Here is a 140391-nt window from a genome sequence, read left to right on the forward strand (position 1 = left end):
AAAGCACACACAGGGGAAGCCTAGGGGGTGTTTGCTCAAAAGTTACTATACAGTACTGCATATTCTGTGAGCCTTCCACCCTAGTTAAGTGTGAAGGGTAGGTAATATATTTACATGAACAACAACTTTCTCCTCCATTAATTTGTTCAGTCTTTTAAAGCTGTCCCAAGTTTCTGACCATCACTGCTTCCTGTGGCAGCGAGTTCCATAGTTTAACCATGCACTGCGAGCACAAGGACTTTCTTTTCTTTGTCCTGGCGCTTTGTAGGCAGCTGGGTGGAGCTCAAAGCATGCCGAAAAGGAGGCGGCGAAAATTCACCAGCAGCAGGATGTTGGGTGGTGATGTGGAGCTGGGGGATCCTGCGGCATTTGGCCACCGGCCTCCAGGGCTGAAATGACGTGGCAGCAGGCGGCCTGGAGCTGGTAAGGGCAGTGCCTTTTCATCCTCTTCCAAGTCACACCTTCCAAGTCACGTCCTGTTTTGCTGCAATTGATCTACCGTATTTGGAGAAAGGTAAAAACATCCCGGAAGGCAGAGGCAGAAATTCTGTTGTGTCTTTATGGCCTCCTGGTGGCCAATGAGAGAACTGCAGAAAAGGGTCAGCTCCAGAATTAAGCCTGCTACGCACATTTCTGTTTACACTGACTGCACCAAGCACAATTCCCACTGCTGGTTTGAGAAGTGGTGTATATGCCCGACGCATATAAGGGACATGGGTGTCGCTGTGGGTTAAACCACAGAGCCTAGGGCTTGCCGATCAGAAGGTCGGCGGTTCGAATCCCCACGACGGGGTGAGCTCCTGTTGCTTGGTCCCTGCTCCTGCCAACCTAGCAGTTCAAAAGCATGTCAAAAGTGCAAGTAGATAAACAGGTACCACTCCGGCGGGAAGGTAAATGGCGTTTCCGTGCGCTGCCCTGGTTCGCCAGAAGCGGCTTAGTCATGCTGGCCACATGACCCAGAAGCTGTACGCCGGCTCCCTCGGCCAATAAAGCGAGATGAGCGCCGCAACCCCAGAGTTGGTCACGACTGGACCTAATGGTCAGGGGTGCCTTTAGTTTTACGCACATTTCTGTTTACACTGACTGCACCAAGCACAATACCCACTGCTGGTTTGAGACGTGTATATGCCCGACGTTAGCCACAATCCACATCTATCCTGTATTTATCATGTACAGTAGTTTTAAATTAAACATTGCATTTTGATGTGTCCCCCCACAAACTAGATTCAATCCAAATTGAAAAAGGACCTGGGCTGGCTGTGGTTTACCTGCCATTCCAGCATGGCAGGAGGGGTTGGGCTAGATAACTCTAGATAGATAACTCCTTCCATCACTGCAGTTCTGGGATTCTATGCATTTTAAGCCGGCCAGGTATATGCAGCCTTAATGACCTGTTGACCTATCATGATGTCACAGCTTTACTTGAGAATATTACTGTATAGTAATTCAAATAAATGCAAACATATAAAACTTTCCAGTTTAAAACATAACAAAACAGTAATGCTTATAACATGATTATAACATGATTGGGGGGAAAGGAATTAAAGAATTCCTTATAAAGTAGATTCAGGACAAGCACCATAATGCATTTTGTTGGTATCATATAGTGTGACAAACTGCATTAATGGAATTTTTTCATTCTACGGTATTTTGCATGGTTTTATTGTATATAAGAATAATGAAGTGCCTTCAGCTTAAAGTATGGTCTGGCTTGTTTATAAATTTGTATTATCATTTTATTTTTTTGACCCATCACTGTCTTGATTCCTGTAATAAGGAAAACAGAGAAACCATTAATATCAAAATAGCTGAAATAAGAAGCAGATGCTGGACTAGATGGGGCTCTTTCTATGTTCTACCCTTTGCATTGGGCTGCTCACATCTCCTCAAAGCAAGAAAGAGACTTGGGAGGTCTTGAACTTCTTGCTTTCTTCCCCCTCCAGCAGCTGATATTCTGGCTAATAATAATAATTTATTATTTATACCCCGCCCATATCCTCAGACAAAGTGAGAGGGCAGCAGCAGCTCCTACACCCCCTTTATCCTGACCCCCTCCACTTCTTTAGCTATCTGCTGCTGTTGGAAGGGCAGAGTTGTGGGTGCCACGCGACCTGTCCTGCACCCCCATAACTAACCTGTGGCCCTGAGGTGCATAGAGGACACTCCCCCTTGGGCAACACTGAAGTCAGTTTCAACTACCAACCCAGTTGTTTTGTGGATATGGAAAACTGGAGGGCATCTTGTCCACCCTGGGCAGCAAAATGTCTGTATTTTGGGGTTTGTTGCCCCTGAAGCTGGAGGCTCCTTACTGCATCCAAGGGGTGGGGAGGAGAGATGTCAGGGGTCTGGGAGCCCCTTCTCTTTCTTCTCCACCTGCAGGGGAAACATCTGAGCGGAGAGTCATAGGAAGCGCAACGTGTTGGATACATGAAGCCATCACTCCGGGTGACGCTGCTTCTGAGCATGTGTGGAGCGCGCTTCCAAGGTTGGAGTGGGTGGACGGGCAGCAGTCAGTGTTTGAAACAGGGATTTGGGGTTGATAGGAAATGACCCTCCTCCCCAATCGAGCGGATTCTCTCCCCAACAAAAAAAAATTATATCCCAACGAATGGGGTACTGTATATGAGTGGTAATTTCCAATGAATTCAATGGGAGATTGCAGTGGGTGGACTACTAGATGACTCTTGGAGTCCCTTCCGACTCCAAGGCCCTTTATGCTTCCAGGGCCCCCGGGTAAGCGCGTCCAAGATCTGGGTGTTGGCGCGTCTCGTGTGAATGCAGCGCGTTCCCCTTTCCCGCCGCAGTACGGGCCGCCGCTTTTTGGCCAGCGGTGCGCCTCCCTCTCCCCATCCTTGCACGTGCGAGTGCAGCGCCGCGAGAAGCCCTCGCGTCTCGGAGCCCCTCTCCTCCGCCGCCGGCGCTCTGTGCATGCTCGGGCGCGCCCTCTCTCCAAGCACTTCCGGGGCTGCGAAGAGGATCCGGGGCTAAGCCAGCCTCCCGGCCGGCCGAGGAAAACAGCGCCTGCCTAGCTGGCGGGGCTGGTGACGTCCGCGGAGCCGCCTCCGCTGCTGCCGCTGCCGCCGCCGCCCACCGGGGTCCCCGTCCCCGACCTCCAGCCGGGGAGCCGCCATGTGGTTCTTCTCCCGGGACCCGATCCGGGACTTCCCCTTCGAGGTCGTCTCGCCTCCGGAGGTGCCGCCGCTGCCCTTGCCGGGGGGATCCTGGCTGCTGCACCGCGGCAGGAGGAAGGTCTGCCCGCTCGCCTTTCTCTGTGCGCACGCGCGGGGAGGAGGGGGCGCAGGCTGAAGTCCAACCGGGAGAGAGAGAGAGAGAGATGGGAAAGGGTTTTCTCCCCTCCCCACTTCATTGGAGCTGCCGACCCCATTGCCCCTGGCAGAGCCTCATCTGGATTGAGGGTGGGGGTGGCAAGTCTTCCCCAGTTCTCCAGTGCATGCAGGATGGGAGATGCAATGTTGGAGTGCCCTTAAAAAGACGGGAGGCCGCATCTGTGCTGCTGAAATGGAGGAGGGAGATGGGAGAAGCACCCTTCTCCCACTTTTTGTGAGCGGGAAAAGTGATCTCTTCAGCCCCACGTGGAGGTCTTCTGTGGGGAGGGCCACAGTGCATAGGAAGCCAAGAATTTCACTTAGTAACTCCAAGCCAGTCTCTGTCTCTTTACTTCAGCCCAACCTACCTCACAGGGTTGTTGTCAAGCTAAGATATAGCAGCACCCTAAGGACGCGGGTGGCGCTGTGAGTTAAACGACAGAGCCTAGGACTTGCCGATCAAATCCCCATGACGGGGTGAGCTCCTGTTGCTCGGTCCCAGCTCCTGCCAACCTAGCAGTTCGAAAGCATGTCAAAGTGCAAGTAGATAAGCAGGTACCACTCCGGCGGGAAGGTAAACTGTGTTTCCGTGCACTGCTCTGGTTCGCCAGAAGCGGCTTAGTCATGCTGGCCATGTGACCCGGAAGCTGTACGCCGGCTCCCTTGGCCAATAAAGCGAGATGAGCGCCGCAACCCCAGAGTCGGTCACGATGGACCTAATGGTCAGGGGTCCCTTTACCTTTAAGGTGCTATGGCACGCAGAAGGGTCATAGGTTCAGCCTCCAGTTAGGAATGTCAGGGAGCTGCTGATGGGGAAGACTGGGCTAGATGTTTTGACCCAGTCCAAGGCAGTCTGCGCCCTCCCCGCATTCAGGGAATTGTTCTCCCCCGCCAACTTGGGAGCTGCTCCACCCCAGAGGGAGCTGCCGTCACCATTGCTGGTCTGATCCTGCTGCCCCAGGTCCAGTCTTAGAGTGTGAGGTGTCTGCCTCAGGCAAGTGACTTTGGGTGTTGTGAAATGGCTATTTAATTTGTGTTTTTTCAATTGAAGAACGCGGGTCAAGTTCCTGTATCACAATATTTACTGCATTTAGCTATGATTCCTGCATGGACCCATTGACCGTTTGGGTCTCTTCCAACTCTGAAATTCTACGGTTCTGCTCTCAGGAGGCCACTTTGGGGGCTTAGTGCCTTGGGTGCTTACACTCATAGGGTCAAGCTTTGGTACTTTGCACCCTGGCTTTGAAGCCTGGGAGGTGGTGGGAACCCCTGTTCCACTTCAAAAAGCAAAAGGTCTCCTTGCTCCTCAGCAGCTGCAAAGAGAGCTCAACGTCCTTTTCTTTCTTTCTTTCCGACAGGCCACGGGGGAACCAGTGTCTCTGTTTGTGTACGATGTGAAACCCGGCAACGAAGAACAGACTCAGATCGCCAAGGCGGCCTTCAAACACCTCAAAACCCTACGGCACCCCAATATCCTGTCCTACATTGACGGGTTAGAGGTAGTATATTGAGGGGAGTTGCTAAAGGGTTTTTTTGTTTGTTTGTGGAGTTCAAGGCAGGCCTAAGACATTTTGGCACCTGAGGTGAGGCCCAAAACGGCATCCCGTCAGCCAGGGAAGGAGTGACTGATCAGGGAAGGTCTCCATCAGGAACAAGGGGGGAATGAACATCTGGGGAACAAGGCTGGGAGCAGACCAGCAGCACCTCCTATTCTCCAAGAGGCTGCTGTCAAGGTTACGTTGGGTAGGCCTGCTGAGGAGGCGGCAGACCTGACCTCCAAGGTTTCAGGTCCTCCAGAACTCTTCATCGGGCTGGTTCGGGGTTTGGGAGCCTGTGAGAGCCCTGCAGATGACACTGGGCCCTCAATTCAAACCTTCCTAGCTTTCTTGCCGGGGCTGATGGGAGTCGTAGTCCATCAGTTTGTGGAGGAGGTGGGAAACTGAGGTTGGAGCTACAGAGTTTGCATTTAGCTGCCCTAGTTAAGATGGAATGTGGCCGAGGAGGTAGGAATGTGCTGTGGAGGTTTCGGGCAATAGAATAGAATAGAATAGAATAGAATAGAATAGAATAGAATAGAATAGAATAGAATAGAATAGAATAGAATAGAATCAAAGAAGATTGGATACAAAACCTCATGTGCTATGCAGAAATGGCAAAACTTACTGGGGAAAATAAGACATCAAGAGAACAAACTTTTTATTTATTTATAAAAGAATGGAAATGGTTTATAGAATATGTACAAATACATTGTAAACAGATAAGGACGTTGGCAGGATTATTGTAAACAGATAAGGACGTTGGCAGGATTATTGTAACAGCCTGCAGTTTCATTAGAGTAAATAGTTAAAGTAGATGGATAAAAGAATAAGTTAAGTTAATTTAGAATAGGCAGGAAATGATAAATAGAAATGTAAGGAACCACAGAAAGAGAAGTAAGTTTTGAAATGTTAAAATGACTGTAAAACTCTTGAAATGTTTTTAACTGAAAATCACAAATAAAATAAAAATTGTAATATAACAATAACAGCAACAACAATAATTTTATTATTTATAGCCCGCTCATCTTACCCAGATCTGTCTGCATCTTTATGCAAAACACACAGAGACTTCTTTGTAGGTCTAAAAAGCAGAAATAAAGGAAGCCCAGGCTGTTTGTAGATTTCTTTTAAAAGCTGGAGAAAGAATTAGGAGATGCCCTATGGGGGGAAAACACATATTGACTCCGGCCACTGGGTTTCTTTCCCTCTTAGATGGTGGAACCTCAGAAGGTGGCGGACTCTCCTTCATTGGGTGGCCACCTTGCCTGGGATTCTTTAGCTGGGATTCCTGCGTTTCAGGGCATTGGACTAGATGAACCTTGGGGGTTCCCTTCCAACTCTACAGTGCTGTGATTCTGTGACTCAGTTCTGGCAAAAGAAAGTGAGGGTCCTAGTGAGGAGCGTGAAAGGGAGGGGGCTGTGGTTCAGTGGTCCTGTGAGAAGCTGCTGCTTGTGGATTGTATTGAGCTGGAGCAACCAGAGTCGGATGTGCAATGAGGCAGCATTCTGGGTTCTTAAGGTAGACATTACTCCTAACATGGTGACGTGTCTTTGTTTTGGCAGACGGAAAAATGCTTGCACGTGGTGACGGAGCCAGTGATGCCGCTTCCGGCCTACCTGGAGTCCAGAGGCGAAGGGCGAGAGCTGAGCGAGCTGGAGATCTCGTGGGGCCTCCATCAGATTGTGGTGAGATGTGTGGGGTGTCTTGGGAGAGGACTGCTTGCTGCCCCTGGGCCCAGGACCCTGCATACGGGGAAAACACCTGCTGCTTTGAGTGGGGCAGGGCTGTGGCCCTCCCCATGTTGCTGGACTACAACTCCCATGCCCCTTACCATCACCCATGCAGACTGGGGTTGATGGGAGGGGTAGTCCAAAAACATCTGGAATTCACTTCCTCCAGAAGCCGTGATGGCCACTCTAGGCCATGTGGGCATCCCATGAAACTGGATGTTGGAGGATTTGGGATGGATAAGAGAAAGTCCTTCTTCCCACAGCACTATGGAACTCACTTCCACAGGAGGCAGGAATGGCTTGAGTGGCTTGAAAAGGAAGATTGGACAAAATCATGGAGGGGATGACTATCAATGGCTGCCAGCCATGACGGCTGTGTCCTCCACGATCAGAGGCAGCAACGCTTCTAAATACCAATTGCGGAAAATCGCAGGAGGGGAGAGAGCTCTTGTGGTCGAATCCTGCTTGCAGGTTCTCCACAGGCACTCTGAGAACAGGATGCTGGCCTCTTGGCCTGATGCATCACGCTATCCTTACGTTCTCATGGAGGCCACCGGATTGGTGAAGGCTGATGCTTTTGAAGAGTATAATAAAACAAACGAGGCTTTGTGGGAGAGTTGATGGGGACCAGGGTGGAGAGCTCTGTCCTGCTAACCACCTGCTTCCTTCCTGGGGCCGACGGCCTTCCTAGAAAGCCCTCAGCTTCTTGGTCAACGACTGCCACCTCATCCACAACCACGTCTGCCCGGCGGCCATCTTTGTGGACCGTGCTGGCGAGTGGAAGCTGGGCGGTTTGGACTACATGTGCTCAGCTCAGGGGGATGCTGCCGTGCCGAGGAAAGGGGTCCCCGAGCTGGAGAAGTACGACCCTCCTGAGTTAGCAGACAGCAGCAAGAGCATTGGAGAAAAATGGTGAGCTTGCTTGGCTTCCCCCCGCACCCTTTCTTTTAAAAAGCAGCCAACCCCATTCTGGTTTGGTCCAGCCTCTAAAATGCAAGCAGTGGGGTTTCCGTTCACCTCTGCCGGTAAGGTGTGGTGGTTAGAAAGTTGGACTGGGGAGATCCAGGTTCGAATCCCACTGCTCAGCCCTGAATCTCTCCGGGTGACCTTGTAGCACTCGCTGTCTCTTGGCCTGATCTCCCTGGCAGGCTTGTTGTGAGAATAAAATGAGGGAAGAAAGAAAGTGCCTTGTTAAATTTGCTTGTTAAATTTATCAGTCCCCTCATGCCATGAGCCTCTGGGTGACCCCGAGAAGCTTGAGCAGGATATGAATGAAATAAAAAAAATGAAAACAAGGGATCCCTGTCTCTTAAGAAGACAGCTTTCAGTCAGGGTTGTGGCTCAGTCAAAACCTTAGCTGTGCAAACCTAAAGTTTTGGTATGTGCTTAAATTCCCTCCCGCAAAATATGGACTGCCTGTAAGCCCCTGGAGCCAAAACACCCTGCAAGTTTTGAGCAAGCAAATCAAGATGGAAGCTGAATAAAGAGGTCAACTGGAGGAGCCCTTGGTCTTTGATTATTTTATTGGATTTCTATTCCACATTATTCTCCAAGGAGCTCTGGGTGGCATATGTGGTTCTCCTGCCCCTCCTCTGTTCCCCACAACAACCCTGTGTGGTTGTGACTGGCCCAAAGTCACACCCAGTGAGCTTCAGGACAAAGTGGGGGATTTGAACCCAGGTCTCTTCCAGGTCCTAGCCAGATACTCTAACCCAGGGGTCTGCAACCTGCGGCTCCGGAGCCGCATGTGGCTCTTTTACACCTTTGCCGCGGCTCCGGGGTGGATACTAGCAAGGGGAGGAGGCGCATTGTGCGCCCCGACACTCCCCACTGTTGCGGGCGCTGTACTGGCTGTGACGTCGCATGGGGGCGGTGCGTGCGTCAGTCATGCACCGTCCCGACGTCACCTTCCCGCCTGCTGTCAGATCGTGGCTCCAGAGATATATCTGTTTTAAATGTCGCAATGGTTTTGCGGCTCCCAGTTTTTTTTCCCCTTCGGAAACGGGTCCAAGTGGCTCTTTTTGTCTTAAAGGTTGCAGACCCCTGCTCTAACCACTCTGGCTCTCAGGTGCCCCAGGACTTTCCTGAGCTTGCCATAGCATATCAAGGCAGCTGCCTCACTGGAATCAGGGCAAGTTAGGAATATTTGTTTCTCCTTGGACTGTCAATAAGTTATGGGCGTCAGTCAGACTTTAAAAAAATACAGAATTTCTGTTTTCAGATGGCAAAGTGGGGTGGGCTACTTGGAAAGGGATTAGCAGTGGCCAAAATAAGGCAGAGGTGCATGGGTGCTCATGTACCTATTTGTCAGTCAGAGCTGCGGGTTTTTTTGGGGGGGAGGCTTTAATTAAACACGCTTATTCACCCCTTTCTGTGTTCTGACAGGTCAGCCGACATGTGGCGCCTTGGCTGCCTCATCTGGGAGGTCTTCAATGGCCCCCTGCCTCGGCCATCTTCCCTCCGGTCTCTTGGCAAGGTGTGTGTCCCTCTCTGTCCTGGAAAAAACAGCAGCCTTGTAGGTTAGCAGGGTGGAGTCACGTGCCACTGGACGGCTGCTGGAGCTGGTGGAACAATCTCAGGCTCCTGAAGACCTTAGGCTTTAGAGGAGCAATGGGGGACCCGTGGCTCTCCCGATGTTGCTAGAAAAAAACACCAATCATTAAAAAGCAATTAAGCATTGATAAAATTAAATCTATATCTAGCTATCATCTATCTATCTATCTCTGTCATCTATCTATCTATCTGTCTATCTAAACTATCATCTATCTGTCTATATCTATCTATCTCTATCATCTATCTATTTATCTATCACCTATCTAATCTCATCTATATCTATCTATCTATCTATCTATCTATCTATCTATCTATCTATCTATCTATCTATCTATCTGTATCTGTCTATCATCTATCTATCTGTCTTTCTGTCTGTCTGTCTGTCTGTCTGTATCTATCTATCTATCTATCTATCTATCTATCTATCTATCTATCTATCTATCTATCATCTATCTAATCTATCATCTATAGCTATCTATCTATCTATCTATCTATCTATCTATCTATCTATCTATCTATCTCAGATAATTGCAATAAAAACATCACAACACCAGTCCTTTCCTTTAAAATCAGCCAGCCTGTTAGGACAAGAATTCTAACGGGGCAACAATTAGGGAGCCAGCCTGGCTTCTCTAGCAAGGGAGTTCCTAAGGCTGTGAGCGGCCACATTTGACAGGCCTTATCTTCCTAACTGGCTGTAGGACCATAGTGGGAAGGTTGCAGGGGGGGGGTGCAGAAGGCCTGGACTGCCCCTCTCTCTCCCAGCTCCTGCTTCTCTTGTCTTTCACGGACGTCATGACTCTTCTCCCTTGCTGCCTCTCCCCCCTTGTCTTCCAGATCCCCAAGTCTTTGGTCCCCCATTATTGCGAGCTGGTGGGTGCCAACCCCAAGCTGCGGCCCAACCCGGCCAAGTTCCTGCAGAACTGCCAGGGGCCGGGGGGCTTCATGGACAACAGCTTTGTGGAGACCAACCTCTTCTTGGAGGAGATCCAGGTGAGTGGGAGGGCGAATCCTGGCTTTTTGCCCTGCAGGGGCAAAGTGCGGGTGTCCTTTGATCTTCTGTTACGTCTGAGCCACAGCTCAGTGGTGGAGCGCAGTTAAAAACAGGAATCCGAGGACAGCAGCTTGCAAAGCCTTGCCCTGCCCTGGGTAACTGCTGCCAGTCAGCGCTGCCAAAAGAACTGAGCTGGCCTCCTGTTTCCAGAGGGGGAGCAACAGCCCCATTAGTCTCATGCAAACAAGGGGACCCCCAGGCCTCAGCCAGGTCGTGGCTGTGAGCTGGTGACTTCTTTTATCCTCTCCCCAGATTAAGGAGCCCACGGAACGGCAGAAGTTCTTCCAGGAGCTCAGCGCGAACCTGGACTCCTTCCCTGAGGATTTCTGCCGCCACAAGGTCCTCCCGCAACTGCTGACGGCGTTTGAGTTTGGCAGCGCTGGGGCTGTCATCCTCATTCCACTCTTCAAGGTGAGCGGCCCCCTGGACCAGGGACAGGCACACTCTGTGTGAGCCCAGAGGAAGTGTCCCCTTTGCCCCACCAGGGTGCTCTGTCTTAACACAGACTCCCTCAGTGAAACAGGGAATAGCTGTAGCATCTGAGGAGGCAAGGAAGGGAGAAGGGAGTGTGGCTCAGTAGCAGAGCACCTGCTAGGCCTCTACTCACCTGAGTTTCAGACTACAACTCCCATCACTCCCAGTTTAATGTTGTAGCAGGTAATTATAACAAATATGAATTATAACACTCATAATAATAACAGGGCTATAAATTGCATTTTCATAATTAACAGCCACATCAGGTCTGCCTTTTAAGCACCGGGGGTGCTAATTGCTGTAACACAAACCCACAAGTAAGTCCCATTGAGTTTGGTGGGGCTTATTCCGGAATGAGTATGGAATTGCAGCCTTAGCTGACTGATCATAGAATCCTAGATTTATGGGGTTGGAAGGGGCCACCAAAGGGCATCTAGTCCAACCCCAACTGATCTACCAGTTAGAACTGAGGCACAGAACAATACATGTTTGTTTTAGGTGTCCATGTTACCTAATAGTATATGGATTTTTGTTTTTTTTTGTTTTGTCACTGCAGGTGGGGAAATTCTTGAACACCCAGGAATACCAGCAAAAAATCATTCCCGTCATTGTGAAGATGTTCTCCTCTCCAGACCGGGCAATGAGGATCCGGCTGTTGCAACAGGTACAAGGGGGTGGGGGGTGCACAACAGACTGCCATGTGGGTGGGGGTGGGGGAGGTGTTGCACCCAGCTTAGGAGGGGTGTTAATCCCATTAGAAAAAAGCATATGAGCTTGTCATCACCCAGACTCCTGATCTCAGAGCGTAACGATGCACTCCTAGCCAGGTCTACCTGAATGAAAGTCCTGCTGAGTTCAGTGGGATGTTTTCCCAGTCAAAATAAAAAAATTCCTTCCTGTAGCACCTTAAAGACCAACTAAGTTAGTTCTTGGTATAAGCTTTCGTGTGCATGCACACTTCTTCAGATACACACTTCTTCAGATTCTTCTGTGTATCTGAAGAAGTGTGCATGCACACGAAAGCTTATACCAAGAACTAACTTAGTTGGTCTTTAAGGTGCTACAGGAAGGAATTTTTTTATTTTGACTATGGCAGACCAACACGGCTACCCATCTGTAACTGGAACCATGTTTTCCCAGGTAAGTGTGTATAACAAATGGTTCCCAGTTAGGGGTCCGGGGACCCCTGAGGGTCCTCAGAACTCACTCAGGGGCTTTGCAGCCCCATCCCTCGCCTCTCCCCCAACTAATTTTTTGTCATTTTTGCATGGTAATTTATGGTCTGTTGCTTTTTAGTATAACTAAAACCCTTTGCTTATTAGAGGCTACCGCACATTTTGTTCAAAATATTGCTCTGCAGAGGTAACTACCATAGTATCAAAAATTTCAAAAGTAGGGGGTCCATGGCTTGGCTTTTGAAAAATAATGGATCCTCAGTAATTAGCTAATTGGGAACTCCTGGTGTATAGCATTGCAGGCTAAGACAGCATTCACCATCCTGGCGTCCTCCAGATGTGGTTGGACTACAACTCCCATCATCCTCAGCCAGCACACTGATGGGAGTTGTAGTCCAGCAACATCTGGAGGGGGGCCAGGATAGCGCAGGATGGCTGAATCATGGAGTAGAGGCTTGGATTAGACTAGTCTTCCTCAATCTCCCACCGGAATGTTGGTCGATGCATTACATAATATTTATTTAGGGCATTTTTATACCCTGCTCTTCAGCCAAAAAGGCTCCTACAGCAGCTCACAAACAATCGAAACAAGACAAGTCCCTACCCACAGGCTTACAATCTTTAAAAACTACGACATGGAGAGCAGAGGAAAATCAGAATCAAAACTCAGGCACCAATTTCTGAATGGTTGTTCCCATAATGACCAGTTGGCCCATTTCAGGGGCAGGAGATGGTTCCCAGCAAAGCTGATGAAGTGAGGCTTCTTCCCACCTCTCCCACTGAGGCTGCTGTCTAGTGGAATGGTTTCCTCCGGTGACAGGGGAAGGGAGTAGAGGCCTAATGGGGCTGGCCTGTCACAGCAGAGCCGATGGAGGGAGCTCTGCTTCCCAGCTCTCAGTATGATAAAATGCCCCATGTTAGCCAGAAACATCATAACCAGACACTGGAGAGACCTGTCAGGAGTAAGCATGGACCAACGGTACCAAATAGTATGGGAAACAGCCTTACTAGAAAAATTAACCAATAAATTGAAACTGACACAGGGACAAATAGAAGAAGACACCTTCACCCCAGTATGGCTCCCCTTTATCACATACACAGCCCAACAAGACAATGACAAAAATCCACCAACAACATACAAATCAATATGGCTAACCTGATCTAAAACACCCCCCCTCACACATCGCCACCCGACCCCACCCCCACTCACCTTCCCTCCCTCCACCTCTTTCCCCATTTTCTTCCTAATGTCTCAACAAATGAAACTGATCTGTAAAAAATGTTACTTGAATAAAAAAAGAGAGAGACATTGCACATACTTTTGTAAACCAAGAAAATCTTTAATTAACCCCCCCCCCAATGCCCCATGTTAGGATCCCTTTCCCCCTTCCTTATGAGTTCCGAGTCTTGGATCTGAATCTTCAGCAGGGACGACCTGGGTTTGAAAGCATGTGAGGAAGGGCATTGTGGGTGGTGGTCTGGGTCCTGAGAAGCAGGCCTCTTTCACCCAGCAAGTCCTTTGCTGACTGTGCTTCCCCCCACTCTCTCTGCATGTGCCCCTCTAATCTGCCAGATGGAGCACTTCATCCAATACCTGAACGAGCCCACGGTCAACACCCAGATCTTCCCCCACGTGGTCCACGGCTTCCTGGACACCAACCCGGCCATTCGTGAGCAGACGGTGAAGGTGAGGGGCCGTGGGATGTTGAGAACCAGGATGCGAGAGGCTCTTTAGTTTAACCCGCTTCCGCAGGAGGCAATGATGGCCCCCGACTTAGAGGGCTTTAAAAGAGGATCAGACGTACCTATCTTGGAAGAGAGGGCCATCGATGGCTACGAGCCAGGACATGGCTGACCCTTGACCTCTCCCTTTCCTCTCTCCCCGCTGGCAGTCTATGCTGCTGCTGGCTCCCAAGCTGAATGAGAACAACCTCAACGTGGAGCTCATGAAGCACTTTGCCCGCCTACAGGCCCGGGACGAACAGGGCCCCATCCGTTGCAACACCACCGTGTGCCTCGGCAAGATCGGGCCCTACCTCAGCGCAAGCGTGAGTGGAGATGCCTGGTGGGTGTGGGAGGGCTTTCTGGAGCAGCAGGTGTGGGGAGAGATGCCTATTTCATTACAGCGATACCTCAGGTTAAGTACTTAATTTGTTCCAGAGGTCTGTTCTTAACCTGAAACTGTGCTTAACCTGAAGCACCACTTTAGCTAATGGGGCCTCCTGCCGCTGCCATGCCGCCAGAGCCCGATTTCTGTTCTTATCCTGAAGCAAAGTTCTTAACCTGAAGCACTATTTCTGGGTTAGCGGAGTGTGTAACCTGAAGTGTATGTAACCACTGTATTCGTTTATTGCATTTATAGCCCACCTTTCCTCCCAAGGTGGCGCACTTGGTTCCCCACCATTTATCGTATTTTTTGCTCTATAATACACATTTTTCCCCTCCTAAAAAGTAAGGGGAAATCTGTGTGCATCTTATGGAGCGAATGCTGGCTGCGCAGCTATCCCAGAAGCCAGAACAGCAAGAGGGATTGTTGCTTTCGCTGCACAGTGATCCCTCTTGCTCTTCTGGCTTCTGGGATAGCCACACGAAACCTCCTCAGGGCAGCGGGAGGAATGTTCCTCCTGCCCTGAAGAGGCTTTGCGCGGCTAATCTAGAAGCCAGAACAGCAAGAGGGATCGCTGCGCAGCAAAAGCAACAATCCCTCTTGCTGTTCTGGCTTCTGGGATTCAGAATATTTTTTTTCTTGTTTTCCTCCTCCAAAAACTAGGTGCGTCTTATGGTCTGGTGCGTCTTATAGAGCGAAAAATACGGTAATCCCCCAAACGACAACCCTGCAAGGTAGGTTAGGCTGGGAGGCAGGGACTGGCCCAATGTCACTCAGTAAGCCTCATGGCCGAGTGGGGATTTGAACCATGTTCTCCCAGGTCCCAGTTCTCCTTTAATCCCCCAAAACAATCACCTGTGAGGTAGGTTAGGCTGGGAGGCAGTGACTGGCCCCAAAGGTCACCCAGTGAGCTTCATGGCCAAGTGGGGATTTGAACCCTGGTGTCTTCCAGGGGAGATGGAAGAAGATGGACGGGTTGTGCTGTGTTGTGATTCCTGCGTTGCAGAGGGTTGGACTAGATGACCCCTGTGGTCCCTTCCGACTACAGTTCTGTGATTCTATGACCCTTTTAATTGCAGACGAGGCAGAGCGTCCTGATCTCAGCCTTCAGCCGGGCCACTAAGGACCCCTTTGCCCCCTCTCGCGCTGCTGGGGTCCTGGGCTTTGCAGCCACCCACAACTTCTACTCTATGAAAGACTGTGCCTTCAAAATCTTGCCCGTCCTCTGTACGCTGACGGTGGACCCAGAGAAAACCGTCCGGGACCAGGTGAGCTGCGGGACCAGGGAGGAGGGGTGCTGAGTGAAACCCCTTTTGGGGGAGGCACTGGGTATCCTTGTGCCTCCCTTTGAGGTCCACAGTCTTTTCTGTAGCCCTAAAAAACCACCCCACTTATTTTGCTTTCCCAGATGTCTCTGCCCACCACCACAATTTGCCACCAAACTATGACTTACCATGCACAACTCTCCCCGCTCCCCCCAGCACCTCCAGAATTTGTTCACCAGCGACTTTGCATTGCAGGAGGTTGGGCTAGATGGGAATTCTGTATGATTTTTGCTTGCCTGGTTGAAGACTCCTGCCTGCAATTCAGGGATATGTTTTATTTTATAGCGAAGCAGATTTGCATATACTTTATATTGTGCTTAATAATAATATTTTGTGCATTATGGTTAAAATGCTATTTTAATCTGACAGTAGAATTACTCAGTTGCTTATATTATGAATTTATGTATGGGCTTCATGGAGGAGAAGTCTTCCAGTAGCTACCAGCTATGAAGGCTTTTCTCTACTGCAAGAACAGGCTGCTTGGAGTAGGTGGCCCATTGGCCAGATCCTGCAAGCTTTCCTTATGGGGCTCAGGTCCTCTTGGCAGGTTTTCCATGGGCACCTGGTCGGCCACTGTGAGAAAAGGGGCGGATCTATACTCATGGTTCGTAACGTGAAGGAAGGGTGAAGGAATGATTTTCATAACGTGATGGACACATTGTGTTGTTCTTGTACAGTGGAACCTTGGTTCTCGAACTTAACCCGTTCCAGAAGTCCGTTCGACTCCCAAAACGGTTCGAAAACCAAGGTGTGGCTTCCAGTTGGCTGCAGGAGCTTCCTGCACTCAAGTGGAAGCCACGTTGGACGTTCGGTTTCTGAAAAACGTTTGCAAACCGGAACACTTACTTCCGGGTTTGTGACGTTCGGGAGCTGATTTGTTCATCAACTAAGCCGTTGGAGAACCAAGGTACAGTGGTGCCCCGCAAGACGAATGCCTCGGAAGACGAAAAACTCGCAAGACGAAAGGGTTCGTAAGACGAATTTCCCTATGGGCTTGCTTCGCAAGACGAAACGTCTTGCGAGATTGTTTCCTTTTGAAGCGGGAACTGGGCTGGCAGGGAGCGAGTGAGGGAGCGACCTACCTTTTCCAGAGGGATCCTCTTCTGGAGAGGGCACAGAGGAGGCAGGTGGGCTGGGATCCAGCGAATCTGGCTGGGTCTCTGCGCCGCCGCCACCTCTGCCTCTCTCTCTCTCTCTCCCTCCCCACGTGGCTGCTCCATTTTGCCCTAACTGCGCGAAGGCAGGAGGAGGCGGAGGCATCCACTGTGGTTGGGCCGCCGCGAAGGCGCCTTTGCGGGGGTGGGAAAAAGCAGCTGCCGAGACTGTGGGGAGCCCGGCGGCGTGGTGCAAGGTAACGGGGAGAGCAAGGGAGAGTCCCGCTGGGCGCTTCGTGTGTCCGCCCTCGGTTCCTGGGCTCGAACTTCCTTTGGCACCTCGTGGAGAGAGAGGGAGAGGAGCGGGCTGGGGCTTTGATGTGGGACGCGGTTTGGCGGAGCGAAGATGTGGCAAGGCTTGGCAACAGAGGAAGGGGGGCTGTTTTCGTGGGGAGGTGGGAGGGGGTGTGTTTGCCTCTTCCCGGCAACAGATTCTCCAGGCTGGGGAAACTCCTCCTGCTGGGGAGCGACCCGCTTTGTGCTTTGCCCGCTATCCCATTATAATACAGTACCAGGGTGCATCCGTGCTTCGCAAGACGAAAAAATCCGCAAGACGAAGAAACTCGCAGAACGGATTAATTTCGTCTTGCGAGGCACCACTGTACCACTGTAATGTTAATAATACATTATTAAAATGGGGCACCAGAGGGCGCTGCAAAGCAACCAGGAACCAGCAATAGGGAAACTGCTTTGTAAAGGTAAGGAATGTTTTTAATTTGCCAGTATGCCCTGTGATGTTTTAGAACAATATATCTAATACCGTTCTTATAATGTTATAGCCTGGCCTCATCCGGCAGGCTCCAATGTGCTTATGTTCACAGGCGACCCCTCTTTCTCTCTCAGGCATTCAAGGCGATGCGGAGCTTCATCACCAAACTGGAAACTGTTTCCGAAGACCCGTCTCAGCTCTCTGAGCTTGGTGAGCCGCCCTCCGTTATGGTGGGGTGGGTGGAATGGGGACAAGTGTGTGGGGAGGAGTAGGAGCAGCATTTGCCCCTCCCCTCATGTCGAAGCAGACAGCACTGAATTGACCATTTTGCGCCCTCCCTGCAGAGAAGGACGTCCAGGCTGCCTCGGCTGCCCCAGGGGCGAGTGCAGCTGCCAGCTGGGCTGGCTGGGCCGTGACGGGGGTCTCGTCTCTCACGTCGAAACTGATCCGGACCAATGCCGGGGGGGTGCCCGTGGCCGAGCAGGCGCCTGAGGGGGCCCCTGCCAGCACACCAGAGCCCCCCAAATCAGGTCAGTGGAGGCAGGGAAAGTTAATGGGGGTATCGGCACAGAAGGTGTCTTGTCTCGGGGCAGCAGAGGCTGTGGTGTGTAGTGGTTAGAGTCTTGGACTAGGACTTGGGAGAGACTAGAGTTCAAATCTCCACTCACTGGGTGTGACCTCGGAAAAGTGGCTGCCTCTCAGCCTAGCCTACCTCCTGGGGTTGTTGTTGAGGGAATTAAATGAGGACTGGGACGAGGGACAGACCAGGGATCAAATCCCCACCCAGACATCATGAAGCTCACTAGGTGACCTTAGCTCCTGTGAGGCCGACCTCACAGGGCTGTTGTGGATATTAAATGAGGAAGAGGGGAGAACCCTGTTCGCCACCTTTGGAGAAAAAGGTAGGGTAGAAATGCAAACTAACAAACGAGGCCCATTCTGTGGGTCTTTATTTGCCACAGCAATTCTGCTAGCCCAGTGCCTTCTTCCGCTAGCCAGATACAGATGCTTGGCTACTTCTTTTTTTAAGGAGCAGGCCAACCCTCCATCCCAGAAGGGGCAGCCCCTGCGTCATCCAGCCATTGGGACCTGGAGGAGGATGCGACAGAGGAGGAGGAAAGTGCAGCAGACCGATGGGATGATGAGGATTGGGGCAGTCTGGAGGTAAGAGGGAGAGAAAGTGGAGGCAGGCGGGGGGCACACACACCAGAGCGATGTGGGGCTTGCTCGCCTGTCCCCGTGCAGGGCTGTCAGGTGGTGGCATGGGCGAATATTCCTACCTGTCTCTGCAGAGCTCATTTGCCATGGCAACAGTGCTGCTGGGCTCTTCAGCCTTGCACGGGCTCCGGGGCTCAGTTGAGGGAGCCTCCCTTTTATTTTCTTCTCCAGAGAGGCAAGCCAGCCCAGCTGTGATTCCTGCATTGCAGGGGGTTGGACTAGATGACCCTTAGGGTCCCTTCCTGCTCCACAATTCTATGATTCCATGACGGGAACCAACCTGGGCAGCCAAGAAGTCTGGAGGGAGGGTCCTTTCTGCTTTCCACAGGTTGGAGGGGGCAGCTGGAGCCCAGCAGGCATGGCCTTTGGGCCATTGCATAGGAGGAGATATTTGGTGTGGGAAGAAGACAACCCTGGGGTGTGGTATACCCCACTCCCAAATCTCTGGGTTTGGTTGCTTTCTGGCTTCTAAGCTTGCCATGGAAACACCATTCCTGTCTCGGCGGTCATGTGGACTAGAAACCTCCCCGTTTTAAAGAAAAACTCCTATTCCATTTTAACAGCAGGGGTTTGTCCTTGTCGCCTTATTCCCAGACCACCTCCACCGCCGGGAAGGCAGAGACTGACTGGAGTGCCTCTGCCTGGGACCTGGAGCCTTCCTGGAGCCAAAAAAAGACACAGCGCCCCACTGCAGATGGGGGTTGGGGCGGCGCCTGCGAGGGGGACTTGGCCCCCAGCCTGGGCCAGAGGTCTACCACGGCCCCACCAGATGGGACCAAACTGGCCAGCGATTACAACTGGGAGAGCCTTGGCAGCGCAGACAAGCCAGACCCGTTTTCCTCTCTTGCGGAGAAGCCGGCAGCGGACAGGCAGGTGCGAGACCAGCTTCCTGTCTCAAGAGCTTGCTTTGACTAGTCCAGGCTCCAAGTCACAACTTTTGGGGAAGGGACTTCACTCAGGCACAGGGATAGTGCTTTGTGTGCAGAAGGAAATTGGGTTCCCTAGAGAGCTGCCCATCACCTCAAGGTCCCGGAGTGGGTTGCAACATTTAATCTATTTAGAAAAGTTCAAAACATGCATCCTTCACAGTCAGACTAGGTGGCAGGCACCTCTGGACACCAGAGGCATTTAAGCAGAGGTTGGGCAGCCGGCGGTCAAGGATTCTTTAGCTGCAATTCCCACATTGCAGGGTGGTGGGCTAGAGGCCCTTGGGGTCCCTTCAAGGTTACAGTTCTATGATCTTCCTCTCTTTTGGGGAAGGGCTGTAGCTCAGGGCTTAGAGGACATGCAGCAGCACGCAGAAAACCTCTTGCCCAGTCCCCAAAGCCATCAGGTAGGGCCTGGGGAAAAGATTCCTGCCGGAGACCCTGGAGGGCCACTGCTGTCGATTGTTAAAGACGCTGAGAGTTGTTACAGTACTCCCCTTAAAAGAGCTACAATTCTCAGAGTGGTTTAGTCATCTGCCCCTCTTCCCAGGGAACTCTGGGAATTGTAGTTCTGTGAGGTGGATAGCGGGCATCCTAACAACCTTCATCACCTTTAACAAACTGCAACTCCTAGAATTCAGAGCGGTAAGAGACTGCTTCAAAGGTATTGCGCAGATGGGGCTTTAGTCTGGCTGGTAACTGTCTAAATATCTTAACGGGTGGGGAAGGAGCTGCCCCTTCCAGGGTCTCTTTATCTCTATATTCCCCTTGACTCTTTCTCCTCTGTCTAGAGGAACGTGGAGGCGCTGGGCGACTGGGACCTCCAAGACAACTGGGAGGCGCTGGAGTCAGAGCAAGGCAAGTCACTCCTTCCTGCCCCCCTTCCCTTGTAGCTTCCCTGGAGCTGATGGAGAGGCTCTCTTTGTGCTTTTTCAGGGCCCAGCAAGGCTGAACTAGCACGGAAAAAGCGAGAGGAGCGGAAGCAAGAGATGGAGGCCCGGCGAGCAGAGCGGAAGGCGGCCAAGGGACCCATGAAGCTGGGCGCCAGGAAGCTGGACTGACACACCCCGTCCCTTTTACTTTTTTATTAGGGGGGTAGCAGGCTGCCGGTGGGGGAGGGCAGAAGAAGGGCTGTTTCTGGCATGTCTCCAAATCTCTTCCTTCCCCTAGGTTGTTTTTTTTCTGGGCAGGGGGAGAGGGAGAAGATGCAGAGCCTGGTGGGGTTTTTTTTTTGGGGGGGGGGGGAGTTTGCTACCTCCATCATCGCTTGCCAAGAAGCGTTTCCAGTTCACTGAGTCTTCCCCCTCCAGTGACGGAGACACCTTGAATTCCAAATGCCCTCACCTGGGGGCGGGGAGAAGTTACCCAGTGGGGGGAGACAGTCTCTCTCTCTCTCTCTCTCTCCCTCTGTCTCCATAGAGTAGCTATTCTGTACAGCGGCTGGTGTTCCAGCACAGGATGTATGTTTGTATGTGTGTGAAATGTGATTCTTGCCTGTTTCATTGGTTTATGCAGAAGCCGACAAATAAATTAACTCTTTACCGATAATGTAAAAAAGCCTTCCATGCCAGCCAGCTTTGGAAGCTGTGCCGGCAGGCTGAGGCTGCACCTGCGGGACAGCAGAGGCCTGCCTGCGTCTGCTATTAGCCATGATGGCTGTACTGAATGTCGCAGTACAGTGGTACCTCGGGTTAAGAACTTAATTCGTTCTGGAGGACCGTTCTTAACCTGAAACTGTTCTTAACCTGAAGCACCACTTTAGCTAACGGGCCTCCTGCTGCTGCTGCGCCACCAGAGCACAATTTCTGTTCTCATCCTGAAGCAAAGTTCTTAACCCAAGGTACTATTTCTGGGTTAGCAGAGTCTGTAACCTGAAGCGTCTGTAACCCGAGGTACCACTGTGCTGCTTCTGAATACCTGTTACTTGAAAAACAGGAGGGCTCTTTTGCTTAAATCCTTCTTGTGGGTTTCCCACAGGTATGTGGTGGGAAACAGGATGCTGGCCTGATCCAGCAGACTCTTATCATCCCTACTTTTGCAGCTTAAGGGTAGGGGTGGGGTGCCTGGGCTCCCCCAGAGATGGGGCATGCAACTCCCCTCTTCCCCAGCCAGCTCAGCCAGTCATCAGGGTTCATGGGAGTTGGAATCCAAACAATGGCTGGAGGGGACACAGGCAGAGTGTGCCTTTCTGCTCCCCAGGATACAGAAATAGTAAGGGATACACACACACACACACCTGGTGCACCCATAAGGGGGATGATCCAAGGGGATGGAGCAACTCACCTGTGAAGAAAGGTTTGCAGCACTGGGGACTTTTGCGATAGAAGTTTATAAAATTATGTATGGCACAGATAAATATGTCCCTGCCCGTCTCGTAATGCTAGAAAATTGTGCCCATCCAGTGAAGCTGGAAGATTCAGGACAGACGAAAGAAAGTGGTCCTGCACACAGCGCATAGTTAAACTCTGGAACTGTGCCTCTCCACAGGAGGCAGGGATGGCAAACTTGGATGGCTGAAAAAAGAGGATTAGACAGGAGAGGACTTTTGATGGCTCCTAGCCTGTTCTGCCCTGCCTCCACAGTCAGAGGCAGCAATACTCCCACAGGAGGGGAGGGGGCTGTTGTGTTTGAATCCTGTTTCCCACGGGCATCTGGTTGGCCACGGTGAGAACAAGATGCTGGCCCAGATGGACTACTGGCCTCATCCAGCAAGCTCTTAAAAGGCTAAGCCAAGCCACAATACTTCTGCAAGTATTCGGCAAGCGTCAACAAGTGGGGAGCGGAGGAGAGACAGCGCCCATTTTGCTGCTCCTCATGTTCTTCTGCCATTGCCCCCCTGCTAATCAGAGGAGAGCCCTGGTTTGACTTCAGAGTCCCTGCAGAGCTGGTTGTGCTGGAGCTGGCCTTGCTACCAACGAGCTGCAAGCAAGGAACATACCTTGGTTCCAGCTTACGGTTGGGAGTGAAACAAACCACCAGCTGAGGTTTGCATGTTGTGCTAAGCCGAACCATGGCTTTAATTTGATTAGCGCACCACAGCAGCTCCAGTGAAGGTGAAAAAGGCACCCCCCTCTGTGCTTGTTCATACACGCTTCATGCCAACCAGACTGATGGAGGAGCAACGTGGCATCAAACCTTTTATCCCCTCCCCCCCTTTATCCAGTGACTCCCCACCCCTAAGAAAACCTGCCAGTGGCGCTGACTTTTTAACTCTTTAATGCATTTTCTTTCTGGCTGAGATTTTGCCATTCCCTGAGAGGGTCCCTCTGCTCCCTGCCAGGGCGCACATCTGGCAGGTTGGCCCTCAAAGGGCACCCGTTTGTCTTGCCACCACCACCACCCTGCTGCTGGCACGATGGTCTCAGGCTTTACTTAGAATATGGCTGAAAGTAGCGTAGATTTTGTAAAAAGCAAACTTTAGGGACTCTTTTAAAAATGTTTCCATCAAGGCTGGAGGGAGGCGGTTCTGGTTCCGTTGCTGCTTTTGCAGTGGGGGGCAGGGGGTTCAGGTGCATGTGGAGAAGAGAGAGCTGGTGGGGCAGTTGGGGGCAGGAGCAGAGGTGCTGAGGCAGCTGGGCGTGGCCGGCCGTGTTCCCTGAGATGTGGGGTGGGAGAAGTTCTTGCTGCATCCTCATGGAGGTTGGCTGACCCCCATTCCAGCCCCGGTCCACCTATGAAGGTTGAAGTGCTGCGATCCAGGCCGCTTCACAAGGGCTGGCAGTCTCCCGCTGCCTCTGGGCATCTGCCAGGCGGTGCTTTGCCCTTCGAGTCCAGACAGGGAGGCACATTTTGGTGGACAGAGTCAAGGGAGCCAGAGCCGTCCAAGGCAGGTCTGCAGCCGGGCAGTGATGCCTCCCATCATGTGGAACTGGTGCTTCCTGGGCACGGAGGGAGGCTCTGCGTTTTATCCAAGATCTGCTAGAAGAGGAGAAGGCACGTGGGTGGGGTGTGGGTGTGAAACAGCGGAGTGCGAAAGCCCTGCGTTTATAGGATGGGCATCCTATTAGCAAGGGCCTGTGTGGGTAGGGAGGGCCTTCACCCACTGCTGTCTGAACATTCGATTCCTGCACTGCAGCAGGGTGAACTAAATGAGCCTTTGTGTCCCTTCCAACAACAACGATTATTTATTTATTTATTTATTTATTTATTTATTCCCCGCCCATCTGGATGAGTTTCCCCAGCCACTCCAGGCGGCTCCCAATCAAGTGTTAAAAACAGTACAGCATTAAATATTAAAAACTTCCCTAAACAGGGCTCTATGGTTCTTGGGAGAAAAGAGGCAAGGATTGATGCAGAATAGGGATGGGAGAGGGGAATGCAAAAGGGCAGAACAGGAATCCAGGCCCCCGTTTCCTCCCTTTTGCACAGGGATGTCTTACCTCTGCCAGCGTGGCACTGCCCACGCCAAAGCTCGGAGCAGCAGCGGAGGAGTCATCAGACATGGAGCTGCCAGACTTGTGCTTTACTGCGGGGACAAGAGGGTGGGCAGCTCAGCTGAGGAATCGGCAGCTGCACCCCCCAAAAAACCCACTTGCTTAGGTGCCACTGGGCCACAGCAGAGCCCAGCCCCTGTGGCCCTGGATGAGGTCCCCACCTCCCCTTTGCCATGGCCCCTCTTACAGGAGGAGGAGAAGGAAGGACCAGCGGCTCCCGGGGTCCTGCTAGTGCCGCCTGCAGCTGAGGGACGCCGGGTCTCGGAGAGGCTGCTGCAGCGCATCCGGACTTGAGCCTCTCGCCTCTTCTCTTCCTGGGCCTGGAAACAAAGGCCGTGAAAGGATCATACTTGAGGGAGAAGGGAGGGTGTGTGGGGCGAATAAGCGCAAATGGGTTGGAGGACCCAAGGATGCTGGGACCTGTCGTTTTTAATGGAGAAGGACCAGATCTCAGTGCTGAAGAATGACAGAAGTTCATAAAACCACACCTGGCACGGAGAAAGCATATAGAGGAGAAATATTTCTCCCTCTCTCATAATGCTAAAACTCATATAGGCATCTCATGAAACTGAATGTTGGAAGAATCGGGACAAGAGAAAAGAAAGCGCAGAGTTAAACTGGAATTTGCTCCCGTCGGAGGCAGGGAGGGCCACCATCTTGGATGGCTTTAAAAGAGGATGGGACAAATTCTTGGAGGGCTATTGACAGCTACTAGCCACAAAGGCGCTGCTCTGCTGCCACAGTTGGAGGCAGCGATGCTTCTCAATAGAAGCCGCAGGAGGGAAAAGTTGCTGTTGTGTTTGAATCCTGTTTGCGAGTTTCCCACTGGTTGGCCTCAATGAGAACTGGATGCTGGTTTTAGATGAGCCATAGGCCTGATCCAGTAGGCCCTCCTTATGCCCTTAAAACCAGAGGCTGCCCTTTTGCAGCAAGGAAGCGTCTTCTGAGTCCGCCGCCACACAACTCACCACATGCAGGTCCTGCAGCTGGTGGTGCTTCTCGCCCGGCCCGACGTGGACCAGGTGGTTGAAGTTGCTGGGGCCGGAGATGAGTTTGGAGCGGAGGGTTGGGTCGCGCATCATCTCCCTGCAAGAGACGAGAAGGCTAGCAGGAGGGGGAGGGCTGTAGGGCTGGAAAAGGGCAACCCAAACCATCCAGGGGCAGAAGCAACTCTACTCAGGGAAAGGGCCACAGTTCAATCTCCTGCAGCACCTTCAGGCAGGGCTGGGAAAGACTCCTGCCTTAAATCCTGGAAAACTGCTGCCAGTCAGTGTCAACAGTACTGGGCTAGATGCACAAATGGCCTGACACGGCATAAGGTGGATTCCTAACCCAGTTCTTCATGCACTGCATAGTTACAACTATGGAACTCACTCCCACAGGAGGCAGCAATGTCCACCAACTTGGATTGGCCAGATTCATGGGGGAGGGTAAAGGCTATATTAAAAAATAAAATGGTTGTTTTAACTCTTCAAATGTCTTAAATTATGATTGCTCATTTTTCTTACTGCTAATTCATTGCCTTATCTCTTTTGTAAATGGCTTTGATGTTGTTGGGTTTTTTTACAATTAAGTGGTGCATAATATACTAGCCTCCATGGCTATCCTCTGCCTCCACAGTTGGAGGCGGTAATATTTCTGAATTCCAACTGCTGGAAAACACAGGAAAGGAGAGCTGCTCTTGGGTTCGGACCCTGCTTGTGGGTTTCCCACTTGGTTGGAACAGGATGCTGGACTAGACGGGCTCTTCTGATCTCTTACGCTCATTCCACAACACAGCAATGTTTTTAAAAGAAGCACATGCCAAAACCCACATGCCAAAAACACTGCGATAATTAAGCATAAAGCAGCTTTGTGAGACAATAAGACAAGCATTTTAAAGCCTGGCATAAAACAAAACCCTTTTAACAGATGAGAAAGAGCCCAAGAGCGTGGACTGTTGGATCTTTCGTTGGGAGTCTTCCACTTTGTTCTCATGTACAGGCCCCACATCCCCACTTGCCGCATGCCAAGGTCCCTGAAACAACCCCACCAACCTCACACACACGTGTCCTTCCAAGCGTCTCTGCCCTTGCAGCCAGCTTCTGAAATGTCTGCATGTCCTCTGAGCCCCGAACGCAATAGCAGCAGTGACAGAGACCCCACCGACAAGACGGCCACCATGCGCCTCACCTCCTCTGGTGTTGCCGCTCTTCCTCAGAGATCCGGAAGGAGAAGCGGCGCTTGTGCCTGGTCCTCACGAGGTGCCGCCGGCTGTTGTCCGTCGGCTGGGGGATTTCAAACTCATCCTGATCTGGAGGCGGTAGGGAGGAGAAATCAGTGGCTTCAAAGTTACAAGAAAGGAGATTCCGACGAAACATCAGGATGAACTTTCTGAGAGTAAGAGCTGTTTGACAGGGGAACAGACTCCCATGAGAGGTGGTGGACTCTCCTTCCTTGGAGGTTTCTAAGCAGAGGCTGAATGGCCGTCTGTCATGGATGCTTTAGCTGAGATTCCTGCATTGCAGAGGGCTGGACTAGATGCCTCTTGGGGTCCCATCCAACTCTACAATTCTATGGCTCTATGATACTTGAGGTGGTGGTGGTGGTGTCATACTGATGTACATTTTATGCTATGAGGCTCAGTTTGGTCAGAATTGAGTACACACTTGCAGGTAAGGTAAAGGTTAAGGGACCCCTGACCATTAGGTCCGGTCGTGACCGACTCTGGGGTTGCGGTGCTCATCTCGCTTTATTGGCCGAGGGAGCCGGCATACAGCTTCCGGGTCACGTGGCCAGCATGACTAAGCTGCTTCTGGCGAACCAGAGCAGCACAAGGAAACGCCGTTTACCTTCCTGCCGGAGCGGTACCTATTTATCTACTTGCACTTTGACGTGCTTTCAAACTGCTAAGTTGGCAGGAGCAGGGACCGAGCAATGGGAGCTCACCCTGTCGCGGGGATTCGAACCGCCAACCTTCTGATTGGCAAGTCCTAGGCTCCATTACACACTTACAGTTAACGCTAAATGCATTACTTCTGGTAAATGTGCCACCATAGCTGCTAGAGGGCTGTGAAAATTTGTGTCCCGGGCTTTTTAGACTTGTCTACCCATGTACTATCTGCAACCAAAGGGGCGCATTGGTTGCCAGATGTGAGATATATTGGTATTATTTTCAGTTCTCCCACCTCACAAAGTGGGATGCCCTGGAAAGTGTGAGGTGATAATTGCTTTCGGACAATGTCATATAACTTCCCTGCTAACACATCAGGACTGAAAAGTTGCCTGGAAGCAACATGAGCCCTGGGCCACCTTGGTGTGTGGGTGTGTGGGTGTGTGTTCCTCACCTATCCCCTTGCTCCCCTCCCCCCACTTACCAGCTGCCTTGTTTCTGAGGTACGTCAGGTGGACTTTCTCGCTGCCAAAAGTGCAAAGGGAGCCCTCAGGATTCAGTGCTCGTACCTGGGAACCAGAGAAAGGGACACTTTTCTGAAATATGAAATTTCCAGAGAAAAGGTTTTGTTCCAGATGGGGTACTTGCCAACCTTCCCTGGGGCAGAACCCCCTTCCCTGCAGCATGAGAAGGCAATTCTGCAAAGCTTAGGATGATGCTGAAAGCCTCCCCCCCCCCCACCGAGATGAAGCCCTTGATCCATACCAGCACACCCACCCACCAGAGGACCCTGGAGCTCATCAGTTATTCCTGACCAAAACAATCCTGTTTTTAGCACGCATATGCAAAATAGATAAGAGGACAGCTGCAACCCTGGGAGTAAGGCCCATGGATCTCAGTGCATCTTACTTCGGAGTAGACATGCATTGGGTCACACTGTTAAGTCGTTTGACTGGCCAGGTCAATTGATCCAAAGACCATCAATCAATTAAAAACACTTGCGAACAAAACATTAGTTTATCGTCGTCGTCATCATCACCCGCCTTGCACCCCAAGGACCCAGGGCAGGTTACAGTAATTAAAACCCAATATTAAATACAGTTCAAAACAATGTAAAATCACAGATATGAGTCCTAAAAATATGTATCTCAAGTGTCAAAGGCCGGGAGGAAAGCTGCGTCTTCAGCAGTGCCGAAAGCTGTATAATGAAGGTATGGAGGGAGGGAGTGCGGAGGGAGTCCCCCAGTTCAGGGGCTGCCACAGAGAAGGCCCTGTCCCAGGCTGCTGAGACGCCAAACCTCTGAGGGTGAAGGACCCCCTCCGCCAATCTCAGCCCCTGAGATTGGCTGTAAGGATGTGATAAACAGTTAAATGAAGTCAAGCGATTTGGGGAGTGGGGAGGGTAAACCCTACGGGTGAGGGATTAAGACCAAAAAACCTCCCAGAAGAAACCCCCACAAACCTTTTTCAGAGACACCGTCTGAATCCACTCAGCTTTCCTGACGTCAAACACATCAACTGCGTTCTCACTGAATACTGACAGGTACGGAGCATTGTAACCTGGGAGGGGGAAACAAGGACATGAAGACCAGATTGTCGGGCTGGGGTGCACATCTCCCCTCATTCATCCAGTGCTGCAGTCAGCACTACAAATATCTGGGCGCTTGGGGTGGGGCAGACACGTATGGACCCACAACCCTCTGGCTGCATCATTCAGCCTGGCAGATACAAGTACAGTACCTGTCTCTGGATTTGGGTTCAAGTCTTGCCTGGGTTGATGCACTCTTTATTTAATTTTAAAAACATTAACATTTCCACTGATTTCCTCCCCCCAAGAAAACACAGGTTGCACACCACAGCTAGAGATTATAATCTTGTATCTATTATAAGACAGAAACAAAAAACTCCAAAACCCAACACTACTGGTACACTCTTTATTAGTGGGTGGGACATTGACTGAGAGATGGAGCACCCACTTTACCTGCCAGAGACCCCCAGTGCCATCGCCGCTTCCAAGGATCAGGTCAATGGCAGGGGATGGGAAATGCCGGCTAGTCTGAGTGGACTGCACTGGGATAGATGGACCAATGGCCTGGCTTCTTCACTAAAGATTTGTCCACACTTATCTGTCCTCTGCTCTTTCTTATCTGCCCTTCGCTCTCTCCAGGCACACGCCTTAAAGTTCCATATCTGAGCAGCCTTCTTTTTTGCTCCAGAGCTTTTCTTGCAAAACCCCACTCTTTAAAGCTCAATCAGAGCAAACTGTAGTCTGCAGGAAACCCAAACTGACATTTGCTCCGATTAAGCACTAAAAGTGTAGTTTTTCAGAGTGAAAGCTCAGAAACAGAGCTTTTTTCCTAAAGTTTTTATTATGTCCCCCCCAACTTCCCACCCCTTTTCCATGGTGTTTCTGTTTCTCTGCCTCTGCTACACCCCGTCTTCTATCTCTTAAACCTTAACAAAGCTATTGTACCGTAATTTTCAATCCCTTCGGTTGTTCATAGTTCAAATCCTGCTCGTGTGTTTATAGGCATGGGGCTTTTAAGAGCAGACCAGTGCCTGGAAAGAGTGGGGCAAAAAACTAAGGGTGGGTAAGCCCTGAGAGTCTGTCTCTCTGCCAACCACCAGGCCTCCTCCCTCCGCTGCCACCTGGGGGGAGCCATTCCTTAGGCTGCCTCAGTGGGAAAGGCGGGGAAGCAGCAGACTCAATCCATCAGCTTTGCCAAATGCCCAGCTCCACCAGGCCCCTCTGACCTGAGCTGTGCCAGCTGGTCATTAGAAGAACAACTGTTTTTATTGGTGCCTGGGTTTGGTTTCCCTTCCTCTACCCTCCCTGTCCTTTTTCCTTGTGTGTCGTGTCCTTTTAGAACAAAAACCTCTTGGCAGGGACTATCTTTTTGGCTGCAGAGTGAGGAACATGAGTATAAACCACGAGTATATTCAAATAATCTAGACCCCCCCAACCCCAACCAAAAGGGGCACTTACAGCAATTGAGGGGAGGCGCGGGCCACATCAGCTCCTGGGGGCGGCTCCTGCGCCCCTGCCCATCCACGTAGAGGCCAAAGCCACTGAAGCAGAGGATCAGCTCGCTCAGGCTGACCTCTACGGCCTTCAGCGCTTCCATGTGGGTCACGGCGGCTGCCCGGCGGTCCTCGGGGTGGGGCAGGCTCACGGGGGGTCCCTCATTGAGCAGAGGGTAGAGGGAGAAGCTGGAGGGGCATCCGACGCACAGCCGGTCGCCCAGGATGTCCAAGCACTGAACGTAGCCGGGTGCCTGGATCTCCTTGATGCGCCGGTGGGGGGGCCGCGTGGCCGTCAGCTGGAAGCAGAGGACCTGCCGCTTGCAGGCCACGCAGAGGACTGGGGTGGTCCCGCGGCAGACGAGCCCCACAGCCACCGCCTGGCAGCCCTTGGCCTCCACCACTTTGGTCCCCATGGCCTCTGGGGTCTCCAGCTCCACCCAGGAGAAGATGCGGAGGCTGTGGTTCTTGCCGCAGAGGACGGAGAGCAGCTGGGCCTTGGGAGAGACCAGGAGCAGCTGCACCCGGCGGCAGTCCCCAACCTGAAGCACATCTGGAGTGGGGGGGGGAATTTGGGGCAGGGAAAGAAGAGGCACAACTCCATTACCAGCTAAGGACAGGAACTGTGAATTTGCAGAGGGAGGGGAGGAAATGGCAGGTGACCGGGGGTGGACACAGGCCAGAAGTGAACAGTAATTCCTCCTCCCCTAAATATGTTTACATCTTACATGGGGGTTTGAATCCAAGGGTTTTGCACAGATGCAAAAACACATTAAAAGGGAATCTTTTAATGTTTGATGCATTACAGTATTTTGATGTTTTGTTGGAAGCCGCCCAGAATGGCTGGGGAAGAAATAATAAATTTATTATTATTATTATTATTATTATTATTATTATTATTATTATACTCAAGTCTTTGGAACAGTACCACCACATGAGCATCCCAGGGCTCCCAGAAATGGCTCCCAGAGTGGGCCTTGTTTCCTAAGCAAGGCAGAGAACTTAAATCCTATTTTTGCGCCGGGTTTCCTCAGTGCAAAAAGCTTTTGAGCTCTCTGCCTCGCTTAGGAAACAAGGCCGTCTCTGTGCACTGGCTTGGGAGGTCCTTGGGTGCTCTTGCAAGATCTTGTGGGGCTGTCCAAGTTCCTGCAATCCCGCGGGAGCATCCCAGACCTGGAGAGAGTCTTGCTCCCCATTAAATTTGCTTGTGTTTAAGTCGTGCGATTTCAACCAGCCTGCCTTTGACTGCATGTGGTTGAAATTGCGCAAGTTAAATGCACATAAGACGCAACCATACTGTATTGGGTTTTTAAAAAAAAATTAAGGTGAGGAAAGCCGATAAGATATATAGATCGGTAAAAGGAGAATAGAAAACTGAAACTGTGACTGAGTAAAGTATAGAGGTGGAGTGATGACACAAGGTTTGTATCAGAGAGAAATCAGATCAGAGGCCATCAGCAAGCAAAAAATTAACTGGATGAGGGAAGGAGCAGTTTGGTGCAGTTGTAGACTAGGCAAGAGGGATATCAATCTTAATAGGTTAAACAGTCCCCCCCAAAGGATCCTGGGAACTGTGGTTTGTTTCAGAGTGCTGAGAGACCCCTATTCCCCTCACAGTGCTACAGTTTCCAGAGGAGTTTAAAACCTTTAGAGCAGGCTTCCTCAACCTCGGCCCTCCAGATGTTTTTGGCCTACAACTCCCATGATCCCTAGCTAGCAGGACCAGTGGTCAGGGATGATGGGAATTGTAGTCTTGAAACATCTGGAGGGCCAAGGTTGAGGAAGCCTGCTTTAGAGTCCCCAGGCACCCAAAATATTACAGCACTATGTAATTCGAAAGATAAACAATACTAAACCATTTGTCCGGAGGTGAATCAAAAACAGTCCGTCTTCTGTACCCAAAGCAATCCGCTCTCTGTCTGCAAAAGGGAACAGATGACATTAGAAGCACACTTCCTTCTCTCGGTTAGAGACTCAAAAATTCTGCCCTCAGGCAGATCAGGCATCTCATCGATAGGAGAGCTGAGAGCCCTGCCCAAGCCTTGCTCAGCCCCAATGGCGGAAGCTTAGGGTGCTTTGCCTCCAGCACCCTCTCCCTCCCTCCGAAAGCAGGCCTGCCCTCTTCCCTGCGTACCTATGATGGCTGCCGACAGGGCATGGGGGATGAAGGGCAGGGTGTTGTCGTAGGCCTCCTTGAGGATGTAGACGGTGCGGTCGTGGTGATGGTTCTCCCGCAGGATGCGGTGAAGCTCCGCCAGAACCTCCACCCACTTCCTCATCTCCCCTTCGCTGTCAGCCAGGAACAGCATCGAGCTGGTTGTGTGCGGGGAGCTCAGCTGAGAGGCCGTCACCTGAGGATGGAGGCACAGGTAAGTCGTTCCGGCCCCTGAGGGGCAATCCGAGCCAAGAGGAAACTCCAGGTCATCCAAAGGTTGCCAGGAAGAGGAGGAGGAGAAGCAAAGGGGAGCTGGCCTCAGGGGTACCCAGATGGAGGAATCCTTGCCTTGACTACATGGCTTTCAGGGTCCCCAGCTCCCTGCTAGGACCCAGATCTCTTCCTCCCCTGCTCTGCATCATGTTGCTAGTTGTATTGAGATTTTTACTTATTCTGTCTAGCTAAATATTGTAATATAAGATAATTAGAAGCTACTTGAAAGTATCCAATAGGCCTAGGATTAGAATAAGAATGTTGTATAGTAATATGGATTTAAGTCAATAAGAAAAGAGATGAAGATAGTAAATTGAAGGAGTAAATAGTAGTAGAAAGATGATTTTGGAGAACAGTTACGAGGTGATACAATGAAATTCAGTCAGGGGGGATTCGAGTAAGTCAGTTAATAATGGAATTTAAAAAGAACTTCAGAAGGAATATGTGTTTTTATTTTTGTTTTTTATTTCTTTCAGTGTTGTAATGTTGTTTCTTTTGTATGTTTTATATGTTATATCTGTTAAAACCAATAAAAAATTGATAAAAAATAAAAAAGAGATTTTTACTTATTCTGTTTTATAGCGCTGTGGGTTTTTTTATTGGGGGGGTGGGGTCAGTCTGGATGATGGCCTGTGTCCCTTTCGATTCTTGTGGTCCCCAGGGAGGGTTAGTAGGAAATGGAGGCGGTTGCTGAACAAGTCAGGCATCAGCAAGAAAGGAGATTCTGGCTAAACATCTGGGAAAAACTTTCTGACAGCAAGAGCTGTTCGGCAGTGGAACAGTTTCCCTCACAAGGTTGTGGACTCTGCTTCCTTGGAGGTTTTTAAGCAGAGGTTGGATGGCCATTTGTCTGGGATGCTTTAGCTGAGATCCCTGCATTGCAAGGGGGTTGGACTAGATGACTCTCAGGGGTCCCTTCCAACTCTACAATTCTGTGATTTTTGATAAGACAGTGGCCTTAGCTGGCCACTTAAGTGTCCTCATCAGCATCCCCAAAGAATGAGCAGGTTGCAAGAGATGCAGCCAAGTGATGCTGCCCTCCAAGCCTGTGCCTGGGTCTCCTCCACCCACCCAACCCATCTAGCTGCTAGAGAGGAGAACAACAGCCAGTGCGGTGAATGTGAGCCGAGCTGGAAAAGCAGGCTGGAAGCTGGAGACACAGAGACCTGCTTGCTCCGTGCTGGATCCAAAGCTGTGACTGAGGGAGAAGCAAGATCTGTTGGGGTGCTGACACCGTGAGCCCCTCCGTCCTATGCTCAGGTTGTAGAGATGTGTAAATAAAACCATATACCCTAAAGACACCACAATCTTCGCTGACCCTCATTTCAAGGAAACCAAGCCCTGGAACCGCGAAAGTCTCTCACCCCTCAGATTGTGGTCGTGCATAATATCACCCACCCTCTTTGTGGTCAGGTAAACTGGGGAGATCATTTCACCAAATTTATTCAGGGGACAGAAAAATTCTCTTGGGGTTTCTTAGGGGTGGGCTCCCTGTGCGTTGTAGCACAACCTCTCCCCCCCCCCCAAGATTTTGTTTGTTTCTTGCTGCTGCTGCTGCTGCTGCTGCTGTGAGGGTCAGGAGTAGCCATCGTATGGCAGTCCGGCCTCCATTCTGTATCCTCCCCAAGGCCCCGGATCTCATGTTATTCTAAAGGGAATCTCACCAGCCTGCTGCCTTCCAGATAATTTGGACTACAACTCTGATTGTCCCTAATGAGCACAACTCACTGTGGTGTCTGGGGTTGATGGGAGTTGTAGTACAGCACATCTGGAGGGCGCCAGGTTAGTAAAGGTTGTGTGAAAGGTGGCTGGGGCGAGGAGACTGGCAGAGAGGAATGGAAACTGCCACAAAAAACTTTTGTTGGAGAATATTCAGAAGAGAATGGCCTTTTTTTCTAGGGGAAAAGAGACACCTCAGAAATTTTATCTGAAAAATGTCTTCTGAGAAGTGGGGGCTCCTCTCTCCATTCCTCTCTTCTTCCTTACCCGGAATATGCAGGGCACGTCTTTGCTGCTGGCATGGATGACGTCTGCTGCCAGGACTGGAGCCACGGAGAACTGTTCATCCCTGTTGCCAAAAGAAAAACAGGAGCCTTAGAGACATCCCTCTCTCTCCTGAGTGGAGGCTGAAGGGGAGCCTTGTGTTATCTGCAGGACCACAACCACAGCAAGCTACCTCAGGGCAGCCATGGGGAACCCAGGGTCCTCCAGATGTTCTTGGACTACAGTTCCCATCAGCCACAACCAACATGGCCAACAGTCAGGTAAGATGGGAGTGCAACAACCTCTGGGGGGCCACAGCTCTCCTCGTCCCACCCCATCCTAGTGGATGAGATAATTTTGGCGATGGAGGTGGAATCCCCATTGCTCTCTCTTTCATTTTGGGCTATTTCCCTCACCCAGGTGACAAGGGAGAATTAAGGACTACCTAGGGCTGCCTCTGAAAATGGCAATTCCTGGGTTGAATTCTCCTAAAATTTGCATGGTGTGCTGGCACCAGCTAAGGTTCGTCTCCCCACCACACCCCCAATATCACCTGGCATCCTTGGTTATGACATTTGGCATGTCTAATTCTCCTCAGGGATTAGAGGAATGCCTGCATTTATTTATTTATTTTATTTCATTAAATGTATATACACTGTTTTTAAGAAAAGCCTTGAAGCAGTTTACAACGCAGACAGAGCAATAATATTCTCGGTAAGAAAAGTTAACAGCAATAATTTCAGACTTTCAAAAAGTTAAATCTTGCACCCACTTTCTAAACATCTTGTCTAAACAGCACTGTTTTTAGAAGGCGCTGAAAAGAGCACAGCGAGGATGCCTCCCTGACGTCAATCGGCAGGGAGTTCCAAAGTGCAGGTGCTGCCACACCAAAGGATTCACGTTCTTACAAATGGGGAAGGGGTCTTATTATGTGGCACCTGTAGCAGTGGCAGTTCTGCCAATCGAAGCAGAGGCCATTTGGGTGGAAAGCATGGAATTCTCGGCAGCACAACCCCGGCTGCGTATCCCACTGAAAACCAGTGGAATCAAAACAAACAAAAAGAAGCAGAAGGGGGGAATGGAACCGTTTGATCTTTCCTTGGGCACCCCTAGAGATAATGGGTGGTTTCCTTCTTCATTTAGGATTCCTGGAAAATACTAAGGCTCTGTCAGACCTCCACCCCACAGCCGCCCACAGCGCCACTTCCTGCGCAAGGTGTACCTGCTTACCTCATGTCTGTAACGTGCATGATGCTCACGTCGCATTGTGATGCCTTCCCCTCTGGCACATCAAACAGGAAGATCTTGAAATCGCTGACGATGGCGAAAGCCCTCTGCCAGCCTTTCTTTACCCCGGAAGGCTTGGGCACCTTTTGGGGAGCGAAGGTGGTACAATCAGAGAACATTATTTCAGCTGCAAGGAGTCTGTCCCATTCCCCTTCCAGCATCGTCTATACCAAGGGTGGCAAATCTTTTTTGACCACCATTGGCCAAATCACTGGGGGCAGCATGCCAGAAGGGTGTGTGGCCAAAAGCCTGGTCCGGTCACCCCACTATCTCGCAGGACCCACCCCCAGGCACCCAGCCCCTCCCACTCATCCAATGATCAATTTGATGGTCAGAAGGGGAGCAATTTTCATCCTCAAGGAGGCTGGGCTCCTGCAGTGTCTCCATTTTCCAGCATCCACTTCCATTTTCTCCCACTTTTCAACATTGCAGTCAACGTTGGGCTCTTGGTGTGTATTTGGCAGAATGTGCCCAATCAGATCCCTGAACCGGCGACAGCCACCCTGTCCACATGGACTGCTCCATGCTCTCTCAGACTCGGGGGAGACTCAACCTCTTACCGACAGGAACCCCTCAAATGCCGTCCCTGTTCCACTTGTTGGGTTGACCCCCAAGGTTTTCTGGAGCTGTTCAGGGGGTAGGGGGCAGATGGAGGCCCCTCCAGCACAGGATACGTGGCAGACGAAGTTACAGGCTGGGAAAACGGAGGAGGAAGCGTAAGTAGGCAGCCAACAGGCCCCACTGAGCCACTGCAATGATGTATGAATTTTATGAATTAAAGAAAAAATGAATCAACAGGACCCTACCCCCCACCTTGAACCCTCTCCTATTCTACAGCACCCAGGCTGGGTCACAACTCCTCAGGCAGGGAAGGGGTGTTTCACATCCCTACCTAGAGACCGAACCTGGGGACCTCCCCTGACCTGGACCCCCTTCTCACTCCACCTAACAAGATGCCACTCACCTTCGCAAGTCAAGCCCTGCCGGACCAGCCCCACCAGGAGGGATGTGCAACGCATACACTTGGTGGGTGTGGAAAAGCTGTGGGTTTTGAAGCTGTGCGATTTGGGCTGGGGAAATGGAGCAGAGAAGGGGGCGCAGGAAGGATTAGACATATTATTTAGCTCCAGGCAACTTTCAATCTTTTTAAAAGCACATCGACACACATACACATCCCCTCCTTAAAAGTGCAGGGACCAGAGCAAACAGGTTTCTTTTGGGTTTTTATTCCAAAGATAGATCAGCCTACAGTGGACCCTCGGCTTACGTTACCCTTGGGCAACATAAACTTCGGGTTATGAAAGCAGCAAACCCAGAAGTATTTTTCTGGGTCTCTATGCGCCGCACACATGCGCAGAAGCACTAAACCACGCCATGCACAGAAGCGGTCCTCCAGTTGCGAATTCCTCGGGATGTGGCCAGACCCCCAGAATGGATCCTGTTCACAACCGGAGGTACCACTGTATTAAAGCTATTCAACTTAACGAACAAAAGGCCTTTCCCTCCCCACTAAGCACCCTCCTGCTACACCATCCAGAGCTCAGTTTGGAAAGGCCTGGGGAGGAAAAAGGGCAGCCCCCTCAGAAGCGGGGTTCAGTCCAGAAACAAGGGAGGGAAATATATTTAGGCCAAGTGCTTGTCACTACCTTCAAGGATCCAGAACTGTTACTGCTCTCTGAAGAACCCGCAATGGACTGGGTGGAAGACATTGAATGTGGTACCTTTGGAGAGAGGGGAGAAGAGGAAACAGTAGGGAGAGATCATCACGCCTCTGTCTTTGAAGGTCTCCTGGCTCATTCAAACCTCCCAACACCCATCTCCTCACCACTGTCAGCACAATGCGTAACACTCAAACCTGTGCATAGCCAAGTGGAAGATTCAGGACAGACAAAATACAGTCCTTCTTCATGAAGCACATCGTTAAACTGTGGAACTTACTCCCGCAGGAGTCAGGGGTGGCCACCGACTCCTTCATGAATTTGTCTAATCAGTTCTTAAAGCCACCCAAGAGGAAAATGGCAGCCTCGCCACTCCAGAGCTGGCCTGTTTTGGGATGGCCAAAAGGGCTACTCACGCTGGACCGCAGGCTCCTCCGCCCTTCAGGGTGTAGCTGGACCTCTTCGGTGGCCTTCCGAGCCTCCTGGGAATCTGGGGCACCCCCAAAAACGATAGCATCCTTCTGGCAAAGAGGGTAACACAGGTAGCAGAGCGTTTAACTGGACACAATTCAGATTTTTGCTAACACACAAACCTCCCCAGAAGCCCTAAGGACATAAGAGCAGCTCTGCTGGGCCCGGCCAACGTTCCACCTTGTTCTCACAGTGGAAAACCAGCTCCTCTTTATGGAATGTAAGACCATCCATGGCTACTAAGCACAACGGCTATACTTTGCCACCACGGTCAGAGGCAGCAAAAACTTTGTCATGGCCAATTGCTGGGAATCACAAGTGGGGAGAGTTGCTCTTGTGCTTGAATCCTGCTTGCGGGTTTCCCACAGGCATCTATGTATATCTGGCTGGCCACTGAGAGAACAGGATGCTGCAGGATACAGAACTCTTGGACCGATCCAGCAGGCAGGCTCTTCCTGCCTTCTTATGAAGGAGTACAATTCGAATTCCACTTCTCTTCTGAGCCCAGAGATCCGGCCTCTTGGTTTCTCCAACTGACATCAGATACAAGTATAGCTCACAACTTATGTGTATTAAACTTGTGTGCATTTTTTAAAAATAAAAAAGGGGGTGGAAAGGGAGCGGGTGTCTGGAGAAAAAAGACTTTGGCAATCCCACCTGCCATTTATTGGTTTTTTTAAAACCACAAATGCAAAAACCATTAAACACTTAGCCAGCAGTGCATCTAATGGTGTTTGCTTTATCCATTGTCTCTAGACGTAGACATTCAACATTCAAACATATTATTTAATGAAACCCTTCCACTGAGAATTTGTGGTTTGGGCTTTATGAGCGATCCCCAGAACGTTTATCCCCTGCATAAACTGAGAGTCACCTTTTATACAGAAGACTATATTTGTTTCACAAAAAGACTTACGCTGGCACTTCGGAAGGAGAGGAACGGAATCAGAGGTCCTTGGTGTTTGGTGCCTGTCAGGAGAGAAGAGAAAGGACACACTCTGGGAATGGGCCCTGTTCTTAACCACAGTTGTCACTGGCTGGCACAGGAACCTGAGTCCATCTAGCTCAATACTGTCTACACTGACTGGCAGCAGCGGCTCTCCAGGGTCTCAGGCTAGGAGATGGTGGAGACTGAACCTGCGGCCTCTTGCAGGCAAGGAAGATGCTCTACCCCCCCTCCAAGCAAGGGTGTTCCACTAAAAGGGAAGCAAGGTCCCAGCTCTCATGGATCTGAATAAAGGCCTGGTTTGAACAGAAACATGGCTCCATCTAGCCCAGTGTTGTCTGCACAAAGTGGCAGCAGCATCTCCCAGATCTACCTGGAGATGTTGGGGATTGACCCTGGGACCTTTGAATGCCAAGCAGGTGCTTTGCTGCTGAGCTAAGCCCTTTCCCCATAGAATCCCCCAGGGTTTGTGGGTATTTTACAGTACAACACAAGACACCTAACCCTACGGACTGAACGCAAACATGGCGTGCTCACTGCCCTGTCCCCTCCTTCTGAAAACCTCCCCCTTCTTTAGAAGCTCTTGGAGGCCTAGACCTCGTTTAATCCCCCAAACAACAACCCTGTGAGGTAGGTTACGCTAAGAGGCAGTGAGTGAGCTCGCCCAGGGAGATTTGTGGTTGAGCAGGGGGATTTGAACCCAGGTCTCTCCCAGGTGTTAGTCCAGCATCCTCACGACTACAGCACCCTCGGGCCTGAGCAATGGAGAGACCGGCCCCCTACATTCTGCAAAGGCCCGCCTCTTGCCCCACTGTTGGGATATGCCATTGTGGGGGCTGTGGTGGGGCTGTCGCCATCCACAACCCAGCCTGAAGCTCACCTTCCTGGGACCGTCCTTTCAGCTCTCCCTTGGCCTTCTCCAGCTCCAGGCGCAGAGCCCGGTTCTGCTTCTCTGCCTCCTGCAACTGGCTTTGGGACACAGACAGAGGAAAAGATAAATATGACTTTATGGCATATAAGGAAATTCAGCCTCCGGTAAGAGGGGCTTCCCTTCACTCCAGGTATAACATTTAGAGGAGACGGGGTTGTGCCATGGACCCATCAAGGGCTCTTTCTTTGCCAGCTGGTAGGGGGAGGATTTGCAAAGTGCCCCAAAACTCTATCTTGCCTTTGTAAAAACATGGGGTGCAGAATTTCTAGCTTCCCTAGGCCTCTCCCTTCGCGTCAAAGGTTAATCCCAATTAACCCCCATCTCCGCAAATTATTGCACAGACTATTGGGGAGGGAGTCTGCCCTCTTCCACTGCAGCTCCTCCTCTCCCAGTTAACCTCCATCTCTGCAAATTAATGCATAGACACTTTCTGGGGACATCATCAGATGCCCAGGTCTCAAGTCATCAGGGCTGGAGTCAGACACGGGCCATTTCAAAAGACGCAAGGCTGTCACTGAAGTTAACTCTCTATTCAAGGAAACGACATTCAATCCAGCAATTTTTCCCGGTAGTTCTTGCCCCTACGGAGCAGTTGCCAGGACTGAAGGTCCCTGCCTTCCACCTTTCCTAAGGCTCCTCCTCTCCCAGATGTTTCCCAAGCAGTCTCAAACTGCGTCTGCACACCTCTGACCTCTGTTCTGCTCTGTGAGTTTTCAGAGAGGAGGGTGGGGGGAGCCTGCTACAGTAGGAGAGGGAGAGCCCCCAGATTCTTGAGCAGCCTCTTGACTCCCCTATCCTCTGCTTCAGCCTCGGAGTCTGAGCTGCTCCCTGTCACCGGCTCTTCCTGCTCACTAAAGCCTGTTGCCCCTTTGGCATCCAGCCCCTGCTCCCAATCTTCTCCCTCTGATCTCTCCTTGGTGTCCCACCACCAATCCCCTGGCTCCGACTCTTCCTCCTCCGGGGGTTCCCTCGGGGGTTCCCCAGCTGGTGCCTCCCATTCTGCCAGCCCCTGACACAGCTTTGGGCCCTGAAACCTTACGGTGCAGGATCCAACCCTACTCTTGCCTGTGCACCACCTGCTGCCACCACCACTGCCGCCTGCTCACCGTTCAACCGCCAGGTGCGAGACCTTCAGCTTATCCAGCTCCTCCTGGACACCTCCCTTGGCCCGGATCTCGGCCTCCAGGGCCGACTGCAGCTCCAACTTGGCAGACGCCTCCACTTTCTGCAGCCGCCGCGCCTTCCAGAGGGTGTCCTGGAGCAGGAGGCAGCAGGGGGAAATGTCAGCAGAGATCCTGGGACTGTTGGAGCTCTTGGAATGTGGGGTGTGAAGAGGGGGAAGGGGGAAGAGGCCCCCATCCCTACCAGGGATCCTGAGCCTCTGGGGGCAAGGGCTTCTTCTCACTGGGGCAACCAGAATGTGGGTTGCAAAGGGGGAGACATGCAGAGGGGGAAAGAGCCCCCCTCCCCAGTTTCTCAAGGTGTCCACGGCTCCGAGACAGGCTCTCTTACCGGAGTTTTGGGGCTCTGTGCTCCCGTCTGCTTCAGTGCTTCCACTTCCTCCATCATGTGGGTCGCCATGGCCTGGAGGTAGCCCCTCGACTCCTTCTCATCACTCACCCTGAGATGCAGGCAAAGAGGCACACAGAGTTCAAGACAGATGAAAAAGGCCCTTCTTTTTTGTATATAATTCTTACTGAATTTTCTGTTTTACAATTTAAAATACTCATTTTTACATCCTTTAGAAATGACTTCCCTTCTCTTTGCATGGTTCATTTTACATATCATAAATCCCTGCATATTTTACAAAAACTATACCATTCAGTATTTCGTTATTGCACCCATCAAAGCTTATTTACACTGTTGAATTTATCTTAATGCTGCCAGCGTTTTCAGCTGTACCCAATTATTTCCCATATATTCAAATAAATGTTTTCCAATCTTCTCTAAACGTATGTTCTTCTTGTTCTCTTATTCTATATGTTAAGTCTACAAGCTGTGTGTATTCTACCAACTTAAGCTGCCACTCTTCTTTGGTTGGGACCTCGCTTGTTTTCCATTTTGGGGCTAACAAAACACGGGCTGCAGTACAGTGGTACCTCGCAAGACGAATGCCTCGCAAGACGAAAAACGCGCAAGACGAAAGAGTTTTCCGTTTTTTAAGTCGTTCCACAAGACGAATTTCCCTATGGGCTTGCTTCGCAAGACGAAATGTCTTGCGAGTTCTTGCAAGTTTGTTTCCTTTTTCTTAAAGCCGCTAAGCCGTTAATAGCCGCTAAGCCGTTAATAGCCGCTAAGCCGCTAATAGCCGCTAAGCCGCTAATAGCCGTGCTTCGCAAGGCGAAAAAACCGCAAGACGAAGAGACTCGCGGAACGGATTAATTTCGTCTTGCGAGGCACCACTGTAGTAGTGACGGCCACAAGACACAGTGACGGCCAGCAAATTAGGTGGCTTTAAAAGAGGGTTAGACCACTTCATGGAGGGCATGGCTATCAGTGGCTACTGCAGGCATAGGCCAACTCGGCCCTCCAGATGTTTTGGAACTACAACTCCCATCATCCCTAGCTAACAGGACCAGTGGTCAGGGATGATGGGAGTTGTAGTCCCAAAACATCTGGAGGGTCGAGTTTGGCTATGCCTGGGGTACAGGTTATGCCCTGCCTCTACTGCGGAGGACAAGCAGTGGTTAAATTTGCCAAAACAAAGGTGTTGCAGCTCAAGCCTGAAAGCTATGCCTTCCCCATTGAATCTGGGAGCAGGCTGTGGTGAATCACCAGAGACTATGGGAGGGGGACCCACTCTGCTTATGCTCAGGTGCACCCCTGTCTTCTTCATCACTGCTCCGTGTGACAGGCCTTACACAGAGAAGGTGCACAGCTGGTAACTCACCACCGCAAGATGTCCGTGATCTGCATCTCCCAGTTGGCAAAGGCTAACTTGTGGGTCTCTGAAGAGCACTGTTCTTGATCCTGTTGGGGGCTATCAGCGCCGAGTGAATCCACCTGTTGCAGGAAAGGAAAAAAGCAAAGACAGATGTGAAGAAGACAAGCTTCCCTCTTCCCTCTGCCAGGTGGGGTTGAGTGACTTCTGCAGGAATAAGCCTGCAGAGAACTTTGCAGTAAAAAAGAAAGAGATAAAGAAAGAGGCTTATATGACCATTGTGTTTGAGGATCTTGGAGATCTCATATTCAGGTGACAAGTATTTAAAAGCACAGAATCAAGGACTTGGAGGACTTCATGCTTTCAGCGTTATTTTAAGCGATGACTGGGGACTTCCTGACTTTTTGGGATCACACCTGAGAAGTGTGTGGCTCTGGAGAAGCCGCCTGCAGAAGCCACAATCTAGAGGCTGCATCCCTGGCCACAAAGCCAAGAGTCACAGGTAAATGTATGCATACCTGGTCTCCAAAATGCAGGGCACTGACACCTTCCCTGGGCAGCAAACTGTGTGGTTCTTTGTGCCAGTCCTTTGGATCCAGATTTCCCCAACTAGGAAGGAAAGGCAATCAGAGAGAGAGAGAGAGAGAGAGAGAGAGAGAAGAGATGGGGAGTCAACTTTTCCAAACTGAGAGCTGGGGAGTGAACCTAAGAATGTGGTCTCTTTGGGTTGGATCCAGATTTCCCTAGCCCAGCGCTCCCCCTGCATGTTTGGACTACAACTCCCATCCACCCCAGCCAGCCAGGCTGTTTTGGACTACTACTCGCATCATTCAGATGGGGCTGATGGAAGCGGTAGTTCAAAATATCTGGAGAGCTCCAGGTTCGGGAAGGCTGACTTAAGCTGCCCCACTAGTTCCCATGGGAACTAAATGCAAAGAGAACTTAGTCTGGATCCAGCCCATAGTTCCCATTTACCACTGGATCACCTGTCCCCCCTACGCCATTTGCAGAGAATGGAAATGCCAGGATCATGTTTCTTTGGCCGGTGAAGATGGCATTGTGGTATAAAGGCACAAGAGTACGACTGCATCCTGACAAAATCTACTGATGCCACCTGTCAGATTTTTATATTCTCTTCCTCTTAGTAATGTTTATTAGTTTTTAAAGCAAAGCTTTGTTTATTTCAGGGACACAGAATGCATGTATATCTTTTATGCATCACATTTTATACTGTGTTTTATGCTGTTTTTTGTTGTCTCAATTAAGTGTTTTAAATTTGTTGTTAGCTGCCCTGAGCTCGGTTTTTTGAACTGGGAAGGGCGGGGTATAAATAAAAAAATATTATTATTATTATTATTATTAGTATTATTATTAATGTTCAGAGAATCACAGAGTTGAAAGGGGCCCCCAAAGGCCATCTACTCCAACCCCCTGCAATGCAGGAATGTTCTGATTTCAAGTGTGATTTCTGCAGCCTTCTGGAAGTTTATACTGGGTTATGTTTTGCTGTTTTATTCTGCTGTGGCCTGTGGCCTAACAAAATAGATGCCATTCTAGTTTTCCTATTCCTTTGTTCTGACCAACCCACTGCACTCCATTTTCCTTTCGCCACCCCACTTCCAAGCGGATCCCTGCCTCTCCTCACCGTTCAGCCTTGGCTTTCTCCAGCTGCTCCTGGAGTTGGGCAATCTCAGCTCGGAAGGCCTCCTGCTGCCTTTCCCTGGTCTGCAGCGCCTCCCGCAGGCCTCGCACCTCCTCCTTTGTGGTATAGGAAACACTTCCTGATCGCCTGGAGCCAGAGGCCAGGAAGAAGGACGCGTTCTGTTTCACCTGCAGGGGGCAGCAAAGTCATTCGGAGAGGAGGGCAGATGCAAACCTACCTGGACCTCTTTCCCCAGAGGAATGCAAAGATATGCAGGTAGCCTTCTGGGGGTTTTTTTGCACTTCTCCAAATTTTGCAGCACAGTTCTTGGCTCAAAAAAAAGTACCAAAACGCATATGCCAATGCACTTTTTTGTTGTTGTTGCATAGAACGTGTTCAAAAATGCACCCTTTAGGTTGAAATGCATATTCCCAAAGCTTGAATTTTGGTGATTTGGAGGTGGGTGGGAATTTGCAGTGCATTGGAAACAAGACAGGACAGAGTGAAAATGAGATGGAATAAAAACGTGGAAAGGGCCATCAGATTTCAGGGGCAAAGCATCTGCCTTGCATGCAGAAGGCCTCAGGTTCAACCACCTCTGGCGTTTGCAGAGAGGGCTGGGAATGTCCTCTGCCCAAAACCCTGCAGAGCTGCTGCTGCTGCTGCCAGTCAGTGTTGGCAATACTGGGCCTCTACTGCCCCTACCTGCAAAACTGGCACAAGCCAGGAACAGACCCATCCCTCCGCCTTTTGCCATGCCCCCCTGGCATGATGACCCTCTTCACAGTGGGGCATCTCCCTCCCCACTTCCCCCACTTTGCCAAGCTGTATTTACCCTCAGCTCCTCCTGCTCCTCCTTCAGCCTCCTCAGCTGCTGCTCGGCCCTCTCTCTCCCCTTCCGCTGCTTGGAGACTTCGTTCATGAGACCCTCAATCCGAGCCTCCAGCTACAAAAGAGAAGAAGCACTTGATTGTAGATGCCACCTGACTGTGGTGGGGGAAGAAGGTCTGGGGGCTCAGATTTCTGGGGTCTTTACTGCCCTACTCCCCATCCCCAAGCAGCTTCTGAGGCTACAGAGGCCCAGGAAGTGGCTTCCTTGAGAGTTTCCTTCATGCATCCATGCGATATATGTCCTAAGAACATCTAGCATCTATGGAAACGGCCCTAAAGAATCATAGTGAAGTTACAGGGAACCAGGCAAAGGGCCTTCTCGGTAGTGGCGCCCGCCCTGTGGAACACCCTCCCATCAGATGTCAAGGAAATAAACAACTACAGTGGTACCTCAGGTTACATACGCTTCAGGTTACAGACTCTGCTAACCCAGAGACGGTGCTTCAGGTTAAGAACTTTGCTTCAGGATGAGAACAGAAATCGTGCTCCGGTGGCGCGGTGGCAGCAGGAGGCCCCATTAGCTAAAGTGGTGCTTCAGGTTCAAAACAGTTTCAGGTTAAGAATGGACCTCCGGAACGAATTCAGTACTTAACCTGAGGTACCACTGTATCTGACTTTTAGAAGACATCTGAAGGCAGCCTTGTTCCGGGAAGTTTTTTATGTCTGATGTTTTATCACATTATTATTATTATTATTATTATTATTATTATTATTATTATTATTATTATTATCATCATCATTGAGTTGGGAAAGACCCATCTAGTCCAATCCCCAGCAATGCAGGAATATACAGCTTTCCCTTACAGGGATCGAACTTGCAACCTTGGCGCTGCAAGCACCACGCTCTAACCAAATTGAGCTATCCGTAAGAGCCTAGCTGCTGAATCAGGCCCCAAAATAAAAATAAATGCAGGATCTAAGAATCACAAATGGTCTTCTCCCAGGTATTTTGGACTACAACTCCCATCGGCCTAACCTACCTCGCAGGGTTGTGGTGAAGATTATTCGAGGAGGGGGAGAATTGCGTATGCTACCTGGTGCTCCTTGGGGAGGAAAGGAGGAATATAAATGCAAGGAACGGACGGCGAAATAAAATGTGGGGGTACCTCTTTGCGCCCGCTCTCCGAGCGAGCCAGCTCCTTGCGCAGCCCCTCCACCCTCCGCGAGGCTGCCTCCGTCTCCTCCTGCCGCTCCCGCAGCTGCCGGGAGTGTCTCAGCAGCTGGGCTCGCAGTTCCCCGCACTTGGCCTCAGCACTCTGCAGCTCCTCAGAGGTCTCCTTGTGCTGCAGCTGTTCTTCCTGCAGCTCCCAGGCCTGAGCTTGGAGCTGCTCCTGGGCCTTGGCCAGATCCTGCCCCCCCCCAAAAGAGACAGCGGTGGTGTAGTGGTTAGAGTGTTGGACCAGGACCTGGGAGTGACCAGGCTTCGAATCTCCACCCAGCCATCGTGAAGCTCACTGGGGGTGTCCTTGGTGGCCAGTCATTGCCTCTCAGCCTGACCTACCTCACAGGGGTGTCGTGAGGATTAAATGAGGAGGGAAAGAATCATGGGCACCAGCCTGAGATCCTTGCAGAAAAGGTGGGTTATATAAAGGAAATATATAAATAAAAACAAAATAAAGGCGCTGTAGAAGTTGGACCCACATGCTCAAGCCTCCAAGAGAGAGAGAGCCTTCTCTGCAGAAGGGGGCTGCATCTGGGGCTCTAGCTTACTGGAACATAATCAGCCAGATTCTTCAAAATGTTCAGAAGCTCGAAAATGAACACGCTTTAGTGTAAAGCAAAAAAGGAGGACTGTTTCTAGTCCTCATTTTTAAGATCCCTGCCCCCCAAGCAACTATTGCTTATGATGTGGAATCCCCTCATTCTCCTCCCATAGCTAAAGCGTTTGCCATGAAACCCTATTAAAATGACCCCGTTTTAGTGAAGATGCAAATCAGCCTTGATTTGCCAGCTGCGAAAATGGGAACAACGTAAATTGCATCTCTCCAGGTGAAGAGTCAGGATGGAGGGGCGTTTTATAAGAAGTGAAACCTGCAACAAAACATTGCAGAATACCCTTGCCCGCTAAGGGGAATGGTTCCTGTTCGACAGGCCGGCCGGCCACCCATTCCTTCCTTTTGACTCCCCACTCCCCAATCCATTTTCCATTCTTCTAACATCCCATCAAGAACGCTCAATCCTTTTTGAGTTCTTCTGGGTGTCCCTAGTGTTTTTTCACATGTTTGGTTCTCCTCAACAAACATTGGGGCTCCCCAGAGGATGCTGATAGTTCCCCCTTGTCCTTCATTTTGGCTCCACACCCCATTGAGGTCCTTATTAGAGCCCCCCCCCCTTGCAGAATCTGAAGGCTAGGAGCTCCTGGGCTCTCTTTGGCAGAACAGACAATGCTTTTCCTTGGCCAAAAACTACCACAACGCTATGATGGGATGGTCCAAATCCCCCACAGTGGACCGAGGTGGTATACGGTACCTGTAGTGCTTCATTCTTCTCCTCCTCCAGAATCCTCACACGTTCCTCCAGGGTCTTCACCTGTCTCGATTCCACCCGGTCAAGCTGCTGCCTTTGAACCTTGTCGCTCTCCAACCGATTCTCTGGAAGGGAAGGTACATGAGCCCCAGATGCAATCTAGAGATCCCCCTTCCCTTCCAGCTGCCGGCACCAGTGACCTTCTGAGCCAAGCGCCAAGGATCCATTAGCTGTGGTTCTTGCATTGCAGGGGGTTGGACTAGATGACCCCCGGGTTCCCATCCAACGCTACAATTCTGCGATCCTACCAAATGGGGCAAAAGTCTCCCCGAAGACATCTGAAGGCAGCCCTGTATTGGGAAGTTTTTATTGTTTGATGTTTTGGTGTGTTTTTATCATGTTGGAAGCTGCCCAGAGTGGCTGCGGCAACCCAGTTGGATGGGTGGGGTATAATAATAATAATAATAATAATAATAATAATAATAATTTATTATTTATACCCCGCCCATCTGGGTGAGTTTCCCCAGCCACTCTGGGCAGCTTCTAATCAAGTGTTAAAAACAATACAGCATTAAATATTAAAGACTTCCCTAAACCGGGCTACAATTATTAATAGTAGTAGTAGTAGTAGTAGTAGTAGTAGTAGTAGTAGTAGTAAAAATAATAATTCTGCACCTGAAAGGGTCATTTCCCTCTGCCTAAAGACAGGGCAGGCTGCCCCCTGCGCCCTTAAGAGCTCAGGGAGGAATAGGAGGAGAAGGCCTTGTCTCTCCCGAAGCCCCACCAGCGCCCAGGTACCTGCCAACTGCTTCTGCAAAGCTGCCATCTCGTTCTGGAGGCTCCTGAACTCAGAGTCCTTGGCCAGAGTCTTGGAAGGGGATTTTGCCAGAGAATCTGCACAGGGGTGACATAAGGGTGAAAAAACACAATATGAGCTCCACGGTCTGCCCAGCCCAGCATCCAGATGCTCCGAAGGGAAGCCCGTGAGCAGGATAGGTCCCTTCCCACTGCCTGCCCCCAAGCCTCTGAGCCCCACAGAGCAGGAATGGGGGACCTCTGCCCTCCAGATGTGGCAGGACTCCAGCTCCCAACAACCCCAGCCGGCATGGCTAATGGCCAAGCACGATGGGAGTTGTAGTCCAGATCTCCATCTTGGCTTTTGGAGCCATTGTGGTTCACTGTCAGTGAGAGACAGGTCCTTCCTGAGTCAGTTGACGGTTATTTTGAAGGCATTATTCAGGGCCAAACTAGACTTGAAATTTAGACCCCCAACTGCACAGTAAGCTTAGGGCACATGAGCACCACTTTAAACAACCATGGTTCCCCCCTCCCCAAAGAAGTCTAGGAGCTGTGGTTTTTTAGGGTGCTGGGAGTTGTGAGGAAACCTTGCCATTCCCCTCACAGAGCTACAATTCCCAGAGTTCCCTGGGGTGAGGGATTGGTTGTTAAACCCCTCTGGGAATTGTGGTTCTGGGAGGGGAATGAGCAGTCTCCTACCCAGTGGCGTAGCGTGGGTTGTCAGCACCCGGGGCAAGGCAAGTAATTTGCGCCCCCTAACCCGTGGATTTGCGCCCCCTAACCCTAACCCCCAGATGTTGCACCCGGTGCGGCCGGCCCCCCCTGCACCCCCCACGCTACGCCACTGCTCCTACCGACTCTCAGCACCCTTACAAAACTGCAACTCCCAGAAATGTGACAGACAGACAGACAGACAGACAGACAGACAGATAGATGTGGCATATGGCAAATAAGTACCTTGCAGTTTCCGAGCCAGCTCCATTTTCTCCCGTTCCAGGTGGCGGATTCTCTTCTCTAGGCGGGCAGTGCTGGAGGGGGAGGCCGGGTGCCTCTCAGAGAGGAGGCTGCAGGGGATAACGAGAGGCGGTTGCAGGGTCAGGGCCCTTGTCTGTTTTGCATACATTTGCATGAACATAGCAAGCCTCGGGCAAACAACCAACGAGGGTGAGTGAAACAAATTGGCGAGGCTTCACATTTGCCAAAGCTGAGATTGAGGAGTAGCAGTTAGAAGGCTGAGCTGGGGGTGCTCAAATCCAGGGTTCAAATCCTCTCTCAGCTACAAAGGGGGACCTCAAGCTACTTTCTCTGTCAGATCCCACCCACTACCCCCAGCCCCAAATCCCACCGCATATACTGAAATGTGTGAGAATAAAATGGAGACTCCACATACCTCCCAGAAGTGAAGGTAAATCCCACAAAAGGCAGGTGGTGGCCAGAGAAGGCAGCGTGGGATACAGGCGGAAGTGTTTCCTAGGAAGGAAGGGGAAAATTGATAGAATCGCAGGGTTAGAAGGAACTTCAAGGGGCACACACACACACCAACAGCAACAATACTTCTGCAAACCTTGCAATTTTCCTGAATGTGCTGCACCTCCCCTCTTGGGAATGGGTGGCACTGTTATGGCTGTGAAATGATTAGCACTCACCCCACCCCTTGCACATTGCCATTATTATTATTATTATTATTATTATTATTATTATTATTATTTAGATGCCTCCTCTCGCCACAGGCGTTTTCCCAAAAACAAAACAACAAGCGCAGGGAAAATATTAAAACCAACACACTTTAAAAGGTTATAGACCATTGACAGCCAAAGTCCTGCTTGAAGAGGAATGCCTGGCACCTAAAGATATGCAATGATGGCGTCAGACGAGCCTCCCTGGGAGAGCATTCCACAAATAAGAAGCCACCACTGAAAAGACCCTGTTCTCATGTCGCCACCCTCTGGACCTCTGGTGGAGGGGGCACATGAAGAAGGGCCTCAGATGACGATTGCAGGGTCTGGGTCCGTTTCTATGTGGAGAGGTGGTCCTTGAGGTATTGGGGTCCTAAACCACAGAGGACTTTATAGGGAAAACCAGCAATGTTGAATTGGGCCCGGAAATTAACAGGTGACCAGTGCAGTTGGGCCAGGATTGGGGTTATATGCTCAGACAGTCTTACCCTGGGTGAGCAACCTGGCTGTTGAACTCTGAACCAGCTGAAGTTTCCAAACCGCCTTCAGAGGCAGCCCCACGTATAACATCTATACAGTGGTACCTCGGGTTACAGACGCTTCAGGTTACAGACGCTTCAGGTTACAGACTCCACTAACCCAGAAATAGTACCTCGGGTTAAGAACTTTGCTTCAGGATGAGAAGAGAAATCGCGTGGCGGCAGCGGGAGGCCCCATTAGCTAAAGTGGTAACTCAGGTTAAGAACGGTTTCAGGTTAAGAACGGACCTCCGGAACGAATTAAGTTCTTAACCCGAGGTACCACTGTATTAGAACAGCCCTGAAAGTGAGACAAGCTCCTCCCATACCGACTCCTTGATCATGTCATCATCGACGTCGAAGTTGGATGTGTCGGCCGGGCTGGCCACCTCGGGCAAGTAGGGCGGGGGACTTTTGCGGATGTTGTCCCAGTCGATGCCTTTGAAGAAGGGGTGGCGCTTGAAATCCTCAATGCCTTTCTGGCCCAGGCGCAGCTCCTGCCGGCACAGCAGCCCTCGGATGAGGTCCTTGGCACTCTCCGAGACGTCGGTGATGTCCGTCGGAAACTGCAGGTGGTCCTGAGTGTGAGAGATGCCAAGGGGGAATCAGGGGGCGCAGCAGGTAACAGGCATCCTCCACGCTTGTGGGGGCAAGGAGGGCATATCAAAAAGCCCTGAGGTAGAGATTGCTGGGAACTTAAAATAAATCTGCATACTGAACTAGGTGGGCCACTGCCCTGATTCTCCAGGGCTCTTCTTATGTCTGTATCCAGTGTTTTTGAATGTTTGAAATAGGTTTTTCAGAGAATCATAGAGTTGGAAGGGGGCATGAGGGTCATCTAGTCCTACCCCCTATAATGCAGAAATCTTTTGTCCAACATGGGCCTCGAACCCATAACCCTGAGATTAAGAGTTTTGTTTTACAGTGGTACCTTGGGTTACATACGCTTCAGATTACAGACGCTTCAGGTTGCAGACTCTGCTAACCCAGAAATAGTACCTTGGGTTAAGAACTTTGCTTCAGGATGAGAACAGAAATCATGCAGCGGCGGGGCAGCGGGAGGCCCCATTAGCTAAAGTGGTGCTTCAGGTTAAGAACAGTTTCAGGTTAAGAACGGACCTCCGGAACGAATTAAGTTCTTAACCTGAGGTACCACTGTATTCTGAATTGTATCCTTTTAACATTTTGATGTTGACTTCACCACACTCCTTTGGGAGGAAGGACAGCGTACAAACTTAATAAAAGGAGAGGAATACCTATGCTCCCTTCAGGAGCATAAGCAAAGATTGAGCCAGAGGAGAGAAACAGGGGGTAAGGGAGTCATTTTCTATGCCAGATCTTTTGGTCTTGCACCCCCACCCCCACCCCCAGTCTTGAGGGAGCAATAACATGTGGTGTAGCGGTTTGAGTGTTGGCCTAGGCCCTGGTTTGAATCCCCACTCAGCCATGAGGCTCACTAGGTGTGCCCTTGGGGCCAGTCATTGCCTCTCAACCCTAACCTATCTTATAAGGTTGTTGTTGTTGTTGTTGTTGTGGGGATTAAATGGGATAGAGGAGAGCGAAGTATACCGCCTTGAGCTCCTCAGAGGAAATAAGGGATAGAAATATAAAAATAAAACAGAGAGACCATGTGGCTGAGTGTTCAAGCAGTGGTTCTCAACCTGTGGGTCCCCAGATGTTGTTGGACTACAACTCCCATCATCCCTGAGCTCTGGCCTTGCTAGCTAGGGGTGATGGGAGTTGTGGTTCAGCAACATCTGTGGACCCACAAGTTGAGAAAGGCTGGTTTAGAGGGTCAGACTAAGACCTGGGAGAGACACCAGAGCCCAAATTCCTACTCTTGCCACCATGAAGCTCACTGGGGGATGAGCTTGAACTCAGACACTGCCTCTCAGCCTAATCTACCTCGCAGGGTTGTTGTGGGGGTTAAATGAGGAGGAGGAGAACCACATGCACCACACTTTTGAGCTTCACGGTGGGTGAGGGGTAAAGGTGGTAGGTAGGTAAGTAGGTAAGTAAATAAATAAATAAATAAATTTGCTTCCTTCTAAACCTCATAAACCCACCTGCCTGTGGTTTGGGTCTGTCCAGCCAATTCTGCTAAGTAAAGCCCAAGGTCTCTGCCCTATAGTCTCTCCCCCCCCCCACCTGATGGTGCCCCTGAACCAAAGTGGCATTTCACCTCGGCGGCCCCTCTGGCCAACCCAACGGTGGGATCAGCCCTCCTCCCCCTCCCCAGCCGTATCCAAAGATTACACACAGAAGGCATTAGGAAAACAGGCCCACCACCAATTCTCCCGTTTGCTCTGCTGCCCCACTGCTGCCTCCCCTACCCCCATCCTGACCTTGCTCTGCCCCACTCACCTCGTGGTTCATGATCTTGCCGTAGGTCTCGACCAAGGACTCGGCATAGAACGGGGTCTCCCCAAAAAGCAGCTCGTACATGCAGACCCCCAGGGACCACCAGTCACACTCGGGGCCGTATTTCCCTTTCCTGTCCTCCATGGCCTGCAGGATCTCTGGGGAGATGTAATCAGGGGTCCCCACAGCCACAGGAGACTCCACCTGGGGGTTGAGGGGGCAGAGAAGGGAGAGAATCTGGACTCCAGCTCAGCTGCATCGTTCCCCGATGGGCAGTGCGATGTAGTGGTTGGAAGGTCGGACTAGGACATGGGTAGGCAAACTAAGGCTCAGGGGCTGGATCCGGCCCAATCGCCTTCTAAATCCAGCCCGCAGACGGTCCGGGAATCAGCGTGTTTTTACATGAGTAGAACATGTCCTTTTATTTAAAATGCACCTCTGGGTTATTTGTGGGGCCTGCCTGGTGTTTTTACATGAGTAGAATGTGTGCTTTTATTTAAAGCGCATCTCTCGGTTATTTGTGGGGCATAGGAATTCGTTCATTCCCCCCCCCCAAAAAAAATAGTCCGGCCCCCCCACAAGGTCTGAGGGACAGTGGACTGGCCCCCTGCTGAAAAAGTTTGCTGCCCCCTGGACTAGGACCTGGGAGAGACCAAGGTTCGAATCCCCTCACTCAGCCATGAAGCCCACTGGGCGTGACCTTGACCTCAGTCCCTGCATCTCTGTCTAACCAACCTCACAGGGATGTTGTTGTGGAGATTAAATGAGGAGAAGGGTGTGCCCCACCTTGAGCTCCTTGGAGAAAAAGCTGGGATATAAATAAATCTCTTTCAGCTTCTGCCTTCTGGGAGGTACAGGGTTATAAAGACTAGGACTAGGACTAGCCGCCTGAGAAACAGTTTTTATCCAAATGTGATTTTGGTTTTAAATGCAGTGTAAGGTAGTCTCTGTGGGAGTATATTGTATTTAATTATGGGGTATCAGAGTTTTTAGGGGGTTAACCAGGCTGGGATAACAGGCTTGTTGGTTTTTGAATGTCTGGTGTAGATTTCTTCAATTTTGTTGTTTTGCATGGGACAATGACAATAAAGATTATCGTATTGTATCATATCGTAAATCAACCTCCTCTAGATTGGGGGTTTGAGGGTCACCACACCCCAAGGACCATTCATCACAGGTTGCACCCAAGCAGGAGGGTCAGGGTCAGAGTCAGTCCTAGTGATTCTCAGCCCCCCCCCCCCCGACACTCACCATGCCATCTGAATGCAGGCGCAGGCAGGAGCCAAAGTCGGCCAGACGAATGTGCCCGTTGGTGTCGATGAGGATGTTGTCCGGCTTGATGTCCCTGCAGAGGGGGGACCCACAGTGGTGAGCAAGAGTCCCGGGGGTCAGTGGCAGAAGGGACGGGGCCTGAAACTGGGACTCATTGAGGGTCTGTGGGCCAGAGGGACCCCAAGAGTCCCACTTCTGTCTTCCAGAGGAAGGAGAGTCTGGCAGGCTGGGATGAAAGCCACGGCTGGATTAACCATTAAGCAAAATAAGCACGTGCTTAGGGCATCGAGGGAAGAAATTTTCCACTGCAGGATTTTTAACGTTGATAGTCACAAATAGCTCAGCTAGGTGTTCGTTTTCTCAGTTAAAAGTCCCAACAAAACAACTGCAACAAGGAAGACTGGATGCCTTATCTCAACTAACCATACAAGAAGATGTGTGACGTAAGATTAGTCTGAGGATCTGATCAAAGATTTTGCAATTAGAAAAAGGAGAAAAAAAAATCTCAAATATAAGTAAAGTGAAAGTATACAAAAGTATCCACCTTACTGCAGGTTTTATTTCATTTCAAAAAATAAAATTTTATGATTGTTCATATTTTGAATTAGATATATATGGGGCCACCAAAATATTTTAAGTGTTTAGGGCCTCTAAAGATCTTAATCTGGAAACAGATAAAAGGGAGAGAAGAGGAAACTCTGCCTGCATGCCAATATCTTCTGCTTCCACTTGGGGTTAGTAGGGAGACCAGATGCCACTCTTCCCCATTTTGGGAGTGAGGAAGCTGAGGCAGGAGGGCGTTTCCCTGCCAGCTCCAGAGCCAGGCAGACAAACTTACCTGTGAACATATTGGAGCTGGTGGAGGGAGTGAATGGCCAGGACCATCTCAGCCAGGTAGAAGCAAGCCATGTCCTCAGGCAGGCGGTCCTCAAACTTGCTGAGGAGGGTGAGGAGGTCCCCTCCTGCGTAGTAATCCATCACTAGGTACTGCGGAAAGGAGGAGTGAATTACAGAAGAACAAAAGAACGGTGGGCTGGGGGGTAGGACTCAGCAGGGCTCACACATCCACTGACTCTCTGTTGCCTTCAAACGAGGAAGGTCCTGGGTTCAAATCTCCGCCATCTCCAGTTTACCAGAGAGGAGGGCTGGGGGAAATCTCCTCTCTGCCCAAGACGAAACAAAGGTTGGATGGCCACCTGCCAGGAACTCTTCAGTTTAGTTGTGATTCTTGCATTGCAGGGGGCTGGGCTGGATGACCTTTGGGGGTACCCTCTGCTATAATTCTAAGACCCAAGAGCAGTGTTAGTCAACTTGGTGTACCCTCCAGGTGTTTTGGGAAGCCCCAGCCAGCCAGGGCCAATAATCAGGGGCAATGACCCTTGCAGCCCAAAACACCTTGAGGTCACCAAGGTGAGGAAGATGGCATGATGCCTTCCGATAGAAAAGTCTCTCCCACCTCCCATTTCTCCCCCAGCACTGCATTGTGCAATGAGGCTCACCAGGTAGTGATCGTCCTGGAAGGCAAAGTGCAAGGTGGTGATCCATTGCCTGTCCCCACGGACCAGCACGTCTCTCTCCTCCCGGAAGCAAGCCGTCTGCAGGGAGGAAAAGGCAGAGAGAAAGGAGCTAAGATCTAAAGGGAATTCATTTTATTTTTCGTTTCTGGCTCCCCACTCTTGTGCTAAATGGACCCCCCCCCAAAGGCTCTGTACTCATCAGCCTTGAAAGAAACGTCTTCTGCTTCTCAGACAGGGCCTGGCACATGACGGGGGCACATACCTCTGCTCTCTTCAACATTTCCCATTTGTGTAGAATCTTCATGGCATAAACCTCCTCTGTCTGTTTCATTCTCACAACCGCCACCTGGTGCAGAGGGGGACAACAACACTTAGACCGTCACCCATTTTCTCCCCAGCCTACTCTGGTGGCAGACTTTGGGTCATCATTAAAGCACAGCCAATTGTCCATGATAGAGTACGCTGTTTTAAAAAGTGACCATCATGCTTTCTGGTGCAAAAACCTCTGGCCCATCTTTGCCAGTGTGGCTGGGCGATAGCCAGTAAGATTAGATTGGACCTCTAGGCTCAGAAATATACCTCTGCCTCCCCCAGACCCTGTGGGGTGGGGCTGAGGGTCTCATAAAGCCTGGGATTTTGGAAAAAGGATGCATTCGTTTGCAGATCAATTCAGAACCTGCCCTTTCTGAACTTAAAAGAATGAAGGGCCACTATCCCAGGCATTTGCCCATAAGGAATATGCCCATGGGACTTGCACCTGCGTAAACTTGCAAAGAATTGTCCTGGGTCAAATTTATTCCAGCAAAAGCTTCAGACAGGGAAGGGGGTGTGTGGTCTCATCCTTTAAAATTCTGTAGCAGGGAGGGCGGGCAGCCCTGGTCAAAATGCCCATCCTCGCAGGGCAGGTGTTTTTATGTCCCCCTCAAAGACAGCGCCCGCCACTGGCACTCACCTCGCCAAAAGCCCCTCGTCCGATCACCTTCAGAATCTCAAAGTCATCCCTTCGCAAGCGCAGCTGCTTGGCCTTGGTGGCGAAAGGGGAGGCTGGAAGAAGAATAAGAGACAGGAAGGGCCCCCCTGGTTTTACTGGGGTATCCATTGGCCGTAATTAAAGAAGAAAAAGATGAGTACATGAAGACTCTCTCCAAAACCGGCCCTCATGTACACTGGCACTGTTCCACATAATACCTGCCTGTTCCACATTTGTAAGGACTCAGTCTGTTAGTGTGGCAGTACCTAAACTTCGGAACTCCCTCCCTACAGTACTCTTTTCAGCATCTTCTAAAAACATTTTCATTTGGACCACCCAGCTGTTTAGCCGATTCCAGTTTTAGTCTATTGTTATTTTAGCTTTTTGAAAGTCTTATATTCTTGTTGTTCATTTTTCTTATTGACAATTTCATTGTTTTATCTCTTTTGTAAACCACTTTGAGGTTTTTTTTAAAAAATAATCAAGTGGTGTATACATTTTATGGGACCCTAATCTGTCACAGAGCCTTTCGTTGTTAAAAAAACAACATCCACACACATTTCCTGCTCATCCTACAGCCTCTGAGCACCTGCGCTTGGTTTCTCAGAACCAAATCTCTTCCTCCGCACAGTCACTGCAATACTGTAGCTGGGACAGGTCAGTGATATATGAGCAATTCGAAAGGGAAATGCTTTGCAAATTCTGAAATTTTGATTTCCCCTTACAAAGCTGCAGAGCCTTCACGCTCAGCCAAAATTCAGCAAAGCTGTTGAATTCAGGAAACAGGAGATGACTCGCTCTAGTTGTTAATTCTAAACCTCCAGTTCGTACAGCCAACGTCTTGCAAAGCTTATCCTAAGCTGCAGGCACCAGTCTGGTTTATGTGCAACCCAAAGTGACGCCAGCAAAAGCTTTTATTCCTATTTTTATCTATTTAGTCATTTTTGTCTCTTCAGCCAGAAACAGCTCCCAGAGTAGTAGCAATGGTAATAAGGTGGTTCTTGCCCTCCCGGCTAGGGTTCTTCATGATGTACCATATATAACTTCATTTTTTTTATCCAGCAGCTCCAAAACTGCACAAGAGCATGGCAGGGGGAGGTTTGTAACAACCCTGGCATGTAGCCCCACTGTTGTGATCACAAGCTGCAGTTCCAACGAAGCCATGCCGGAGATCTCTAAACACAAGTCAAAGGAAGCCAACCGACTCTGAAGCGACTTTTCGGATGACACCATCCATCAAAGAATTAAGCATGCAGAAAATATTTTGTGTATTTTACAGTTGAGAAACAAGAGACAGGTGTCTTGATCCGTGTGTGGACACTATTTATTTAGTTATATTCTCAAAGCAAACAGCCTTGACAAAGCGGATTATAATACAGCTAAGCTTGGTGCAAAACAATGTAATTTAATTACAAAAAACAACAACGGAACAATTTCCTGAGTCTTTGCAGTTGCGCAACTAAGGGGTGGAGGGTTTTTGGGGGGAGGGTATGTTATTGGACTACAGATCTCATAATTCCTGACCACTGGCCCTGCTGTCTGAGGCTGATGGGAGTTCATAAAGACCTGGGAGAACGCAGGTGACCCATTCCTAGTATATGTGCTGCCGAAGCGAGCACCGCAGGTGACCCATTCCTGAAGTACATGGGGGGGGGCAAGTGGGTTCCTGATTAACAGCACCAAAATGCGGAATGGATCGTTTCTGAGATTGCCTGGCAGAGCTGGCCAGGATAGTGTGGCCAACTCACAGCAGCAGCAGGAAGCCTGTGATGTCATTGGACTCCAACTCCCATCATCCCCTGGCAATGGTCAGGGATGATGGGAGCTTGAGTCCAACAAGCACTGAAAGGTGCACACATTTCTCATCCCATCCCATTAACAGTCCCTTCAAGTGTCCCTATTTTCCAGGGACATTCCCGAATTTACAGAAGCCATCCCGGTTTCTAGTCCAGGATCATGTTCTCATAGTGGCTAATCAGATGTCCCAATCAGAAACCCGCAAGCAAGATCTGTGCACAAGAGCCCTCTTGGTGGGAAGGTATGAACCAGAAGCTAGATTTCCGTCTTTTGCTGCGCAAGGAACAGGAGGCAGCTGGGATCCATTTTCCATCACCCCCTTTAGAGCCTTTAAAGCAGGCCACAATCCCAGCATGCTGATTCACACACCTCCTTGCCTAACCCAGGCATGGCCAAACTTGGCCCGCCAGCTGTTTTGGGACTACAATTCCCATCATCCCTGACAGCTGGTTCTGTTAGCTAGGGAGGATGGGAGTTGTAGTCCCAAAACAGCTGGAGGGCCAAGTTTGGCCATGCCTGCTCTAACCACTAGGTATCACTCCTACCAAAGCTGAAGCCGTGCTCCTCACACTCTTTCCCTGTTAGGAACACTCCGAGAGAGGCTGCTAAGCTCTGCCTGTGGCGTGAAAAGCCGCTGTGATCCAACTTGCTCACCTGCCCCTTTCGGTGCCCGGGGTGGGGCCCTATGCCTGCATGCCCCATCATGCCACCCTTGGCAGCCTTACGCACGCGGTGGCACCTGTCTCTTCCTGTATGGGCCGCCGAGGCATCTCTGAGAAGGAAGGAGGCAGAGCGACTAGCTGGGAGAAGGAGCGTCGGAGCAGGGCTGGAGCACCGCCAGGCTCCTGCGCTCCAAGCATGAAATGCAGGGTCAGGCCCAGATCTGGAGCCTCAGCTTTGGGACAGAGTGGGGAAGCAGTTCTCCCTTTAAGCAGAACAAGTATTGCTGCAGAGCGAAGACAGCAAAAGCGGGGGTCCAGGGGTTAGGTTTGGAGACTCTCTCTTTCCCCTATCCAGAACAAGCCGATTCATGGAAGGCTCTAAAGCTCCTCTGCATTGCAACAGCCAACTGGTCTTGGTGCAGAATTTGCACACCCAACCATTCTGGGAAGGAGAAGTCACACTGGAACACACTAAACCACCTTCCCCAGTATACTGCTTCCGTCAGAGGTGCACAGCAGCAGGGGCGCCGACTTATAAAAAATATTGGGGGGGCCCATACCGGGGTCCTGCCGCTGGTTCGCTCGGGTAGCCAGGAGAACGCAGTTCGAGGTGGCAGTGTTGGGGAGAGACCCTCGCTCAGGGCGCCACGAGACTTGGCGGCCGGCGGCCTATCTGGGGGGTTTTGGAGCGTATTTTGGCGGAGCGATTGGGGAGGAGGGGGCTTGTTGCCGGATTCTTCAGCTGAGCCGGAGATCCGCTGCTGGGGGTCCCTGGGCCGAGTTGTGAGCACGGCCTGCTGAAGGGAGATCCAGCCGATTGCGCGACGGGGACGGCCGGGGCTCTCCGGCTAGGGCGCGCGGCTGGCTGGCTGGCGAGGGAGCAGGTGGGGAGGAGGCGGGGGTCCTCACTCTCTTAGGAAACGCACCCGCGCGCCCGATTGCCACGAAGTCCGAAGGGTGCGTGTGTGGAATTAAAAAGCAAAAACGAGATACGAGCAGGGCAGGCAAAGAGTTTTCTGCAAGAGGATGGAGGGCAGGTTGAAGAGAAAATCACTCAGGATGAGACAGTCAAATCAGCCATGATAAAATGGGCTCAGGATATTGGGTATAACATCATGTTTGAGGACTGGGAAAGGTTATGGACCACCGGAATGAAATTCACGGCATGTAATGCCTTGAAGGAAAATATTATGAAAATGATTTATAGGTGGTACATGACCCCAGTCAAGCTTGCAAAAATATATCACCTGTCTGATAATAAATGTTGGAAATGTAAGGAGGCTGAAGGGACATTCTTTCACCTCTGGTGGACTTGTCCAAAAGTGAAGGCCTTCTGGGAAATGATCTATAATGAGTTAAAAAAGGTATTTAAGTATACCTTTCCCAAGAAACCAGAGGCCTTCCTCTTGGGCATTGTTGGCCAGAAAGTGTTAAAGAAGGATAGAACTTTCTTTATGTATGCAACTACAGCAGCAAGAATACTTATCGCAAAATATTGGAAGACACAAGATTTGCCCACACTGGAAGAGTGGCAGACGCAATTGATGGACTACATGGAACTGGCTGAAATGACTGGCAGAATCCGAGATTTGGGAGAAGAAACAACAGAAGAGGACTGGAAAAAATTTAAGGACTATTTACAAAAACAATATAAGTTGTATGAATGTTAAAAATTTACACGATTTGGAAACTATAGCTTCAGCAATTAGATTTGGGAAACAGGAAATTATATTTTAAGTAAGAAAAGGTCAAAATCTAAGGTAATACTATGTTTAATTTAAGATATAAGTAAGTGATGAAAAGTATGTTAAATTTAGAGGTATAGTATTTGAAAAGTACAAAATAAGGTACGAAACAAGGTAATAATTTGCTGATATCTTTATTATAAAGAATGCAGGGTAAGGGAGATGCGAGGAAGTCCAGTTAGTTATATAAAAAATGTGTTGAATGGTTGGTTTTCTTTTCTTCTTTTTCTTTTTTTCTTTTTCTTGTTCTTTTACTTTTTTCTTCAGTGTATGTTTCTAACTTTGTATTTGAAAACTTAATAAAATATTTATAAAAAAAGAAGAAGAGAAAATCCTTTCGCTTTTCTGGGGCGCAGGGAAGTCTCAGAGCCGGAGGTTGGGGAAGGGACCCCCTTTGCTCTGCCCTCTTCTCCCGTCTTAGATTCGCATGGGGGTCCCCGCCCGAGCTTGCCTGGCCACCGGGCCACACAAGGGCCGCGCTCTACGCGGCACACCTTGCTAGCTGCGCAGCTGTCCTCCGCGGCTGCAGAGCGGCCCTGTGCCGGTGCCCAGCCCCTCTGGGCGCCCGCTGCGCTGCCAATGACAAGCGGGCGACGTCGCGGGCGGGGAAGGCGTCGCTTTCTTTCCCGATCCTTCATCCTCCCAGTCTTCCAGCCCTTTTTTGGGTTGGAAGCTCGTCTCGTTCGCCCTTCTCCTTTCTTCACCCTGCGCGCAATTTTCCTCCCTCGTCTCCCTCCCCATTTCTCCTTCCTTCCTTCCTTCCTTCCTGACGGGCTCGGGTTTCGGCTCAGGCTCGGGCTTCGGCTCGGGCTCGGGCTCGGGCAGCCACAGCGTCGGCGGTGTTGGCGATCGGCGGCGCGGGGGGGGGGATGGCCCTCCCGGGGGAGCCGGCGCTGCTCAATGGGGTTGCCAAGGAGACAGGCCGGCCGCCCCCCTCCCCCGGCCCGCCGCCCCCCGCCGTGCCGGTGCCCGTTATCGAGCTGGTGCGCGCCGGGCGCCCTATAAAAGCCGCGGACGCGCCCACCGCCGCCCGAGATTATTGGGGGGGCTGAGCCCCCCCAAACGAATTTTTGAGGGGGCTCGGGCCCCCTCAAGCCCCATGGAGTCGGCGCCTATGCACAGCAGGCACTATAGAAACTACTGTCGCCTACAGTACACAAATCCTGCTTGTGGGTTTCCCATCATGGGCACCTGCTTGGCCGCTGTGAGAACAGGAGGCTGGACTGGATTGGCCCCCTGTGGCCTGATCCAGTGGTCTCTTCTGATGTTCTTATGTACAGCAGGGGTGAGGAGCCTCTGAATTTCAAGATATTGTTGAACTCCCATCTCCCTTGACAATTGCCTTGATGGGAACTGGGAGCCCAGCAACATCTAGCCAGCCACAGGCCCACCTCGCCCCCCCCCCAGGCGACCAGGTCTCTTGGCAGGAGGACATTAGGCAGGAGGCTACTTAAGAGCTGATGAATTGCCCAAGCCTTGAGGTGCATGATTAACAGAAAAACCTCCCCTTCCCTCCAGCGCCTAACTTGTAGAAAACAGGAGATGTGCTAGGGCTAGGTGAACATTGGACCTTTGGCCCCTTATTCCAGAGGTATGGGGGAAAGTTGGGGTGATCTTAATGGCGGGACTGCACTCTGCTCAACCTCAGAGGCACTGTTTTTCAGCCGTCATTTGGCAATGCGGGAAACTAACCCCCGGTCCTGAAAGCAGGCAAGTTTGCTGGCCAAAATAAGCCCAGCACACTCCTTTTCCCGTACATAAAATTAATCAAGCTGTACAATCTGCCTCGGGCTTGGAACAGGTGGAAAGTGACAGGCGCTGCCAATTCCATTAAGGGATCTCTTTCTCTCTGTCTCTCAAAAGCAACAACATTTGCAGGGTTTGGCTGGGTGAGAAGAAAACCCAAGGAGAGGCTGCTGGGTCAGGCCAGGGGCCCTTCCAGTCCAGGCTCCTGTACTCACAGGGGCCAACTAGATGCCCCAGTGGGAAACTTGCAAGCAGGATTCAAGCACAAGAGCCCTCTCCTCTCCTGTAGTTTTTAGCAACTGGTCTTCAGAAGAGACAGAGCCTAGCCATTGTGGCTAGAAGTCAGTGATAGCCTTTTCCTCCTGCAGGGATTTTGCCCCATCCTTTTTTAAAGCCACCCAGGTTGGTGGCCAGCACTGCCTACAGTGGCAGTGAGTTCTGTAGTTTAATAATAATAATAATAATAATAATAATAATAATAATAATAATAATAATAATAAAGTCTTTAGTTGTGATGCATTGCAGAGGGTTGGACTGGATGGCCTTTGGGTGCCCCTCCAACTCTACAATTCTAAGATTCCGTAAGTTTGGACAAGGTCCGGCAGTCAGCCTTTTCCCTGGGGAATGGGAATTGTGTGTTTGTGTCGTTTTCAGGGGGCTGAGGTTCTCTGTCCTTGGTGAACCTAAACTGGCACGATATGTTTAAAATGCATTAAAAATCATACCCTCGTTTCAATTCAACCTGTTTTAATTAAATCCCGTTCTCGCGAGCAGCCTGGAGAATTTTGTTACAGGGTGGCCCGTTGAGAAGACTGCAGATAAATCACAGTAAATGTACTTTATTTATTTATATTCCACCCTCCCTGGCCAGAGCCAGGCTCAGGTTGGCTAACACCAATAAAATCACAGTAAAAACATAATGGGGGGACCCCAATTTAAAATACAAGTTAAAAAGCAATTTAAAATGCAGCCTCATTTTAAAAGTAGCCGATAGATCAAGACCATAAGGGGGGAGAAACATAAGGGTCAGACTGAGTCCAAACCAAAGGCCAGGCGGAACAGCTCTGTCTTGCAGGCCCTGCGGAAAGATGTCATGTCCCGCAGGGCCCTAGTCTCTTGTGACAGGGCATTCCACCAAGTCGGGGCCAGTACTGAAAAGGCCCTGGCCCTAGCTGAGACCAATCTAACCACCTTGCGACCTGGGACCTCCAAAATGTTGTTATTTGTGGACCTTAAGGTCCTCCGTGGGGCATACCAGGAGAGGCAGTCCCATAAGTACGTGGGTCCTAGGCCGCATAGGGCTTTAAAGGTCAAAACCAGCACCGTAAACCTGACCCTGTACTCCTTCGGGAGCCAGTGCAGTTGGTAAAGCACTGGATGAACGTGATCCCGTGGCAAGGACCCCATAAGGAGCCTCGCCACGGCATTCTGCACCCGCTGGAGTCTCTGGATCAGCTTCAAGGGCAGCCCCACTGCAAGAAGAAGTACGGTACTTCCTTTTACCAGTCCTGAATCTTCAAATATTTGGCTTCACTGGACGTCCACGACTTCTAGTGTTAGGAGAAAGGGAGGAAAAGTTTTCTTCGTTCATTTTCTCCATGCCATGCATCGTTTTCTAAATTTCTACCATCTCGCCTCTTACTCGCCTTTTCTCTAAACTAAAATGCTGCAACCTTTCCTCATAGAGGAGCCACTCCAAGCCTGTTATCATTTTGGTTGCCCTTTCCTGAATTAATAAATAATAAATAATAATAATAATAATAATTATTTATTATTTATACCCCGCCCATCTGGCTGAGTCTCCCCAGCCACTCTGGGCGGCTCCCAATCAAGTGTTAAAAACAGTACAGCATTAAATATTAAAAAGTTCCCTGAACAGGGCTGCCTTCAGATGTCTTTTAAAGATAGGATAGCTGCTTATTTCCTTCACATCTGAAGGGAGGGTGTTCCACAGGGTGGGTGCCACTACCGAGAAGGCCCTCTGTCTGGTTCCCTGTAACCTCAGTTCTCGCAATGAGGGAACCGCCAGAAGGCCCTCGGCGCTGGATCTCAGTGTTCGGGCTGAACGATGGGGGGGAGACGCTCCTTCAGGTATACTGGACCGAGGCCGTTTAGGGCTTTAAAGGTCAGCACCAACACTTTGAATTGTGCTCGGAAACGTACTGGGAGCTAATGCAGATCTCTCAGAACCGGTGTTATGTGGTCCCGGCGGCCGCTCCCAGCCACCAGTCTAGCTGCCACATTCTGGATTAATTGCAGTTTCCGGGTCACCTTCAAAGGTAGCCCCACGTAGAGTGCATTGCAGTAGTCCAAGCGAGAGATAACCAGAGCATGCACCACTCTGGCGAGACAGTCCGTGGGCAGGTAGGGTCTTAGCCTGCGTACCAGGTGAATCTTTTCCAATTCTACAATAACTGGAAACTCTGCACTCCCAAGGCCCACTCCTATGCTGTAGGGACAGGGAAGAGAGGCGGGCAGGCGGGCAGCAGCAGCAAGCTTGGGCACAAGTGTCTCAACACAAGCAGGCAGCTCTCCCCAATCCTTGACAGGAAAATGCCCACTGGGCAAGCACCGTACCCAAAGATGCTGCTTGCATGCAGAATTTCTGGATTTGCTGAGCCTGGCTCCCTGGCTGCACCCTGTGGAAGAGAGACCCAGGAGTCCTGGCTCTCATCCAGGCCTGTAGCTTTCCAGATGCAGTTGGAGCAGCCAGCATGGCTGATGAGGATTGTCTGGTTCCTCAGCCCTAACCACTAGCTCTCCTTTTCGGAGCGGCATGCACAGAGGAAGGTGGAAGCCCAGCTCCAATTAACTCAGGATGCATCTGAATTATGCATCCCACTGGGAATCTCCAGTGGGGAGGTCCCATGGGGGCATGTCTACGTGCACAGGATACTAGGCTAGATGGGAGCCCTTTGGTCTGATCCAGCAGGGCTGATGTTAAGCTCTTAAGCTTTTATGTGAATTGTGTTGCTTTTGTTGTTGTTGGCCGCTCTGAGCCCGGCTTCGGCTGGGGAGGGCGGGATAGAAATAATAATAATAATAATAATAATAATAATAATAATAATAATGTCTTTAGTTGTGATGCATTGCAGAGGGTTGGACTGGATGGCCTTTGGGTGCCCCTCCAACTCTACAATTCTAAGATTCCGTAAGTTTGGACAAGGTCCGGCAGTCAGCGTTTTCCCTGGGGAATGGGAATTGTGTGTTTGTGTCGTTTTCAGGGGGCTGACGTTCTCTGTCCTTGGTGAACCTAAACTGGCACGATATGTTTAAAATGCATTAAAAATCATACCCTCGTTTCAATTCAACCTGTTTTAATTAAATCCCGTTCTCGCGAGCAGCCTGGAGAATTTTGTTACAGGGTGGCCCATTGAGAAGACTGCAGATAAATCACAGTAAATGTACTTAAAACACCTCGAGATCCTTCTCGTTCTCTGCTTGCAATTTGGCACAAATTCACTAACGAGCTTCTTCCCTCTAATGAATTTCGCCTCCAGTGGCACCTGGCGCATCCAGTCATTCTGGTCCTTCTGCTGATCGCCTTTATTAGCCCTGTCACATGATCTGGTGGAGGAAAGCTGGCTTCTTCCAGAACATAAATTTATTATCAGAAGAGATGGGGCTGCGCAGAACTGAATTGCAGTTGTGAAAGTAGCTGGAGAGGAATTCCTACTTCATTTGTTTCAGGAAACACAGCACCAATGTTGGGTTGAAATGATTCTACCCACCAACTGGAAAATGACAACACAGGGGGGTTGAACTAGATCAGGGTTTCCCCAACTTAGGTCTCCAGCTGTTTTTGGACTACAATTCCCATCATTCCTGACCACTTGGCCTGCCAGCTGGGGATAATGGGAGTTGTAGTCAAAAAACAGCTGGAGACCCAAGTTGGGGAAAACCTGGTCCAGATGAGCCTTCGATTCTATCTCTGTGGATGTCAGCTGACCTCTCAGAGAATCATGTGGGCAAGGGCGTGCAGCGTACAGTTTCAGCCACTTTGCAGCAAAAAGAATCCTGCAGTATGGGTAAAGATTAAAGGAAGGGCAACCGAAATGATGAAGTGGGAGAAGCAAGTCCCCTATGAAAAACAGTGTTTGGGACTTCTTAGTTTGGAGAAAAGGTGAGTCAGAGGCGAGATGATAAAAGGATGCATGGCTTGGAGAAAGTGTATAGAGAAACTCATTGATCCCTCTCTCAGGACACTAGAGCCCATGAACATCCAATGAAGAGGAATGTTGGAAGATATAGGGCTTTAAAAGAGGATTGGACATGGAGGAGAGGGGTTTGCTATGGTGAAACGCCATGGTGGCTCTGCTCAGTCGAGGCAGCAGTGCTTCTGAATGCTTGAAACCTCAGGAGGGGAGAAGAGGGCTGTTGGGCTTGAATCCTGCTTGCCGGTTTTCCCGCAGGCGTCTGGTTGGCTGCTGAGCTTAGATGGGCCACTGGCCTGATCCTGCAGACCTCTCCTTATGAACCCACAGCCTCTGAATGAGAGCAGGGGGTGTAGAGAGCTGGTGCCTTCGCAAGGCGAGGAGGTGTGGCGATGGTGGCAGCGGCAGCAGCTGCTGCCTGCCCTCTCTTGGCCCAGAGGAGAGGGCCTCCTTCGCAAATTCTTCCGCTGGTGTTCCTCTGCTCCCAAAGAGTTTCCAGTCTTAGTTCCTCAGTGGAAAACCAGGCGCTGGCCTAGGCACGCCCAGAGGAACCAGCGGGACCGCATTCCTCGCAAGGCGAGCAGGGTGGGGACAAGAGCCAGGTCTGAACCCCACACGCCAGAGAGGAGAGGAGAGGCAGCCCCTTCCCATGGGTCACTGCCCCATTTGCCTGCTCCCAGGCCTAGCTGCCTGCTCTCCCCCCCCCCCCAAGAAAGGGGACAGCAGATGCTGGGACATCCCGGGAGAGCCTTGCCACAAGGTGGCTCCCCTTTCATAAAATTTATCAAAAAATGCAGGATGTCACCCTATCAGGAGGAGCGTGCTTAGTGGTGAAGGGCTATCGCTCGATAGCAGAGCATTTGGTCCCAGGTTCTATCCCTTAAAAAGAGGGGCAGGTAGCGGCAGGTGAGGGGAAAGACCCTCTCTCTGCCTGAGACCACCCTGGGCAGGAGGGGGGGAGCCATAGCCAGTCAGATATGAAGATGGGGAGCTTGAGGACCTGGTATAAGGCAGCTTGCTAGTTGGACTCGTGGCAAAACTCAGAGAGAAGGTTCAATACCTGGCAGCTCCAAGGTGGGCTGGGAAGGAAACTCCCCTGAAACCCTTGAGAGTTGCTGCCAGCCAGTGTGCAAGAAAACACCGAAAAGAAAAACGGTTCAGGCCTTATCACAGAGGAGGGAGGGGAGTGCTTAGTGGAATTTCAAGAGCCAGAAGAGGTTGATGAGCATGTCTGCAAGCATTCGGGGTGTGGGTGTGTGTGTAGCTGATGCCTCTTCATTCGCACCCGCAAATAGTGGAAGCAGACCAGCTTGTGCCAAAGAGACCAACAGCTGACCCAGGCCATGCGAACCACCCTTTCCCAGCGCAGAATGTGGATTATTTCAGCGCAGAGAATGTGAACATGCGCACACCCACCCTCAGGCATGTGCACCCTTCATGCGCAAGGAGGCGGGGTGGGGGGGAGAGGCTTCTGTGGGGCCTTGGCTAAGTGTGCTGCTGCTGCTGCTACCTTAAAAAGCCTCCCGTCTGAAATAAGAAAAACAGCCCTCCTGAAGACTGACAGACAGGTTGGAATCCAAAACCTACCTACCAGGTTGCCAGACCTGGCCAGGTTGCCCTGGCGACAGGAGCAACAAACAGTTCTGGTATTCCTCCTGCCCCCCCCCCCACGGATGATGCGTCACCCTCTATCATGAGCCAGTCCAGGCAGCAGCAGCAGCAGCTCCCTATCAGGTGGAGAGGGGAAATGCCACTGGTTTTTACACCCACTCAGGGAGTATTGGTGGGGCAGGAAGGAGATCCCATGGGAGGGGCAGGCAGGCAGCTCTGTGGATAGACAGCCCAGGTTACATAGATACTGGCTTGTTCCAGCCATGCAGTGCACAAGCAGCTCCCCCCCCCAAGAGGCTGAGCTAGGAAGTGGGCAGGCTGTCACTTCAGGAAGTCTCTGCAGACCCCAGTAAGGAGTTGGAGCACCAGCTCTGCATGCAGAAGGGCTGGGGAAGACCCCTGCAGAACCCCAGAGAGCCAGTGCATCTGGAGCAGCGCTCGGACTTGCTAGAATGTGGCTTTCTGCATTTTGTTAAAATCTGCCCTTTATTCAAACTCCATGAGGACTAACAGCTTGCTCAACTTTATGGGGAAGGAGCAGAGTGTATGCTTTGCAAGCAAAAGGGCCCAGGGCTCAGTCTTTGGCGTTTCCAAGGAGGGTTGGGCCAAGACCCCCCCGAGAGCTGCTGCCGCCACCAGTCAATGTAGGCAACACTGAACTAGATGGGAGGGTCGAGGGTCTGGCAGCTTCCTTGGTTTCTGCACCAAGTCCTCAGGCAACCCCTCTGCTCCTTCCATCCACCTCAGGAATGGATGCACATCCCTTGCCAAACAGCCACCACTGTCACCGAGGGAGCACACTTTGGGTCCCAGATTAAAAATATCTACGCTGCAAGATCAAGGACACACCCACCCAGCACCCAGACTTGAAGAACAGGTCCTGTCTGGTTGCGGAGTGCAATTCACGTGGTTAAGAAGGAGCCACAGGGGGAAAGGGGTTGGGTGGCGAGAGTTACATCACATCTTGCTCAGAAGGAACACTCAAGTGGTTATCCTGGCAGGAGATGGATCCATGCAGGCAAAGAGGAGAGAGGCCCCTGTGCAGGGCGGGGGCTGCGGCCCCGGTTATTAAGATAGGGGAAGACCAAGGTGGTGGTGGCGGTATTGGTGGTTGGGTTTCTTCCTTGCCTTTGAGTTAAATCATGCTATGGGCAGGAAGCCACAGGAACCTCCTCTGCTATGAGAGCTGCTAAGTTCATTCCAATGGGGCAAATTCAACACGGTGCCGAAACACCTCTCTGGCCTTCCTGCTTGGCAGAAGAGCCTAAGAAGACCCCTGCTGGATCAGGCCCATGGCCCATCTAGTCCAGCATCCTGTTCTCACAGCAGCCAACCAGATGCCTGTGGGATACTCACAAGCAGGAACCAAGCACAAGAGCCCTCTTCCCTCCTCTGGGTTCTCCAGCAAATGGTCTTCAAAAGCATTGATGCCTCCAGCTATGGAGCAGCCATCGATTGCTCCCTCCTCCACAAATTTGTCCAATCCTCTTTTAAAGCCATCTAGCTTGGTGGCCATCGCTGCCTCCAGTGGGAGGGAGTTCCATAGTTTAAACTACGTGCTGCGTGGAAAAGCATTTTCTTGGGCCTGTCCTGAATCTTCCAACATTCAGCTTCACTGGAGGTCCACGTGTTTCTACTGCTATCTGAGAGAGACAGTTCCCAAGGCTTCATTTCTTGCCACCGGAACATTTCATTTCCCCTCCTACTACCCAAAAAGCCCAAGCGTGAAGTTTTCCTCTCTTCCTGCCTGCCTGCAAGGAAGCTCCCCTCCTTGTCAACATCCTGAGGCTGCCAGTTCCCCCTCTGAACAGCTGCAGCGTTGCGGAGCAGTTCCACGACCAACCGGACAGCAGCGAAAGCCCATTTCGGAGGGGAGTGGGGATGCAGGAAGGCAAGGGAGAGCTGGCTTTTAAAGATGATCACAATGGCTTGTTGCAGACCTTTTGGAGTGCTCGCAGGCCACCGGCCGCCCCCTGCACCAAAAGCTCTCAGAATGAGAACAGAAGAGCCCTGCTGGATCGGGGAAATGGCTCTCTTAGTCCTGTTCTCACAGGGGTCAACCGGGAAACCTACAAGCAAGACAAGAGCCCCCCTCCCCCTCCGGTGGTTTCCAGATACAGTGGTACCTCTGGTTGCGAATGGGATCCGTTCCGGAGCCCCGTTCACAACCTGAAAGGAACACAGCGCATGCACAGGTCACAATTCACCGCATGTGCGCATGCGTGAGCAGCGAAACCTGGAAGTAACCCTTTCCAGTGCTTCCGGTTCACCGCTGGACGCAACCTGAAAGGGCGTAACCCGCAGTGTTCGCAGTATGAGGTATGACTGTACTGGCATTCAGAAGCATTGCTGCCTCCATCTGTGGAGGCAGAGCAGAGCCATCATGGCCAGTCGCCATCAATAGCCCTCTCTCCTCCATGAATTTGTCCAATTCTCTTTTAAAACCATCTAGGTTTGGGGCCTTGTGGCAGTGAGTTCCGTGCACGGCCTGAAAAAGGTCTTTTATCTGTCCTGGGTCTAAGAATGTTCAGCCACATGGGATGCTCACTAGCTCTAGTGTTCTGAGAGAAAAAACTTCGGTCTGTTTTCTCCATGCCACGCACAATTCTGTATGCTTCAGTTGTGTCACCCGTTACTTGCCTGTTTCCTAAGCTGAAAAGTCCCAAATGCTGCAACCTCTCCAGTCCCTAAACATACTGAGGTTAGGAACAAGGCGCCGAGAAAAAGGCAGTGTCCCTACCACCACCACCACCACCACCTTGACCTACACATCCCCACTGCTTGCAGAATTAGCCTCAATATAACAGTTGTGGGGAACCTGTGCCCCCCCCCCGATGCTGCCGAACTAGTACCCCCATCATCAGCATCCCTGACCATTGGGCAAAGTTGGGAGTTGTGACAATGTCAAGGGGGGGTACAGACTGGCTTCAGCACTTGTTGGGGAAGCTAGAGAAACAGCCTTCAGATTTTACATCGTCAGCCTGCTGGTTCCTTCCTCTCTTGACAACGAAGGGAGGAGTTTAGGGATATTTAAAAAATAATAATTTTATAAGTTGTGTGTCCTTGTTTCTCAATTCGATCCATTTACATGGTTTTGTGGTGTTTTATGAATTGTGACTTGCCGTTATTTTCATTGCTTATAGTTTAGTCATTCTTTATTGTACTTGTTACGTGTAAACTGTTTAATTCTTGTTTGCTGGTATTTAATTTTACCGTTTACTGTTATACGCTAATGGATTATTGAATATTGCTTTATTCAGTGTAAGTTGCTTATTTTAAAGTTATGGTTTTATCATGCAGGGCATTTTTTTCTAGAAAAAGAGGTGTTGGAACTTGTTGACCTTTTTTTAGGGGGAGTATCCAGCCAAAGATAGCCCCTAAAAAGCTTCTCTTCTTATGCCCTTGCACCAATCACCTCATGTATAGTAATATAGAAAGGCGGTATACAAATTAAAAGTGAACTGAAATGAAATGAAGATGAGTGAGAGAAGGGGTCATTGTGGCTGTTGGCTCACAGAAAGCCTTGGGTTCAATCTCTGATGGCATCTGCAAAGAGGAGCCTTGCCTGGTCGTGGCAGAGACCCTAAAGAGCTGTAAACTGCTCAGTGTTCCTGGACCCAGCTCCTAGTCTAACACTCTCACCGCTAACACCACACTGATGCGCATATAATTACTAGCAGGCTTAGAACATCTGCCTCATAGCCAGCCAAACTACTGTCCCATTTAGCCCACTCTGGCCTGCTCTGACTGACAGCAGGTCTCCAGGGCCTCAAGGAGGGATTGAACCCAGAGCCTTCTGACACCTGGCAGGTGCTCTGTCATCCATGGGCTGCAGACCTTCCCACAATTCTCTGGGACTGGCTAGTTGCAAAAAGGCAGAAGAGGGAAGCACACTTTTTCAGGTGAGATGCACTGTCCCATTTAAAGCGGGAAATCCCAGAATCACAGAAGCCAATCCCGGCTTCTGTTTGGACCCCAGAATTTCCCATTTGTTGGTCCAAAAGCGCCGGACCAAAAGACACTCACTCTGGTGCAAGTCAGCAGGGTTGTGCCAGAGCACTGGAACGAAATCCACTCGTTTGTTGGTCTTGCAGGACAAAAAAAAACAGAGTGGCTTCAGTTTCATGCTCTCGTGAGAGCTTGAAACCAAAAATAGAGCATCCGGATTTAGGTGCCAAAAATGTTGGAGGGTATGGATATACATTCGTGGAGAATGGCTTCAAGGGCCGGCACTATCATTGGGCAGAAGGAGGCAACTGAGGGCAGCATCAGCATCGCCCAGCCCTTCTGCCTGAGCATCCTCTCCACCCCCAGCCATTACCCCTGTGTTGCAGGATAAAGCTTGCATGCCACATGGCCTGCCCTGAGCCCAATTCCAGGTGCAATTGAGGAGACTATGCCATTCGTCAGGCAGCAGAAGAACTTGGGCTGGCCCTGAGCAGACAGTCCAATGGGCCTCTTTGTCTTGAACTGCCCCCTTCTACAGAGTTCAGCACATAACAATCTGGACAGCCTTTGCACCCTTTCAGAGTGAGAAAGAGGGTAGAACAGACACCCGTGTAAGGACTGAGGCCGCCTGAAGCCAGACCGCTCTGCCGCCATCAGTTTTCCTTATGGTTTGCAATTGCCAGAGCAGTCCTGAGGGATTTTGCTGCCTGGAGGAAGGCAAGATGGTGCCCCCACTAAATCCACACACATAAGGCGACGGGACTGGGAGATGAACCTTACTTCCATGCCTGCAGTGGGTTCCTGTCCTCTGTCACACCGGAGGACAAGCAGCAATTTTAGGCACTCCAGGACAGGCCACGAGGGCACTCCCACCCAGTACTGTCCTCTGAGAGAGGAATGCCTCTGGGGAACAGGGGAACATGCCTTACTTTGTCTAACGATAGGGCCGGGCCAGCGAACAGCTCATAGAAGACTTCAAAGTTATGCAGATATTTACAAGCTGCATTTCTGAATATTGCAAGGTCCAGATAAGCAGCCTTGCTTGCTCTGAGGGACTCCCACAGGGCTGACTAAGACTCAGATGTGACCATGGACCAGAAGAACTATCTTCAAAACAGGACTAACCCATTTTGGAGCGGGGTGTGTGTGTGTGTGTGTGTGTGTGTGTGTGTGTGTGTGTGTGGTGGGGGAGGTTATCTAGGGATTATAGGAAGCTGCCTTATGCAGAGCCAAACTATTTGCCCAGCTAAGTCAGTGTCAGCTATACAGACTGGCAGAGGTTCTCTCTCTCTCCAGGATTTCAGAAAGGCAGTTGTTCCGTGCCCTACCTGGAGATGCTGTTGGGGGGGGTGTCACACCTGGGGAGGGGGTCACACCTGGGATTTTCTGCTCTCTCTCGTCTTCTGCCCCTTCAACACAAAATTCCAAGGCTGTGTACAAATGTGTGAATAAAAACCATGCAACACAAAACAGCAGACGGCATGGGTCCCAGCCAGAAGACTGTGCGAGAAAATGCATCGTTAGAGAACTGCGGAACTCACTTCTGCAGGAGGCAGTGAGAGTCACCAGTTTGGATAGCCTTAAGAGAGGATTGGACAGATTCGTGAAGGAGAAGCCAGCTATCAAAGGCTCCCAGCCACGATGGCCATGCTCTGCCTCCGCTTTTGAAGGCAGCTATGCTTGCGGGGAAACAGTGGAAGGGAGAGGAGTCTTGTGCTCAGAGCTTTCTTGTGGGTTTCCCATATGGGCATCTGGGTGGTCCCTGGGGGAATTCACCAAGCTCTTCTTATGTCCTTATATGTGATAGAATTATATTTCCTGATACAATACAATTCAGCTCTTTTGTAACCGTCACAAAAGGGGATTGTTTTGTGCCAGCATTGGTGTTGGGAAAAGGGGATGGGCCTAATGCTATTGGGGGGGGGGTTTGAACACATATGCACACTGATAGGGTTGGGGAAATGTTTCTGGTCCACAGCCACTGCAAATATCACATTTCTGGAACCAAAATCCAACGTCCTACGTCCAAGGCACAAAGGACCCATCTAAGTCTCCAGACTGTATGTTTCTTTCCAACTTTAAAGCCCAGTGTTAATGGGTACAGTCATACCTCGGGTTACGAACACTGCGGGTTGCACATTTTCGGGTTGTGGACCGCACCGAACCCAGAAGTACTGGAACGGGTTACTTCCGGGTTTCGGCACAGACGTGGCACTTCGGGTTCACGTTCGCAACCCGAGGTATGACTGTAATTGGAAAAACCTCTCTCTCTATGGGAAACATAAGAGAGCTGCTGCCAGTCAGAACAGGACAAACTGGTGTAAGCAGTATTTGGTGGTGTGGTTTAAAGATGTGAAGGCTCAGGGGGAAAACAATAAACATGGGAGGGCAGGAACTGTCACCCCCAACCCCCCTTCCCCCCCCCAGGCCTTCACATTGCCAGTTGTGGGGCAAGCCCTCTCTGACCTCTGCTTATAGTTCCACTTCCCAGTGTGAGGGCCTGGGTTTCATTCAGTCTAAGGCAGCCTCCTGTGTCCTTAACAAATGATGCTGAGGAAGGGGTAAATGCTCCACTCTGAAGAGGAGCCCATCTGCTTGTTGCATCCTGGCTCTTACCTCAATAGGAACAGGTGCTACAAGACAGCTGTGCGGTTAACCAAGGCTTGCCAGTCTCAGCAGAAGCAGCTGGCATTCGGAGATCTCAGCTGGCCTCCAGGCTGTTGCTGGGTGCAACTCAAAGGGGTGGATTCAGCTGCAGAACTTTAGGGACCAAGTTACCTAAAGGGGTGTCTTCTCCCGTATGAACCTGCCCAGAGCCTTCATATCAATGGTGGCCCCAATCCGCTCCCCCCCCGCCACACCTTTAGAGGCTCTCAGGGTGGCAAGTGGGACAAGGCAGTCTGTCTGTTGGCATCGTGGTTTATGGGACTCTCTCGTCAGAAATCCCTCTCCCTTGCCAAGTTTGTCATCCTTTAGGCAGCTCCAGCCCTACTATTAGGCAAAGTGAGGTTGTGGGAGGTGGCAGCAGCAAAGCCATGGAAAGCAAAGCAAGGCGCTCACCCACCAGCTAGCAATTAGCCTGCTGCCTTCAGGGACTGTGGAGGTGGTTGTCCCGTCACCACTGTTGAAGCAAAATGGTGTTCCGGTTGGCTTCTGGAAGGAGGGGCACCGTCTGGCCCTTTGCCTCAGGCGGCAAAATGTCTTGGGCTGGCCCTGCCTTTAGGCGCCGACTTAACACCACACTCGTGGCTTCTCGGACAGTTGCATCGGCCTCCTTTGCTGCCGTTAGGTTAAATTCTATGTTTCAGGTTTTTATTTTTATTTTTGTTTTCAAACACCATTGTTCCAAGCTGCCCTGACTGCTTTGAAGCAGGAAAGTGGGGCACCCTCACTATTCTAAATGAAACAGAAGTCAGAAGTATCCAGGAGGGCTGTTTCATAGAGCAGAGAAACACCCCCCCAAAGTTGTGTCTGAGCTCCAAGGCCTGGCTCCAAGGGCCTCCTGGCCGTTCCCTCACTGCGAGAAGTGAAGTTACAGAGGGCCTTCTTGGTAGTGGTGGAAAGCGAGTGTGCTTATCCTTTTTATGCTCAGAAGTTAGGAATAAAATTCTGAATAACACACAAACACACACACACACACACACACACACACCGCAGATGTTGATGAGAGGAGGAAGAGAAGAGGATCTCCCAGGATCAAGCAAAACTACACAGGCTTCACCAACCTGGTGCCCTCAGATGTTTCGGACCACAACCCCCATCAGCATGGCAAAGAATGCCCATTACATTGATGGTTCCACACCCCAACCTGGGCAATAATGCAAATCCTGAGTGTGCGAATGTGTTAAAGAAACTGGAGGTGGGAAAGAGCCTTCCTTGCCTCAGATGCCCCAGAGAATGGCTGTCAAGTCACAGCAGCATATATTCTAACCTGGCATGAAAGGGTCCTGGTGTCCCTAAACCCACCACAGAGTCCTGCTGTTTCAGAGAGATTGAATTTCCACCCCTGGACCTGTCACCAAGGTCCTTTTTACAAGCAAGAGACAGGATGCAAAGCTCACAGGTGGCATGGCTGGCATTTGCCCTGCCATGTCTTTGCCCTCCTTTACCAAGCCATAGAATCATGGTGCTGGAAGGGACCTGAAGGATCATCCAGCAGAACCCTCTGAAATGCAGGAATAAGCCCCTGACTGTGATAGAGAAGCCACCAAAGGCTGGCATCTCAAGAGATAGGAAGGTCCCTTTCTGGCTTGGCTACATTCTCAGCGCATCACTTGAGGCATGTGACATCACCACACTGCTCCGTGACTCAGTTCCCCTCTCTGTGACGCAAGGGCACAGCCGGTCCATTCATTTCCTACTATGGCCTCCGTGGGGCATGACTGTGGGTGGTCCCAAGCAGGGAGGATAATTTGTGGGTTGTTGTGGAGGTGGGACAGGCCAACCCTAGCGGGGAAACTAGCCAAAAGGAGGCTTCACCCGTTCCATTCTAGATACACACACACCAAAATCAAGCTCAGAGGTTTCTCCCAGATTCAATTCCTGGCATCTCCAGGTAGGGTTGGGAGCAGTCATGGATAGCTGCTGCCAGTCTGTGTAGACTGCACTGAGCTAGCTAGAGCCAATGGTCTGATTCAGTATAAACTGGCTTCCCATGTTGATGAGTTCTGCGTAGCTAAGGAAGCTTTACCATTCTTGCGATAAGCATCAGCCCGGTTCGCCCACCACTCACCCCAAGCAACCAGTTTCCTTATTCCCACAGCCATGACGGTCGACAACAGAGGCTGGGTACCCTCTCCAGATGTTGCACGCTACAACTCCCATCGCCCCTGACCATTGGCCATACTGGATTCTGGAGCGGATGGGAGTTAAAAATCCAAAACATCTGGGGAGAAGCCCTGCTGATGGCCCCTAGTCTATAGTGGGTGAAAGAAGAGGGCTTGGGTGGTCCCTTCAGTAGCTCTCACTCCCTCCTGGCAGAGAATTCTGTGGGTGTTTTTACTCTCCGAATCGCGCAGGTTGAATCAGTGGGAGGGAGGCACTCTGCACATGCTTAAAGAGAAGTACCCATTCTACAGCAGTATGTAGACAAATTGGAACAGGTCCAGAGAGCGGCAGCGAAGATGGTCAGGGGTACAGAAAACAAGCCCCAGGTAGTAAAGCTGAACAAAATATGGTGTGTTTAATTGGGGCGGGTTTGCAGGTTGTGATACCTCTGCAATTCAGATACTCGAATGAGTGTCAGATAAGCACTGGACACAGTGGCAGATGCACAACATACATTTAAGACCCACTTAAAACACATGCCTACCCCCAAATAATCCTGGGAACTGCGGCTCCCCCCTCACAGATATACAGGTGCCATGGAACCACAGCAAACTACAGTTCCCAGAATTCCTTTGAGAGAGGGGAAGCCATGTGCACACTAGGTAGGCATCTAGGTATTAAATCTCTGCTGTCCCAGAAAGCCTTGATCTAATAGTCTTTAAGATCCAAGGCACCAGATTTTGGTTGAACATTAGGAGAGACTTCTTGACAGCAAGAGGGTTTCACCAAGGGGGCCAATGGCCTTGCCAGGGGTTGATGGTGGTGAGGCTATCCCTGGCTGGAGATCTTCAAGCAGAGGCACCTGTTGGACACATGCCAGCCAAAAAGCGGGTTGGACTAGACCGCCTTCATGAACCGCGGCCCACCTTCACCTCTTCTGGTATTTTATGTTACTACTTTACATGCTTCAGAACTCAGCCTCAGACCTTCCTCTCCGCCACGCTAAACAAGCTCCTTGCTCTCCACCTGGGAGAAGTCTTAACTCCGAGAAACTGACTGGCCCCGGCCCCGCAAGCCACCCGTGGCGCCGGAGAGGCGCTCTGCACGCGCCCAGGAACCCTCCGACCAAGAGTCCTGCCGCTGCCCACTCACCCCAGTCCAGGAAGCGCTGCACGTTCTTCTCCCGCCGCAGGGGGGCGCCGCTGCACTCCTGGTGGACGCAGAGCAGCAGGTCCAGCAGCGCCTCCAGCCCCGGCTCGGCCGCCGCCCCTTCGCCCAGCAGCGCCTCCCGCAGCCCGGCCAGGCGCCGCTCCACCGGGCTGCACATGATCGCCGCCGCGGAGCTGGAGCGGGACAGGCGAGGACGCCGCGGGAGCCCGGCCAGCAATGCCGCCGCCGCCGACGCTGGAGCAGCCAGAGGAGCGCCCCGCCCCGATGCTGGTGGGATGGGCGCAACCCGACACCTGGCCCAGCTGGGAGCGGGAGGAGGAGGAGGGCGAGGGCGCCGCCGGAGCGGGAGCGCCCGCAGGGACCAGCGCCACCCTCCTCCCGGGCGCCGATGCCCCAGACGCGCCCCTGCGGTTACTCTATGTTGCCGGCACGGGCTGGCAGCAGCGCATCGCCGGGCTTGCAGGTGTGGGCTCTTTCGCAGCCCAAGGCGGAGACGCCACGCGGGGCTCACTGTGAAGACAGGATGCCGGGCCACGGGGCAGCGAGGCTCCTATCCTAGAGTTGGTAAGGGTCACGAGGGGCATCTTAGTCTAGCTCCTGCCACGCAGGAATCTCTTGCCCAACGTGGGGCTCGAACCCACGACCCTGAAATTAGGAACCTTCTGCTCCCAGTTCCATCCCTGTGGTTGAGCTCTTGGGACCATCTGCATGCATAGCTGGTGAGATGGGATGCAAGATGTGACCCTTCCTCTAATTCCAACTGAATCAGTCGCAAAGGATTTGAATAGTAAACAAATAAGATTCCTGCATTGCAGGGGGTTGGACTAGATGACCCTTGGGTCCCAGCTCTACAAGCCTATGATTCTGTGCTTTCCCCCCCACAGGGTTAAAACTGAGAGGGAAGGGTAATAATGGTGGCAGGGACAGAATGTCAGGTCCAGCCCTCCTGCTAGATCACCTGAGGTGTTCATCACAGGCCACTGTCATTTTGGCACCTAATGGGAATCATAAAATGGCAAAAAAAGAGGAAAGGTAAAGGATCTCTGGATGATTAAGTCCAGTCAATGGTGACTATGAGGTGTGGCACTTATCTCACTTCAGGCTGAGGGAGTCGGTGTTTGTCCACAGCTTTCTGGGTCATGTGGCCAGCATGACTAAACTGCTTCTGGTGCAACGGAAACACTGAGACGGAAGCCAGAGCACACAGAAACGCTGTTTACCTTCCTGCCGGAGTGGTACCTATTTATCTACTCACACTGGTGAGCTTTCGAACTGCTAGGTTGGCAGAAGCTGGGACAGAGCAACGGGAGCTCACCCGTCGTGTGGATTCGAACCGCCGACCTTCCCATCGGCAAGTCCAAGAGTGGTTTAGACCACAGCGCCACCCGCATCCCTTTGGTGCACAAAATGGCACCTCCATCCCCACCTGGGAGGAAGGGGAACAAGGAGGGAATGAAAATCTACATTGGGCTCTGCTGCCCCTGTGGATCTCGCCGCCTGAGGCAGAGATGGTTGCACCGGCCCTGCACTGGAGGGATGCCCATTGGCCACCAACTCTCCCCTTGCAAAGAGCAGCCCTGTTGCACAGGGCTGCAAATACAATCTGGACCAGCATTGCTCACTCTGCCTGGAAGCAACTCTCCAGGGTCTCCCTCTGGAGAAAGGTCTCCCCATCACCAGTTACCTGATCTTTTTACCTGGAGATACCTGGGACCTCCCTGCGTGCAAAGCAGGTGCCCTGCTTATCTCATTCCAAATCATAGCTCAATAAGGCAGCATATGGAGACTGATCAGCCATCTGCACTAGGCATTCAGAAATTGTATCTAGGTGTCACCTGAGGCCCCCTCCAGTTTTGACAGCAGATGGCACTGGGTTGCCGCCCTAAGCCTTGGAGTTGCATATAGCCACCATGACTAATAGCCATGGACTGCTTATGCCTGCTTAAAGGGAAAGGTAAATGGCCCCCTGACCCTTTAGACTGTGACCGACTCTGGGGTTGCGGTGCTCATCTTGCTCTATAGGCCGAGGGAGCCAGCGTTTGTCCTCAGACAGCTTCCAGGTCATGTGGCCAGCATGACTAAGCCGCTTCTGGTGAACCAGAGCAGCGTACGGAAACGCCGTTTACCTTCCCGCTGGAGCGGTACCTATTTATCTACTTGCACTCTGACGTGCTTTCGAACTGCTAGGTTGGCAGGAGCAGGGACCGAGCAACGGGAGCTCACCCCATTGCAGGGATTCGAACCACCGACCTTCTGATCAGCAAGTCCTACGCTCTGTGGTTTAACCCCACAGCGCCACCCACGTCCCACTTAGATCCATCAAATTCCTTTTCCAAAGACATTTAAGCACCGGGGGACTGCAAGTTCCATACATTAGCACCACTGCCGCTGCTGTGCCTCCTGCACGGGGCTCACCTAATCCAACCTCTTTCAGCTGCGCAATCATCAACCCGACCCCCTTGCCCTGCGCCTGTCTACATGCCCAATCCAAAAGTCCTATGGGGGGGGGGGAGTTTCCAGCTCGCATGAAGCTGCACTGCCCTCTGCTGGGAAAAACAGCAACAATAGTTAATACTCACACTTGGGGAGCAGAACAAACGCCAGCCGGTTCTGTACCCACTTGCCACAAAAGGCCCTTAGAGCATGGGCAGGTAAACTAAGGCCTGGAGGCCAGATCCGGCCCAATCGCCTTCTAAATCCGGCCCGGGAATCAGCATGTTTTTACACTAGCCCAATGGTTGCCATTAATTCGATTTTGAATTGATTTTAAAATGAATTGATTTTAGAAATGCTGTGTTACTTTTATTGTTGTTAGCTGCTCTGAGCCCAGCTTCGGCTGGGGAAGGCAGGATATAAATAAAATAAATAAATTATTATTATTATTATTATTATTATTATTATTATTATTATTATTAGAATACAGTGGTGCCTCGCAAGACCAACGCCTCGCAAAACGAAAAACTCGCAAGACGAAAGTGTTTTCCGTTTTTGAGTCATTCCACAAGACGAATTTCCCTATGGGCTTGCTTCGCAAGAAGAAAGCCCATAGGGAAATCTCCGGGGACCTATTTTAAAATGCTGGCGGTCGGGAGCAAAGACTTTTGCCCACCGCCGGCCTTCAGAAGAGGTCCTGGACCTCTTCTGAAAGCCGACGGGGGGCAAAAGTCTTTGCTCCCCCCCCCCGCCTGCCTTCCCGGGACAGCGGAGACTTCTCCCCAGCATTTTAAAAGCCCCCGGGACAGCAGAAACTTCTCCGCTGTCCCGGGCGATCTTAAAATGCTGGCGGGCGGCAGCGAATCCTTCGCTGCCGCCCGCCAGCATTTTAAAATCGCCCCGGGACAGCGGAGGCTTCACTGCCGCCCGCCAGCATTTTAAAATCGCCCCGGGACAGCGGGGGCTTTTAAAATGCTGGCGGTCGGCAGCAAAGCCCTCCTGTCCCCGGAGCTTGCGTGGCGGGAGGTGGGGAGAAGGGCTTGTCTTCCCACCGCCAGCCTTCAGAACAGCCTTCTGAAGGCTGGCGGTGGGAAGAAAAGCCCATGTCCCCCCCCCAGCCTTCAGAAGAGGTCGGGGGACAGACTGTCCCCGGACCTGGTCTGAAGGCGGTTTCCATAGGAACGCATTGATTGATTTTCAATGCATTCCTATGGGAAACCGTGCTTCGCAAGACGAAAAACTCGCAAGAAGAAAAAACTTGCGGAACAAATTAATTTCATCTTGCGAGGCACCACTGTATGTCCTTTTATTTAAAATGCATCTATGGGTTATTTGTGGGGCATAGGAATTTGTTCTCCCCCTTCAAAATACAGTCCGGCCCCCCACAAGGTCTGAGGGACAGTGGACCGGCCCCCTGCTGAAAAAGTTTGCTGATTCCTGAATCTGAACTAAAAAATCCGAAATGCTGCAAGCTTCCCTCACAGGGGATTTGCTCCACACACACACCCCGATCATTTTAAGTTCCCCTTTTCTGAACATTTTCCAACTCTGCAACATCCTTTCTGAGGTTGAGAGAGCAGACCTGTACAAAGTATTCCCAATGTGGCTATGCGGACAGCATCCCTGACCTAGCAGGGGTTACTGACTGGGAGTGGCTAAATTTCAAAGCACCCAGACCCAGTCATATCACCCCTCGCTCCTATCTTTACTGAGGAAGTTTGTCTCAACACAAGTACTTTGGATGAAGTCACACCCCTCCAGTCTGGAACTGCATCACAAACATAGGAATCACTGAGCTGCGATACCTGCATTCTAGGGGGTTGGACTAGATGACCACTGGGGTTCCCTTTCCAACTCTGCAATTCCAACTCTGCAGTTTTATGGTTCTATGTTTAGACATGCAAACAGCGACTTCAGCCAGCAGAGGGCAGCAGCCTCATGCTTCCCCGTGGTAGGCACCCACAAAAATGGGTGCGCATGCCCAGATTGCAAGTGTGCCCCACCTCTGCTCCTGCAAGCAAGACTCTCTATCTCTCTCTCTCACACTGCTAGGAAGCAGGACTTGGACTCTTGTGAGTTTCCTTCCTTGGACTCTGCTCCAAACAGGGCAGGAGATGATGGGCTCAAGAATACTGCCAGATGCTCAAGATGGCCTGTGAGATGATGTGACCTTTAGGGGGAAAGAGATAAGCGTCCACAGGATTATTCTCTCTGCAGGGAACAGACTTATCCTTGGAAGGTGGGAAGGAATCTTTTTGCTTTTTAAGAGGGGAGAGCAGCCAAAAGAAGCCCCTCCCATAGCACTACTAGCTTCTTCCTCTTCAGCCCCAGCCCTATTCTTGCTGCCCCCTCTCGCCTGGTCCCATGCTTCACAGGGGAGGCTGTGGCTCAGTGGCAGGGAAGCTGCTTGGCATGCAGAAGGAGCCAGGCACAATCTGACCCCAGCCATATTTCAAATTCTCAAAACCTTTATTGGCGTATATACAAGGCTCCAATAAGGTCCGGTACAATAAAATCACTCAGCGAAAACCTTCACGAATCTTCACCGTGTGTTGCAGAAACCTGGCTACTATCTCCATCTTAGCCCCATCCTGAGTAAACATAAGGAAGGCTACCTTGCATTCATCTGAATGCTACTCCCTGCTAACAACCAACTGATTAATGAACTTGTTTGATATCAGGGGCAAAAGAACAAAGTGCTTTTTTCTGGGGGGATGCAGGGGGACGCATACCCCTAATTTTTTGTGTGAATCTTTGTACTTTTGTCCATTTACTGTATTTATTTTTCCCAATTTGAACTATAAAATGGTGATTTCCTCGAGTCAAAATGAGAGTACCCCTAAACATTTTTTAAAGAAAAAAAGCACAGTGCGCAACTGATTCTATTTGTCTCTGTCCACAGGGTCATAGTCTCTGCGCAAATGGTATTTTCTGAAATCTCCCCTGTAGTATTGCTGAAAGTAATACGTTCAGTCTTGCCAGCATGTACACCCTGCGCTGATTCAGGTTGATCAAATGGGAGAGATAAGTTGCCACTGGCTGTCTACCCAACTTTGCAGAGTTGCGGGGATAAAACAGGAAGAGAGCTCTGGCACTTCCTAAAAAAGGAACTCACTGGAAATAGGAAGAGAACTCTGGTTCCTTCGAGGAAATAATTTGAACATCTAGGTCTGGCTCAAACTTTTGGGTGATGAAGAAAGTGAAGAAGAGGGCGGGGGAGAGATGGTGGTGCCCAGAACAGATTATTGCATGCCTGAAACTCTCAAGTCCAAAAAAACTGCAGGGGGGAAACACGGCTGATTTTCACTTGGGTCAAAGACCCAGTTTGGCACTCATCTCCACGCGCATTTGCGTACACACAAAAGTCACAGGCTGGGAGCCTCAATGGCACCCCTCTGGAGGTTTCACCCGGGGCAAAAAACATGGCTGGTCCCCCTGTAGCTACGGCTCTGAAAAACTGCACCCACACCTGACTGCAACTGGAATCCCCTCTGGCCCCCTGATCGCCTGTCACAGAGCACTTGGCTTTGGTGAGGGCTGGGTGGTGGCACCAGACACACACACACACACACACACACACACACACACACACACTGCCAGCCAAGAAAGTGCCCCCTTGCTGCTCAGCTGTGATCCTGGGGCAGGGGCAGATCAAGGCTTGACAAGGAGGAATCTTCCAGCTGCCATGGCCCCCACCTGCCTAGCCAGCCCCTTCAAAGCTATTGTGGCATTACAGACAAGAGACTGGGCCTTGCGGGTCTCCACCCACCCACCCACCCACCCACCCACCCACCCCCTCCTCGCTTGCTCCAGACTGTTTCTTGGCCCCTGGGACCAGCTGTAAACAAGAATGTTGGCATGAACCCAGGGCAAAGATAAGCTGGAATGCTTGGACTGCAGGAAACCCTTTTCTAAATGGGGATGGGAAGGAATGCCTCATCAAGCGGCACACCGGCATTCCTGAGGGTGACTGCACCAGATGGGAATCAGACCAGCTTCCAATCATAAAGTCCTTTAAGGGCACAAGAGAGACTTCCGTCTCTCTCTCTCTCTCTCTCTCTCTCTCTCTCTCTCTCTGGGCAGCCAGCGTCACTTTTCCCAGCACACTGTCTCCAGTGAGTTAACAGGGTAATTTGCTCCCCCCCCCCCGCCCCAATAAGGACACACCCCTTTCTCCATAATCTCTTCATTTGCATTTCTAGCCCCCCCCCCATTTCCCCTGGCCTGCTCCTCCTTATGAGAGCTACCAGTGTAAAACTCCCCCTCCTCCACCCCACATCTAACTTAGTGGCTGTGCTTAGATGCAACACCTAAGCTGTTTGGTGTGTTTTTTTTGGGGGGGGGGCTACATCAATTCATCTCCCACTTTATACAAGAGCAGAAGTACCCGCTATTGTTTTCAAATGAGAATCGTTTGTGCAAACCACGACAAACTATTTTAAAATATGGCTTGTCTGAACGACCCACCTCCAAACCACAGTTTCCCGTTCAGGTTGGCACAAAGCCAATCCTATTTTAAACCGACTAATCAGCTGGATAGCTCGGTTGGTTAGAACATGGTGCTGATAATGCCAAGTTTGCCCATTTGATCCCCGTGCGGGTCGGCTGCATATTCCTGCATTGCAGGGAGTTGCGCGGCTAGAAGATGATCCTCAGGATTCCTTCCAAAAAAAATAATCTACGATTCCAACTACAGTTTGTCCTGATTTTGCTAGAACAGCAACTGGTGGTTTGTTGGGAACAGATACTTCCAATCACTTCCTTCTGGCTGAAGATGGAAGGGGAAAATACCTGCTAATGAATGGCTATTCCTAGCCTTGAGCTTTTTGAGTCACCTCAAGTTAGCAATAAGAACATGGGCAGAACCGTGCAGGATCAGGCCCATCTAGTCCAGAATCCTGTTCTCACAGTTGCAAACCAGATGCCTATTATGGGAAACCTGCAAGCAGGACCTGAGCACAAGAGCCCTCTGCCCTCCTGCGGTTTCCAGCAAATGGTATTGCTGCCTCCAACAATGGAGGCAAGAGCAGAAGCCATCCTGGCTAGTAGCCATCAATAGCCCTTTCCTTTCCAGGAACATGTCCAATCCTCTTTTAAAGCTATCCAAGATGGTGGCCATCCCTGCCTCCTGTGGCAGGGAGTTCCACAGGTTAACGCTTTGCTGCATAAAGAAGGAATTTCTTTTATCTGCCCTGAATCTTCCAACATTTCACTTCATGGGATGGGCCATATATTTTAGTGCTATGAGAGAGAGGGAGGAAAACCTTTCCTCTATTTGCTTTCTCTTGGCCACCTTCACTTTCAGGGTGAAAATTCCGAATATCTTTCAACATTTCCATGACAACAGGGAAAACCATCACATTAACTGAAAAAAGCACTCTTTTTCAGAGATAAAAACCCACAAACCGGACAGGTGACTTGTTATTTATATCATACAATCCTCAATGAAACGGAGCCGGGTGTTTTCTGCATTTGCAATATGCACAAACATAATTTTCACCTGTCAACACCCTGATACCTAACATGCAAGCTTCCTTGCCTTCAGAATTCAATTGTTGGCATGGATGCATAGGGGGATAGGACGGCTGGCTACATAAACCCCACCACATGGGAATCCCTTGCAGACAACCGCAGTGCCTGGAGACGGACATCCGGGTCATGCATCCACAAAGACCAGAGGAGGAATGACCGCTGGGAGGAGCGCAGAAGAGAAGAAACACCCTGGTGCATCTGCAGCAGCAAAACCGGACGCCTTCATCTGCCCCGGCTGCAATGAAACATGTCTCTCCCATATCGGTCTCTACAGCCCTAGCAGGAGCTGCAACCTTCCAGTGGTTTGGCTTCACCCCCAAAGGCACACTCCTCTACTGTCCCCCTGAGACAGACAAGATGCCAACTCTAGGGAGCTGTGTCCTGTGGAGCCTCAGGCTAAGCAGGACTTGCATTGAATGGTCAGGGGTGGGTTCTGGGTTCAGTAATCTTCCCCACTGAAAGCACTACACCTTTCCAGGTTCATCCAGGTTGAAGTTTCTGGCTTTGCTGTGTAGCCGACGACAGCCCATCTTGTTGGCACTGGAGCAGCACAGGGTTATTAAACTTTTAAAATACTAAAGTGTGGATGTGTGTGTGTTTGGGGGGGAATGAACAGGCAGCTGCAGATCTCCAAAAATCAACTTTAATGCAAGGGATGCAGGTGGAACATTCAACAGCTCCCTCCGCTTCTGACACCGAGCTGCACTTTTGACCCCCCTCCGAGGTCTTAGCAGGATCTAATCCCAAATAAGCAGCTCTGGACAGACTCAGCCAATCATGTTCCATCTACAGGGTTAAGATACTGGGCCCATCTTCCTTCAACCTTCTGGCAGAGGGTGGGCGAAATCATTTATCCCTCCGACCCAAACACACAGAGAGAGGTTGAAGTCATTTTGGGGGTGGGGTTGGGGGGGAGGCTGTAATGCCAACCCCCCAACTATATATCTCCTTCCTTCCTTGGCAGGCCTGGAGGGTAACAAAGACCATCATAAGCCTCCCTTCTCTTCAGACACAACGTACAACCTTAAAATCTTCAAATCCTTTTCCATGCACAAGTCCTGGATTTTCTGAGCCAAACAGACCGCAGGGTCTAGCTCATCCCTGGAGACCTCCACGCCCACTGTGGAGCCCACCCCTGCCAAAAAATCAGTGCAATATGGAGAGCCCGCCCCCCTTCCAATCAATGCCACCCCCATCACCTCCCTATCAATTTCTTGCCCAGTGCCTGCATAGCATGGCAGAGGGTGGGGTGGAGGGTAAGGGGAGATGCATTTGGTGCAGCGTCAACCCTTTGCCACCGGGATGTGAGCAGCTGGTCCCATTAAATCCCATTAGAGCACCACTTTGTAAAGGCACAGGGTGGGTGGGTGGGTGGAGGGGGAAGTGATGTCAAAAAAACAACCACCACCTCTTGGGCAAAGCAGGAAGTGATGCATCCGTCTGAGGTGTCAAAGCAGGTGGTGGTGCATGTTCTCAGAAAGTGACTGTGATAGCGTTGGGGGGGGGCAGTGAGGAGGTTGCCAAGGCTGGGTGGCATCACCCAAGAAGTGGGGGCTGGCCCCACAATGATCCAGAGGCCCTGAGCCAGGACCCAAACACCACTGGATGCGAGGAAATTATGGACACCCTCTCGAGCGTTGACTGGGAAAATGACCTGTGGGAGTGAAAAGCTCCAAGGTGTGGGCCTCGGCCCAGGTGAGCCCCTCATCAGACAGGTGCTGGGACTGGCACCACACCTGGCACCCACTCCTGCGGGCTCTCGCCTAGAGAAGAGGTTACCAACAGGAGATCCCTCCCCAGCACCACACAAGACGACTGCCTCAAAGATAGCAGATGTATTAAAACATTTCTTTAAAAAACGAAATCATCTGTGGGTTTGGGGTGGCGTCTTTTGTTCTCGTGGGGCGGGGGAGTTCAAAGTCGAGTTCCTGATGGCAGGCGGCCCACCCAAAGGCTGGGCAGAGTCAAGAGGCAGGGGCCCCCTCCCGCTCGACAGGGAGGTGGCATCATTCATGCCTGCGCTTGGAGGGCGGCACCAGGTGGGAGGGCAGTTCGGTGGGCAGCTCGTGCCCCTCCAGCTTGACCTTGATGAGGTGGTTGGCAAGGGCAAACTCCTCGTCGTCCAGCAGCCCATCCTTGTCCACATCCGCCAGCTTCCAGATCTTGCCCAGGACGGTGTTGGGCAGCTTGGACTTGACCATCTCCTTCTTGGCGCTGGCGCCCGTGATCTTGCCGTTGACGGGCGAGAGGGTGTAGAAGATCTCGTCGTACGTGGGCTTGTCCTTGCTCACCACCCACTCTAGGTCGTCGATGCCCTCGCCTGCCCCCTCGCCGTAGCCGTGGCCGAAGGGCCCGTTCATGGTGCCCTCGAAGGCCCCGCCCTTCACCACCTGCGTGGGCATCTGAGCCTCCTCCTGCCGCACCATCACCATCAGGCGCGCAATGTCGTTGGCCAGCATGTCGTCCACCGCGTCCAGCAGCTTCGACTTCAGCGGCTGGAACTTGGTGAAGTCCTGCGTAAGCAGCTGCTCCTGGGGGGACAACAAGGTGGGCATGTGAAGAGCATGAAGTAAAATCCAGCATTCCGTTCTTGTTTTTGTATATAATTTTTATTAAATTTTCTGTTTTACAATCTAAAGTACTCATTTTTTACATCCTTAAAATATAAATGATTTCCCTTCTCCTCTTTCCAAGGTTCATTTTATGTATCATAAATCCCTGCATATTTTACAAAAACTATACCATTCAGCATTCCATTATTACATCCATCATAACTTATTTACACTGTTGAATTTATCTTAATGCTGCCAGCGTTTTCAGCTGTACACAGTTATTTCCCATATACAGTGGTACCTCGCAAGACGAACGCCTCGCAAGACGGAAAACCCGCTAGACGAAAGGGTTTTCCGTTTTGGAGGCGCTTCGCAAGACGAATTTCCCTATGGGCTTGCTTCGCAAGACAACAGCCCATAGGGAAATATCCGGGACAGCGGGGAAGCGCAGCGCGTCTTCCCCACTGTCCTCGGACCTCCTCCGAAGCCGGGCGGCGGGGCGGGAACACCTTCTGAAGGCGGGCGGGGGACGAAAGTCTTTGTCCCCCCTGCCTGCCTTCCCAGGGGCTTTTAAATCGCCCCGGACAGCGGAGAAGTCCTCCGCTGTCCCGGGGTTTTTTTAAATGCTGGGGGTGGGAATAAAAGCCCTTGTCCCCCCCCCCCGCCTTCAGAAGAGGTCCGGGGACAGACTGTCCCCGGACCTGGTCTGAAGGCGGTTTCCCTAGGAACGCATTAATTGATTTTCAATGCATTCCTATGGGAAACCGTGCATCGCAAGACGAAAAACTCGCAAGACGAAGAGACTTGCGGAACGAATTAATTTCGTCTTGCGAGGCACCACTGTATTCAATAAACGTTTTCCAGTCATCTCTAAATGTATGTTCTTCTTGTTCTCTTATTCTATATGTTAAGTCTGCGAGCTGTGTGTATTCTGTCAACTTAAGCTGCCACTCTTCTTTGGTTGAGACCTCATTTTCCATTTTTGGGCTGACAAAACACAGGCCACAGTAGTGGCATACTGGAATTTCAGTCTGAATTATCCCCAAAAGAAAGGACTCTGTTTTTGGGGGGAAAGTACTTTTAAACATTTGCGTTCAATTCATTATGGATCATTTCCCAATACTCTTTTACCCTTTTACAAGTCCAACACATATGAAAGAACGTTCCCTCAACCTCTTTGCATCTCCAGCACTTATCTGATTCAGTCTTAAACACCTTTGCAAGCCTACTCAGAGTTAAATACCATCTGTAAATCATTTTTAAGTAGTTCTCCTTCAAATAATAACATGCCGCGAACTGCAAATCACTTTTCCAGAGTTTTTCCACCCAGTATTCTGTTCTCAATAGTGGCCAAGCGTCCCTAAGAACCTGGGAGTTCAGAAAGACTGCCTCTGGATCTGGAGGTTCCATTGGGAATGTTAACAAGCAGACTGGATACTGCTGGGTCCCCACTAGTCCAGCCTCCTAGTCTCACTGTGGCTGACCTTTATGGGAAACCTGCACAAGAGCAACACTCTCCCCTCCCGTGGTTTCCTGCGACTGGTCTTCAGAAGCATCGCCGCCTCTTGACTGCGGGGGAAGAGGAGCCCACCTGCAGGATCAGTCCAAAGGGCCTGAGCACAACAGCACCACTCTCCCCACTTGCCGTCCCCATAGCAACTGGTGCTCAGAGGCAGGAGGTCTGTGGTCCTTAAGATGGCAGGCAAAAATCACAACTAACATCATAAGGAGAGCCTAGCCACCAATTTTCAGCATCGTGATGTATCACCAGCTAAACACCGCGATGTATCACAATGTCTGAAACAAGGATGGAGCCATGTAGAGGCATTGGCTGGCTTCACGGTTTTCCTCAATTGATTCTTTCCAGGGCCTGCTCTTGTGATTCGCGGGGTGGGGGTGGGGAGAGAGTTAACAGGAGCTGCAGGAATCGAGAGAAGCATCGTTTGGCTTCCCGTACATTGTGATTTTTGCAACACACACAAACATGCGGCAAGACTCCAGGACCTCCTTGCTCTCCAGGCAAACCCAAGTCCCGCCTGCTCCTGCCCCAAACGCATTACACAGGTCAACATCCCTCCATACCTGCATTTTCCTGAGGTTGGGGAAATCCCCCGGCGAGATCTGGTGCTCCCTCTCGATCTTCAGGTAGATCTCCCCCAGGTTGCTCACCAGCTCCTTCTTCTTGCTCTCCTTCCCGAAGACGTTGGGCATCTCCTTCTTCAAGGAGCTGATGATGTAGGCATGGACCTGCAAGGGGGGGGTGGAGAGCAGAGGCTGAGAACTCAGCAACTGCAGGTGACACAAGCGGCTGCAAAAATAAATAAATGATGGGCGAGGCTAGGCCTGGTGTGGGGAGCCTGTCTCCCTCCAGATATTGCTGGACAACAAATCCCATCACCCCTGGCTTTTGGGTCGGGTGTCCTGAGGCTGATGGGAGTTAGAGTCCAGCAATATCTGGAGGGAGACCGGCTCCCCACACCTGGGCTAGATAACTGGTCTTCAACAGAAGGACTGCCCTGCCCATGCCATTCCAGCACCAAGGGCCCCACTTCTGCCCTTGGAAATGGCTCCCATCCTGCTACAGAGGAGTCCCAGCTCTCAAGAAGTTGAAGACCACTGACGTAAACAAGACATTGGATGAGGGTGAACCAATGGGCCCTCTCTGCCCTTGAATAAATTAAAATAAAATGCTGCCCATCTGAGTGGGTGGCTCCAGCCACTCTGGGCAGCTTCTAACAAAATATAAAAACACCTGAGATCATCAAATGTTAAAAAATTTCCCAATACAGGGCTGCCTAAAAGTCAGATAGTTGTTTATTTCCTTGACATCTGACAGGAGGGCGTTCCAAAGGGCGGGCGCCACTACCGAGAAGGCCCTCTGCCTGGTTCCCTTTAACCTCACTTCTTGCAGTGAGGGAACCGCCAGAAGGCCCTCGGAGGTGGACCTCAGGGTCTGGGCTGGACAAGGGAGGTGGTGCCACTCCTTCAGGTATACAGGGACGAGGCCGTTTAGGGTTTTAAAGGTCAGCACCGACACTTTGAATTGTGCTAAGAAACATACTGAAAGCTTTCTCCCCTGCAATCCGGGGAGCCACCTGGGATGGGCACCCTTCTTCCATCACTGGGCAGCCAGAACACACCTCCCTGGCCTTGAAGGAAGGGAAAAAGCTCCCCCCCACACACCTGGGACGGGCACCCACCTTGGCCAGCCTGGCCCGCTTGATGAGGTCGTTGAGCTTTCTTAAGGCGGCGTTTCGCGGGAGGGACTGGATGTCCTTGAAGAGGTCTTGCTCCTCTGCCTCGAAGAGCTTCCGGTTGTCCGGGATGAGGAGCGGGTGGGACCAGAAGGAGCCAATGTAGACACGCACCACCTCGGGCGTGTTGATGATCTTGCCCAGCGACCACATGAGGGCGCCGTAGACCCGCATCAGCTGCTGCGTCTCGATCTGGTCCGCCTTGTTCAGCACCACCCGGATCTTGTCCTCGTGGTTCTTCAGGGCCTTGATCACCTCGGAGAACTCGTCCGAGATGTCCAGCTTGTGGGCGTCAAAGAGGAGGATGATGCGGTCCACCCGCTCCGCAAACCACTCCAGGACTGCCGCAAAGTCGTAGCCTGGGGGGGGGGAGAGGAAGGCGGCATAGAATCACAAAGTCGGAAGGGCCCCCAACCAGGAATACGCAGGCCACCCATATAGGGATTGAAACTGCGACACCTTGGCATTATCAACACCAGCTGAGCTAACTGGTGACACAAATTTTTGAGTCTTGCATGCAGTCATCTGCAGGGCAGCAAAACGGACTTGGAAAATATTTGCAGATTAAGCTCACATCAATCTAGTGGTCCCCAGTTAGCTAAGTACTACGGACCCCTGTTTTTCAGAAGCCAAGCTATGGACCTTCTGCTTCTGAACCTTTCGATATCTGTATGGCAGTTTTTGTTATGTCAATGGTGCCATGGGTGGGTTACGTGGACCCCCTGCGGTCCACAGAGCACCAGTTGGGAAGCACTGATTATAGCATGAAAGGGGAGGGTCTGGAGCTCATGGGCAGAGGACACCTGTCCTGCATGCAGAAGGCCTCCAGTTCAATCCCCACAAGCATTGCCAGGTACGAACACCCCCAGCCTGACCCCCTGGAGAGCCGCAGATGTCAGTCAGTGTAGACCCAGCCTCTCCTTCCCTCCTAGGTGTCCAAATTTATTTTAAGCTGTGTTTCCAAAAGCCTCATTTATTTTGTGCTGCCTTTTCCTTAATCTAGGCTGCGTTTCAGAGACTTGTTCTTGCACGGACAGCCTTTTTATTTATTTTAATTGGCCTCGGTTTTTTAAACATGTACACGGTGCTTGTACTATTGGATTTTGGTTTTTGTGAGCTGTATGCTTTCTTGGACAGACTAACCCCCCCCCCCAAAGCAGCCTGTTAATTCAAAAAGGGTCAGCTGAAAAGCAAGGTGGGTTGCCATCCTGGGTGGATCCCAAGGGAGATCTGCAGCAGTGTACAATCCAGCGTGCTGATCCAAGTGAGGACAAGGCAGTAGAGGCAAGGCAGGCCCACCTTTAACCTTCCATGCTACAAGCTAAAATATAAATTCCTGGCTGGAGATATAAAGGCAGCAGCGTGGCTTGCTATCTATTGAAAGGGAAGACACTAAATGCAGACCTGTTTTGAGATCTGGACCTCACAACGCTGGGACTTAAGACCAATGGACCAACAGACAACCCACATCCAAGACAGTCATGCAGACAAAAACCATCACCACTTTTCAATCAGTCTGGCTTGGTTTTATTACATATGTAATATTGATGGAACATGGCTTATGGGCTCTGACGACACATGGAGGTTTGTGGGATGATACTTTTGCTGAAAAACTTAAGGTTAAAAGTTAAATGTAGTTAGACATCTGGTTCCTCTCTCTCTCTCTCTCTCTCTCTCTCTCTCTCTCTCTCTCTCTCTCTGTGTGTGTGTGTGTGTGTGTGTGTGAAAAGAGATTGTTGAATATTGACTGTTGCTTCTAAATGGTGCTTTAAAAAAAATAAATAAATAAAGGACCGTAGACATCTCTTCTTCGCCTGTGCCCCCAGGCCTATTCTTACCATTTTGGAGGACTCCCCAGAGCCAATACAACACCCCCGCCTGTGCACTGGGACAGCCAGCTCAGTTTCCCAGCACAGAGGGGTTAACAGGAAGCACAATGCTGCTTACAGGCACTTCTGCTCAATGGGGTTTCCCCCGTTTACATTTTCAAGCAGGGCCCCCCAACTTCCCTGCACTTGGACTCAAAACACACAGATTGTGTATAGAGCTGGAAACAAGATGGAGCCCAGTCTCTGCTGCATCCCATAAACTACACATGAGACAGCAAGCATATACTGTTTCCAGAGGGGACAGCTGTGATTAAGTTTGCTGCAGGGAAAACGTGGCAATGCGTGGCATTGCAGGCAGCGTTTGAAATTCGCCAGGCGCATTTTGCACCTGGCTATCAGCCACTTGCGACCCGAAGTGAAGATGCCCAGGTGCCAGGATGCAACTTTCAAGCCATCTGCGCCCGAAATGGCAGCTAGGCATTCCACTTTGGCGACTGTAACCCTGGTTTAAGGAGCCATTTGGCGCCCAGCTTATATACCCGAGTTTCTAAAACTGGTTGCAGGGGGTTGGACTAGATTACCCTTTGGCTCCCTCCATCTCTACAGTCTTATGACAACCTCATCAACTAACCATTTAAACCAGTATTATCCTCAAGGGAATTGTTTTCAAACTATATAAAAGCCCTGAGCGCTCACTGGAAGGACAGATCGTGAAGCTGAGGCTCCAATACTTTGGCCACCTCATGAGAAGAGAAGACTCTCTGGAAAAGACCCTGATGTTGGGAAAGATGGAGGGCACAAGGAGAAGGGGACGACAGAGAATGAGATGGTTGGATGGTGTTCTTGAAGCTACTAGCATGGGTTTGATCAAGCTGCGGGAGGCAGTGGAGGACAGGGGTGCCTGGCGTGCTCTGGTCCATGGGGTCACGAAGAGTCGGACACGACTAAACGACTAAACAACAACCCCTTATCTCATTAAGACTAAAATAGGAGGAAGATTTTGGAGAAGAGCTAGGGGAACAACTTTTAGCTCTCTGTCTTGCTTGGAGGGGCAAGGCCTGCTCAGCATGCTGGCTCTCATAGAGTATGGGGGATTCGCAATGTACACACAATGCTCATGTGTACATGGAACCTTCATTGGAACGGAACCTCTGCATAAGATGCAATCGTACTGCATTCTAAGACAGAAATCTCAGCTGGCCAGTGGAGCTGAAGGAACACCCCCATCAAAAAAAACAACCACCTGTCAACGCTCCTGCTTTACACACGAGGAGGTCTGAGGCTGAGAGAAGGAGCAGTTGAAAGAAGCGGCTTCTGCATGGCTAATCACAAGAGTAACTTTTTTTAAAAAAAGGGAAGAGAAATGTTTTGTCAGCACTGAAGCATGCAGTCCCGTTCTACAGCTGAAGAACAGCAAAGCTCAGAAAGGCACAATCTGGCTATTGTGGGCTGGCTGAGTTTCAATTTCTCTAACTTCACAGATGGGCTGGTGATGTTGGGCTCCCCGCCTCAAGGGATTCGACAGTCACCAGCCAATCCATAGCGTTGCAGTGTTTCTCAAACCTGGGTCCCCAGCTGTTGCTGGACTACAACTCCCATCATCCTTAGCTAGGTATGACCAGTGGTCAGGGATGATGGGAGTTGTAGTCCAACAACAGCTGGGGACCCAAAGTTTGAGACACTGCAAGAAATGCAAATGCGGCCAGCCCAGGACACTGGCCAGAGGTCCCCCCAAATAGACATCAGACGAGCCCTGCCGGATCAGGCCAATGGCGGCCCATCAAGCCCAGAATCCTGTTCTAACAGCAGCCAAACCAGATGCCCCAGTGGGAAACTGGCAAACAGAACTCAAGAGCACAAGACTCTTCTCCCCTCCTGTGCTTTCCAGCAACTAGTATTCAGAAGCATTTACTGCCTCTGACCAACAGAGGCACAGCATGGTAGTTAGTAGCCACCGATAGCCTTGACAGACCCTCCAAGTATTCCTATTTCCCAGGGACAGTCCCAGATTTACAGAAGCCATGACAGTTTCTGATTTGATCCAGATGTCCCGCTTTTCCTTAGGATGTCTCTATTCCCATCGGAGACATGTTGGAGGTTAGGGAGCTATCTGACCCGAGCCATCTGAAGGCAGACCTGTATAGGGAAGCTTTTTTTAATGTTTAATGTTTTATTATATTTTTATTCATGTTGGAAGCGGCCCAGAGTGGCTGCAGCAAACCCAGTCAGATGGGTGAGGTATAAACAGCAACATTAATAAATAATAATAATAATAATAATAATAATAATAATAATTGAATAGGATGTCCCACTGGAAGGACAGATCGTGAAGCTGAGGCTCCAATACTTTGGCCACCTCATGAGAAGAGAAGCCTCCCTGGAAAAGACCCTGATGTTGGGAAAGATGGAGGGCACAAGGAGAAGGGGACGACAGAGGACGAGATGGTTGGACAGTGTTCTCGAAGCTACCAGCATGAGTTTGACCAAACTGCGGGAGGCAGTGGAAGACAGGAGTGCCTGGCGTGCTCTGGTCCATGGGGTCACAAAGAGTCGGACACGACTAAACGACTAAACAACAACAACAACAACAACAAATTTTCATCAGAGAAATGTTGGAGGGTATGCCTTGATAACCTTGGGGTGGTCAAGAGGCCTTTTTTTGCTGTTAAATGGGTCGGAAGCCATTTTCAACCTACTGGAAAAAAAGAGACTAAGACCTGCTTCAGGTCCACCCTTGCAAGTCTGAGCACATCTAAAGAATTCCCCCCTCCCCTTGTTGGCTTGCCTGAACCTGCTTCTGGGTTTTAACCCAAAGCCCGGAATTGTCCCCTTGCTCTGGACTGGCTAGATGCTTGTGGCCCTGCTGTGCTCAGCTTGATCTCCTGCCCTGACAATCTTTTATCTGTTCATCTCATGCCAAAGTCAGCCAATTTACAGACAATGGGTTGAAAACAGGAAGTGGGGGGGGGGGAGACTTTGGGAGGGAGAGATGAGCAGCTGCATTTGCAGAGCCTGTTCACTCTTGCTAACAGAGCTTCACACAAGGAGGAAGCCTGAACAAGAGAAGCTGGAGCTCTCTCCCTGACCGCGCGAAGCTCCCAGACATTTGTTTTATTTATCTATACACCGATACTCATTTAAAAAAGTACCAGAGTGGTTTACAACAATTACTGCATCTCTATAAAGGCCAAATGATAAACCTAACAAAGTTAAAATCAGAAATCAGCTAACGATTATGGAAATATCCATTCATTCTTAATTGCCTGCATGAGCCTGACAGAACAGAAAAGTTTTCAGCAGGTGTTTAATACAGGAAACTGAAGGCGTCTTGCAGAATCTCTAGTGGCAGAGCATTCCACAACTCCACATTCCACAGACATTCCACATGGAGGTGGAATGAAGAGGAACAACACTGGAGCCAATGACAGTAAAGGCTTGTTTACTTGTTGTTCTTGTTGCAAATGTGCCTCACCAACTCTGGAACCAGCCACCAACGCTTCTGTGGATGATCTCAGTGACCTCTTAGTTACTCTGGACCTAAATTGTTCAAGGCTTTGTAAATTAATACAAGGACCTTGAACCTGGCTCAGCAGCAGATGGGTAGCCCGTGCAGATGTTTTAACAAGGGCTTTGCATGTTGTCAGAAAGATGCCCCCATCAGCAGTCTGGCCACCACATTCCGCACCGTCTGGAGCTTCCAAGGGCAGCCCCACAGAGCGTGTTGCAGTAGTCTGGCCTTGAGGTTACCAGTGCGTGGATTACAGTGGGTCAGGAACGGTCGTAGCTGGAGAATCAGCCAAAGCTCATAAATCAGACAGGAAGCTCTCCTAGATGGTGTAGTGAGAGCCCCAGAATAGGGTGGAGAAGATCTGTGGTCCTCCATATACTGTTGCCCTAGCCAACATGGCCAGGGATGATGGGAGCTGTAGTCCAATTTCACCCAGACGGTTCTGGATGAATCTGCCTGGGTGCCAAGATCCTTGGGTGAACCCCTTCTCGGTCCCATCAACACAAGAAGTAGGCCTGGTGGTGGTATTTGGTGGAGCCTTCTCTGTAGCTGCTCCCAGATTGAGGGATTCCCCCCCCCCCCAAGGGAGGTTGGACTGGCTAAGAGTTTCCTGTTCAGAGGGGCCTTGTAGAACTAAGGTGCAGACGAGACAAGACACTGGGCATTCTGTACTTTAATCACTGGTTCTAACTGTGTTATGATGTCTTAACTATTGTTTTTAGTTAAAGAAAGTTATATCCGAGTGGACATGTACATAATTGCACTGTAAGTTAACCATATTGCTGTGTGGGATTTGCTTCAATGGTTTATAATTATGAATTTTAATTTGTTGTAACCCATCCTGGGGCCTGGGGGTAATAAAGTTAATAATAGTGATGTGAATTCTTAATGAGTGTCTGCTCTTCCGCTCATACATAGCAGACATGGCTAAGCCTCTTTGCGAAGTTTTCAAATTTTACATTAGTGAATTGCTGTCAACTTTCCCCTTTTCTTGCAAGGAATCCTATTCAGAATAAGGGAATTACCCTTAAAAAAAAGGAGAATGTTGACAGCTATGCATTAGTGACCGGAAGGGGGGTGGAATTTTTTAACGTCCACTCAAAATTATTATGGAGTAGAGCTTGCAGAAAATGACTTCTAGGAAGTACCTCATCTCAAACAAACTCACCACAGGAAAGAGGCATGCTGGTTGCTTGGAATTTACATAGTTTGCCTTTTCCAAGGACTGGAGAACAAGACAAACAGAAAGAGTACAGCGACTGATGGGGTCGGGGGGACAGACAGCAGTTCTTTGGGACCCTAGAGATTCTATAGCCTGGTGTCCAAACAACTCACTCGTCAGTCACAACCCCAATGTTGCTCACTGGCTAAAAAATCCTGAAAGGTCGGAGCAGCAAGGCTGCCTCATCTCACAGAATTCACCTAGAAGGGTACTTGCACATTATACTTCCTAACCCTAAGACATGCCGTATTTTTTGCTCTATAAGACTCACTTTTTCTCTCCTAAAAAGTAAGGGGAAATGTGTGTGCGTCTTGTGGAGCGAATGCAGGCTGCGCAGCTATCCCAGAAGCCAGAACAGCAAGAGGGATTGCTGCTTTCACTGCACAGCGATCCCTCTTGCTGTTCTGGCTTCTGAGATTCAGAATATATTTTTTCTTGTTTTCCTCCTCCAAAAACTAGGTGCGTCTTGTGGTCTGGTGCGTCTTATGGAGCAGAAAATACGGCACTTAAAGGAAAGTGTAAGGGCATAAGGCGACACTGCTGGATCAGGCTGGTGGGCCCATCTAGTCTATCATTCTGTCCTCGTGGGGGCCAGCTTGTGGGAAATCTGCAAGCAGGACCCTGGCACAAGGCCCTCTCCCCTCTTGTGGTTTCCAGAAACTGGAATTCAGAATCATTGCTGCTCCAATTGTACCTAAGAGTCTGGGGTGGCTGATGGCAGCTCTCCCACTGTTCCAGGGACAGGTAGGGTTCCCAGCCTTCTGCAAGCAGAACAGGTGCCCTGCCACTCAGCTATGGGTCTTGCTTGAGGCCCCAACTCAGGGCAGACGGGATGATGACAGCCCCCGCCTCCATACACATCCACAACTCGGAATAATGGAGGTCCTGGTGCAGCAGAGACGACAATTCACACAGAAAGGCATCTGCATTCCTTTCCAGTTCAGCTGCTTCGGATCAGAGCCCCATAGCTGCTAGCAGAGGCTTTTAACTCATGATAATCAGGGTAGTGAAAAGGGAGAAATCCCACCATCACTTGGAAGTGGGGGGCTGAAACTCGCAAGAATTTCAGGAGAACCTGGTGGATTTCAGGCTGATAGCCCGTCTAAGCCCAGTGTCGCTGCCTCCAACGGTGAAAGCCGAGCAGAGCCATTGTGGCTAGTAGCCAGAGGGCCCTCTGACCCATGAATTTGTCTAGTCCCCTTTTTAAAGTCATCTAGGTTGGCGGCCATCACTGTGGGAGGGAGTTCCACAGGTTAACTCGGCACTATGCAAAGAAGTGCTATCACCTTTCCTGAATCTTCCAGGACTGGGTGCCCACGACTTCTTGTGTTACGAGAGAGGGAGGAAAAAACCTTTTCTCTGTCCACTCTTCGAAGGGCTAACTTCGAGCAGCAGCAGCAGTGAGAATTAGACATCAGGCACCAGCCGGGTGATTTCTGCATGAAGTGAGGCTGGGGAATTTCTTCATTTTTTTAGTGAAATAAAAAATTTAAGGTATTTTTTATATATAATAAATGTTCATAAATGTACCAATCTAGCACGTACATAGATATGGGGACCACATGTCTGGAGCAGCACAGGAAGACCGCCCTGAAACCATTTTGACTCCCAAACTGACCAAATGTTTTCTCTGCGAGGAGGGAGGGGGGGGGAGAGAACCTTCCCATTGTCTCAGGAAGTGGGTAATCACCATCTCAAAGGAATGGCCAGACTACCAGGAAAGGCAATCAGATAAGGCATTATCAGATAACCTGGCAGACAGGAAAAACAACAACATTCAAATTTCTGTTGTAGACCACCTTTTCTGTGATGTAGGTATGATGTTTGTGGGGGGTGGTCTTGGGTTACACCCCTTCTGTGATGTATGTATGATGTATGCAGGGGTGGTCTTGAGCTCCAGGGCAGGAAATTTAAAATGTCTATATAAGGGCAGGCACACCTTGGTTCTGGGTTCTCCCCCTTTCCTGCGTGTGAGGGGAGCACCCTGTTGCAACAGTTCAATAAAGATCAGGCTTACAAGCTGCTTTGCTTCTCAATAGTCTCTGGTTGGCCTCTGTTATTTTCTCCGACTGATGGAGAACCTACAAAGGACTCTATAAGGCCTCTTGTGTCCCCCATAAGGAAATAAGGGCAGGTTTTTGTTTATTACATCAGCTATTCGGTGGAAGGAACACACTCATTGTAACTGAGAAGGGAAGTTGTGGCTCACCAGCTGCAGAGGAACTTTCCCAAGGGCAGCTTCCAGGCGAGGTTACTGGGCTGCCAGGCAGGAGGTCACCAAGGGCCAAGGCTTTCCCACAAGCCAGGGCTGGGTGCCCTCCAGTGCAGAGAGGGATGTTGCCTCCCTCTCCCCACGCCCACCTCTATCCCTGCCCCGGAGTGGCACATATCATACCAAACTAGGCTTTCACAAACCCTTCTGCTCACATTCCTACCACAACAAGCCACCCTGCAGCTCAGGTTCCCTGGCTTGTACACTGCAGGCAATGAGGGGGTGTGCACTTCATGCATGCTCAGAGGCACTCTCCTCACGCTCCAAAAGCCAGGCTATGAACTTGCATCAGCCACCACCGGAGGTTTACGAAGAAACTGCAATTGCAATTCGAGCCATCGCAAGGTTTAGGACTGATAAAAGGAAAGTCCTCCTCCATGCAGTGCAGATTTAACCTATGGAACTCACTCCCACAGGAGACCCTGACGGGCACCAGCTTGGATAGTTTCAGAAGAGGACTGGACAAATTCATGGAGGAGAGGACTATCCTCGGCTACTAGCCATTACAGCTGTGCTCTGCCCTTCTCCCCACAACCCGACACTGAGACAGCACTGCTTCTGATTACCGCAGGAGGGGAGAGCTGAACTCGCACTCGGATCCTACTTGCCAGTTTCCCAAAAGAGGCATCTGGCCGGCAACTGTGTGAATGGGATGCTGGACCAGGCGGGCCATTGGCCTGACCCAGCAGATGTTCCTTGTACAGTGGTACCTCTAGTTACGAACTTAATTCGTTCTATAGGTCCGTTCTTAACCCAAAACTGTTCTTAACTAGAGGCGTGCTTTCGCTAATGGGGCCTCTTGTTGCCGCCGCGCAGCAGGCACACGATTTCTGTTCTCATCCTGGGGCAAGGTTCTCAACTCGAGGTAACTCTTCCAGGTTAGCAGAGTTTGTAACCTGAAGCATTTGTAACCTGAGGCACCACTGTATTGGCATTCAAAAGCTCAGCTGCAAGAGAGAAATGGTTGGTCATGCCAGCCCAGGAGCAGAATTCAGGGCGGCCAAAGGAGGCTGGCGAGAGATGGACAGCAGACACTGCAGACTTATTGCTCTCAGATGCTGCAAGGGGAAGAGGGAGGTCAGAATGTGCCAAATTTCCCTCACAACAGAATCGCCTTTGTTTGCAAAAAAAGAGAAACCCCTGTGATTTCCAATTAATCTGAAAAGGGGGAACTTTCCCCATGCCGATGTGCACATCTTGCTTCCTAGAATGGAAGTGTCATTTGGGGAAGTTAAGCTATTCCAGGCCGAGAGAAAGCACCAGTGCCAGGGAGGGAGGCAAACACCTTGCTTTGCGCACAAAGGGTCCCCAGTTGAACTCACGTGGGGAAAGGCCTGGCGCTGAAACCCCAGAGAACCAGCACAGCCAGTCTCTGCAGATAGCACTGGGTCAGGTGAGTCAGGGCCCTGACTCAGGGCAAGAGAGCTTCCCTTTTCCAGATCTCCCTTTGGAACGTTTGAGGAGGAGGAGGAAGGAAGGAAGGTTTTGTAAGGGGATACCTCAAATGGTTTCCCCCCTCTAAATACATACACACACACACACTCTGAATCACCATCCCAGAAAAGCTTTTCCACCTTTCGGATTCCCTGAAACATTTCCAGGTAAACCTCTCGCAGGCTAAACTTCCTGGCCTGGATGAGGTGTGGAAAAAGTGAGGCCCTCCCAGCCCTCCTGAAAAACAATAGGAGTAAGAATTCCAACTTCCTGTGAGTCACTGCAAAAAGCGTTGACATCACCGGACAGCCACACCCACCGTTTTGCAAAAGGCTCCCTGCCAACAGAGGAGATGCAGCAATGAAGAAAAGCAATGGGGGGGGGGCGGTGGCCTGGGAGGCAATAGCCGGACACCCTGTTCCCCATTCCTTCCCGTGTTCCAGGCAGGAAGGTGGAAGGAGGGCGAGTGTTTGGGGCAGGGGGCGGAAGAGAAGTTCCACCACTGCCCCACACGCCCAGAGACACTTTGCAAAGCAAACAGCCAGGAATGCGGGGCTTTCCGAGTTTACTGGTATCTTATTTTAAGAATCTGCAAAGCACTGCATATAAAAATTACCTTGGCGGTGAACACAGGGGCATATATGAAAATAAATAAGATTAATAGTGGAATTGTAGAGTTGGAAGGTCTGATGAAGCAGAGGTGCTCCAGAGAGCCTCTCCCAGCCTCTCGGATGCCCAACTGTGACACAGCAGCCTGGCATCGATGCCACCCACCCTTTCACTCCTGAAACCCCAGAGGGGAGGGAAGCCAGGATGAGCTAAAGCAATTACTTTTTTTAAAAGGTTCTGAGCCGATGACCCAGGACTCCTGAGTCCAAACTGCACCTTTCTGGTTTGCTCAGAGTGTAGTGGAAGTCCACACTCTCTCCCAGACCCACAGAAGAGTGCGCTGGTCTGCTTACAATGCCAATCCCAAACTCCCAGCAGCTTGAAGGCCAGGTATCTGGGCACATGGGGATTCAGAAACCTGGAGGCTGGCAACCACACACAGCTCAGCGGTCAAATTAAGAAACTTAAATAGGAAACAAAGGTAGCGGGAAAGCAGGCAGAACCTTGAAACAGATTACAAAACAAACCAGAGCACCAAGGCTCTAAGTTGAACTAATCCTATACACTTGTTCACGTTTACTCCCAAAGCATCAACAAAGGCTGGTCAGCTTCACAGATGATCCTATCTTGGAAATCCAGTGCTGGAAAGGGAACTGGATCCTCACCCCCTGACACTGGGAGGGGAACAAGGTGCAATAAATTGGGGGGGGGTGTCTTTTGCTCCAGCAGGTATAATAGTGACAGAGGTTGACAAAATCAATCCTGTCTCCCTGGCTTCTGAAATGCCACTAGCATTTCCTGGACACTTCTATCCAACTGAGCTTGCCAGCCTGCTTTTTCTGCAGCTTTCTGCCTGCGTACCTGAAGGGCTCTAAGATACTTCATCTTAAGGCTGCTGCTAAGCACAAAAGCTCACGTTCAGCAAAACATACAACAGTTCCTCTTCCTGCCGGCGGCTCTCCATCTATTAGACAAGCTATAAAAGGAAAAACGAATGAGGAGGGCAGAGGAGAGGAGAGCGAACACTGAAGCATCTCTAAGCTCATTGGCCAACGCCTAGAGCCACATTGGTCTTCCTCGTGCCGCAGCGTTCTTTCTGCAAGGCAGGGGCTGCAGCTTCCCATAGGGGACTTGGTCACCTTGCTGGTGGCAGAGATCAGGACGCAAGATACCCTGAAGCACAACAGTCCAACCACTGCCATATCCTTGTCTCCCTATGCCTGTGGAACGTGACGGAGGGGATCAACACACACTTGTTTTGCCCTCCGGCGCTCAGCAGAACGGCTCCTGAGCACCCTCTGGGAGGCCCCTGCCAGACCAGCACCAGAAGGGAATCCAGCTCCCAGCAGAGTTCAGACTGGCTTGGCCACATATCTCTGTGAGAGAGGGCAAAGGGCACAGAAGGCACGCATAGAGGTCTGCCTCCACAAGGGCAGGAGTTGGCTGAGACTGCTTGATTCTGAGCAAATGAAGCCTCCCAAGAGTTAGACCATTATACAATTTTTCTTTTTGCAGACAACAACAAAAAGTGAAGGAAACACACCCACACACCCCAAAAAAGTTGGGAAGCCACTGAAGAGATATTCATACAGTACAGTTAATACAACCAATTTAAATAGATATTAAATCCGGTAGTCCATTATTTCTTTTCTACGTGCAGGTTATGTAAGTTGTTAGTTGATGCGTAAGACACAAAGGTCCACCAACCTTTATAAAAGCGTTTTATAGGTTCTTCATGAGCACATGAAGTTTGCGAGCTAGTTTCTTGGTGACTGCAAGATTCCATATATTAAAGGATAGTTTAAAAAAAAAATAATGTGTTATGAGCGCTCATTTGCTAAACCAAAGCTCATTGACCACCACATCCTGGTTTCTTGCTTGCTGGGGTCAAGTGGAGCCTTATCGCTCATCTGCAGCACTTCCTGATAGCAGGGCAAGGAGAAAAGTCAAATTTCCAGGCCTGCAATAAGACACATGTTTCACTTGTGTCCGACTCGGGCAGCAGGACAGCAAAGGGCCCCTCCATCTGCCTATAACCTCTCCTCTGGGGCAAGGCCTGGTTCCCTTCTCTGCCCCCCAACCCCAAAGGCAGCAGAGGTGATAGCCCCCCCCCCCACCTGGAAAGGAGACCGTAGCACAGCCAGGAGATGAAGGAAGCCAAACTGGGGTTTGTCTCAAGACGTAGTAGGACAGGCAGAGGGAAGATGGCCCCCGAGACAGGAGCCTGGGAAGAAGGCAGCTATTTTTAGCCGCCGTCCATCTGCTTGGCAGGAGCAGAGTTTCGCTATCAGCGCAGCACGAGACGCCGTCTCCGCTTGCCCCAGGCCCAAGGAGAGGGGGGCAGCGACACTCCCCAGGCATCAGGAATGCTGCTCCTTCCTGGCGAGGCATGTACACCACCTAGAACACCCTTCTCGTGCCAGCCACATATTTTCAAGCTACGCCTGGAAACTTCAGCGAGGGGAATGGGGGGGGGGAGTTTCCTCCAAGGAGGCCTGAACTTGGCCAGGAGATACAGGCTATAGGCCAAAGGCAGGGGGGAGGGGGGGAGGTTCTTCTCTGCCCCTCCCAAGGACGGAACATTTCACTTAAGAAGCCACAACACACTGGGCGTACATTCAACCTCCTAGATTATGTACCCGATCGAAGCAACCCTCCCAATTTTAAACCCACCGCCTACAACCAAGGGTTAGAAAACCCACCGCCCCCAACAGGGGAGGTGGTCAGGCAGCCCCTCTTAAAAAACTATCCTCTGTTCCTGAACGTTTGTTTTATTGGGACAGCCCCAGATCTTCCTTTCCGGGCAAGGAGTTTGGTTGGGAAAGGAGGCAACATAGCTCCAGGCATCGAGAGCAACATCAAATTGAGCTTTCTGACCCAGATTCGGTTACCATTATAAAACTCTAGAAGACAATCCTACTTTTTAAAGGCAGGATTAAAACATCCCGCTCACTCAAGGAGGCTGCAGCAAATTAGAAGCCAAGGGCCTGGCAGAAAAGAAACATTTTTGCCTGAAGCTACGTAAGGTTGGGGATGCGGGTGGCGCTGTGGGTTAAACCACAGAGCCTAGGACTTGCTGGTCAGAAGGTTGGCGGTTCGAATCCCCGCAACGGGGTGAGCTCCCATTGCTCAGTCCCTGCTCCTGCCAACCTAGCAGTTTGAAAGCACGTCAAAGTGCAAGTAGATAAATAGGTACCGCTCCAGCAGGAAGGTAAACTGCGTTTCCGTGCGCTGCTCTGGTTTGCCAGAAGCAGCTTAGTCATGCTGGCCACATGACCCGGAAGCTGTACGCTGGCTCCCTCGGCCTATAGAGCGAGATGAGCGCCGCAACCCCAGAATCGGCCACGACTGGACCTAATGGTCAGGGGTCCCTTTACCTTTATGTAAGGTTGGTGCCAGGCAAGCTTCCCCCAGGAGAGCATTCTACGAGGAGGGAGCCATCACTGGGAAGGTCCTGTTCTCATGTTGATACCCTCCAGACCTCCCATGTTACACTGATGGAGGAACATCACTGGGAGCGTAGCTGCTTTCAATACTTTTGAGGAGGCTATCCTTCTGGACAGGGCTGGGAACTGGGAAACTGTGCCCCTGTAGGTCATGCTCCTCCTATTCAGCAAATTGGTTCTAGTCTTAGCACCATGGTGTTCCACAGCAGCCACCCAGGAACACCTACATGAAGCCGCTCAGTGAGCTCGCCCAAGGTTCTTGTGCAAAGTGCCCTCGGTATACCAGCAATGCTCAGCTTGGGACTTGCTGAATAAGCACCTGTAGCAGGTTGGACGGGTGCTAATATCCTGAAGCTCACTTAGGTAAGATGGTGGGGCTGTTGCTATGAGGTCTGTCTGACCAAGAAGATGGGACCACACTCATAGAAACATATGAAGAGCACTGCAAAAACCGTAGCAAAGAAACATCAAGTTCTTGCACACACGGCCCCCAAGGACTCGGCTATACAGCTGCAAATATACAGTGGTGCCTCGCAAGACGAACGCCTCACAAAACGAAAAACTCGCAAGACGAAAGAGTTTTCCGTTTTTGAGTCGTTCCGCAAGACGAATTTCCCTATGGGCTTGCTTTGCAAGAAGAAAGCCCATAGGGAAATCTCCGGGGACCTCTTTTAAAATGCTGGCGGTCGGGAGCAAAGACTTTTGCCCACCGCCGGCCTTCAGAAGAGGTCCTGGACCTCTTCTGAAGGCCGGCGGGGGACAAAAGTCTTTGCTCCCCCCCGCCTGCCTTCCTGGGACAGCGGAGACTTCTCCGCTGTCCCGGGGCGATCTTAAAATGCTGGCGGGCAGCAGCGAAGCTTTCGCTGCCGACCCCCAGCATTTTAAAAGCCCCCGGGGCAGCGGAGACTTCACCGCTGTCCCGGGCGATCTTAAAATGATGGGGGGCGGCAGCGAAACCTTCGCTGCCGCCTGCCAGCATTTTAAAATCGCCCCGGGACAGCGGAGGCTTCGCTGCCGCCCGCCAGCATTTTAAAATCGCCCCAGGACAGCGGGGGCTTTTAAAATGCTGGCGGTCGGCAGCAAAGCACTCCTGTCCCCGGAGCTCGCGGGGCGGGAGGTGGGGAGAAGGGCTGGCGGTGGGAAGAAAAGCCCTTGTCCCACCCCCCAGCCTTCAGAAGAGGTCGGGGGACAGACTGTCCCTGGACCTGGTCTGAAGGCGGTTTCCATAGGAACGCATTGATTGATTTTCAATGCATTCCTATGGGAAACCGTGCTTCGCAAGATGAAAAACTCGCAAGAAGAAAAAACTTGCGGAACGAATTAATTTCGTCTTGCGAGGCACCACTGTAACGTTCAAAGTGTGCTTTAAGTGCATTATCAAATGTGGCCCTAGGTGGCAATGGTGAGCCAATGGGAAATTCAATATATATATTTTAAAACTTTTTTTATAAAGCATTTTCACAGTGCGCGTTTTTAAAAATATATGTCTAGATTTAGCCCAAGTGTTACCTCTGCTTATCCGCTGCTTCTCTCCAGACAGGATTCCAGGGGTGTCAATTATGCTGATGCTGTCCAGGACTGGGTTGGGCAGCTGGGCACACATGAACCTACGAGGGAGGAAGGAGAGGACAGTTAAGCCATTCGTCTCAGCCGAAAAGGCAAGCATAGGGAGGCAGACGTGGCTCCCTGCCTGTCCTCCTCGCCACACTTTTTGGGCAACAGAGCTAACTGCTTCAGAGAGTTGAGCCAAGTTTCAAAGCGGGGCCTCCCATCCTCCAGCACCCACCTTCGTGTGGCACCACCCACAAAGAGAAGGGAAGGGTGCCACGAGAATGAGTGGAAGATAACTCGAGAAACATATCACCCCCTCCACTTGCCGGGCTCCCTTGAACTTGTTTGCAGATTCAGATCAAGACCACAACAACAGGGAACTGATCTTGAACCTTCTGACGGTGGCCCCAGGGCATAATCACCAAGTTTTGGAAGCCCTTTAACCTCAATAATCTAGACAATTATTGGTATTTCAAGACTTGGCAAATCGCCCTTCTTGGGGGGCAGGGGGTGGGACTCGCATGAGCTAAAATTGTCCCGGGGCCAAAGTGCTTTGCCATTTTTTCTCATTTGTTTCATCCACAAACACAGAGGCTCAGGAAAGTCAGGTCCCACAGGTCTAGGTGTCTGGATTTAGTACAGCCCAAGGTTACGTTTTAATCTTCTTTTAAGTATGAACTTGCCACTGTTTTGATTTAGACCATCAAACCCTTTGAAATCACGAACCACACACCTTTCCCCTCTGGTTAGGTTTTATTTCTGATTCAATAAATCGTGTGGCTGCATCTTTGTGTATTTCCTTACTGGCAACTGAGACAACTTTTCATTTTATTTCATTGATTTTTTGCAAACATAACAAAGAATCAAGAGATTTTAAAGCGTCAAAGTCTGGAAGGACAAAAGCCCAAAGATACAAAACAGCTCCAAGGTGATAATAAAGCATTAACTCATACAAATATTCCCTTTACACATAATAAAGATTCATTAAAAATAAAAGTGTTCCCCCCACCATGAGTTTCATACATTAATGAGAATAAAGGTTCTATGTAATCTTAAATGAGCCAGACACTTGCAAATACTGATGGCATTATATATTTTAAAAAATACATAGGAGAGGATGCTTACTGTTCCACCGAGAGTGGATCCACTTGGATCCTTAACTTTCAGCGGGGGTGCTGGGGTGTCAACAAAGAATACAGTGGTGCCTCGCAAGACGGAAAACTCGCTAGATGAAAGAGTTTTCCGTTTTGGAGGTGCTTCGCAAAACGAATCTCCTATGGGCTTGCTTTGCAAGACGAAAATGTCTTGCGAGTTCCTGCGGGGCTTTTTCCCTCCCCCCCTTTTTCTAAGCCGCTAAGCCGCTTATCAGCTGACCCGATAAGCCGATAAGAGCCGCTAAAAGCCACTAAAAGCCACTAATAGCGCTAATCCGTCAATGGGCTTGCTTCGCAAGACGAAAAAACCGCTAGACAAAGAGAATCACAGAACGGATTCTTTTCGTCTTGCGAGGAACCACTGTACAGGCCTAGCCTGAAACCATCTACTGGGACCATCGACAGCAGCTCTCAGGAAGAGTCTTCTCCGCTCTTCTTACCAATGACCAGAGAAATGCTTGTGGGATTTGAACCTGGGTCCTTCCTGCATGCAAAGCGAGCACCCTCCCAGCGAGCTGCAAAGGCCCTTCCCCAAGCTTCCCGGACCCTGTGTGAGACACAGGTTTTGCACCCCAGAATTGTGTTGAGGTTGTCAAGAGCTAGACGTTCTGCTTTTCAAAAACGCTTCCTCTCGATTTCACAAGGAGGAAGGCATGACCACAGGACACAAGAGGAAGATTTGGGCAGGGTAGGAGTTGCGGCAATCGACGGGGCTCAGGTGGACAAGTTCCCTTCGCCCAGGGATGGGGAACTCAAAGACGAGCTAAAATATATTGTGCAACTGCAAACCATCTTCCTAGACATGTTGTTCATGATGGCTGCTGCGGCTGATGGGTGCTAGGAAATCTAACAACATCAGGGGTAGGCGGTCAGGGTCTTCCCCTCCCCTTGAGCTAGAGACCAGGCCTGTGAGCTGGTTATAAAGTCCAGAACACCACCGCTGCCACCCCCACCAATTTGGTCTCCAGGGTATCTTGTTCCAGCGGCTGACTGAAGGGTATTTATTTTGCCTGGAGACCAAACCCAACGCAGCACCTTTAGACCTGGAAAGAATGTCCCATCTGCACTCCACATTTAAAGCGGTATCAGACCACCTTAAACAACCATGGCTTCTTCCCCCAAAGAATCCTGGGAGTTGTCGTTTGTTATGGGTGTGGAGGGTTCCTAGGGGAACCCAATTCTCCCCAAAGAGCTATAATTCCCAGTTTCATGGAAAGAGGGAAACCACTCTGGGAATTGTAGCTCCCAATTCTTGGGACGCTGAACAAACTTCAGCTCTCAGGATACTTTGAGGGAAACTGTCTGTTTAAAGTGACATGATACTGCTTTAAAAGTACAGTGTGGATTAGGCCAGAGTCTCAGCCGGCTATCCCAGCTCCTGATACACAACAGTTCTCCTCCCATCAAGGCCATCTTTGACATGGACAGAGACTAAGTGAGCAACGCATCAAGGAACCGAGGCCTATGCTGTTCTCAGAAGAGGAAGGTCAAAAATTAGGTTCATGGGTTCGAGGCCCATGTTGGGAGAAAAATCCCTGCAATTCTACGAGGAAGGAAGAGGGTGAACATCCCAGTACGTAGCCTGAACTTTCAGTCACTGCTGACTTTGCCACCAGAGCATTCCCTGCCCTCTGTCTCAAAGCGCCTCTCAGGGGCCATAGCTCTTGCATGCAGAAGGCCCCGGGTTCAGTCCTCCCAACAGCATCTGCAGGGAGGGCTGGGAGAGGCTCCCTGCCTGAAACCCTGGCATTGCTGCCAGTCAGTGTGGGCAGCACCGAGATAGTTGGACTCGGAAGAAAGCAGCTTCCCATGTCCTTCGCCAAGAGAGATGGGGCCGCTTCCCCTCTCCCGAAATGCTCAAAACATCCTCCCATGACCTCGCCTGATCCATCCCCTGCCCTTGCGGGAATAATAATTATGATAATAAATTTTTATTTATACCTCGCCCTGCCCAGCCAGAGCCGGGCTCAGGGCAGCTAGCACCAGTAAAATTACAACAAAAATATAATGGGGGGGGGGGGAGAGAAACAATTTAAAATACATGTTAAAATACAGTCTTATTTTAATAATAGCCCATAGATCAAAACCATAAGGGGAGGGAAACATAAGGGTCAGACTGAGTCCAAAGCAAAGGCCAGGCGGAACAGCTCTGTCTTGCAGGCCCTGCAGAAAGATGTCAAGTCCCGCACAGAATGCTTTCCTGCACAGCCCAGCAGGGGAGTGAGAGGCACCCTCTGCCTCCTTGGTGCTCAGCACTGCAACTAGAAAAGATGAGCTTTGGAATATTGCAGAGACAGATTTGCAGGGCTGCTGCTGCTGCTTTGGAATTTGCTCCCGCCTTCTCCCCGCAAGCAGCAGGGAAGGCAACAAAGACCAAAGGCCACCTCTTCCTCTCTGCATCAGTCCCTTCTTGCGCAGCCCCGGCTTAACCCACAAAAGGCTGTGCACAAATCCAACTCCTGAACGCGCGGCCTGCGCTCCACCTGTACAGAGGTCCTAAGCCAAGGGTACGGGGAGGTCAGCTGTCGTCAAGGACACTGGCAAGCTGCCTCAAGATAATCTTGTAAGGATCCTCTGGAGATAAGGCACCTCCCGTCCTGGGCCCCCCTCTGCTTGGCCAACATGATCCAGCCTCCAGAAGGACTGTGGATTCAACCTACGCCTACAGCATTTGACTGAGAAGCCTTCTCAGATCACTGGGCGCAGCAGAGGGTGAAAGGAGAAAGGAGTTAGGTATTAAGCCACGAGTAAACCATATATTTGAAGCACCACGATACCACTTTAAGTAATCATGGCTTCTTCCTCCAAAGCAACATGGGAGCTGTAGTTTGTTCAGGGTCCTGAGTTGTAAGGAGACCCCTCCTTGAGTGGCTTAACAGCCAATCCATCTTCCCAGGGGTCTGTAACTCTGCAAGGGGAATCGGCGGTGTCCTAAAAAGTACCACACCCTTAACAAACAGCAGCTCCCATAATTCTTTGGGGAGGAACCCATGACTTTTTAAAGTGGCATTCCTAATGCTTTAAACCAGGGTCTCCCAAACGTGGGCCTCTCCAGCTGTTGTTGGACTACAACTCCCATCAGCCCTAGCTAGCAGGACCAGCGGCCAGGGATGGTGGGAACTGTAGTCCAAAAACAGATGGAGAGCCAAGTTGGGCAAATCCTGCTTTAAATGTGTGGGGTGAATGTGGCCTTAACAGTCCTCCCCACCACATGATTCTGTGTAGGGCAAGCCAGGCAAGGCCGTCTGTAGATAAAATTCCCCAAAAGAATCCAGCTGGCAGCCAGCCACCCCAACAGCATGACCAAACTTCTCAGGGTGCAAGGAGGACTGGATACAAAATGCTGAGCTGGCCCCATACGAAGATTAGGGATGTAGTTTTTCAAAACAAACATTTTCGGAAGGGCCATGCCCACTGCGGAAGAGCACAAGCTTTGCTCAGGTCCAAGGTTCAATCCCCACATTTCCGGACGGTGCCGGCTGAGACACCTGTTCAGCAAACCCGCCCCCGCCAGGCAGCACAGCCACTAGCAAGCCAGATGGACCAGCTATCTTGGCTTGTGGCAAGAAAGCATCCTATGCTCAGAGCTAGCTTGCCTCCACTTGAAAGCCACATGCGGAGTCTGCAAAGCGCACCAACCTTGCGCAGGGAGATTTCTGGCTTACCAATCTAAACACTACAGAGGTCAGGCGGGAGTGGAACAAAAGTGTAAACACTGTCAGGGTGTAAAATTAACTAGGAGGCCCAAATTCCTCCTCTGAACTCCCAGGCTGTTTTGCTAGCAAGGGAATCTGCAAGCCGCCCCTAAGTCTGCCCCTAAGTCTGCCGGAGGTCGCAGGGAGACCCAGCAGGAACTAACAATCCCTCTTTGTGTTGACCCTGCTCTCCTGAAACAGACTTTCGGCTTGTGACTGGTGAGGAATTCGATCTCAGATGCTTCGGGGCTCAAAAGGGCCCTTAAAGAGACCGCTTGGCCAGGGCAGTATCAGACTTTGCAAACACTTGCTCCGATCTTCCCAGCCCACCCTTCCTGAGCAAAACTCCAGGGCACACTAGAGGGATCGGGGCTGCAGGAGGACCACTCCCCTTGGAAATCAGGGCAATTCCTGATTGACGCCAAGGTCCAGGGAATGAAAAGTCCATCACCACAAGAGCGTTGTAACAGAGGCAAAAAAGCCTAGAAGTTAACACCACCCCTGCTGTATGGCGGAAAGAATTTAGAACGAAACGAATTTATCAGCAACACAGGAGGTAATTCCTGGATCAGGTAAGCTTGACCACAGTAGCGGTGACTTTAGGACTGGACTGCTGCAATACACTTCATGTGGGGCCTCCTTTGTGCTTGACCCAGAAACTGTGGTTAGTGCAGAATGCTGCAGCGTGGTTGATGAGTGGAGCAGACCCTGTAAGCATACCTGCTCAGAAGTGCGCACTAGCTGCTGGTTTGTTAGTGGACTAAACTCAAAGGGTTATTCTTTGTATACAAGGCTCTCTCAACAGCGTGGGACCAGCTTACTTGAAAGATCACCTTGCCCCACAAATGCACCCCCTCGACTGCGGAACTGGAACTTTTACAAATGCACGTTTGTTCCATGGATGCAAGGAATCTGATCCTTCAGGGCGACAGCATCAAAATTTTAGAACTCCCCATCCACTGACATTAGACAGGCATCTTTGCTGTATTTTTGATGCCTGCTAAGAACCTGGCTTAGGCAGACCTATCCAGACATGTACATTTGACACACATTTTAATACAGTAGACCCTCCGGATACGAATTAAATTCGTTCCAGGGATCTGTACTTAACCTGAAAAGTCCGTTACTGGAGGCGCTGCTTCTGCGCACAGTGTACAGAGCACTTCTGCTCATGCATGCGCGGCAAAACCTGGCAGTATACACTTCCGGGTTTGCCACGTTCGCAACCTGAAAGTTATGTATCCAGAGCGGTACGTAACTCGAGGGTCCACTGTATGTAACTGCATCCAATTATGTATATGGATATTTTGAAAACGTTTAGGTCAGCTTGTTTTTAACTTCTGGCTTCACCGGTATTTGTTACCAGATTTTAGACTTTACGTAAATTGATTGGAGGTTTTGATGACTAAGCAGTATACAAATCCAGTTAAATGAATAAAAATAAAAACCAAATCAGTGGGATCTGCAACAAAGTTTTGTAGCGTGGACAGGGGGGGGTCTCTTCTCCAGGGCTGCAGCCAGCCACAGGCTCCAGCTCCTTCCTCCCTTGTTTTCTCCCCCAAATCAGGATTCCATGGCAAGGACCAGCCCTCACTTCTGAAAATCCCTTGTGAGCAAAAACAACAGATGCTATAAATAAAAGATGCTCCAGAATGCCAGCCCACAACTTTAACCTTGCCAGCCCCACTTCTAAGAGCTCTGTGATGCCTCAGCAGGACAGGAGCTTGGGGGTGGGGTGGGGGAGAGAAAAAGTACTGGCCTAAACCCCCACCTGACAAAACATATCCTGGGGTGCCTGAATTTTGCCACAGACTGAATGCACACACAACTATCAAATGAAAGGCTTTTACTTGGCCATTTCTGTAGTTTTGTTCCTTTGGAAAAGGCTTGAAAAGCCCCTCTGCTCTGGCAGGGGGGTGGGGCCTGAGCTACACTGCCAGGCCTCAATAACTCTTCCCCCTCCAGTCTGGGAACTGGCTGGGCGTGTGAGCCAAAGAGGGGATTTCTGCTGCTCTTTAAATCTGCCTGCCAAAGACAGATGGGAGAGGGCGGAAGGAAGGGACAGCGCCCTAAAAGCCCAGGCTGGCAGCAGGGCTGGCTGACTGGGCACAGCCAGGGCACCAAGTCAGGCTGGAAAAGAAAGTGGAACTGGGCGGGTTGCACTTTTGGATCTTATCAGCTGCAGGATGCAGAGCTCCAAAAAGTGAGCAGCAGGATCTGCATCCACTACTTGGGCGTGAGCCAGGGAGAGAAAAGAAGGCAGAGCAAGATTATTGACAATAGATCCACACCATGTATTGAAAGCACAGCCAGAGGACATATTTAACACAAGTGACTCCCCCCCCCCAAAGAATCCTGGGAACTGTAGTTTGTTATAAGTGTGATGTGAGGAGGTAACTAGAGTTCCCAAGATTCCCTGGTATGCTCTAAGTGTATGGTGTGGACCTATTCAGAGGAGGCTGCACTGCAACACTCCCCCCACCACAAAATAAGTTTCCTTGCTCATCTTCCTTTAGGGAAATTTTAATTTCCCGCTTGCATTTGATATGGTACAGCACTCCACTTCTTCCCAAAGTTGTTCAAGGTAAAACATTACCTCAAATTAACAACCACCCTGCAGGGCTGATTAGGATGAAAAACAGGTGACTTGCCCAAGGTTTCCCAGCCCAATCTCCAGGGATCAACTGGATTCCAGTGCCGGCAATGGGGTAATGCCACCCCGATGTCACCAGGCGGCAGAAGGTTAATGAGACGCACCCAGACAGCTCTGTCCTCCAAAAGAGGAGGGATGCTGCCCACCCCGGTAACATCAGCCGCCTAAGGCAGTCACTCCACTCCACCCAACCTCAGGGCCGGCCGTGCCCCTAGGTAAAGGTAAAGGGACCCCTGACCATTAGATCCAGTCGTGACCAACTCTGGGGTTGCGGCGCTCATCTCGCTTTATTGGCCGAGGGAGCCGGTGTACAGCTTCCGGGTCATGTGGCCAGCATGACTAAGCCGCTTCTGACGAACCAGAGCAGCATACAGAAACGCCGTTTTCCTTCCCGCCGGAGTGGTACCTATTTATCTACTTGCACTTTGATGTGCTTTCGAACTGCTAGGTTGGCAGTTGCGGGGATTCGAACAACAGACCATCTGATCGGCAAGTCCTATGCTCTGTGGCTTAACCCACAGTGCCACCAGCATCCCTGGCCCTGCTCCTAGTGAGCGTTGTATCATGTCTGAGTGGAGATTTGAACTTGCTTCTTGGATCTTGCTCTCATCTAGGCGGTCCACGTTTTTTGGGGGGGTGGGCGTGTGCAAGATAGCAGGCTCCTCCATAACCAGCAGCATTCATATGACTGGCAAAGACTCAGGTTCATATACCAGCTAAGTTACAGGGCAACCTCAAGAGGGGAAGTCACTCTCTTCAAGTCTAGCAAAAACACCAAGTGAGTCCACCTTGAGTTTCCTGGAAAGCGGAAGCAGCTGCCACCTAGCCCACCCTTTGCTACACTGACCGGCGGTGGCTCTCCCGCGTCTGAAAGGCTGACCCTAGAGATGCCAAGGATTAAACCGTGGACCTTCTGCTTTCAAAGGGTGCATTCTACTACTAGGCTCCTAAAAACAAAGATTCTAGTCCTCATGGGTCGGAATAAAGAGCCGGTTTAAAAGAAAGGAAGCTGCCTTATTTTCTCGTTTGCATCAGCGTCGTGGCGGCTCTGAAAGGTTTACAGATAACGGGTCTTTCTTCAGCCACACCTGGAGATGCTACTGGGGATTCAAGCCCCTTGCCCTTGGAGGGAACCCGGGACCCGCCCCCCTGCTGCATCCCCGTACCTGTTGAGAAAGGCGTTGCCGAAGGCGTTGAGCTTGCGGAAAGGGCGCCGGGGGTCGACGACCAGCGCGTTGCCCGGGATGACGCCCTCGCTCTCGCCGCCCATGACGGCGATGAAGGAGTCCGTGGTGGGCTCGGGCCCGATGCGCATGCCGGGGAAGTCCTGCTCCAGCAGGTGGCGGATGAAGGTGGTCTTGCCCGTGCTGTACTGGCCCACCAGCAGCACCATGGGTTTGCTCTCCCAGTCGGCGGGCTCCAGCGCCGGCGAGTGGAAGTCGTGGAAGCGGTAGTGCTCCTCCAGCGGCAGCAGCTTGCCGGCGTACAGTTGCTTCAGACCCTCCGAGACGGTGCGGAACAGCTCGGGTTCCTTGCGCCGCCGCGCGTCGCGGCTCACCCAGCTGAACATGGCTGAGCCCAACCCTACTGCGGGCGAAGGGTGGGGGAAAGGAAGAGAAAAATAAGATCAAAATAAAAATAAAAATGAAGAGGGAGCGTTATATGCGGGGCCGGCTCCGGGTTCAAGAGCGCCTTATGCGGCAGGCAAAGTAGCCGACGGCAGCGCAACGCACCGCAGACGCCACGCGCCGCTCGGCGGCTCTCCTTATCAAGCCGCGGCGGCAGCGCCACGCCCCTCCTCGCCCCTGATTGGCCGCTCGCCGACGTGCTTGTCCCACCCTCTTTCCTTTCCCGGCAGCCCTGAGAGCAGCAGAAGGCAAAAGTTGCGGCGCGCCTCTTTAACTTTTGAGCGTAGAGGTACGAAAGGGAGAGATGGGACCATCTCCGTCGGAACCGACAACGCCCACCTTGGGACCTTCGTCCAGGGGTCGCAAATTAACTCAACGGAAACAGTAATTTTTGCTCCGCCATTGTAAGACCCTTGCCACCACCAAAGCAAGGGAACGAGGGGGGGGGGAGGAACTCTGCACATGCTCAGAAGCACTCGGGCACCTCTGAATTCAGCCTTAGCAATTAAGAAATGAGGCGGGGTCCTCCTCAAAGATAAAACGAGTGCTCATGAGCATGTGCAGAGTGTACTTCATTTTTGTAGGTTACTCAATAGCTCCATTGTTTCCACCTCTTTTTACACACATATTAATTAATTACCGGTAACTAAACTTATTAAGCCAGCTGTTCTCTAACAGCGACTTGCATTTAAAAAACCACCATACACATTAATACATTATACCATAGGGAGGGGGGAGAAGAAAAAAAATCATATAAAAGTAACACTTTTTCATACAGTACCCCATTATAACATCCATAGGATAAATCAAGCAGAATCAGCTCAGTCCATCAAAGGCCCAGGGGGGAAGGTAAGTCTTTACCTGACTCTGAAAAGATGCCAGCAAACCTCACTGGGGGGGGGGGTATTCCTCAGAGGGAGCCAACACTGAAAAGGCCTTTTACCTATATTATGTGGGGACGTGGGAAACGAGGTCCCCTATCTGCCAAAGCAGAAGGCCGAAGATGATTCCTAGTTCCCAGCTCCTGGTTTCAACTCTTAGCTTGGTTATCTAAACCCGGATTTGAAACTGCACTTTAGCCACCCAGTAGATAAGCTTAATTAGTAATCTTATTTTCATAACAAGTGGCCAGTGTTGTTTTCTGAACCAAGCACTGTGCATCAATAAACTGAATGGCTTGTTCCAGTCGGTCATAAAGCCGTGGCTTTTATCACTGGTTCTTCTGCTTCGTGAGCTAAAGTGCAAACCCAAATCCAGATTAAATTGCCTAATTAAATCCTACTTTCCAGTTCTTAGAGCGTCATTGGCAGCCTGAATAAGGAATGGATGCTTACTATTTTAATATTGCTTTGTTTCTGTGTTTTGCCGTCGGGTGAATAGTATTATATTTTGGGTCTGTATGAAACGGGGGAGTGGGTGTCAGTGCGTGGTTTACCTGCCGTAAATAATAGCAAACTGAAACTTACATGCCCCAGCCTACAGATCTGATAAACTCCAGCTCCTTTTCTGCTTTCCTGTATCATATGCTTCCCTGAGCAAGAAATTGTCCCTCCCAGTTGTTCTCATAGGACCAAAGCATTGCTGTGCTGTAACAAGTTTTAACATGCAGGGAAAGACCACTGTAGCATCTGCTTTGCATGCGAAAGGTCCCGGGTTCAAACCCTGCTGGTGTCTCCAGATAACAAAAGGCTCATGTAGCTAGTGCTGGCAATGCATGCCTGTGCTTGAGACCCTTGAGAGTCACTGGGAGACAATGTGCTGTAGTGGTTAGAGTGTCAGACTGCGACTCAGCACCCCACTTGGCCACAAAACTCACTAGGTGGCCTTGGGCCAGTCGCTGCCTCTCAGCCTGACCTACGTCACAGGGTTGTTGTGAGGGTTAAATGAAGAGCGGGAGAATCATGTCCGCCACTTTGAGCTCGTGGGAGGAAAGGTTGGATATACTGTACAAATAATATTTATATATGGTTATATATAGTCCTGTTAGCTAGGGATGATGGGAGTTGTAGTCCCAAAACATCTGGAGGGCTGAGGTTGCCTATACCTGATCTATACAGGTGCCAGGGCAGATAACAAAGCATAAAATAAACAAATTGCACCATAAGCAGCTATAAAACAGTCAAATGCAGTAGCTGATAAGCAGAGGCAGCTAAAACCACAGAGCAGGCAAAAAATAAATAAAAATAAATCACTGACTTAAATCAGGACTTTGGGGTGCCCTGGGAAGGATAGGCCCTGGGCTATCTGGGTCCCTGATCAGAGGTTCTGGGACTCAGTAGTACCAAGCTGCGCATGCCCATTGAGCAAGGAGAATAAGATATAAGGGATCAGCCTCAAGCTGTATGTCTGGAATGTGTAAAGAAATAATAAAGGGCAAGATGCCTTGATGGTGATGTGGGGCATCTCTGGGTTGCGAGTGATAGCCTCACCTGAGCTCCCTTCGTCCATGTCAGCGTCCTTCTGCCTCCGCTCCATTCCCTCTGCATGGCAAATCCGCCTCGGCCTCGGCAGTTTAACAGCCCGGTGGCTCTGGCTGGCCGGAATCCCTCTTTGTGAACTGGCCTCATGCATCGCCCGTGATGTCAGCAGGTTCTGGAATGAATGGTCCGCAGCTGGGGAGGAACCTCTCATTCCTAAGAATTAGACTCTTGCCTCTCCTGGGGAAGACCCCGGGCCAATTTCAAGGGGTTCCTATCCGTATATAAAGCCCGTCTGCTCCAATTCAGCAGCAAATGTGGGTTTTCTCATTGAAACGAACAAAAAGCGCTCAGGCACAGACCTGGAATGCACCTAGAAAGTGCGAAGGAAAGGTAAGCATGGGTGAGCCCTAGGTAGTGGTCATTTATGAAAAGGAAGAAACTCTGCATGCACTCATTTAGCTGCAGTTCCTGCATTGCAGGGGGTTGGGCTCCTTCCAAGCTCTGCATTTCTGTGATTCTATGATTCATGCGCCTTTGTCCCAGCACTGGAAATTGTTTAAGAGCCCTGATCCCGAGAGAGGCCAAACCTTGAACGTGCCTTTATCGGGCTCACCCGCGTTCCGGCTCAAGGCTCTTGGCATGGTCCAAACCATGACATATCACAGTACTATGTGATTCCCCCACCCCACCCCGCTCAATATTAGTTAGCCAAGTGAAGGGAGACCTTTGGCTCTGCTTATCCACTCAACTTTCTCTTTCGCTGCAACACGATCTGTCTGTTGGGTGAGAAAGCGGAATGGTTTTTGGGTGTGCATGCGGAGATCACAGCTCTTGTGTTTCACATTTCCTGTTTTGCCTCTAGCAGCTAAGAGTCCTGGGCTGGCCCTGATTCCCCCCCCCCCCTTTCAGGTGGTGAGATATACAGCACAGTGTCATGCAATAGCTGGGTTGCAAATAGAACCGCCTAATGAAAATTGGCAGAAACATTTGGGACAGGGCCTCACATGGGAGTCCAAAACTCAAGCAGAATGGATGTGAACCTGTCGAGATATATCAGCCGAGTTAAAGATCAAGGTGGGAGTTTATGTTTGCTTTATAATTCTCCATTTGAAGTTTGAACACCAGCGCAGTCCTCGCAACCTTTTTCCAGGGGTTGGGGTATAAAGAGGCTAAATGCATTGCAATGTGATAGTTGAAACGAGGATTTCTGAAGATCTCCTTCTCCTTCGTGTTCCACTATCCTGACAAATGGTGCTCAGCGTGGTTTTGATCAAGGAAAGTTTAGAAGCAAAAGGAGCCGTTTTTAAAGTCAAAAGTCGCAAAGCCACATGATCTGGATCAACAAAAAGTAACAGCAAACAAAACAGAATGTGCCTAGCGGTGAGGAGTACATAGATATTAAATGTCAGTCACAAGCCAGCCAACTGTGATATTCTAAGGATAAGGAATTCATGGGAAATTGGGTAAAAATGGGGGGTGTTTCAGCCCGAAAGGGTCTTTTGTAGTGGCACGACAATACAAAACCTCAGCGTCTTCAACGAGCCTGTTTGTGGAATATATAAATATGTGAGTAAAGAATGTTACAGATTTTCTGCTATTTCCTGAACTTCAGTTTGGGAATAATCTGCAAGCTCTTGGGAAAAAATGCAAATCTCACCCCACAAAACTTCCGTGGCACCTGGGGGGTGGGGTGGGAGTATCTCCTCTTCTCCGTTCCCCATCCAGGATTTTGATTGGTTTTCCTTTCGCCCCACCCCACCCAACATTTGCTAAGCTGCCCCTGCTCCCTTTCATTCCCCCTCATTCCATCAGCCACGAAATGGAATACGATCATTCCAATCTGCTGTGTCAGGTTTAAAGGCAGTTCTTTAAAAAAAATTTAAAAATCTCCTCCCAAAATCTGAGCCAAGGGAGAAAAAAGCCTCAAAATGAAAGGACAAGATTTTTCCTCCCAAATAAGGGAGCGAGGCATCCTTCGGAAAGCCTTTCCCTCACAGGCGATGTGGGCCTCATATTTTCCACTGCAAAAGTCCTCCGTTCGGAGGGAGGGAAGGTTGTAGAGAGCACACCAGAACTCTAGAGCTACGTGTTGAGGGGGAAGGGAATAAAGTGAGCCACAAGGCGTGGAAAAGAGAAGGGCTATTATCCCTCCACGGAATCGAAAAGTTGGGACCCCAACAGTCATCTAGTCCAACCCCCTGCAGTGCAGGAAGCACAGCTAAAAAACCCCTGGCAGGTGGCCATCCAAACTTCTACTTAAACCTCCAATGAAGGAGAGTCCACCTTTCAAGGGTTTCTATTCTACCGCCACAAAGTTCTTCCTAATGTTTAGTCAGAATCTCCCGTCTTGTAATTCAATCTGTTGGTTTGGGTCCTTCCCTCGGGAGAAGCAGAAAACAAGCTTGCTCCACTCTTGCCAGTGTGGTGTAGTGGTTAAGAGCGATAGACTTGTAATCTGGGGAACCGGGTTCGTGTCTCCGCTCCTCCACCTGCAGCTGCTGGGTGACCTTGGGCCAGTCACACTTCTTTGAAGTCTCTCAGCCCCACTCACCTTACAGAGTGTTTGTTGTGGGGGAGGAAGGGAAAGGAGAATGTTAGCCGCTTTGAGACTCCTTCGGGTAGTGATAAAGCGGGATATCAAATCCAAACTCTTCTTCTTCTTCTTCTTCCATCTTCCGTGTGGCAGCCCAGATATTTGAAGGTGGCTATCGCATCACCGCTTCTGCATGACCTACTGAGGCATGAGGCCTCCTCCATAAAGGAGGCCCTTGGCCGCCAAAACAGTCAGGTAAGGGCCTGGCCGGAGTGTGTGTGTGCATCTTCCCCTGCTTCCCACATTTCCTGCGGGGCAGAAAGGCCTCTTCTGGTGCGCATGAGGGGTTTCATCCCAATGCCCACCCCGCAGTGCTTTATTGCACACTGATGTGCTGAGCTGCATCTCCAGGGGAGGCTGGCTTGCCACGCCCCAAAGTTGCGCCTAGTGCCTGGCAGAGTCAAACCAAGGCAGGTGTGGAAGCAGAGGAGGCAGAGAGAAAGAGACCTGGCGCAAGCCTGCAGTTCTTTTTCTGCCTGCCCCAGCATCCTTAGAGGAGCCTTTCTCAATCAGCTGGGCACAATGGCCCCCCTGTGAGGCTGTTTTCCTCCCCAGCCCCAGAGGCTGCAGTCATGTGAGCCTCCGAAACGGATGGGCCGGCATCCAAAGCCTCCTTTCTGGAAGCAGAGGGCGGCTGGGATTCTTTCCGGCCCAAGGTCAGGTGATGGGAGACACAGAGGAGCATTGACCACTTTGGGGTGGGGTGGGGGGAGGCTCCTCAGAGAGTATTTCCTATCACTCTCCCCATAAAAAGGACAGAGCCTTTCAGAGCACTAAAAAGACTGTGGTACCTTTATCTCCTGTATAATTCAAAATGAAAACAATACCAAACAGTATAATATTTGTATTTATTTATTTTTTGGAATGACACAAAACACGTTGAAATAGAGGCATGCGCATGTCATGCGCAACACACAACAGGATCTGATTTCCTTGCGTTCTGTATTTTGCTCTGCTGCAGGAGGTTAGCCTGCCCACTGCGTAATCCAGCACGGAGTGGGTGCTTTTCCTCACAGAACAGTCCTCAAGGAACGCCTGGCTGTGAGGATTTAGGGCAGGGCAAGGGAAGCTCTGGCCTGATCCTGCTAGGAAGCTGTAGTAAACAGAGCCTCCGATCAGGAAAAGGAAGCCATCACTCTCTCAGCAGGGGCCCACGCTTGGGCTGTGGAAACTCCAGGCGCCTGGCCTGACATCACGACACTCTTATGTCCATTGCACAGCCACCAATGGAGCAAAGGCGAGGAAAGAATGTGTCACTCTGGCCTACATGTGCTGCTGAGTTAGGCCACAGGTCTTGTCATCTCCTTGGCCTCCTGATGCCATCTCTCTTGGGGTGGGTCTCTAGAACAGCCTGCGGCTCAGCTCTAGCCCAGACACCCAGAGATGCACCCACCTGGGAATCCCAAGTGCCCTCCCAGTGGGATCAGGACGAAGGTTCTGCACCCCGCTCTCCTTGAATGGTAGAGTTGGGAACCCCCAAGGCTCATCTAGTCCACCTCTGCAATACATAGATCACAGTGGACAACAGGGTTGAAAGGCCCCCAGCTCTGACCTGAAGTCTCTCTGTTTGCCTGGCCCCTTCCTGGTGGCACGGGGGGGGGGGGGGGAGCTGGAATCTCCAGGTGAAAAAAGACAGTCACAGAACCAAGAAATTACACAAAACAAATGAAATACCGTGAAGATCGCTGAAACGAGAAGTAATCGACTTGAAATATTATCGTATAGCAATAAACTAAATAATAAAAATCAAAAAGTTTAAGGGGGAAAAAACATTTCTAGTTGATTACTTCTCGTTTCAGGGATCTTCACGGTATTTCATTTGTTTTGTGGATCTCCAGGTGGGCGAGAATGCCTTTGATAGTAATAGTAACAACAACAACCATTATTAAGAAGACTGTGCATGCAGCTTGCAAGCTTCAGCCCAACAAGGAGCTGGCTGTAAATTGCAGCACAAACACACTGGGGAACCTGCCCTTCTCTCCCAATTAACCTCCATCTCCAGGGCGTGCCCCGTGACATCACTGCAGGCCTCCCTCTGTGACATCACCAGGGGCCGCCCCAGGATCTCAGGTTTGAGTCCTGAAATCTCAAGGTCTGGGATGCTCTTGAATTTGCAACCCACCAGCCAACCACATGCCCATTATGGGAAGTCTGCCATTGTGATTCCCACCACTGATTTGGGAAGGCCCCAGACCCCACCCTGCCCCAGAGAGCTGCTCCAGAGCCAGAGAGGGCCACTTGCCAAGGAGGAGGCAGGCACACCCCGGGTCTCTCTCAGCAATGGTTCCTCCATCCAAACAAGCCAGTTTCCATGCCAGGGAAGGAAGCAGAGGCTGGGGACTTTTCCTGTTGACTTGGGCTCAATCACCAGCCACAATGAGGCTGTAACAATGGGGGCAGGGTGGCTTTTAACCCTGCACGGGGACAGGGGATGGGGGCCTTCATCCCCGCACTTCTCTGCAAAGCTAGAAAGGAGACAGAGTCCCAGACTGCCTTCATCTCCCCAGCTGCGCCATCGGGGCAGGACAGTGGGGCAGGCGTTTGGAGAGCCCCTCAGCAGAATGAGCGGCAGGAGGGGAGCAAACCCAGCTGGAACGGCTTAGCAAATTTTGAAGGAAGGAAAGCAAAACACACACACACACAAAACCGTCTAAAGCTGCAATTCCCAGACTCCAGGGACCACAGTTTGGAAGCCCCTGATCAAAAGTGTTGGGGGGCGACTGAGGGAGAGTGCATTAAACCCGGCTCCAAAACTATCTCCTTGCCCCACCGCTACTCCCCTTGTTCCTGACTTCTGGAAACTCAGCATGATGCATCCAAGACTAGCTCTGCACACAAACATGGGTCTGCGTGAGCCGATGGGTGGGGTTCGAGGAGCCGGGCCAAACTGCGAGGCACGCAGAGGCCAGCTCCACCCAGGATCAGGCCAGCTGCCGTCTGCATGTTCTTGGCGCTTCGGTGATGATGCAGAGCAGCCGGCAGGGAGCTGTTGCTTCGGTGCAAGCCAGATTCCCAACTGCGTACAGCTGATTACATGCCTGTAACTTAATCTAGAGAAGACAGAAGACCTGCCTGCTGGGGAGGAATCTTCTGATTCAGGGTTTGGAGCTCAGCCTTAGCACTGGATTCTCCAATGGGCAGACGGAGTATGTGCTTAGGGCACCAGCAAAGCAAAAGTAGAAAAAATTATCTGGCTGTTTTTTAAAAAATAAAAGCATTGAAGTATACAACATGGGAAAAATCAGAACTTTGTTAAACTTCCATATTCTCATATATATTTTATTAAATTTTCTGTTTTACAGTTTAAAATACTCATTTAACATCCTTAATATATCAATGACTTCCCTTCTTCTCTTTCCATGGTTCATTTTCAAATCATAAATCCTTTACAAAAACTATACCATTCAGTATTCCATTATTGCATCCATCACAACTTGTTTACACTGTTTTCAGCTAGACTTCCATATTCCCTACTCCACACTTACCTCCCTCCATTGGGCCCCTAATACTCAGCTTGTTCTGGAGGGGCCTGCGCTCCCCATGCAGAAATAGGACTGCAACTCTGGCGCAGTGCTTTGGTGGGAAATGGTAGCCTGGGGTGCTTTTTACCAGCTTTGTAATAAGTACAGAGCCGGCCACAGAAATTCACACCTCGGTAACTTCCGGGATGGGCTGCTGCAATCCATTCTACCTGGGGCTGCCCTGGAAGTCTGTTCAGAACCTCCCATTGATCCAAACACATCTGACAGCCCCAGCAATGCAGCACAGGGTATTTAATTTCACCTGTAGTTGCTGCTCCATTTCTGAGCTCCATCCCAAGTGCTGGTCCTAACCTTTTAAATCTTCTCCTCTCATAGGTTCCCACCGGTATGTTTTGATCAAGGCCAGACCCCAAAGTTACTGCCCCACTGCCCTCTGAGGTTTGGCAGTTGGGCTTGTGAGGAGGGGTATTCCTGGTACCTCAGTTGTGGGGCACCCTCCCCAAGGGGCCTGGCTCAGTCACTCCCTGCTCCTCAGAATTTGCCTTTTTCCAAAGGAGACTCTGCCCATTTTCAAAAACGAAAGGAGGAAAATGCAAAATATATAGTTCACTCTCACCTAGGAAAACAGGCCTGGTGGTGGGGGTTGAAATTTTGCATATTTATTATTTAATTGCTACATTTATATCTTGCCAGTGCCTTCCTCCAAGCCGCTCAGTGCAGAAAGCATGAGTCTCTTTCCACCCACCCAGATTTTATCCTCACAACAACCCTGTGAGGTAGAAACAAAATAAAAAAATTCCTTCCAGTAGCACCTTAGAGACCAACTAATTGGTATGAGCTTTCGTGTGCATGTCAATAAGTAACTTAGTTGGTTTCTAAGGTGCTACTAGAAGGATTTTTTTTATTTTGTTTCAACTATGGCAGACCAACATGGCTACCTACCTGTAACTAAACCTGTGAGGTATGTTCAGCTGAGAGAGAGGTGTTCCAAGGTCAGCCAGTGAACTTCCTGGTTTGAGTGGGGATTTGAACTCGCCATCCCATTGCACTTGCCTAACCTTTGTGCTCTAGCCATCATGCCACATTAGCTCTGGTTTTCTAGTTACCCCCTTCCACCCTTGTTGACAATTGCTGCTTCTTCTTCTTCTTCTCTTCCTTCCTTCCTTCTCAGGCCAAGGGCCGCTTGGCAGGGAGGGCGTGGAGAGGGACATACTTGTGCCCTACAAAACTGACAGCCAGGAGACAGGAGGGGGACTGGCTGTCAATTCATAGGTCATAGTAGTGTGCCCTCGGTCTGGTTCTGCCTCGGAGCAGGATGCATCGTCCGAGCACCACTTCTTCCTGGTTGACCCATCAGGGGAAATGGGGCACAAAGCCCACCTTGGGCGCACCTGCAAAGGCCGGAACCACCTCCTCTCCATGCTCTTTTCATGGGCAGATGGGCCTTAGCATAAAATCCTGGAGAGCTGGCTCCTGTCATTTTCGACAAGGCCGAGATCAATGGATCATTGCAGGGGGTTGGACTAGATGACCCCTGGTATCCCTCCCAGCTGCACAATTCTATGAAAGGCAGCTTCCAGTGTTCTCTGGCAGCACCCACAGCTCAGTGGGCAGAGCAGCTGCTTGGAATGCAGAAGGTCCCAGGTTCAATGACCAGCTGCTCCCGTGATGGAGGGAACAGGGGATGGAGGAGCCCAGGTGGAGGTAGCAGGTGATGCAGGGGGCTGAGGCACTGGAGAACTGCTCCCTGCAGAGTAAGCAATACTGGGCCAGAAGGACCAACAGCCTGGCCTGGTCTGACAGCATCCTGCCTTTCTGAGGGGACCTCCAGACGAGCTGTTATTGAGCTGTTACTGAGCATCGATCCAGATTTGCTTTGCCCCAAAATTGCACATGGCTGTTATACAGCATTGCCATCTAGCGGTTGTGATGGGAAACAGCATGGGGTGGGAATGTGTGATAATACAGTACAGTGGTACCTCGCGTTAAGAACTTAATTCGCTCTGGAGATCCGTTCTTAACCTGAAACTGTTTTAACCTGAAGCACCACTTTAGCTAATGGGCCCTCCCGCTGCTGCTGTGCCACCGGAGCACAATTTCTGTTCTCATCCTGAAGCAAAGTTCTTAACCCGAGGTACTATTTCTGGGTTAGCGGAGTGTGTAACCTGAAGCATCTGTAACCTGAAGCGTCTGTAACCCGAGGTACCACTGTACTCATATAACCCCACAAAAGTTTCGCGCATGCTCAATGAGCATCTTTCCGGGCACATTTTGTGGGAAGAAATCAGGAACAACCTCTACAGGATTATTTTGTGTCAAAGTCTTTCCTGGATGTCACCAGCCCCACTTCTTCAGTGAAACACCCTCCCACGTGGCTTTGCGGTTTCTTATCAAGCCCTCAAAAATACCCCCTTATCTCCTCCAACAAACGGTGCTCTAGGCTTGCAGGGCGGCTGCCCATGATGCATGTGCCACACAAAGGACAGACAGCAAGGAAGTTTAACAGAGGGGCCAGGGAAATAAATGCACCCACCCACCTCCTGTACGGAAAAGGGATTTCTAAAGTGGTCAAATTTAAAAAAGCATTGCCTATCAAAATGGCCCTTGGGCTGCTGCATTGCGGCGTGGGGTCAGGATACTGCCCTGACCCACAAGGCAGAAAATAAAGCCATATCAAAGGCTTGCTGTTCTGAACAGAATCATAGAATCATAGAATGCTGCGACTGGAAGGGAACCCCAAGGTTCATCTAGTCCAGGGGTCTGCAACCTTTAAGACAAAAAGAGCCACTTGGACCCGTTTCCGAAGGAAAAAAAAAAACCTGGGAGCCGCAAAACCATTGTGACATTTAAAGCATGCGCGCCGCTGCCCTCTGATCTGACAGCGGGCGGGAAGGTGACGTTGGGACGGTGCGTGACTAACGCACGCACCGCCCCCATGCGACGTCACAGCCAGTACAGCGCCCGCCACAGTGGGGAGTGTCGGGGCGCACAATGCGCCTCCTCCCCTCGCTAATATCCACCCCGGAGCCGCGGCAAAGGTGTAAAAGAGCCACGTGCGGCTCCAGAGCCGCAGGTTGCAGACCCCCTGATCTAGTCCAACTCCCTGCAATGCAGGAATCCCAGATAAGGAATCGCTGACAGATTGGGGCTATCCAATCTCTGTCTAAAATCCTCCATTTAAGGAGAGTCCACCACCTTCGGAGGGAGTTCACTCCACTGCCCAACAGACTTTCCCATCCGGAAGTTCTTCCTAACATTCAGCTGGAATCGCCTCCTTATGACTAGATGACCACTAGAGTCCTTTCCAGCCATACAATTCCACGAAATGTCCTGTTACTCACTCTGTCCATCCCTGAGCACATGATACTCAAAGTGCCTGGGTCAAAAGATCTTTGTCCTCCTGGTCTCTCAGTGGCATCCAGATGCTTTTTTGGGTGCCCATCCAAAATAACAGCCCCCCCACTGGAATGGTTTGAGGCTTCCACGTGGAGTTGCTGTTACAGCCGATAGGCACCCCCTCCCTTGTCTGGGCAGGAGCCCCACACCTCCTTTCAGCCAGTGAGGGGCACTGCAGGCCGCTTCCACTGGCTGCCTTTTCCATGCTGGAGGGGAAGTCTTTGGCCTTTGCCCAGGAGTGACCACGGAGCCAGGGTGTACCTGCAGCGGACAAGCTGTTGGAGGAAAGGAGGAACCAGGATTAGCCCATTAGTCCATTCAATACATCGCCTTCATCGTCTTCTTCGGATTAAAAATTTACACTCACATATCCAACATACAACATAAAAATAAGATTCCAAGGAAACTCCTGGACTTCCCTCCTCCCCTTTGTGGGTCCTATTGTTAATCATTTCCTCCTGCATCTTTTATGATAATCCAAAATCTTTTACCTCTCCATTGTGTCGAAAATTTACCATTAAACTACAAGTGATATTCCAGTCCTGCTCACAATTTTAACTGTTTACAATGGTCTTTAAGATGAGTTATAAATTTCCCCCATTCCTTATTAAAATTCTGGTCTTCCTGATCTCTGATTCTTCTGGTCATTTTAGCCATTTTGGCATAATCCATCAACTTGATCTGTCATTCTTCTCTGGTAAAGACTTTATCTTCTTTCCATCTCAGCAGCAGCTAAGCACAACCAATGGATTAAGCCATAATGAGTGCCCCCACACCCCTCACAGCTTTGTCCCCACGGACAGTGGCGTAGCGTGGGTTGTCAGCACCCGGGGCAAGGCAAGTAATTTGCGCCCCCTAACCCGTGGATTTGCACCCCCTAACCCGTGGATTTGCACCCCCTAACCCTAACCCCCAGATGTTGCGCCCGGTGCGGCCGGCCCCCCCCTGCACCCCCCACGCTACGCCACTGCCCACAGAGCTAAAGCACTCTGCCTGATCCTTAGAGATCTTGTCTAAAGAGCAGACAGGAAGATCTTTTACATACAGGACAGATAAAAGAAAGTTCTTCCTGCAGTACATAGTTAAACCATGGAACCCCCTTCTGCAGGAGGAGGCGGCAGCCACCAGATTGGATTACTTTTTTTAAAAGGAGTGGACAAATTTGTAGAGAATGATAAAGCTATTAAGGGTGTCTCAGAATCAAAGAACAGTGGGAGCATGACATAGGCTATGAAATTAACCCCGCCCAATGGACTAGAATGTGGTCTAAACCTCCCTTTAAGTCCATATCAGCCAAAAGAAGGGAACTCACTTTGAAACTCACCTACAGGTGGAACTTAACACCACGGAAACTGGCGCTGATACACCCAGGAACCTCACCAAGATGTTGGAGAGGCTGCACCTCCGCAGGCACATACCACCACATATGGTAGCAATGCCCTAAAATACAAGCCCTTCTGGACAGCAGTCCTACAAGAGATGTGCAAACAGGTATTAGAACTCACCCCAGAATTGGCCCTACTGAACATCTTCCAAGATCATAGTGACATTACAGAGAGCTTATAACCCACCTACTCTTAGAATTCGAGACCAGGGGGAAGAGACGGTGAAAGAAGATTGGAAGAAATTTAAAGACTATTTACAGAAATATTGCAAAATTAATGAATGTTAGAATGATGTCGGATTGAGGTTAAGTGGTTTCTAGCTGTAATGGTATAAAAGAATATGAAAAAAAATTGGATTTTTAACAGGTAAAAATTTAATGCTACAATATATCTAGATTAAAGATCAGGATAAAATAATGAGGGAAAGGAATTGCTGAACTAATAAACTGAACTGGAATACAAAAAAGGGAGGTATGAGGAGGTATGGGAAACAAGTAAATGAAAGATAAGCGACAAAAAGTTGGAATTGTTTTTAACTGCTTTTTATTTTGTATTTTTCACTTTTTCTTTTTCATTTTGTAATATTGTGAAAACTTTAATAAATATTTATTAAATATATATATAACCCACCTACTCTCAGCAGCCAGAAGCCTCATAGCTAGACACTGCCAGGAGTAAACATGGACCAATGGTATCAAATTGTATGGGAAACGGCCTGGCTGCAAAAGCTAACCAATAAACTGAAACTGACATGGGGAGAAATAGAAGAGGACACCTTCACCCCAGTATGGCTCCCCTTTATCACATACACAGCCCAACAAGACAACGACAAGAACGCACAGACAGCATACGAATCAATCTGGCTTACCTGACCCAACAAGCCTCCCCCCTCCCTCACAAAGGCAAACAAACCTCACTGCAGACAACCACAGACAACCAACCACACCCTGTCCCCTAATACATCTTACTACCAAGGAAATGTAATAAACGAATAAAAAGAGAACCTACTCGGTTGACGCCGACACAAAACCCCACATGTACACCATACGAAAGAATATAAGCCTCACCACCACCCCTCCTCAGCCTTACACTGTACTCAACACTAATGTCTCACAACACATGCAACTGATTTGTAAGAAAGACTATACAACCTGGAAAAAGAGACAAGGCCTGTACTTTTGTAAACCATTAAAATCTTTAATAAAAAACAAATGAATAAGGGTGGCTCAGCTCTGCCTCCACAGATGGAGGCAGCAGTGCTTCTGAAAACCAGTTTCTGGAAACTACAGAGGGTGGGGAGAGGGGCTATTGTCCTCAGGTTCTGCTTCTGGGCTTTTCCCACAGGCACTGTGAGAAGAGGATGCTGAAAATATTAGTATTAGCAGCATTACCAGTATTAGTGGCCACATGACCTGGAAGATGCACGCCGGCTCCCTCGACCAATAAAGCGAGATGAGCGCCGCAACCCCAGAGTCGGCCACGACTGGACCTAATGGTCGGGGGTCCCTTTACCTTTTTAGTATTAGTATATTATTTTATTTATACCCCGTCCGTCTGACTGGGTTGTCCCAGCCACTCTGGGCAGCTTCTGACATAATATAAAAACACAACTAAATATCAGTCATAATATAAAACTTCTCGATACAAGGTTGGCTTCAGATGTCTTCTAAAAGTCAGATAGTTGTTTATTTCCTTGACATCTGATGGGAGGGCGTTCCACAGGGAGGACACCACCACCAAGAAGGCCCTCTGCCTGGTTCCCTGTAACTTCACTTCTTACAGTGAGGGAACAGCCAGAAGGCCCTCAGAGGTGGACCTCAGTGTCCAGCCTGACCGATGGGGGCGAGACGCTCCTTCAGGTATACAGATGGAACATTGGCCTGACTCAGCTGCCACCTCTTATGTTCTTATGATAAATCACCTGCCTTCTCTTTAAGAGTAAATGACAGGATCTCTCTCCCTTCACTCCAGTGCTGGAAAATGCTGCCTTTGAGGGACTATCAGATGTTAGCCATCCCTGCCCTAAGCCAGCCCCCAAATTCACAGCTTCTCCATCTCAGGAGGCAAGGAGCAAACCGGGCACATAACCCAGGGAGGCAGGCACATTTTCTTGGCAGCTCCCTGGCACCCAGGAGAACTTTGCCCTGCTCACTTGGCACCCACAGGACGCAATGCTAACAGCCGTGCCATAAAGAGCTGAAGCGAAGGGACTCTGGACCCGCCAGGAGCAGGTGGCCGAGGAGCTCCAGCCCAGGCCTCTGCCTTCATCTGCTGGGCTCTGTGGAACTTTGCCCAACTGCTAGGGCTGATGATCAGTCAGGGCGGGAAGGCTTTCAGGCAAATGAATAAAGAAATAAAGTTGCCATGCCTTGCCCGAGCAAGGCAACTTTCCTACCAACTCACAGGTGCCAAAGTGGGGGCCTTGCTTTCATTTTCTTTTTGGTGGGGCATTGGGCCAGCTGCAGTTACCACCTCACCTTGGCCTCCACTGTCACTTACGGACTCACTGTTAAAAATCACTGTGTTCATGGAAGACAATCGTACTCTGCTACGACTATTCGCCAAAGAAGAAGACCACTTCACCATCAGCCTTTTCAGGCTGTCTTGGCCCCATGAACTCACTCCCAGTGCCCCCTGCGCTATCCTTTAAAAAGCATCATTCAGAACAGCGGTTTGCATAACTCGCTAAGGAAGATAATAACACCATTGCATTCAAAACAATTAACTGCACAATTAATATTAAAAAAAACCCAGTTAACGCTCTATAGTTGAATTAATTTGACCCAACTGATCAACTTGATCCAGTGATGCCAGCTTTTCAAAGTCTGAAAGTCATTTACAGTCCGTCCGCCCCCCCCCCCCCCCAGTAATTGTGTTCTTAATATTCTGTTGGGAGCTGCCCAGAGTGGCTGGGGAAACCCAGCCAGATGGGCTGGGTATAATTTTATTATTATTATTATTATCATCATCATCATCATCATCATTTTTCCCCCTCCCAGGGGGTGTTACGGCCCAATTTGGGAACCACTGATATGACCGGTGGACCAGCCTTTGGACTGGATGGCGATTGGAGCTCTGCCACGGAAAGAGCCCATCAGACTCTTAATCTCCAGCTCGTGGGTTTGAGCCCCACGTTGGGTGAAAGATTCCTGCATTTGAAGAGGGTTGGACTTAGATGACCCCTGTGGTCCAACTCTACAATTCTGTGATTCAAGACCTGGTTACCTTGGCAGCAAGAGCCCTAAGTGGGATGGATGGCAGCAGTGTGGGGGGGGGGGGGGAGAGACCTCTGCTGTGACGATGAATGTGAGGTGGGGCTTCTAGAGTCAGTGCTGCAGCTTACCCCACATTTTTCACATGCTGCCAACTCTGTGGGGGGAGGGAGGTGTGTGGATGCTGGCAAGGATGCAGTCCCTCCCCTCCATCTTTCCCTGGCTGTGATGGAGCTGTCTTTTGGCCATGTGCCCTGGGCAGTGGCGTAGCGTGGGTTGTCAGCACCCGGGGCAAGGCAAGTAATTTGCGCCCCCTCTGCCCTAGGGGCAGAGAGCTGCGAGTGTGAGCGCGCCCCCCCCAGATGTTGCGCCCGGTGCGGCCGGCCCCCCCTGAACCCCCCACGCTACGCCACTGGCCCTGGGACCTTACAAGTCCTTTAGACTTGTGAAGGCATTTAGCAGAAAGGAGCCCAGGAAGAAGACCTTCCTTCCCCCCCATGTCTCCTGCTCTTTGAGAGCCTGAGGACCAGATAGTGGACAGGGCAGGGCAGGATCTAGGCCAGGGGGTGAGCAGTGCCATATGCTGGAGAGATTACCTAGGGGGATGCTAAGAGGCAAGGGGGCAGCAGGGGGGAGCTGGAGGTGTAAATGACTCTCAGATTATGAAAAGCTGGTATCACCAGATCGAGTCCATCAATTATGTTGAATTAATTAAACTACATAGCTTTAATTGGATTTTATTTAGTTATTTAGTTAGTTCATAAGATTTATACACCGCCTCATTGTAAAGAGAGAAACACCTCAAAGATGAAACAATAAAATGATCACTAAGAAAAACTGAGAACAAAACATTTGAGGAGTTAAAATAAAAATAGACCAAAAACATATTTTGAATAAATGCACAATCAGTTGTTACTGTTTTGAATTTTATCATGGCACTGGGGATGAGTTTATGGGACTGAGGGGGGTGAGGGCCCAAAAAAGTTTAGAAACCACTCATCTAGAGGAACATTAGGGGGGGGGGAATCAAAACCCTCAAAATCACACCATGCTGACAATACCCAGACCAACACCAAGCAAAAACTCTTCCCCAGTTGACACACAAGGTCCTCCCAGCTGGGGCCTATAGCTCCATGGGGCTCATTTCCCACACCAGAGGTCATCTTCATGGTCCCTTGGCTGCATCTGGGTCATCTTCCTCCTGCACCAAAGCCTGGCTACAAGAAGAGAGTGCTTCTGACCATGTGCAGAGTTTTAATTAATGGATTGGTTGCATTTCTACCCCACCTTTTTTTCTTAACCACTACAACTCTCTCTCACACACACACCAGCCGGTGTGGTCTAGAGAATAAGTCCAGGGACATCCAGGGTCAAAGCCCCCTTGGCTTAGCCACGAAGCTCACTAGGTGACCTCGGATCAGGGACCCTCTCTTTCAGGCTAGCCTACCTCACATGGGGCTGGTGGAGAGAAATACCTTGTAAGCTTTAGAGGGCAAAAGGTGGCATAAAAAATAACTCAAAACCACTGAGCCAGCCACCAGGCAAGCAGGGGGAAGAGGGCAGAGTCTGCCGGGAGGAGGCCCAAGGCCTGCGCAGGACTTTTTGCTGCCCGAGCATCAGGACAAAATGGTGCCTCTCCCTTCTCAGTGTACAGAATATGAGCAGGCTGGAAGCTGAGTGGAAAGGAGAGGGTCCACCACTCCCCCTGGGGACAGCAGGCTTGCTTAGGGGGCTCAGAGCCGGCTGCACAGCACACCCCACTGAGCCCCACCACCTGACACCTGAAGCAGCTGTCTTTTCCTCTTCCTCCTCCTGCTCAATGGTAGGGCCGGCCCTGAACGCCTCTCCTTTGGCAAATTGAGAATGCCCCACCCCCTCCATCGCCCCCCAACCAAGGATAGCTTTGAAAGCAGGCAACGCCCGCTTGCTCCCAGAGTCCAGGACAAACATGCCAACTGCACCCTCCAAATCAAGAGGGCACCTGGGGACAGTGCAAGACTTTGGGGCAGAAGCCACACACCCACCCCAAAAGGGACACAGGAAGCTGCCTTATTCTGAGAGCCAGAGCCTTGGTCTAGCTAGCTCAGTATTGTCTACACTGACTGGCAGCAGTGGTTTCAACCTGACCTGAGGGGGTGTTATCAGAAGCTCGCCCCCACCCCAGCAGCCACGGGACTGCAGGTGAAGGAATACACACATTTAAATAGGCCCCAGAGGTCCCTAGACATCTGTATTCCATCAAGTCTGCCATCTAAAATGACCTAATTGCACCACTGCTTAAGGGGGGGGGGTCAGGAAGGGAGAACCCCCAAAATAAGCAGAGCTCCCTCCCTCCTTGGAAAGCATCGGGCACGGGAGGGGGGGAATATAACCTGAGCCGGGGGGGGAGACACAGGTGGATGGAGCAGGAATGGTTACCCCCCCAGCCTAAAAAAATAAGCTCACCTTTGCCAGCAGTGAAGATGGCTATCGATAGCTACCAGCTACGCTTTGTCTTTACGGTGGGAGGCAGCGATGCTTCTGAATCCCAGTTGCTGGAAACTTTGGGAGGGGAGACGGCTCTTGAGTTCGAATCCTGCTTGAAGGTTCCCCCAAAATAATAATCTGGCTGGCCACTGCGAGAACAAGGGGGATGTGCTAGGTGGGCCATTGGCCTTACCTGACAGGCCTGTGTTGTGTTCAGCGGTCCTCAAGCCCCACCGTGCGCCCCCAGGTCTGTCCCCGAGGATGCCCAGGGTGAGAACTGCTCAGCCACCCCTATCCCAGGGCGCTCATAATGCCCAGGCCAGTTAATGATTACCGCGGCTGCAAATATTTGAGGATTGCTTCGGGGATGCAAAGTACAGGGCACAGGAAGGGGCCTTGGCAAAGCTCAGGGCTGGCCTCCTCCACCCTGACCCACTGGAGAGGACACTCCCCAGCCCCACCCCAAGAACCAAGCAGGTGGGGAGGAGCTCCCTCCCACTTTCCTGTCAATGCCCCCCTCCCCTGCGTCCGTGGAACTGAGAAGCTGGTAGGGGTTAATTCCTGGTTCGTATTATTAAGAGGAAGTGTCAGGCTTAAAGACTGCAGCCCCACCCTCTCTAAACTCTGACGCTCCCCCTGGAGGAACCCTTTCCCCTAGAACGCTCCAGTTCCCCCTGGATGAACCAGGCGCACGCAGTGGGACAAGGGGGGGGGTGCACTCTGCACATGCTCAGAGGAACACCTGCTGGCGGTTTCCCCTTTCCGCAGGGCTGTCTGTCCCTTGCTCACGTCCAGCCCTGTCGGGGAGTGGGAAAAGGGAATCAGGCTGGTCCCTGTTGGCTGGCACAGCCCAACCTGCTGCTGACAGGATCCGTGCCGTCGTCAGCATCATCATAGAGGACAATGTAGCATCCTGACTCCTAATAAGCTATAAAGTGGGGGGAGCAAGAGAAATCTCTATAACTACAAAAGGGGGGTCAGCTATAGATGGATGCATCTCTCAATATTGGTTCATTTCCCCAGCCTTAAATTTATTTCTCCACATTTCTGCAGCAATTTGCATTAAAAACACACACACAATTAAAATTTGCAAGTATGGTATTTTAGTGCACTTTTCTCCTGATAAACCCATCTTTGCATTTGACAAATGTACACATTTTTGTAAGCTGTTTCCCCTAATATAATGCAATGGTGTCTGCTCTTTTCACTAATACAGGCATGTATGCGCACACTTTATCCCAGTAAATGCATCTTGCTATACATTATGTGGCTGGAGGAGTGCATTGCAAAATTCAGAGAGGTGCAAAATTCAAAGGGAGTCTGCATTTCAGTTCAGGGGCCGTTTTGGCAGCTGCCAGAACTTCAATTGCCCCCAAATGAAGAACCTTGCAGGACTTGCGACTTTTGCTCTGGTTATGAAAATATGTGGCGTTTAGCATTAGCTGGAAAAAAATATATCATAAATTACTTGTGGCCTAAGGCCTGGAGGACCCTAAAATTTTTGTCTCGTATGCAACAAACAACCTCTCCTTAGGGCAACATGAAAACTGGCTTTTGTAAGGGTCCTAAATACTTTGCCAAGCTAATATCCAGTCTCTCCCAGATGTTCTGTGCTGCTTTCTTGTGATTCTCCTATTTGTTTGTTTGTGTTTGTTTGTTTTTATTGTATTGATTTGTTTTATTTACTTCAATAAAAAAATAAAAATAAAAAGACCATTCTGGAATGTTCAAATCTGGCAAGTTCACCTTTGAACCTGAACTGGATCCAATATCTCCTCCCATCCTTCTACTCAGGGGCTGGTGGAGAACTTGCTAACTCAGAACACAAATGCAATCCCCCCCCAAGTCAAAGACGCTCCTGAACTTCCGCATTCCTCCTCCTCTGTTTGGGGCTATGCAAACTCATGCATGCACGCACAACGATCACCTACTGTCACCCAGGACCGAAAGTCCCATTTCTCTGTCAGGCATGAAGGTCAGTTGTGGAGCTCCCATTCCTCCCCCCCCCCAATGGGCCTGGGGGCCCTGCTGTCCAATCTCAGGCGGGGACAGGGGGCCTTCAAGCTCCCCTGAGCCTCTTGCACCACATTCCCAGCCTTCTCCAAGGAGCACAACCTACCTTAGGGTGACAACGGGACGTCCCTTGCAGATGAGCTGAGCTGCAGAGGACTTTTCTGGGTGCAGGGGCCAGCCCCAGCCAGGCCTTGCTCAGCATCTGGGGCAGAAGGACTATCCTCAGCCCCCTCCCTCCGTTTTTAGAGCCAACCCCTGCAAGCACAGACCCTGCCTTTGAATGGGCTTCTAACCTCAGCCTTCTGCCCGCAGGCCCTTGGGTGCTCTGGGTGGCCCAGTTGCGTGCCTGCCTTGCTGACTGCTGGAATGGGAGGCCCCTGTCCTCTCTTATCTCCTGCAAGCAGTTGGGCGTGACCTGAGCCCAGCCAAAGGCTGCATTTTCAAGTTCTGCTCTGTTTTTTCCTGGCAGGGCTCAGCAGTCTTGGTCCCTTAGCTCCTGGCAGGCAGAAATTCATTTTTTTTAAAAAAAATGATATTTATTAATGTTTCACAGACAATAAAAACAAATTCCAACATTTAAACTGCAAAAACAAGACAAATAAAAGATACACAGTAGAAAAACAGTTGATAGAAGAAAGAAGAAAAAAGAAAAAATAAAGAATAAGAACAAAGAGAAAAGCCAAAAATCAAAACTAAAAATAGATTAATATTTTCAAATCTTATATTTTCTTCACTAGTTTCTTGACCTCCTCGCACCTCCCATTTTGTATTCCAGTTCAAATATTAAATTCAGCAAATCCTTACCCTCTAACATTTATCCTTACTCCATATATTAACCTATTATTATAAATATCCATTTCCAATTATCAATCCCTATTTACATTTTCTTAAGCATCACTTTACCAGTACCACTTATTTTCAATCAAACATCATTTCACTGGCAGGCAGAAATTCAGGAGCTGAAGCGCTCTCTCTCTTTTTATTTTCCTGACATGGATGGGAAATGGCATGCAGAGCTACACCTGTTGGATGTTTGCCTATTCTGCAGCCACTAAAAGTCTGGGAGTTCCATGCCCTCTAACATTTCTCAAATGAAAACAGGGACATTTCTCACTCTCCTCCAACTGACCCTCCTCAAACTCCCCCCCCCCATTTTTGTCTCCCACCTGCAAAGAGAGGCATGTGCCACCACCATTACACCAATGGGACACAGCACAGAAGCCCCGAGAAAACCCCTTAATCCCGATGTTATTTTATTTTTTTCTTCGGGAGATTTACAAAAAGAAAAACACACACCAATAAATAAATTTTAGAAAGGGGCAAGAGACACAAAGCATTTTTAAAATAACATCAAGACACCTTGTGCACTGCCAAAGAGCGAGCCAGCAGTAAATCACACCGTTCAATGTTGGCGTTAACTCTTTATTAGCAAAAACACGATTTTCACAGACTTGGCTGAGTGTCAGGCCTAATGAGCACAGCAGGTAGGTATGGCCCCATTAATCAGTTGCCAAGACCAAGCATAGGCAAACTCGGCCCGCCAGATGTTTTTGGCCTACAACTCTCATGATCCCTAGCTAGCAGGACCAGTGGTCAGGGATGATGGGAATTGTAGTCCCAAAACATGTGGCAAGACTTGCCTGGGCAAGACTGAAGGTCCTCTTGTCTGCAGTGCTTTCTTCCAGGCAATTGGAGACTGTGTCTGCATGTAGCCTGTCGCCGCTCTGCCCATTTCAGCCCTCTTCTGATTCTATCACAGCAGGAGGGAGATACCCGTGACTCTTCACCAGCCTAACCTGCCTCTTGGCCTCCCCCTCCCCCTCTCCTGCTTCAGCTTCTGCCTCTGATTCTGGACTTCTCTCTGCCACCGACTCTCCCAGCTCATTAAGCCCTGTTGCCTCTTCCCAGTCTTCTCCCTCTGACCACTCATTGTTGGGATACTGCCAGGGGGACAGGGGCATTTGGCAGGCCCCCAGCTGGCTCCAGCCACTGGCTGGCAGCCGGGCAATCTCCGGTACAGCCTCAATCAGCGACATGAGCCTCAGATACCTTTAGAGACTTGGCACGCTCTAATCAGCAGAGTGAGTAACTTCTCACAATGGTAAGGATGGAGTGGCGGACAGAGACATGTGGTAAGCATTATTTACAGGCATTTATTCAGCATAGTTCAGGAACAAAGGAAAAAACATGTCTGCTTCCCTTCGTGTCCAAGCACACAGCAGTACAGCAAAAGCAATATACAAATGGAAATTCCCAGCAAGCCTGTGCTGGAAGTAAACAGGCATGTGACACACAACAGTCATGCCTGTTCCTTTTAAGGTTGAACGGAACTATATCCTAACACCACCACTCCCCAGGCTCAGGATATCCTTCCCTTGGCGGTTCCCCAAGCTGGTTGCTCCCACCATTCCTCTTCATCCAACGAGTCCGTGACTTGGCTCTATTAAGAAACAGTGCTTCTGGGCATGCGCCGAATGCCTTCTCCTCGGCACTGGGGAGCTGCTCCCAGCTCATGCAACTCTGACCTTAGGGCCCCCGGATTCTGCTCCAGCGGCCAGCCTGAGCCCTCCAGTGGCTCTTCATGGGTGGGCGGGCTACCCTAGGAGACAGTGGGAGTTCAGGAGAACCCTGGACTAGTGAACTCACAATGGGAGGCTGTGTGGCGGGCAAGGAAATTCCAGAACGCCTCCACTTGGCCTCAGAGTCACAAGCCACCTGACCAGCGCCATGGCTTCCCCGA

At 50.6% G+C, this 140391-nt stretch overlaps 4 protein-coding genes and 1 long non-coding RNA gene across 10 annotated transcripts in view; 3 read left to right on the top strand and 2 right to left on the bottom strand.

Moving 5' to 3' along the window:
- The first annotated feature begins 2730 nt into the window (after positions 1 to 2730).
- Positions 2731 to 20847, top strand: SCYL1 (SCY1 like pseudokinase 1). Its single transcript, XM_083477908.1, has 17 exons — positions 2731 to 3249; positions 4685 to 4825; positions 6428 to 6550; positions 7287 to 7507; positions 8981 to 9071; positions 9986 to 10141; positions 10455 to 10613; positions 11233 to 11340; positions 13425 to 13538; positions 13744 to 13899; positions 15038 to 15226; positions 17281 to 17356; positions 17491 to 17676; positions 18177 to 18310; positions 18959 to 19237; positions 20082 to 20148; positions 20227 to 20847. The coding sequence occupies exons 1-17, from the start codon at positions 3130 to 3132 to the stop codon at positions 20349 to 20351; spliced, it is 2445 nt and encodes an 814-aa protein (XP_083334034.1). The 5' UTR covers positions 2731 to 3129; the 3' UTR covers positions 20352 to 20847.
- A 1642-nt stretch (positions 20848 to 22489) lies between these two features.
- CDC42BPG (CDC42 binding protein kinase gamma) lies at positions 22490 to 78194 on the bottom strand. Of its 4 annotated transcripts, none has more exons than XM_083477905.1 (37): positions 77895 to 78194; positions 56295 to 56386; positions 55605 to 55688; positions 55325 to 55420; positions 54664 to 54812; positions 53805 to 53898; positions 52557 to 52757; positions 50522 to 50770; positions 49389 to 49468; positions 48956 to 49062; positions 47999 to 48094; positions 47204 to 47325; positions 45841 to 46083; positions 44679 to 44789; positions 43847 to 44031; positions 42720 to 42810; positions 42211 to 42323; positions 40833 to 40941; positions 40427 to 40575; positions 39270 to 39358; positions 38360 to 38412; positions 37389 to 37490; positions 36961 to 37035; positions 36279 to 36384; positions 35875 to 36008; positions 35258 to 35397; positions 34031 to 34112; positions 31751 to 31967; positions 31473 to 31535; positions 29582 to 30169; positions 28058 to 28155; positions 27080 to 27164; positions 25896 to 26016; positions 24692 to 24809; positions 23911 to 24043; positions 23670 to 23755; positions 22490 to 23205 (listed from the first exon to the last, which is right to left on the bottom strand). In XM_083477905.1, the coding sequence occupies exons 1-37, from the start codon at positions 78067 to 78069 to the stop codon at positions 23149 to 23151; spliced, it is 4893 nt and encodes a 1630-aa protein (XP_083334031.1). In that variant the 5' UTR covers positions 78070 to 78194; the 3' UTR covers positions 22490 to 23148. The 4 variants fall into 4 exon arrangements, with proteins under 4 accessions (XP_083334031.1, XP_083334030.1, XP_083334029.1 ...); XM_083477904.1 differs by having other exon boundaries at positions 22490 to 23208; XM_083477903.1 differs by having other exon boundaries at positions 37389 to 37493.
- Positions 78195 to 86503: 8309 nt separating this feature from the next.
- Positions 86504 to 119448, bottom strand: EHD1 (EH domain containing 1). Of its 2 annotated transcripts, none has more exons than XM_083477935.1 (6): positions 119114 to 119448; positions 116223 to 116643; positions 107513 to 107610; positions 91630 to 92042; positions 90512 to 90676; positions 86504 to 88408 (listed from the first exon to the last, which is right to left on the bottom strand). In XM_083477935.1, the coding sequence occupies exons 1-6, from the start codon at positions 119313 to 119315 to the stop codon at positions 87884 to 87886; spliced, it is 1824 nt and encodes a 607-aa protein (XP_083334061.1). In that variant the 5' UTR covers positions 119316 to 119448; the 3' UTR covers positions 86504 to 87883. The 2 variants fall into 2 exon arrangements, with proteins under 2 accessions (XP_083334061.1, XP_083334060.1); XM_083477934.1 differs by having other exon boundaries at positions 116223 to 116640; positions 119114 to 119260.
- On the top strand, positions 119419 to 120523 carry LOC310694689. The gene is made up of 2 exons (XR_014519789.1): positions 119419 to 119494; positions 120014 to 120523. It is a non-coding gene; the product is annotated as an uncharacterized lncRNA (long non-coding RNA).
- A 19807-nt stretch (positions 120524 to 140330) lies between these two features.
- LOC310694072 (uncharacterized protein) overlaps positions 140331 to 140391 on the top strand; it is a 3199-nt gene continuing 3138 nt past the window's right edge. The window contains exon 1 of one of the 2 annotated variants that reach the window (XM_083476770.1): positions 140331 to 140391. This exon is cut by the window's right edge and continues 266 nt beyond it. In XM_083476770.1, coding sequence (XP_083332896.1) covers positions 140379 to 140391 — 13 coding nt within the window. In that variant the 5' untranslated portion in view covers positions 140331 to 140378. The other variant, XM_083476771.1, reaches the window with a different exon arrangement.

The sequence above is a fragment of the Podarcis liolepis genome, assembly GCF_965112155.1.
Source record: "Podarcis liolepis genome assembly, chromosome: 15".
Lineage (NCBI taxonomy): Eukaryota > Metazoa > Chordata > Lepidosauria > Squamata > Lacertidae > Podarcis > Podarcis liolepis.

Coding starts and splice junctions, on each gene's coding strand:
- SCYL1 (XM_083477908.1), top strand. CDS start 3,130: ATGTGGTTCTTCTCCCGGGACCCGATCCGGGACTTCCCCTTCGAGGTC. Junction 13,900..15,037: donor GGCCCTACCTCAGCGCAAGC/GTGAGTGGAGAT, acceptor TTTTAATTGCAG/ACGAGGCAGAGCGTCCTGAT. Junction 19,238..20,081: donor AGCCGGCAGCGGACAGGCAG/GTGCGAGACCAG, acceptor TCCTCTGTCTAG/AGGAACGTGGAGGCGCTGGG.
- CDC42BPG (XM_083477902.1), bottom strand. CDS start 78,069: ATGTGCAGCCCGGTGGAGCGGCGCCTGGCCGGGCTGCGGGAGGCGCTG. Junction 55,689..56,294: donor GACGAGGGGCTTTTGGCGAG/GTGAGTGCCAGT, acceptor CCTCTGCACCAG/GTGGCGGTTGTGAGAATGAA. Junction 49,063..49,388: donor TTTACCTTCACTTCTGGGAG/GTATGTGGAGTC, acceptor TATCCCCTGCAG/CCTCCTCTCTGAGAGGCACC.
- EHD1 (XM_083477935.1), bottom strand. CDS start 119,315: ATGAGAGGTTCCTCCCCAGCTGCGGACCATTCATTCCAGAACCTGCTG. Junction 92,043..107,512: donor GAAGCAGCGGATAAGCAGAG/GTAACACTTGGG, acceptor CCCCCCCCCCAG/GCTACGACTTTGCGGCAGTC. Junction 90,677..91,629: donor AGCGGGCCAGGCTGGCCAAG/GTGGGTGCCCGT, acceptor CCCCCCTTGCAG/GTCCATGCCTACATCATCAG.